The 143,593-nt window shown below is 45.0% G+C and overlaps 1 protein-coding gene across 1 annotated transcript; it reads left to right on the top strand.

The window, feature by feature from the left end:
- The first annotated feature begins 58,843 nt into the window (after positions 1-58,843).
- Positions 58,844-106,743, top strand: CAVIN1 (caveolae associated protein 1). The gene is made up of 2 exons (XM_044296967.1): positions 58,844-59,508; positions 104,807-106,743. The coding sequence occupies exons 1-2, from the start codon at positions 59,083-59,085 to the stop codon at positions 105,473-105,475; spliced, it is 1,095 nt and encodes a 364-aa protein (XP_044152902.1). The 5' UTR covers positions 58,844-59,082; the 3' UTR covers positions 105,476-106,743.
- The last annotated feature ends 36,850 nt before the right edge of the window (positions 106,744-143,593 follow it).

The raw sequence follows: 143,593 nt of genomic DNA on the forward strand, positions 1-143,593 counted from the left end.
ATGGAGGCACTTGCTCGAGGGCTCGGTGGTTCCGGTTCTCATCCTGACGGACCACAAGAATCTGACCTACCTCTCTGAGGCCAAGAGATTGACACCACGTCAGGCCAGATGGGCTCTGTTCTTGTCACGTTTTAATTACGTGGTCTCCTACCTACCCGGTTCCAAGAACATCAGAGCGGATGCCTTATCACGGCAGTACTCCGAGCTGTCCGGGGAGGAGTCGATTCCGACTTCGGTCATACCTCCGAATCAGATCCTGGCCGCCATTCGCACCAGCCTGACCTCTCCCCTGGGCTAGCAGATTTTGGCGGCTCAATCTGGTGCTCCCTCTGGGAGACCCAACGGCAGATGTTTTGTGCCTGAGGAGTTGCGCACTCGGTTGTTGCGAACCTACCATAACTCCAAGGCCGCGGGGCATCCTGGAAAGAATCAGCTGTCCTGGGCTGTTTCACGTCTGTTCTGGTGGCCTTCTCTACGTTCTGACATCGCCGCATATGTAGCGGCATGCTCCGTTTGTGCCCAGAGTAAATCCCCTCGGCACCGTCCGTTGGGCCTTTTGCAACCCATAGCCACCGGGGAGCGTCCATGGTCACACCTGGGGATGGATTTCATTGTGGACCTCCCTGCATCCCGAGGCCATACGGTCATTCTTATGATTGTGGATCGGTTTTCCAAAATGTGCCACTGTGTTCCTCTCAAGAAGTTACCCTCTGCACAAGAGTTGGCCACGATTTTTGCCAGGGAGGTCTTCCGGTTGCACGGTTTGCCCAAGGAGATTGTGTCGGATCGGGGGAGTCAGTTTGTGTCCAGGTTCTGGCGCTCCTTTTGCTCCCAGTTGGGGATTCATCTCTCTTTCTCCTCGGCCTACCACCCTCAGTCCAATGGGGCCGCAGAACGATCCAATCAGGCCTTGGAGCAATTCCTTCGTTGCTATGTCTCCGATCACCAAGACAATTGGGTTGACCTCCTGCCTTGGGCTGAGTTTGCCAGGAACACGGCGGTGAACTCTTCCTCTGGGACGTCTCCCTTCATGGCCAATTATGGGTTCCAACCTGCCGTGTTACCGGAGGTATTCTCTCCCCAGGATATTCCGGATGTGGAGGATCACCTTTCCGTCCTACGTGCTTCTTGGGTACAGATCCAGAGGTCCCTTGAGGTCTCTGCGCAGCGCCAGAGACTCCAGGCTGATCGCAGACGAGCGCCCGCTCCTTCCTACCAGGTCGGAGACCGCGTATGGTTGTCCACCCGCAACCTCAACCTTCGAGTGCCCACTCCCAAGCTGGCGCCTCGCTTTGTTGGTCCCTTCCGAGTGCTTCGCAGGGTAAACCCGGTAGCCTATGCCCTTGCGCTTCCTCCTGGCATGCGGATCTCCAACGTGTTTCATGTCTCCCTGTTGAAGCCACTGGTGTGTAATCGTTTCACTTCCTCGGTTCCTCGGCCTCGTCCGGTCCAAGTGGGCAATCGTGAGGAGTATGAGGTGAGCAATATCCTGGACTCACGCCTGGTCCGCGGTCGGGTGCAGTTTTTGGTCCATTGGCGTGGTTATGGTCCAGAGGAGCGTTCCTGGGTTCCCTCCGCAGATGTCCATGCTCCTGCCTTGCTCCGAGCCTTCCACGCACGCTTCCCTCAGAAACCGTTCTTTACTCCGCGGAGGAGGGGCCCTTGAGGGGGAGGTACTGTCATGGTCTTACCTTCTTGCTGTTCTCCTTCGTTTGACATGTGCTGGCGGCCATCTTGGTTTCTGGGTTTCTTGTAGCCTCCCACCCTGCGGCTTCTCCTTCCCACTGGGAGGAGCTGGATGCCTAGCTCATATATATAGGAGGTCTGTGGCTTCAGTTCCTTGCTTGTTCCTCCTGTGTTCACATGCTTCTAAGACTGCTGCTGCTTCTGGTTCCTGATCCTGGCTTCGTCTGACTACCCTGCTGGTTCCTGATCCAGGCTTCGTCTGACTACCCTGCTGGTTCCTGATCCAGGCTTCGTCTGACTACCCTTCTGGTTCCTGACCTCTGGCTTCGCAAGACCCTGCTTCGGTTTAGCCATCCGTTTGGACTTTTGCCTTACAGCTTGATTTTCAATAAAGCCTTCTTATTTCCACTTATCTCCTGTTGTACGTCTGGTTCATGGTTCCTTGACAGGCATAACTTCACATTTTTATTAGGCAATGGAGATAACTTGGCACCATTGATTCTAGTTGTCACTTCAGTCCCACGTCCGGTGGGAACTATCTGACAGTCCTTTTTAATCGCAGGTCTGTCCAGCATATCTACCATTATACCAGTCTTAGTTTTCAGTATCGTGCTATCCCTTACCCGGGCTAGCATAGGGTCTCTAACTTTCACAACCTCAAGCCTAGCCTTGGTCACAGGCATTTTGGGCAACACAATACCCTTCTCCCCTGCAGATTCCCGCAAGGGAGCAACCGCAACAGGCTTACCCGCCTGTTCAGACACTGCGTTTTGTTCCCCCACAAGTCAGTCTCTTTTTAGCTTGCCCGCATCCGACACCAATTGTGGGGGATTAGCTCTTTTCCAGGGTCATTCTCACAGATACCTTGCCAGACAACAGATTCTCGTGTCCAAACTGTGTTTTTATTTTAACACCAGCACACACAAATCAATACAAATGAACACCTGCCCGTCTAGGCTCTCACTAAACATAAATAATTTCCCTACCTCAGCTAAAGCACCGTTCACACCCTGTTAACCAACATGCGGCTTTTCCAGCCTCTCAGATAGTATCAAGTCCAGTACCTTTGGGGGTAGGGGTCTAGCAGTCCTCCCAACTCTGAGCTAGTGACCCTACTTTCCCAGGCGTCACTGCGTCCCCCAAAGTCCAGGCTATCACCTAGCCTCGTGGCCCCTCAGCCTCCCCAGGCTGAGACCACTCCAAACATCTGCAGGTCTCTGGTCTTGGATAACACACTGGAAGGTGCTTTATCGCAGCCTGATTAGAACAGGCCTCACCTGCGATCACCTCAGGTAAAAGGGAATACCCATGCCGGAAGGGTGTGGACTGGCAGCTCCCTCTACCAAACCTTCTGCCAGTGCAAGTAAAATCCAGCCCAGAAAATGTTTACAAAACTGTCTCAGCAAACTATGCTTTTGCTGAGACCACTGCCACTCTCTGGATTTTATCTGTCTCGCCCATCTGAGGTACACGAGTGTGACAACACGCCTTCCAGCATTGTACACCTTACCACACCTCTTAGACTCTAATGCATTAGCATTGGACGCTAGGAGAATATTTCTGTGTTCCTATGGAGCCCTGCCACAGACAGCAGCTCACTCAGGAGGGTAGGGGCTGCTGCACACATACACCGGCTTCCCCCGATTCTCGCCGGGGGGAGCTAAAGCATGGCTGGGAACATGTGCTCCCCAGTTTTTATCATCACAGAAGTCGTTGTCACATTTAACCACGGCATCTGAAGGATTAATTGTCCACAATCTGCGTTACCACTGGTTGCGGACATTAGATCCAGGTGCCTGCTGTTTAAAACAGCAGGCAGCCGGCGGCTATGGCGCCCGCTGCACACACGAGTAGGTGCCATATTTAAAGTCCTGACTGTCGACGTATATATACATAAGGACAGTCAGGAACTGATTAACCCTTTCATGACCAAGGGCCATTGGTCCCAGTGTCCAGGTCAAAATTTACAAATCTGACATGCATCACTTTATGTTGTAATAGCTCTGGAACACTTTTATTTATCCAAGCCATTCTGAGATTGTTTTCTCGTGACACATTCTACTTCATGACAGTCATACATTTTTGTCAATATATTTCATCTTTATTTATGAGAAAATCCCAAATTTACCAAAAATGTTAAAAAATTATCAATTTTCAAAATTTCAATTTCTCTGCTTTTAAAATAGAAAGTGATACCTTATAAAATATTTATTACTTAACATACCCCATATGTATACTTTATGTTGGCATCATTTTGGAAATGTCATTTTATTTTTTTAGGACATTAGAAGGCTTAGAAGTTTAGAAACAATTCTTCAAATCTTTACGAAAATTTCCAAAACCCACTTTTTAAGTACCAGTTCAGGTCTGAAGTCACTTTGTGGGGCTTACATAGTAAAAACCCCCTATAAATGACCCCATTGTAGAAACTACACCCTTCAAGTTACTCAAAACTGATTTTTACAAACTTTGTTAACCCTTTGGATGTTCCACAAGAATGAAAGGAAAATGGAGATGAAATTTATAAATTTAACTTTTTGGGCAGATTTTCCATTTTATTGCATTTTTTTCTTTAACACATTGAGGGTTAACAGCCAAACAAAACTTAATATTTATTACCCTGATTCTGTGGTTTACAGAAACACCCCACATGTGATCGTAAACTGATGTAAGGGCACACGGCAGGGCGCAGAAGGAAAAGGAGCGCCATATGGTTTTTGGAAGGCATATTTTGCTGCACTGGTGTCACGGGGCGCCGGCGTTGCGCTCACTCTCCGCAGTGCTGACGGAACTCCGCCTCTGTGCAGGAGCGAGGACGCGTGCAGCGTCCTCTTCTCCTAGGTGATGGGGGATGGGACGGACCCGGCTGTGCACGTCTCCTCAGCAGTGGCCGGCGTCCTTGGTTCCCCCAGCAACCAGATTAAACCTGAACACCAAGCTGGGCACTCGGTGCTCAGCCATTTGCAGCAGGGTGAGTCATGTGATGCTGGCCACATCACATGACCCCTGCTAGTCAGTATTTAAACAGACAGCCTGCTGGCCACAGGTTGCTTGTTATTTAGGTTCCACCTGTGATTTTGTCTGACCTTGCGTACTTACCTTCTGCTGATTTCTGTACGATGCTCTGCCTGCTGCTTGTGTACTTGCTGCTCTCCTGGTATTCTGACCCTGGCTTCCTCCTGACGATCCTCTGCTGACTCCTTTGGAACTTCACAACTCTCCTGGTATTTATGACCCCGGCTTCTCCTGACTATTCTCTGCTTGCTCCATTTGTATTTCGTTGCTCTCCTGGTATTGACTAGGTCCATTCACGTTCTGTTGTTTGTCTGGTCTGTCCTCCCTACACTTATTCCAAGCTAGCGATTGCCGTCCAGTTGTCCCCCTGTCATCAGGACTTGCGAGGCAAGTAGGCAGGGCCAGGGGTGAGGGTGGAGCGCAGTGGTCACTTCCTTCCCCCCTGTGTGTGTGTGTGTGTACGCGACTGTTACAGAATAACAGGCCCTACCAAACCACTGTATCATGAATCCTCTGGTGACCCTGACAGAGCAGGTTTCTAACCTGACGCAGATGGTGCAGGAGCTAGGGGAAAAACTCTGTTCCTTTGAGTTAGGACAAGGCTCTTCCACTCCTCGCGCCTCCAGTCAGCATATGGAGCCACAGATTAAGCTTCCAGAACCCTTCTCTGGAGACCGGAGAAGGAGAATTGTAAACTTTTTCTCTGAGAGTCAACGCGTGGGCATTGTCATTTCCCGATTACAGGGTGATCCCCAGGAGTGGGCGTTCTCTTTACCAGCTGACGCCAGTTGTTTACCATCAGTAGAGTTTATTTTTCAGGCCCTGGTTCCCCTGTATGATGATCCGGACAGGGCCCTGGTAACCAAGAACGCTTTTAACCTGTTGGGGACACAGGGCGTACGCCCTGTGTACTTCCGATCACCGCCACGCAGCAGGCACCCTGATTTCGAATCTCATGTGTTTCATGTTAGATGAGTGTTGGAGGTTTTGAGGGAGAATCAGTTATACGCTAAACAAGAGAAATGTGTCTTTGGGGTACAGGAGATTGTATTTCTAGGTCATGTTCTGACTCCTCACGCCTTCAAAATGGTACTAGTGATTAAGGAATGGGTAAGACTATCATCCTTAAAGGCCTTACAACGTTTCCTAGGGTTTGCCAATTATTACCGTAAATTCATAAATAATTTTTCGGTAATTGCTAAACTGTTGACTGACCTCACTAAGAGAGGGGCAGATTTGGAGGATTGGTCTACTGAGGCCTTAACTTCATTTGAAACCCTAAAGAAGGCATTCAGTAGCGCTCCCATTCTGATCCAGCCAGATCAGGAGAAACCTTTTATTGTGGAGGTGGATGCGTCCGAGGACGGGGCAGGGGACGGTCCTCTCACAAGATCCCGCTAGCCTTACTACCTGAGGCCTTGTGCCTTCTTTTCCAGAAAATTTTCCCCCACCTGAGAGAAACTATGGCATAGGGAATCGTGAATTGCTGGCCATTAAATGGGCGTTTGAGGAGTGGAGGTATTTTCTGGAGGGGGCAAAACATTGTGTCACTGTTGTCACTGAACTTAATGTTTCTCGAGTCTGCTAAGAGGTTAAATCCCTGTCAGGCCATATGGACATTGTTTTTTACACGTTTTGATTTCTCCATCACTTTCAAGCCAGGAAGTAGAAACGTGAAGGCTGACACATTGTCTCGGAGCTTCCATGCGTTTCTGCCTACAGAATCCATTCTGCCAGCTAATATCTTCGTAGCAGCCTTGACCCAGGATATCACTGGCTCTCATTAAGGCTTAACAACATCTGGCCCCGGCACCCACCCCAAAAGATAAGTTGTTTGTTCCCGTACAGTTTCGTCTCTGACTGTTGGGTGAGTGTCATGATTCTGCTTTTTGTGGATATTCTGGTATTGAGGGCACTAAGGAGCTGGTTTCTAGATCATATTGGTGGCCCACTCTAACTAGGGATGTCAAGTCCTATGTGTCGGTCTGCGAGGTTTGTGCTAGGTCTAAAACCCCTAGGACTCACCCTGCTGGTGACCTACGACCCCTACCCATTCCTAGTAGACCCTGGTCCCATATCTCGATGGACTTTATCACTGACCTGCCGCCTGCGGAGGGTAAGACTATGGTTTGGGTAGTGGTTCGATAAGTTTAGCAAAATGGTTTATTTTCTTCCCCTGTCTAAACTCCCGAATGCTAAAACCCTGGCGTCTATATTTGTGAAGCAGATTGTACGTTTACATAGGTATTCCGGAGAATATTGTATCTGACAGGGATGTGCAGTTTGTGTCCAAGTTTTGGAGGGCTTTCTGTCAGAAATGCCAGATTTCATTGTCTTCTTCGTCCGCCTACCACCCTGAGAGTAATGGGCAGACTGAATGCCTCAATCAGTCTATGGGACAATCCTTAGGTCATATGTTGCTGATGACCAGCAATTATGGGTTAAATACCTTCCGTTGGCCGAATTTGCTCTAAATAACCGTGTTAATTCTTCTGCTGGTGTATCCCCATTCTTTTGTAACTATGGTTTCCATCCTCGTTTTCATTCCGGGTCATCCATCTCCTCCGAAAACCCTGAAGCGGATAAGGTCTCCTCTGAACTGTGCGCAGTTTGGGCTCGGGTTCAATCGAACCTAGAAAAAGCTCAGAATACTCCGAAAAACAAGGCCAATAGGAGACGTTCTAAGGGGGTGAACTTTTAGGTTGGGGATAAGGTGTGGTTGTCCTCCAAGAATTCCTCGCTCAAGGTACCTTCTAGAAACTTTGCTACTCGTTTTATAGGGCCGTGTAAAATTACGGAGGTGATTACCCGGTATCGTTTAGGTTGGAACTGCCCGAGTCGTTACACATTCATGATGTATTTCACAAATCTCTGCTTAAAAAATATATTGAACCTGTTGTACCATCGCAACCCGCGCCTCCGCCGATTCTTGTTAATGATTCTTTGGAGTATGTGCAATAAGCAGGTCCATGGTACGGTTAGGCGGACGTCAAAGTATGCAGTGGGTCCGGATATGGGTATAGAAGTCTATAGTTTTTGTTTGTGACGCCAATTGCAGCGTGCGCAGGGTACAGTCTCAGGTGCACTTAAGGTGTTGCAACTCACGTACCAGGTGAGGAATGCCAGAGTGGTATAATGTCTCTGTGTGGTAGTAGGTATAGTGTCAACGGTGTCTCCTACCTGGGTACGGCTGGACTCCTGGATCCTGGCTCACTTGCAATAAATGAGTGTTGCTAGTAGGAGTAATTGAGGAACGAATGAGATCCAGACTTGAAGTATAATTCAACTTGTCTTTACTGAAGGCAGCATTAGTCTATATGAGATACAGCATTAGTCTTTTGGGTCCCAGCAGGTATTTGGCAATGTATGGCAGGGATCAATATCTCTTCTGCTTCTATAATGTGCCTGGAGAATATGGCAGGAATCTTTTTTCTGCTCTGTCTATCTTCTGCTTGGTGTGGGCCTGACTAGCTGAGGAGGAATTTGGCTTCTCCTGGTCTCTGGACAAGTACTCACAGTTATGCTCACAGGGAATTGCTCTTCCTGGAGGGCTGGAGGTGCTGCTTGCTTGTCAACCAGCTGAGGCTGAAGGCTCAGACTGAGAATGGTGATATTTGGCCTCAGCCGAGGCACGATCCTGAGTTGGGATCCCTATTTCTGGGAGCTTCTACCAACACAGCCTTCCCCAAGCAGGGGTAGCTGGCACACTGCCACTAACTTCCTTTCCTCCCCATGAGGCAGGATGTGGTAACCTTCCACACCTCCTCAAAGAGGGGGGAGCTAAACTGGAATGAACTATTCCAGTTTAGAAACACTAAACTGACACTAAGATCCTGGTCACACATTGCTGCCACCTGCTGGTGTACATGGAAATATACAACAAATATATGAAACAGGCCTAGAAAATGCATATAATGAAAGATGCAAGGTTAGATTATACAAAATGACAATATACATTCACTTAACATGCTGTTAGCGGGGTAAAAGAGTTTAGTAACATAACTCTGGGATGTTACATATGTGGTGTCTAAGATTGTGGATGTCAAGAGAGTGCGTAATTCAGTACTTGGTCCACTGGAAGGGCTATGGACCCGAGGAAAGGTCTTGGTTACCAGCTAGGGAGGTTCATGCCCCTAGACTGGTTAGAATATTCCATGCAGAACATCCTGGGAAGCTATTGCCTGAAGTCTTGGGTCCGGTGGCCCCGCATAAGGGGAGGAGTACTGTCAAGGGATGCTGGCGATGCGCTCACTCTCCGCAGTGCCGACGACGCCCCGCCTCTGTGCAGGAGTGAGGACGCGTCCGCGCGTGTCTCCTCAATGCGGCCAGCGTCCTGGGTTCCCCCAGCAACTAGATTAAGCCTGAGCACCGAGCTGGGCACTCGGTGCTCAGCCATTTGCAGCAGGGTGAGTCATGTGACGCTGGCCACGTTACATGACCCCTGCTAGTCAGTATTTAAACAGGCAGCCTGCTGGCCACAGGTTGCCTGCTATTAGGTTCCACCTGTGATTTTGTCTGACCTGGCGTACTTACCATCTGCTGATTTCCTGATGATCCTCTGCCTGCTCCTTGTGTACTTGCTGCTCTCCTGGTATTCTGACCCTGGCTTCCTCCTGACTTCTTTGGTACTTCATGACTCTCCTGGTATTTATGACCCCGGCTTCTCCTGACTATTCTCTGCTTGCTCCATTTGTACTTCGTTGCTCTCCTGGTATTGACTCGGTCCGTTAGCGTTCGGTTGTTTGTCTGGTCTGTCCTCCCTGCACTTATTCCAAGCTAGGGATTGCCGTCCAGTTGTCCCCTGTCAATAGGACTTGCGAGGCAAGTAGGCAGGGTCAGGGGTGAGGGTGGAGCGCAGTGGTCATTTCCCTCCCCCTGTGTGTGTGTGTGTGTGTACGTGACCGTTACAACTGGTTTTTAGATGCCATGTCCCATTTGAAGCCCCCGTGATGCACCCTTACAGTAGAAACTCCCAAAAAGTGACCCTATTTTGGAAACTAGGGGATAAGGTGCCAGTTTTATTGGTACTATTTTGGAGTACATATGATTTTTAATTGTTCTATATTATGGTTTTTGTGAGGCAAGGTAACAAAAAAATGGCTGTTTTGACAACGTTTTGTTATTTTTAATTTTTTACAAGATTTATCTGACAGGGTAGATCATGTGCTATTTTTATAGAGCAGGTTGTTACTGACGCAATGATATCAAATATGTCTACTTTCTTTGTTTGTTTCAGTTTTACATAATAAAGCATTTTTGAAAAATAAATTATGTTTTTGTGTGTTCATTTTCTGAACGCCATATTTTTTTATTTTTCTGCCGATCGTCTTGTGCAGGGGCTCCTTTTTTGCAGAAAGAGTTGAGGTTTTTATTGGTACCATTTTTGGGTACGTATGATTTTTTGATCATTTATTATTACTCTTTATGGGGCAAGGTGTTTTGGAACAGTTTTTATTTATTTATTTTTACAGCGTTCATCTGAGAAGTAAGGTCATGTTACAGTTTTATAGAGCAGATCATTACAGAAGTGGCAATACATAATATGTATACTTTTTCTTATTTATTTAAGTTTTACACAATAATAGCATTTTTGAAACCAAAAAAATTATGTTTTAGTGTCTCCATAGTCTGAAAGCCATAGCTTTTTTATTTTTTGACTGATTGTCTTAGCTAGGGTCTAATTTTTGGTGGGATGAGGTGACGGTTTTGGGGGGCATAAGCCTTTTTGATCGCTTGGTGTTGCATTTTTTGTGATGTAAGGTGACAAAAATGGCTTTTTTGGCACAGTTTTATTTAAATATATATATATTTTTTTACGGTGTTCACCTAAGGGGTTAGGTCATGTGATATTTTTATCGAGCATGTTGTTATGGACGCGGCGATACCTAATATGTACACTTTTTTTTTCACTTTTTCTTATTTATTTAAGTTTTACACAGTAATAGCATATTTGAAATTAAAAAAAATTATGTTTTAGTGTCTCCATGTTCTGAGAGCTATATTTTTTATTTATTTTTTGAGCAATTTTCTTATGTACTGGTCTAATTGTTTGCGGGATGAGGTGACGGTTTTTATTGGTACCATTTTATTTGACATACGCCTTTTTGATCGCTTGGTGTTGCACTTTTTGTGAAGTAAGGTCACAAAAATGGCTTTTTTTGACACAGTTTTTTATTTATTTTGATGGTGTTTATCAGTACGGGGTTGATCATGTGATATATTTATAGAGATGGTCGTTACGGACACGGTGATACCTAATATGTCAGTTTTTTTTTCATTTTTTATAGGAAAACAATATTTTTTTATTTACATTTTTATTTATTTTTATTTTTATTATTTGAAGATCCAGTGGTGCTGATGGCTGTACTATACTTTGCAATGCTTTTGCATTGCAAAGTATAATACTATCAGATTTCCTGTAGATGGCAACACCGGACACCTTTGCAAAGAGTTCCGGTTGCCATGGCAACCATCGGGCGCTGTCATCGCAGCGCAGCAGCCTCGATGGTTGAGAGAGGGAGCCCCCTCCCTCTATTAACTCCATTGATGCCACTGCCGCGGCATCTAAAGGGTTGCAGCAGTGTCAGCATACGTTCCGGGAATGGAGCCGCCGCCATCAAATACAGCAGGGGGACCGCATCGGAACAGGGAGCGGGATGCATGGATGGGGGAGGGGGGGACCGCATCAGGGGCACAGGATACATGAATGGGGGTGCAGACCGCATCAGGGGCTGGCGGGGCCAGATGTCAGAGCAGGGCTCACGGGGGGGGGGTTGAAGGTGCACAGATGGGGCCCACAGATTGGGGGGCACTAGGACACATTACCTGATTTCAGGCTCTGATCTGCAGAGCGCAGATCAGAGCCTGGAACAGGCACTTATACATTGCCGCGATGCTGCACAGACTAACCAATCGGATTGATTGTCCCTTGCCGGCATTAGTGCACTGTATGCTGTCCGTGACAGCAGCAGTACAGGGGCAGAAGCTTCAATTCGAACGTTTTGCAGCGCTTGGATTAAAGAGCTGCCATGAGGTCTATACACGTGCTAGCAGCTAGCACGTATATAGTCTTATGGCAGTCGGGAAGGTGTTAACAATACAGACTGGTCATGCAGTGCACTCATCACTAGTTAAATAGGAGGCAGTTGCGCCCTGAACTGCCCACGACCGTGGTGTTTGGAGTTACCCTAAAGGTTCTGTAAAACATCTAGTTGTAGTCCCAATCTACAGTAATTTATAGTTCTTGCTAATTGTGTATACATACCCCAGGTGCATGCTTGCGCCTTTTATTAACTGCCGTGGAAACATGGATAATTTCTTGATCTACATCACTTTTTCCACCACTGGAATGCGTGATATCCCACTTTAAGCTTTCCCATTGCAAATATTCTCCGAAATGCCTTATCTCCGCATAATACAACCATTAGTCAACAGGGCCAGACCTGCTCTGGGATTCCGATTCACATAAGGTAGGGTTCAGGAATAAACACATTTATTGCTTCAGCCCTTCCATTTTTCTTATGTTGTTGTTGGAAACCTGCTGTTTCCGGGAACACTGCCAAGAGGGAATGCCTTCATACAGATTTAACCCTTTAGATCTCACCATCCTGTCTAAAACAGATGTTATCACACTGCTCTCCATTTTTCATTTTCTCCAACAGATTTGAAATTGTTCCTTGCACTGAGACTCACAGAATGCTCTTGTTAAGTTTTAGTTATCATAGACACCTCATTCGGTCAACAGCTATAATTCTCAAATCCCTCATACACATACGCATTCAGCTTGGCCGAACATGTATGTGTATTTAATGGGGGAACGAGAAAGACGCTGCCAGACACTTCTCTTATCTCCCTGGAGCAAACAAGGATTGGACGAAAATATTTATTTTGCCCGATCCTTCTTCCCCCCCAACATTATCTATCAGGAGAGATTCAGCACTGGAGCTCCCCATATATATTAAATTGTCAGCTGAAACCACTGTCCTCGACAGGTTTGGCAAACAATACACTTAACTGTGTGGGGGCCTTTAGATCTATGTATCAGATAGGTCTGCATAATTCTTAGGCTACTTTCACACTCGCGTTTTGTGCAGATTCGTCATGGACAGATCCGTTCAGATAATACAACCGTCTGCATCCATTCAGAACGGATCCATTTGTATTATTTTTAACATAGCCAAGACAGATCCGTCTTGAACACCCTTAAAAGTCAATGAAGGACGGATCCGTTTTCTATTGTGCCAGATTGTGTCAGTGAAAACGGAATCGTCCCCATTGACTTACATTGTGTGCCAGGACAGATCCGTTTAGCTCAGTTTCTTTAGACGGACACCAAAATGCTGCAAGCAGCGTTTTGGTGTCCGTCTCCAAAGCGGAATGGAGACTGAACTGATGCAAACTGATGCATTCTATGCGGATTCTTTTTCATTCAGAATGCATAAAAATGCAAACTGATCCGTTTTGAACCGCTTGTGAGAGCCCTGAATTACTCCTCGGTTGTCTCCAGAACAGAAGACATTGTGTATTCTCCTGCCTGTGATAATTACATCAACCTATTGTGTAAGGTAATTGTATCACAGGCAGAGGGGAGGATTTTGTGTGGGAGTGTTTTACTGTATTGTACGTGTTTATTGGTTGTTTTTACAAAACCCTGTGGGTGGTACTAATGTGTACCAATGTTATATAAGAACAATAAACACAAAGCTCTGGCTGTCCACTGCTTGACCCTCAACACGGAGCCTCGTCCCGTTCTTGGGGGGATTCACTGTATGCTGTTAGAAACTGATTGCTAGGAGTGTAAGCCGCTTGGGTGCGTTTCCTATTCGTCTGCTAGCAGCTATTCGTGAGGTTCCGTTCGGAGTTTGGAGCATTCCCTTGTATGCCGTTACAACTGGTGGCAAGCGGTGGGATCGTTCTCACAGCCCAGAAGGACAGCTACAAAGTAACATCATTCCCTGGAATTACAATTTGAGGGCAACACATGTCCCAGTACAGCGACCCTGACAGCAGCAGGATGGAACCAGCAGTGGCATACGATGAGGAAGACCTGGGTGGCCGGGATGCATTAAGGAAAGGCATCTGGTACCAGGCCCTGGATAATGTACAACACCAGCGAGGCGAGATTCACCCTAGTGAAGAGCAGCAATTGCAGAAGCAAGTGGCCCTGCAGATGCCCTTCCTGGGAGAGCAGCCCCTGGAGGAATGGGTGAAGGAACTAGAGCACTGGGTATGGCAGGAGCTATGGCTGGAGGATGCCTACCAGGCGCTCTGGTGGTATATGGCACAGTATATACCCTTGACAGCTGAGCATGACAAGCCAGAGGGAGAGGAGTTTGATGGTCCTGGCTTGTTATGGGAGTCCTTTGCAGAGCCTGACTTCGGGAGCCCTGCACAGTCCAGACTTCAGGACATTTTCTGTGAGAGGGAGGCTAGGCAGGATTGGGATGACCCCCATGAGGTAGAGAAAGACCTGGCTCACCTAGCAACCCTGGAGTGGGAACTGGAGCAGGACTACCGAGATCTCTTCCACTCCATTGGGAAGGCTCAGCAGGACAGCAAGTTGACAGACCCGGATCCAGACCCATTCAGCTGGGCAGAAATTGTGGAGATCTACTGGGAAGAACCCCAGGTGGCCGGTGGAGGTGGGACCAAGGTCTCTCCACCACTCCTGCAGGGAATTGGGAGCCCAGTCTCCATTCCCCAGCGGCAGGCTGAGTTACAGGGGGCAGAGACAGTCGGTCTTGTCCCCCAGCGCCAAAGCGTCCTACATGGAATAGAGAGCCCAGTCTTCTTTCCCCAGCAACAGGACACTGTATTGGGAGCGGAGACAGTCGGTCTCCCTCCCCAGAGGCTGGAAGTATGTGTGGGAGAGGAGCTTGCTACCCCCTCTCCCCAGCAGCAATGTGATTTATTGGGAATTGGGAGCCCAGTCTCCATTCCTCAGCGGCAGGCGGAGTTACAGGGGGCAGAGACAGTTGGTCCTGTCCCCCAGCGGCAATGTGCTCTATTGGGAATTGGGAGCCCAGTCTCCATCCCACAGCAACAGAAGGATTTACAGGGAATTGGGAGCACAGTCTCCATTCCCCAGTGGCTGTGTGATTTACAGTGAATTGGGAGCCCAGTCTCCATCCCCCATTGGGAGTTTAACACACCAGGGGGAGACAGTAAGCCCCACAACAATACAGATGGGACCGTAGTCTCTGCACTCACAGCACAGGGGGTAGGGACAGTCGGTCCTGTCTTCCAGCAACAGGACTATTTAGCCAAAGGGGAGACAGTCGGTCTCCCCCCACAGCTGCATGGTGGTCTATCTAAAGGGGAGACAGTCGGTCTTTCCCTACAACAGCAGAGCTGGGTATCCAAAGGGGAGACAGTCGGTCTCCCCCTCCAACAACCAAGCTCCAACCAGGCTACTTCTGTGGTAGCGCTGGCACCAGGGCAAAGTACCGCTGGTCTTTGCCCACTGAGCAACACACCAAGGCAGTCTACCAGTCCCCCACACAGCCGTAGTGAGGCACATGGACAAGTTTATCCCTTGCTCAGGTGTAGTAACCATTTATTGTGGGTGGGCTGTACTGCTGTTTCTATTTTGTGGATGGGCTGCTGGACTAAAAAGGGCACTGACCGACAGAAGGTCAGATACCCTGTTAGTCTGTTTGGAAAAGGGGAGAAATGTGGCAAAACCAACCTCGCCACTGGGTGGTGGAGAAGCCTGATTGCCAGCCTCTTGCCCCAGGATTATGGGCCCTCTCATCAGCCCATGCTAAACTTAAACCCCATAGCGATTTGACTGTGTTTGTGGCATCTGAGCGCTGTTTGGATATATTGAGCTCTCAGATCCAAGCCATCTGGGGATATGTTAAATGTCTATGTTTACTGTAATGGTTGGGACATTGTATATTTGAGTAGTGATGTCTGTCCTATTGTCTCCACGTGTGTATTGGCGATTTCCCTTTGTCCTGAGAGATAATTGAATTACTCCTCGGTTGTCTCCAGGACAGAAGACATTGTGTATTCTCCTGCCTGTGATAATTACATCAACCTATTGTGTAAGGTAATTGTATCACAGGCAGAGGGGAGGATTTTGTGTTATAGCGTTTTACTGTATTGTACGTGTTTATTGGTTGTTTTTACAAAACCCTGTGGGTGGTACTAATGTGTACCAATGTTATATAAGAACAATAAACTGTCACCGCCACTTCTGTGAGAAGGTCTGACAGACGTCCTTCTTTACCTCTTGCATGATGTTCTTTGTTTTGGTTTCACTTTCTCATCTCATTTCCTTCTCCCAGGTGTCACCTATTTAGACTAATCCTCTTTCCTTTATATTCCCTCCCATACTGCCTCACTTTGCGGTTTATACTACTTCCTGGATTGCAGTGTTCAATGCTGGAGGCTTCTCCTGCTGCTTGTTCAGATAAGTCCTTTCATGTATTGTGTTTCCTTGCTGGCTTGATTCTAGGTGACCCTGACTCGCTCCGTATGAAGTGCAGGGAGCCGGTGGTCGTGTCCCCTCACTATTATAGGGTTTTCAGGTGTCACACAGTCTTAGGTACGGGGGCATACAATCGTCTACCTTTGAGACCCTTTTATGTGCTTAGCAGTCTGGGTGAGCTCTTAGGGTTTTATGGTGGTCACCTATATGCTCCTTAGTTTGGGATCAAGCCAGTCGGACGTTTATTCATAACTTCCAGCTATCTGCAACATCATCCGTGACATTATAAACCGCCCTTACTGTCTTAAGCATGGATCCGGTTTCAGCCTTGATTGACCGCATGCAGGGTCTTTCACTGGAGGTAGCAGATCTCCGTAAAACTGTGTCTCAGTTTCAGGTGACTGGTTCTGCTTGCGTTCATGGAGTTTGTTCCGAGCCTAAGATCTCGCTTCCGGATACGTTCTCCGGGGGTAGTGAGAATTTGGTTTGCTTTAGAGAGGCTTGCGAACTCCATTTTCGCCTATTTCCCGATTCCTATGGTGATGAGGAGCAGAGGGTGGGGATCATTATCTCGCTGCTCAGGGATAACGCTCAGTCTTGGGCCTTATCACTGCCGGTGGGGGCACGGCCCCTCCGATCGGTGGATGAATTTTTTGTAGCCCTGGGGCAGATATATGATGACCCGGATCGTATTGCTCTGGCTGAATCTAAACTGCGTATTTTATGCCAGGGTAAACAGTCTGCTAGAGATATATTGTTCTGATTTTCGGAGATGGGCAGCTGATACTGGTTGGAACGATCCGCACTCCAAAGTCAATTTCGCCATGGTCTTTCGGAGGGATTGAAAGATGCATTTGCTTTTTTAATGAGAGACCTGCCTCGTTGGAGTCTGCCATGTCTCTAGCTGTTCGTATTGACAGGCCTCTTAGAGAGAGAGGAGAGACCACTCCTTCCTGTCATATTCAGCCCAAGGACAGTGGGGCTGTCTCATTCAGTACGCAGGGGTCTCAGTCTCTCTCAATCCCCTCTGAGCAGGAGGCCATGCAGCTGGGTTTGCTTGCCTCTGATAGTAGAGGATTCAGCTCTCAGAGGAGGGTTTGTTTCTGTTGTGGGGGTATAAATCATTTGGCTAATGTTTGCCCCTCTAGGAGTTTCATAGAGTTTTCTGAGAGTAATAAAAAAGAAACAAAAAAAAAGACCCTCTAAAAACGTTCCATTTGCTACTATTGGCAAGGTTGATGCGGAAATTGAAGGTTTTCCGTTTGCTTGTAGTTCCTGTTTTCTCCTACCTGCCAGTGTGGCTCTAGACAGCAAGAACATTGTGAGATTTTTGTAGATAGTGGAGCAGCTGTCAATCTCATTGATAATCAATTTGCTATAACTGCATGGTTTCCAGATATGCACTTTGGAAAAGGATATACCTGTTTTTGCTATCGATTCCGCTCCACTTTCTCAAAGATCGTTAAAGGGCATAGTTTACAATATCCGTTTGACTGTGGGTGATGCTCATGTTGAGGATATGTCATGTTTCGTCCTAAGCGGATTACCTACTCCTCTAGTGTTGGGGCTACCCTGGTTCACTAAACATAACCCCACCATTGATTGGCAAGCAAGGCAAATAAATGGTTGGAGTGACTTTTGCAGAGAGAATTGCCTCTGCAATTGACTGTACCATCTTTTCTCTCTGAATTTTCGGATGTGTTTTCCGAGAGTGGTGTCCAGAAGTTGCCCCCTCACCGGGAGTATGATTGCCCTATTAATCTCATCCCAGGCGCCAAGCTGCCAAAATCACATTTATACAATCTCTCCCAACCTGAAAGAGTCGCTATGCGTACTTATATCTCTGAGAGCCTGAGAAAGGGACACATCTGACCCTCGAAGTCACCTGTTGCCGCTGGGTGTTTTTTTGTTAAGAAAAAAGATGGTTCTTTAAGACCTTGTCTGGATTTCAGGGAGCTAAACCGTATCACAATTCGTGACCCATATCCGCTTCCTCTGATCCAGGACCTGTTTAACCAGATTGTTGGGGCTAAAGTTTTTTCTAAGTTGGATTTAAGAGGGGAATACAACCTAGTCAGGGAAGGGGACGAATGGAAGACGGCCTTCAATACCCTTGAGGGTCATTTTGAGAATTTGGTTATGCCCTTTGGTTTGATGAATGCTTCGGCCGTCTTCCAACATTTTGTGAACAGCATTTTTTATCATTTAATGGGGAAATTTATACTGCTGTATCTAGATGACATTTAGATTTTTTCTTCTGATTTCAAAACTCATAGGGACCACCTACGTCAGGTCTTGCTCATTCTGCGGGAGAATAAATTGTATACTAAACTGGAAAAATGTGTGTTTGCGGTTCCGGAGATTCAATTTCTTGGTTTTCTTATCTCCGCTTCTGGTTTTCGCATGGACCCTGAGAAGGTCCGCGCTGTGCTTGATTGGGAGCTTCCTGAGAATCAGAAGGCGCTGTTGCGGTTTTTAGGTTTTGCCAAATATTACAGAAAGTTCATTTTTAATTATTCCTCTGTTGTTAAGCCACTCATTGATATGACTAAAAAGGGGGTAGATTTTTCCTCCTGGTCGGTAAATGCGCTTAAGGCCTTTTCTAGTATCAAAGAGAGTTTTGCTTCCGCTCCCATTTTGGTACAACCTGATGTCTCTCTACCTTTTATTGTTGAGGTGGACTCTTCTGAGGTGGGTGTGGGTGCGGTATTATCTCAGGGTCCCTCTCCTGGCAAATAGCGACCGTGTGCCTTTTTCTCAAGGAAGCTCCCCTCTGCAAGCGTTGGAGCAAGCGTTTGTTGATGACATTGTTAAATTGCATGGCATTCCTTCAGACATTGTTTCTGATAGGGGCACGAAATTTGTTTCCAGATTCTGGAAGGGCTTCTGTTCTCGCTTGGGGATTCAGTTGTCATTTTCTTCTGCTTTTCATCCGCAGTCTAATGGTCAGACTGAACGCGTCAATCAGAATCTGGAGACATATCTGTGCTGTTTTGTGGCGGAGAATCAGGGGGATTGGTATTCTTTTTTGTCCCTTTTTGAGTTTGCTTTAAATAACCGTTGCCAGGAGTCCTCTGATAAGTCACCATTTTTTAGGTGCATATGGGTTTCATCCGCAGTTTGGGACATTCTCTGGAGAGGGGTCTTCTGGTTTACCTGATGAGGAGAGATTTTCCTCGTCTTTGTGATTTGGCAAAAGATTCCGGGTAATCTGAAGAGGATGAGTGAGAGATATAAGCGTGTGGTGGATAAGAGACGCGTGCCTGGTCCGGACCTGAATGTGGGTGATCTGGTTTGGTTGTCTACAAAGAATATCAAACTGAAGGTTCCCTCCTGGAAGTTGGGTCCTAAGTTTATTAGGCCTTACAAGATCTTGTCTGTCATCAATCCAGTTGCCTTCCGTCTTGATCTTCCTCAGGTTTGGAAGATCCATAATGTTTTTCACAGGTCCCTATTAAAACCTTATGTCTAACCCACTGTACCCTCCTCTTTGCCTCCTCCGATTTTGTTGATGGTAATCTTGAATTCCAGGTCTCTAGGATTGTGGATTCTCGCATTGTCCGCAGTTCTCTCCAGTACCTTGTTCATTGGGAGGGTTATGATCCTGAGGAGAGGATGTGGGTCCCAGTGGCGGACATTAAGGCCACTCGTCTCATCAAGGCTTTCCATAGGTCTGATCCTGAGAAGGTGGGTTCGGAGTGTCCGGAGTCCACCCGTAGAGGGAGGGGTACTGTCAATGTTATATAAGAACAATAAACTGTCACCGCCACTTCTGTGAGAAGGTCTGACAGACGTCCTTCTTTACCTCTTGCATGATGTTCTTTGTTTTGGTTTCACTTTCTCATCTCATTTCCTTCTCCCAGGTGTCACCTATTTAGACTAATCCTCTTTCCTTTATATTCCCTCCCATACTGCCTCACTTTGCGGTTTATACTACTTCCTGGATTGCAGTGTTCAATGCTGGAGGCTTCTCCTGCTGCTTGTTCAGATAAGTCCTTTCATGTATTGTGTTTCCTTGCTGGCTTGATTCTAGGTGACCCTGACTCGCTCCGTATGAAGTGCAGGGAGCCGGTGGTCGTGTCCCCTCACTATTATAGGGTTTTCAGGTGTCACACAGTCTTAGGTACGGGGGCATACAATCGTCTACCTTTGAGACCCTTTTATGTGCTTAGCAGTCTGGGTGAGCTCTTAGGGTTTTATGGTGGTCACCTATATGCTCCTTAGTTTGGGATCAAGCCAGTCGGACATTTATTCATAACTTCCAGCTATCTGCAACATCATCCGTGACATTATAAACCGCCCTTACTGTCTTAAGCATGGATCCGGTTTCAGCCTTGATTGACCGCATGCAGGGTCTTTCACTGGAGGTAGCAGATCTCCGTAAAACTGTGTCTCAGTTTCAGGTGACTGGTTCTGCTTGCGTTCATGGAGTTTGTTCCGAGCCTAAGATCTCGCTTCCGGATACGTTCTCCGGGGGTAGTGAGAATTTTGTTTGCTTTAGAGAGGCTTGCGAACTCCATTTTCGCCTACTTCCCGATTCCTATGGTGATGAGGAGCAGAGGGTGGGGATCATTATCTCGCTGCTCAGGGATAACGCTCAGTCTTGGGCCTTATCGCTGCCGGTGGGGGCACGGCCCCTCCGATCGGTGGATGAATTTTTTGTAGCCCTGGGGCAGATATATGATGACCCGGATCGTATTGCTCTGGCTGAATCTAAACTGCGTATTTTATGCCAGGGTAAACAGTCTGCAGAGATATATTGTTCTGATTTTCGGAGATGGGCAGCTGATACTGGTTGGAACGATCCGCACTCCAAAGTCAATTTCGCCATGGTCTTTCGGAGGGATTGAAAGATGCATTTGCTTTTTTAATGAGAGACCTGCCTCGTTGGAGTCTGCCATGTCTCTAGCTGTTCGTATTGACAGGCGTCTTAGAGAGAGAGGAGAGACCACTCCTTCCTGTCATATTCAGCCCAAGGACAGTGGGGCTGTCTCATTCAGTACGCAGGGGTCTCAGTCTCTCTCAATCCCCTCTGAGCAGGAGGCCATGCAGCTGGGTTTGCTTGCCTCTGATAGTAGAGGATTCAGCTCTCAGAGGAGGGTTTGTTTCTGTTGTGGGGGTATAAATCATTTGGCTAATGTTTGCCCCTCTAGGAGTTTCATGGAGTTTTCTGAGAGTAATAAAAAAGAAACAAAAAGAAAAAACCCTCTAAAAACGTTCCATTTGCTACTATTGGCAAGGTTGATGCGGAAATTGAAGGTTTTCCGTTTGCTTGTAGTTCCTGTTTTCTCCTACCTGCCAGTGTGGCGCTAGACAGCAAGAACATTGTGAGATTTTTGTAGATAGTGGAGCAGCTGTCAATCTCATTGATAATCAATTTGCTATAACGCATGGTTTCCAGATATGCACTTTGGAAAAGGATATACCTGTTTTTGCTATCGATTCCGCTCCACTTTTTCAAAGATCGTTAAAGGGCATAGTTTACAATATCCGTTTGACTGTGGGTGATGCTCATGTTGAGGATATGTCATGTTTCGTCCTAAGCGGATTACCTACTCCTCTAGTGTTGGGGCTACCCTGGCTCACTAAACATAACCCCACCATTGATTGGCAAACAAGGCAAATAAATGGTTGGAGTGACTTTTGCAGAGAGAATTGCCTCTGCAATTGACTGTACCATCTTTTCTCTCTGAATTTTCGGATGTGTTTTCCGAGAGTGGTGTCCAGAAGTTGCCCCCTCACCGGGAGTATGATTGCCCTATTAATCTCATCCCAGGCGCCAAGCTGCCAAACTCACATTTATACAATCTCTCCCAACCTGAAAGAGTCGCTATGCGTACTTATATCTCTGAGAGCCTGAGAAAGGGACACATCTGACCCTCGAAGTCACCTGTTGCCGCTGGGTGTTTTTTTGTTAAGAAAAAAGATGGTTCTTTAAGACCTTGTCTGGATTTCAGGGAGCTAAACCTTATCACAATTCGTGACCCATATCCGCTTCCTCTGATCCAGGACCTGTTTAACCAGATTGTTGGGGCTAAAGTTTTTTCTAAGTTGGATTTAAGAGGGGAATACAACCTAGTCAGGGAAGGGGACGAATGGAACACGGCCTTCAATACCCTTGAGGGTCATTTTGAGAATTTGGTTATGCCCTTTGGTTTGATGAATGCTTCGGCCGTCTTCCAACATTTTGTGAACAGCATTTTTTATCATTTAATGGGGAAATTTATACTGCTGTATCTAGATGACATTTAGATTTTTTCTTCTGATTTCAAAACTCATAGGGACCACCTACGTCAGGTCTTGCTCATTCTGCGGGAGAATAAATTGTATACTAAACTGGAAAAATGTGTGTTTGCGGTTCCGGAGATTCAATTTCTTGGTTTTCTTATCTCCGCTTCTGGTTTTCGCATGGACCCTGAGAAGGTCCGCGCTGTGCTTGATTGGGAGCTTCCTGAGAATCAGAAGGCGCTGTTGCGGTTTTTAGGTTTTGCCAAATATTACAGAAAGTTCATTTTTAATTATTCCTCTGTTGTTAAGCCACTCATTGATATGACTAAAAAGGGGGTAGATTTTTCCTCCTGGTCGGTAAATGCGCTTAAGGCCTTTTCTAGTATCAAAGAGAGTTTTGCTTCCGCTCCCATTTTGGTACAACCTGATGTCTCTCTACCTTTTATTGTTGAGGTGGACTCTTCTGAGGTGGGTGTGGGTGCGGTATTATCTCAGGGTCCCTCTCCTGGCAAATAGCGACCGTGTGCCTTTTTCTCAAGGAAGCTCCCCTCTGCAAGCGTTGGAGCAAGCGTTTGTTGATGACATTGTTAAATTGCATGGCATTCCTTCAGACATTGTTTCTGATAGGGGCACGAAATTTGTTTCCAGATTCTGGAAGGGCTTCTGTTCTCGCTTGGGGATTCAGTTGTCATTTTCTTCTGCTTGTCATCCGCAGTCTAATGGTCAGACTGAACGCGTCAATCAGAATCTGGAGACATATCTGCGCTGTTTTGTGGCGGAGAATCAGGGGGATTGGTATTCTTTTTTGTCCCTTGTTGAGTTTGCTTTAACCCCTTAAGGACATAGGGCGTACCGGTACGCCCTATTTCCCGAGTCCTTAAGGACCAAGGGCGTACCGGTACGTCCTAACTTAAAATCTTAATTCCGGCGCCGCTGGGGTTAATCGGAACGGGATTTCGGCTGAAATCATTCAGCCGGCATCCCGTAACAACGCAGGGGGGGGTCATTTGACCCCCCCGTATCGGCGATCGCAGAAAACCGCAGGTCAATTCAGACCTGCGGTTTGCTGCGCTTTTTGCCGTTTCTGATCCCCGCGGTCCCTGACCGCGGGGATCAGAAACTTCAGAGTGCCCGAAATCAATATTGTTAACCCCCCCCTGCACCCCTGCACGATTTGATGGCGGCGGGTGGTGCAGGGGGGGTGTCGCATGCAGTGGGGGCGTTGCGGGAGGCGGGCGGTGCGGCAGGCGGGATCGCGATCCCCCGCCCGCCTCCCATTGCATAATCGTTGGTGTACAGTGGGTATACCAGGGTGCCAGCACATTGCTGGCACCCTGGTATAAACGGCTGACATCGTTGATGCGATGTCAGCCGTTTAACCCTTTCCATACAGCGGTCCGTACGGACCGCTGTATGGAAAAGGTTAACAGTAAGAGGGAGCTCCCTCCCTCTCCGATCGGGGGGCTGCTGTGCCTTTGCAGCCCCCCGATGGGAGAAGGAGAGAGCCCCCAGACAGCCCCCCCAGAACCCCGTCCTTACCCTTCCCCGTCTGCGAAGTTCTGACCATAACTGAGCAGACGGGGAAGGTTCCCATGGCAACAGGACGCCTGATCAGGCGTCCTGCTGTCCATGGTGCTGAACAGATCTGTGCTGAAAGCATAGACCTGTTCAGTGTAAGTAAAATACAGTGCAGAAACCTATATAGGTTCTGTTCTGTATTTTACAGACATCAGACCCACTGGATCTTCAAGAACCAAGTGGGTCTGGGTCAAAAAAATCAAATAAAAAGTGAAAAAAGTTAAGATAAAAAAAAAACATTTATCACTGAATAAAAATTAAAAAAATAAAATACACTACACATATTAGGTATCGCCGCGTCCGTAACGACCTGATCTATAAAATGGTCATGTTACTTTCCCCGCACAGTGAACGCCATAAAAATAAAAAAATAAAAACTATGAGAAAATTGAAATTTTGCCCACCTTACTTCCCAAAAAAGGTAATAAAAGTGATCAAAAAAGTCGCATGTACGCCAAAATAGTACCAATCAAACCGTCATCTCATCCCGCAAAAAATGAGACCCTACTCAAGATAATCGCCCAAAAACTGAAAAAACTATGGCTCTTAGACTATGGAAACACTAAAACATGATTTTTTTTGGTTTCAAAAATAAAATCATTGTGTAAAATGTACATAAATAAAAATAAAGTATACATATTAGGTATCGCCGCGTCCGTATCGACCGGCTCTATATAAATATCACATGACCTAACCCCTCAGGTGACCACCATAAAAAAAAAAAAAAAAAAACTGTGTAAAAAAAGCAATTTTTTGCCATCTTACGTCACAAAAAGTGTAATAGCAAGCGATCAAAAAGTCATATGCACCCCAAAATAGTGCCAATCAAACTGTCATCTCACCCCGCAAAAAATTAGACCCTACTCAAGATAATCACCCAAAAACTGAAAAAACTATGGCTCTTAGACTATGGAGACACTAAACAATTTTTTGGTTTTCAAAATGAAGTTATTGTATAAAACTTACATAAATAAAAAAAATTGTATACATATTAGGTATCGCCGCGTCCGTGACAACCTGCTCTATAAAATTACCACGTGATCTAACCTGTCAGATGAATGTTGTAAATAACAAAAAAAAAAAACATGCCAAAAAAGCTATTTCTTGTTACCTTGCCGCACAAAAAGTGTAATATAGAGCAACCAAAAATCATATGTACCCTAAACTAGTACCAACAATACTGCCACCCTATTCCGTACTTTCTAAAATGGGGTCACTTTTTTTGGAGTTTCTACTCTAGGGGTGCATCAGGGGGGCTTCAAATGGGACATGGTGTCAAAAAACCAGTCCAGCAAAATCTGCCTTCCAAAAACCGTATGGCATTCCTTTTCTTCTGCACCCTGCCGTGTGCCCGTACAGTAGTTTAGGACCACATATGGGGTGTTTCTGTAAACTACAGAATCAGGGCCATAAATAATGAGTTTTGTTTGGCTGTTAACCCTTGCTTTGTTACAGGAAAAAAAATATTAAAATGGAAAATCTGCCAAAAAAGTGAAATTTTGAAATTGTATCTCTATTTTCCATTGAATCTTGTGCAACACCTAAAGGGTTAACAAAGTTTGTAAAATCAGTTTTGAATACCTTGAGGGGTGTAGTTTCTTAGATGGGGTCACTTTTATGGAGTTTCTACTCTAGGGGGGCATCAGGGGGGCTCCAAATGGGACATGGTGTCAAAAAACCAGTCCAGCAAAATCTGCCTTCCAAAAACCGTATGGCATTCCTTTCCTTCTGCGCCCTGCCGTGTGCCCGTACAGTAGTTTACGACCACATATGGGGTGTTTCTGTAAACTACAGAATCAGGGCCATAAATAATGAGTTTTGTTTGGCTGTTAACCCTTGCTTTGTTACTGGAAAAAAAATATTAAAATGGAAAATCTGCCAAAAAAGTGAAATTTTGAAATTATATCTCTATTTTCCATTGAATCTTGTGCAACACCTAAAGGGTTAACAAAGTTTGTAAAATCAGTTTTGAATACCTTGAGGGGTGTAGTTTCTTAGATGGGGTCACTTTTATGGAGTTTCTACTCTAGGGGTGCATCAGGGGGGCTTCAAATGGGACATGGTGTCAAAAAAACTGTCCAGCACAATCTGGCTTCCAAAAACCATACGGCGCACCTTTCACTCTACGCCCCGCTGTGTGGCCGTACAGTAGTTTATGGCCACATATGGGGTGTTTCTGTAAACAGTAGAGTCAGGGCAATAAAGATACAGTCTTGTTTGGCTGTTAACCCTTGCTTTGTTAGTGGAAAAAATGGGTTAAAATGGAAAATTAGGCAAAAAAATGAAATTCTCAAATTTCATCCCCATTTGCCAATAACTCTTGTGCAACACCTAAAGGGTTAACGGAGTTTGTAAAATCAGTTTTGAATACCTTGAGGGGTGTAGTTTCTTAGATGGGGTCACTTTTATGGAGTTTCTACTCTAGGGGTGCATCAGGGGGCTTCAAATGGGACATGGTGTCAAAAAAACTGTCCAGCAAAATCTGGCTTCCAAAAACCATACGGCGCACCTTTCACTCTACGCCCCGCTGTGTGGCCGTACAGTAGTTTATGGCCACATATGGGGTGTTTCTGTAAACAGCAGAGTCAGGGCAATAAAGATACAGTCTTGTTTGGCTGTTAACCCTTGCTTTGTTAGTGGAAAAAATGGGTTAAAATGGAAAATTAGGCAAAAAAATGAAATTCTCAAATTTCATCCCCATTTGCCAATAACTCTTGTGCAACACCTAAAGGGTTAACGGAGTTTGTAAAATCAGTTTTGAATACCTTGAGGGGTGTAGTTTATAGAATGGGGTCATTTTTGGGCAGTTTTTATTATGTAAGCCTCGCAAAGTGACTTCAGAGCTGTAGTGGTCCCTAAAAATTGGGTTTTTGTAAATTTCTGAAAAATGTCAAGATTTGCTTCTAAACTTCTAAGCCTTGTAACATCCCCAAAAAATAAAATATCATTCCCAAAATAATTCAAACATGAAGTAGACATATGGGGAATGTTAAGTCATCACAATTTTTTGGGGTATTACTATGTATTACAGAAGTAGAGAAACTGAAACTTTGAAATTTGCTAATTTTTCCAAATTTTTGGTAAATTAGGTATTTTATTATGCAAAAAAATTAATTGTTTTGACTTTTTTTTACTAGTATCATGAAGTACAATATGTGACGAAAAAACAATCTCAGAATGGCCTGGATAAGTCAAAGCGTTTTAAAGTTATCACCATTTAAAGTGACACTGGTCAGATTTGCAAAAAATGGCCTGGTCCTTAAGGTGAAAATGAGCCCGGTCCTTAAGGGGTTAAATAACCGTTGCCAGGAGTCCTCTGATAACTCACCATTTTTTGGTGCATATGGGTTTCATCCGCAGTTTGGGACATTCTCTGGAGAGGGGTCTTCTGGTTTACCTGATGAGGAGAGATTTTCCTCGTCTTTGTGATTTGGCAAAAGATTCCGGGTAATCTGAAGAGGATGAGTGAGAGATATAAGCGTGTGGTGGATAAGAGACGCGTGCCTGGTCCGGACCTGAATGTGGGTGATCTGGTTTGGTTGTCTAGAAAGAATATCAAACTGAAGGTTCCCTCCTGGAAGTTGGGTCCTAAGTTTATTAGGCCTTACAAGATCTTGTCTGTCATCAATCCAGTTGCCTTCCGTCTTGATCTTCCTCAGGTTTGGAAGATCCATAATGTTTTTCACAGGTCCCTATTAAAACCTTATGTCTAACCCACTGTACCCTCCTCTTTGCCTCCTCCGATTTTGTTGATGGTAATCTTGAATTCCAGGTCTCTAGGATTGTGGATTCTCGCATTGTCCGCAGTTCTCTCCAGTACCTTGTTCATTGGGAGGGTTATGATCCTGAGGAGAGGATGTGGGTCCCAGTGGCGGACATTAAGGCCACTCGTCTCATCAAGGCTTTCCATAGGTCTGATCCTGAGAAGGTGGGTTCGGAGTGTCCGGAGTCCACCCGTAGAGGGAGGGGTACTGTCACCGCCACTTCTGTGAGAAGGTCTGACAGACGTCCTTCTCTACCTCTTGCATGATGTTCTTTGTTTTGGTTTCACTTTCTCATCTCATTTCCTTCTCCCAGGTGTCACCTATTTAGACTAATCCTCTTTCCTTTATATTCCCTCCCATACTGCCTCACTTTGCGGTTTATACTACTTCCTGGATTGCAGTGTTCAATGCTGGAGGCTTCTCCTGCTGCTTGTTCAGATAAGTCCTTTCATGTATTGTGTTTCCTTGATGGCTTGATTCTAGGTGACCCTGACTCGCTCTGTATGAAGTGCAGGGAGCCGGTGGTCGTGTCCCCTCACTATTATATGGTTTTTTAGGTGTCACACAGTCTTAGGTACGGGGGAATACAATCGTCTACCTTTGAGACCCTTGTATGTGCTAAGCAGTCAGGGTGAGCTCTTAGGGTTTTATAGGGTTCACCTATATGCTCCTTAGTTTGGGATCAAGCCAGTCGGACGTTTATTCATAACTTCCAGCTATCTGCAACATCATCAATGACATAAACACACAGCTCTGGCTGTCCACTGCTTGACCCTCAACACGGAGCCTCGTCTCGTTCTTGGGGGGGTTCACTGTATGCTGTTAGAGACTGATTGCTAGGAGTGTAAGCCGCTTGGGTGCGTTTCCTATGCGTCTGCTAGCAGTTATTCGTGAGGTTCCGTTCGGAGTTTGGAGCATTCCCTTGTATGCCATTACACAAGGGATTAGTTGTGAAGTAATTTCTGACATGACAGACTCTCATAAGATGAATTCTGATCAATTTGACCAGCTCAAATGGAAGTTTATGAATGCTCAAAGCAACAGAGAGAGGCTTACAGACCAAGTCATCAGACAACAGATCCAAGCTGCAGAGTGAAAACTTAAGAATGATTTTAATAAAGACCTATTGGAAATGTTTTTGTCACCAGTATTACTACAATGCAATAAAAAGAATACCCCAAAGGTGTCCATAGCCTTTAACAGTACACAGACTTATAAGAAGTTTGCTCTACTGTTCAACCCTTTTCCTTATACCCCGTTAAGAAGGGATATCCAGTTGGGATAACCACATTAAACGCATTGTTCCCTTCTTATTTAGTTTGTAGTTCTTCTCAGTGAATTACTTTCTATGCCAGATGACGATTGGTCAGAAAACTGCTGCCTGTGTCTGAAATGACCTACTAGAAGACAACTATGGATCCCCTAATTGGCAGGGACCATACCTGGCATGTCATTTTAAATAACGTGTTTAAAGGAGTCTATCTTATTAGCAGTAGCGGTAAAAAAACAAGGCCATGGTCAAATAGGCTTTGTATATGTTTAAAAATTCCATTCCTCCATTGTGTTAAATTTTAAAAATTTTAATATATGCAGTTTAGTTATTCCCTGCATCAAGGGTGTTCCCACTGCCCTTGGTGCACAGAAGATCCCCTTCTTGAGCCTCATGCGCCAGATGGAGACAGATGTTTTTGGTGCATGTTCAGTTGACTTTTTTTTATCCCAGCAGGGACTCCAGGTTCTACTGTGCATGCACCAATTTCTAATTGCATGACACTTGCACAAGAAGAGAGGGCCAGGCAAGATAATGCAGCAAAGGCCTGGCCCTGTCAAATCAGACTTCAGAGGATGGGGCTGGGAGGTTGAAGGAAAGGATTTTCTGTGTACAGCGGGAACTCCCTTGGTGCAGGGAACAGCTATCTGCATATTTTGAAAAGGTCAAAATTTGGTGCAAAGGAGGCATGGAATGCCTCTCCTGTAAATTGCAATGTACTACAACGGCAATAGAGACCCATGCTATCGCAGACAATAAAAGGCTCCCCCGATAACCACGCGCCAATCACAGACATTAGCCCCGGGTGTCTGCTGTTTGTCTAAAGTAGCAGAAACCAGGCGGCTATGGCACACACTGCACTCACAAGTGCGCACCATCTTTAACCGCCTCCAGACCGCCTAACGCAGATGTGCGGTCCGGAGGCGGCAGCGCTGCGCACAGTCACGCATATACGCGTCATCTCGCGAGACGCGAGATGACGCGCTATGCCGGCCCGCGCATGCGCAGTTCGGGCCGGCATTTCGTCGAGGAGTAATTCGTCATCAGCTTGCCAGCCAATGATCGCGGCTGGCAAGCTGATGATTTTTAAAAAATCCAATCAGAGTGCCAGATAGCAGATCATATTTGTAAATATGATCTGTTATATGGCTGCCTGCTCCTCTGCTGGTTCTTTTTGTCGGTTGGATCCAGCAGAGGAGCAGGCTACACAGTGAGTACACCAAACACCTCATACTAGCCCCAGATCACCCCCCTGAACCCCAATTAACCCTTTGATCACCCCTTTGTCAATCACTAGTGAAAGGAAAAAAGTGATCAGTGTAAACTGTCACTTTTTTTTCCCACTGGTATTGACCGTTAGGTTTTAGGTATAGTTTAGGCCCCTTGGTTAGGTAGTTTAGGGATCGGTTAGCGCCCAGCCCACCGCACCGCAGTCACTGATTCGCTGATTAGCGTATCGCTAATCAGCATTTGTACTTTTATAGTATCTGGAAGTGATCAAAACTGATCACGGTCAGATCTATAATTGTATTAGTGTCACTTTAGTTCGCCCTCCACCCAAAACGCAGTGTTTGCCCGATCAGGCCTGATCGGTCGCCCACACGTGCGTTCACCCACGCCCGCCCCACCGCAGTGACAAAAATTATTTTATTTTTTGATCACTGCACAATCACTTTACACGCGCTGCGGCGATAAAAAAAATCAGTTTTGATATTTTTTAGCAACCGCAGCGGCCTCCGGTACTTCGCTAGCCTCCCCTTTGTAAGACAGGCTTGCTTTTTTTTCTTGGGTAGTCTCAGGGAATACCCCTAAATTTTGTTGCCCAAAATGTCAAACAGGGGGTATTCTTCTGAAGAGGCCTACAGGCTTCTGACCCAGTCGGATGAGGAGTGGGAACCCTCATCTGATGAATCCAGCGGGTCAGAATACGAACCTGTAGAAAGCAGTGGCTCTCTGACCCAAAGTTCGGACGAGGAGGCTGAGGTCCCTGATAGCACCAGGCGTACCCGGCCCCGTGTCGCTAGACCACAGGTTGCGCAGGATCCGCTTCAAGAGCAGCAGAGTGGGGCTGGTGCTGTCGGATTACATGGTGAGGCATACACCAGCAGCCCAGCCCTCCCTGGACCTAGTACCAGCACTGTCGTAGAACATGGTGAAGTAGCGAGCACCAGAAGGGCAGTTGAAGCTGGTACGGTGGCACGTGCAGTAGTGACCCCGTCGCAGCCACCGCAAAGACCTGCCCGTAGAGCCCCTAGAATCCCTGAGGTGCTGGCAAACCCTGATTGGCAGTCCCCAACTTCAGCCGCACCTGTAGTTTTCCCTTTCACTGCCCAGTCTGGAGTTCGGGTTGAGACAGCTCAGATCGGTTCGGCCCTGGGATTTTTTGAGCTGTTCTTGACTGCGGAGCTCTTAGACATAGTTGTGGCCGAAACAAACAGGTATGCCACACAATTTATAACCGCTAACCCGGGAAGCTTTTATGCCCAGCCTTTCCGGTGGAAACCAGTCCAAGTTTCCGAAATTAAAACTTTTCTGGGCCTCCTCCTCAACATGGGTCTAACTAAAAAGCATGAATTGCGGTCATATTGGTCCACGAACCCAATTCATCACATGCCCATGTTCTCTGCTGCTATGTCCAGGGCACGTTTTGAGGCCATCCTGCGTTTCCTGCACTTTAGCGACAACACCGCCTCCCGTCCCAGAGGCCACCCTGCTTTTGACCGGCTCCACAAAATTCGGCCCCTCATAGACCATTTCAACCTGAAATTTGCAGATTTGTATACCCCAGAGCAAAACATCTGCGTAGACGAGTCCCTGATACATTTTACCGGGCGCCTTGGCTTCAAACAATGCATCCCAAGCAAGCGCGCCCGGTATGGGGTCAAATTGTATAAGCTCTGTGAAAGGGCCACAGGCTATACCCACAAATTTCGGATCTATGAGGGAAAAGATCAGACCCTGGAGCCGGTCGGTTGCCCTGACTACCTGGGGAGCAGTGGGAAGACAGTTTGGGACTTGGTGTCACCCTTATTCGGCAAGGGGTACCATCTTTATGTGGACAATTTTTACACTAGTGTGGCCCTCTTTAGGCATTTGTTGCTAGAACGGATTGGCACCTGTTGCACCGCGCAAACTAGTCGCGCGGGCTTCCCCCAACGGCTCGTTACCACCCGTCTTGCAAGGGGGCAGAGGGCCGCACTGTGTAATGAAGAATTGCTCGCGGTGAAATGGAGAGACAAGCGTTACGTTTACATGCTCTCCTCCATTCACGCAGACACGACAATGCAAATTGAGCGAGCAACCCGTGTCATTGAAAAGCCCCTCTCAGTCCACGACTATAATTTGCTCATGGGAGGGGTGGACTTCAATGACCAGATGTTGTCTCCGTATTTAGTTTCCCGCAGAACCAGACGCTGGTATAAGAAGGTGTCTGTATATTTAATTCAATTGGCTCTGTATAATAGTTTTGTTCTCTACAGTAAGGCTGGGAGAACTGGATCCTTCAAATTTCAGGAAGAGATCATCGAGAACCTCCTGTACCCAGGAGGTTCCGTGGCCCCATCCACCAGTGTAGTTAGCCGTCTACACGAGCGACATTTCCCCAATGTCGTTCCTGGTACCTCAACCCAACAGTCACCCCGAAAAAGATGTCGTGTCTGTAGCAGGAGTGGAATAAGGCGTGACACCCGCTATTTCTGTCCTGACTGTCCTGACCACCCTGCCCTATGCTTTGGAGAGTGTTTCCGGAAGTACCACTCACAGGTACACTATTAGCATAGGGATCATCTCACCAGGACAGGCACACAGGGCTATTAGGGCCCATTCACTCACACAGCTGCTGCAAATGTCTCCTTTCACCTGGGACAAAGTGCATAACGCACTTCGCCACATCTTTGGGCGATTTGCGCTTTGCACATTGACCCATGGGGAAGGAGAGGTTTGTTCTATAAAGGTAAAAAAAAAACAAAAAAAAAACCAGTAAACAAAAAGGTTAATGTTCAGTTAAAAAAGTTAAAGTTTATATATTCTGTTCCAAAGTTAATAAAATTATTGCGTTGCGGCCTGGTTTTTTCTTTTTTTTTACCTTCCAGGTGGACCAACCGATCGACTAGCTGCAGCACTGATGTGCATTCTGACAGAAGCATTGCGCTTCTGTCAGATTACACGCAAGTCGGTGTATGCGGCGCTGCAAGACGGGATTTCTCCTCTGCAGTAACAGATACGTTTGCCGAGGCATACGAGCTGAGGAGGAGGCGGCGTTCCTATGCTTTGGCAAACACTTTGTATATAAAAAAAAAAATCCTGGCAATGATTTATTTATCCACATCGATTGATGTGAATGGAGAAATCTGGTTTGCCAGGGCATACGAGCTAAGTGGGTATGGATGTTGGGCGGAGCTCCTATGTCCTGGCAGACGCCTTTCCCCTCCTTTTATTTTTTTTGGCAGAGATTTTTTCATCCACATTGATCGATGCGAATGAAGAAATCTGTGCCGTTCATTTTTTTCTTTCAGCCCAAACATTTTTTTTTTATCAAAGACATGTAGAACAATAAATTTGGCGAAAAATTTATATATGGATGTCGTTTTTTTTGCAAAATTTTACAGCTGAAAGTGAATTTTGATTAATAACAAAAAAAGTAAAAATGTCAGCAGCAATAAAATACCACCAAATGAAAGCTCTATTAGTGAGAAGAAAAGGAGGTAAAATTCATTTGGGTGGTAAGTTGCATGACCGAGCGATAAACGGTGAAAGTAGTGTAGTGCAGAAGTGTAAAAAGTGGCCTGGTGATGAAGGGGGTTTCAGCTAGCGGGGTTGAAGTGGTTAAAGACCTGACGTCCGCCATACATGTATGTGGTCGGCAAAGGGTTAAGGTCAGCTTAAAGTGGTATCTCCAGAACACCCCCCCTCAAAATGAAGGAGAGCGCACTGGACATGCATGCATGCTCTCCAATCACTTCTATGGGAGTTCCAAAGCAATGAATGGAGAGCACCTCTTTAAGCTTCTGTGTACATTTACAATGGAACACAACTAAGAGCACTTTCACACTAGCGTTTTTCTTTTCCGGCATAGAGTTCCGTCACAGGGGTTCTATACCGGAAAAGAACTGATCAGGTATATCCCCATGCATTCTGAATGGAGAGTAATCCGTTCAGGATGCATCAGGATGTCTTCAGTTCAGTCATTTTGACTGATCAGGCAAAAGATAAAACCGTAGCATGCTACGGTTTTATCTCCGGCGAAAAAAACTGAAGACTTGCCTGAATCCGGCATTTTTTCCCATAGGAATGCCGGATCCATCCTTCCGGCCTGCGCATAAAAATGTGAAAAAAGATACAAGACGGATCCGTCTGTCCGCATGACAAGCGGAGAGACGGATCCGTCCTTGCAATGCATTTGTCGTGTCACAAATGCTTTCAGTCAGCGGCAGATCGGCGGATCCGGTGGCCAGTTCCGACAAAGGAACTGCCCGCCGGATCACACTGCCGCAAGTGTGAAAGTAGCCTAAGGAACACCTATATACGCTAAATGAACCTGAAAAGATTTCTGCACCACTTTGCTGGAGCTGAACCTATCTTTAGCTCCCCATGACCAGGCCCCACCTGCTGTAATGTTTATTTTAAATAATAATCGCTCTTCATAATTTTAACTGTTGTATAAAATTCTTCTGATTATTCCGATATCTCAGTTAATCTGCTGACATTAGCGCTGTATAAGCCTCCAGAGTCTCTGAGCTGAACTTTTGCGTTGCTCTGGAGGAGTGCAGTTCACAGCTATGTCCGGAATGTGTCTCATCATTGCCTATCACCCCTCTTGCCCTTACATAACTGGCACCTTCTGTCAGGTATCTGGAGAGTGTTGTCAAGAGCGTCAGAAATTCCATTCCCTCCCAGCATTCCAAGCAAGCTCAGTCACCATGGAAATCTCCCTAAATCGGCCTGGGAGCGGCTGCTTGGGTCAGAACTGCAGAGGCCCCTCAAACATTTACACGGTCTTGTGAAGAGGAGGGATATGAAGTACCAACCAGCAAACCCAGATTCCTTTTGCTGGGCAGGGCATATGTAGACTCTCCAAAACATAAGTATCCAAATAGGGCACAGAACCAGTGTTATCTTCTTGGACACAAAGTATAATTGTTGCAATGTGTCTATTTTTTCCTTTTTAAACACCATTTTGCAATAGGGAGTTGTCTTTTTAGGACCTATTACAGCTTCGGGACTTTGTTATCCAGAAAGCCTCTACCAAAAGCTGACTGAGCATGACTTACATTTCTACAGTTTTAATATACTCTACCATTGATTTTGCCATTCATTTCAACAGATACTACTCTACTGCTGAGGAATGTTTCAGGTGAAAGAAGCTTCGGACGAAGGACAGGACATCATTTGTGGCGGAAAAATCTGTGCCAAATCTGCTGCAAAATTCTCATTGGTTACATGAAATTTGCTGCAAATTCCACCTTGTGCATTGGGAAGAGTGAAATCTGCAGCAGAAATGTTAGCATAATATAACATGTTGTGGATTTAAAACTGCAGCACAGGTCAGTTTACACTGCCAATCTGTAAAAAAGGACATGTTTTGCACTTCCTCATGCCATGCATTGATCTATTGCTGTATATGCCCACTGATAATGTCAAGGTGGCCTCTTTTGAGTGGGTCCCTACTCTAATTTGGCGCAGTGCCACATGACCACCACTGCAACATAGTACCTACAGGCGGCAGGACCATGCAGCTCAACACCACCACTTCTGTCAGAATAAGCCCCTTTGGCACTGGGCCCTTCCAACCCACAGGCACAGCAATACACTGCCCCATGTGAACAGATCTCACAGGCTCACCTTTTTATTTGGTCTCAGAAACCAGACTGAGACCAAGTAGCTATTAAACCTTATACGGTCTAATGGTATTTATCCCTAAATTAATTCAGAGCAGTGCCACGGTGCCATGGTGACCACCAACACGGCAACACAGCACTTGCAGGCAGGGCCGGACTGGGGATAAAAACCAGCCCTGGAAAAAGTTGCATACCAGCCCCACAGCATTGCGTCATTATTTACTTGTTTATAAAAGGCAAAAGCATTCATTTTAAAACACGTGTGTAAACACGAATATGAATTTTGCCGAACCAATAGCTCTTTTCTGGAACCCCCATTGTTTATATTATCACAGTAGACTAGCTTTTCCAAACCAGGATGCGATAACGATATGCGATGCAATATTTTAAGGGAATTGTGCTAGAGGTCTATTTGCGCTGTTATGGGGATCTGTGGTTGACACTGTTATGGAGGGGGATCTGTGGATGGCACTGTTATGGAGGGGGATCTGTGGATGGCACTGTTCTGGAGGGGGATCTGTGGATGGCACTGTTATGGAGGGGGATCTGTGGATGGCACTGTTATGGAGGGGGATCTGTGGATGGCACTGTTATGGAGGGGGATCTGTGGATGACACTGTTATGGGGATCTGTGGATGGGACTGTTATAGAGGGGGATCTGTGGATGGGACTGTTATGGAGGAGGATCTGTGGATGACACTGTTATGGAGGGAGATCTGTGGATGACACTGTTATGGAGGGGATCTGTGGATGACACTGTTATGAAGGAGATCTGTGGATGACACTGGTATGGAGGGGATCTGTGGATGACACTGTTATGGAGTGGATCTGTGGATGACACTGTTATGGAGGGGATCTGTGGATGACACCGTTATGAAGGGGATCTGTGGATGACACTGGTTTGGAGGGGATCTGTGGATGACACTGTTATGGAGGGGATCTGTGGATGGCACCGTTATAGAGGTGATCTGTGGATGGCACCATTATGGAGGGGATCTGTGGATGGCACCGTTATGGAGGGGATCTGTGGATGGCACCGTTATGGAGGGGATCTGTGGATGGCACCGTTATGGAGGGGATCTGTGGATGGCACCCTTATGGAGGGGATCTGTGGATGGCACCGTTATGGAGGGGATCTGTGGATGGCACCGTTATGAAGGGGATCTGTGGATGGCACCGTTATGAGGGATCTGTGGATGGCACTGTTATGGAGGATCTGTGGATGGCACTGTTATGGGGGACCTATGGATGATGCACTGTTATGGGGGATGTGTGCTATGACACATAGGGCCATGAGGAGGACCAGCATAAGATGCTATATGTGTGAATGACACATATATAGCATATTATGCTGGTCCTCCTCATGGCCCTATGTGACACAGCATTAATTTATTAATGTCTCCTCATGTGTCCTAAACCGGGCACATAACTGTCTTTGTATGTAAGGAAAAAGCATGGATCACACATCTACATGCCATACTTTGATCTATTGTTTCTCAGTATAAGATGGCCTCTTTTGAATGGGACCCTACTCTATTTTGACACAGCACCACAACACAGCACCTGCAGGTGGCAAGACCCAGCAACCAACAACACCCCTGCTCTCAGGCTAAGCCATGCAGCACTACTCATTTACATTTTCTTCAGATAGACCCATGCTATCACAGACAATGAAAGGCTCCCCCGATCACCACACACCAATCACAGACATTAGCCCCAGGTGTCTGCTGTTTGTCTAAAGCAGCAGAAACCAGGCAGCTATGGCACACACAAGCGAGCACCATCGTTAAAGACCTGACTTCCTCCATACATGTATGGCGGTGGTCGGGAAGGGGTCAAGGTCAGCTTAAAGGGTTATTCCCATCTCAGACATTGATGGCATATCACTAGGATATCCCATCAATGTAAGATAGGTGTGGGTCCTACCTCTGGGACCTGCTCCAATCTCCAGAACAGGCCCCTTGAAATAAGGGAGAGCACATTCTGCATTCATGCATACTCTCCAATACTCTCCAAACCCAGTGGATTTGACACATGCAAATCTGCAGCTTTTCGGTCCAGTGTATGGTTTGTCCATCTACTGTAGACATAACTTAAATCCAGTGTCGGAATTTTTGTGATTCCGGCGTCGTGGTCAGGACAACTTGCAATTCACCTGTGAGACTGCACTGCTGCACAGCAACCGTTGGTTGCCTGATGGGTGTTATAGCCAAGATCGCTTCGTAGCCCCAGCCTAAAGCCTATGCATGAAAATAAATGGGAGGCCATGTAAGGCTGTATTTTCAACGGGGGAGATTGCTACTGTGATTATTTCTCCCCATACAGATTCATTGTTTGCAGCAGCATATTCTGTTTTCAGACTTGAATGGGTCCGCAATCCACAACATGTCCTATCCTTTTGTGGTGCGGAGGTACGGATCAAAAGCAGGTGCTTTGTAGTGCTTCCGTTTGCTTCTGATCCTTGCCTCCGCACCGCAGAAAGCTAGGTGAAGTCCGATCTTCGGTTGTATCTGGTGGATGCGGACCCATTCAAGTCATCCATGATACGGAGTGCACACGGCCACTGAGCAAGTACACTCGGTGCATGAGCCCTTACACAGGCCAATGTGTTGCTGGCAAACAATGATTTGTGGCATCATTTACCTGGGGAAGTTAGCGGGAGTGAGAGTTAATGTAAACGCTTGTTCTGATAATTGACCCATCCTTGGCCCATGTAAAAGGTCCTTAAAGAGGTATTTCAGTAATTTCAAGTTATTTGCTATCTACAGGATAGGGGCTAACATGATAGCACCATATATCAGAAAACCAATATTATAGAAAAAGCCACTATATTGTTATTCTACACAAAAAAGTACAATGTTCTTGCACCTGGTTGGGCCCCCTCAGCCTCTGGCTAATGTACCATCAAAACATTCTGAGGCTTTGCATATAGACTGGATTCACTTACATTGGGGGTCATTTATGAAGCTGACATCCACCTATATTAGGCCTATTTCAGGTGCATATTGTGGTTAGTTGCACCACAATCTCCGATTTCTTCCCACTCATGGCAAGCCCATCTCATTTACCATTTTCTACATCAGTTTCAGCTATAGATGTTATTAAGACCGGTGTCTAAAACGCCGGTCTTAATAAATGACCCCCATAATCTTTGTATCTGCTCTCTGCTTTGGTCGATAGGGAACCTCCCCTTTTTTTTAAAGGGGTTGTCTGAGGTTTACTATGTGCTATTCTAACACATGTGACTGCTGAGACTAGTGATTGGCTGCAGCTGTCATGGGACAAAGCCATCTGCAGTCCAGTGGGGACAAGAAGTGTCTGGGAATGGGGCAGCAGCACAGGAACAGTAGGATTGTAGGTAGGTAAGTTTTTATTTTAATTAGCCACAGGTTACTACCATTGGGAATGCCAGCTCATAGACTGGACAACCCTTAAAGGGCATCTATCAGCAAATTTTTACCTATGTCTGACCTGTTGCATCTGCGCTTGGCAGCTGAAAGCATCTGTGTTGGTCCCATGACCACATGTGCCCGCATTGCTGAGAACAATGATGGTTTAATATATGCAAATCAGTCTCTAGGAGCAACAGGGGCGTTGCTGTTACACTCAGAAGCTCAACTCTCTCTTGCAATGTGGTGTGCACTTCGGTATCCTGCACAGGTGCAGTACATGAAAGAGGCTCGCCCGCACTTCTCTTCTGTACTGCAAACCTCTATCTTTGTACTACACCAGATGCTGAAGTGCATGGCGCAGCGCAAGACTTTAGGAGAAGTCGGGGTCAGGCGTGATCACATTTACACTGCCTGGCCCTGTCAATCAAAGTGCAGAGGGCATAGCAGTTGCAGAGAGAGCTGAGCCTCTAGGAGCAACAGCAACACCCCAAGTCGCTCCTAGGGCAGGGGCCAGAAAACTTTGGCTCTCCAGCTGCTGTGAAACTACAACTCCCAGCATGAAAACCTACTTGGCTGTTCTTGTAACTCTCATAGAAGTCAAAGGAGGAATCTGGGAGTTGTAGTTTCAGAACAACTGCATATATTAAAGTTTAATTTTTCTCAGCAATGCGGACACAACACAGATGCCTTCAGCTGCCAAGCGCTCATGCAACAGGTCAGCCAGTTTTATAGGTACAAATCTGCTGACAGGTGCCCTTTAAAGTCTGAATTTCCTAATAGGGTATAGGAAAATGGGTTTCCTAAACCAGGCAACCCTGCAATGTTAAACAATGTATAATTTAATGTAACCCAGAACATTTTTTTTTACATGAGCATATGGTTTATTTTGCCCTTTTACTGTTTTAGCTACAGTCATTGTAGTGTATCCATGTAATAATAGTCTCACTCTGACAGTATCCTCTCAGCAACAAGGCTGATCATGCACACAGTCAGTCTACTTTTCTAAAGAATGTATCATGTAGGTGTCAATTAACAATGGGTATATTTAGGACCAAGCTGCTCATAGCTGCTGTGTGGAGTGTGTGGGCCTATGTGGGGTAGTAGTGTACAGACTTTTGTCAAACCCATAACTCTGTATGTTATATTATTATAATATAATAGCTAAAAAGGGTTGTCCCAAGCTCTAAGTGTAACAGAGGCTGCTGTACGCCGCTGTTCCCCTGCTGTCACGGAAGGTGTTACAGAAAACTAGAAGACACAAATGAAGATCCGACTGACTTGATCCAAAACTAAGGAACATAAGGGTAAGCCCTGTTACAGCCCTAGCTCTCTCCCTTACTGCTCAGCCTATGCACAAATCTCTATGGTAGAAAATTGCATACCCTCGTTCCTCGACTGTATGACACCTGAACACCCTATAATAGTGAGGGGACACGACCACCGGCTCCCTACACTTAATACGGAGGGAGTCAGGGTCACCTAGAAACAAGCAAACAGGAAAACACAAATAAATGAACCGACTTATCTGTAGAAGCATCAGTTGTAACATCCAGCATGCACACACTCCAGGAAGTTGTATAAACCGCAAAGTGATGCAGTATGGGAGGGGATTTAAAGGGATGCAATCAGTGCAACTAGATGACAGCTGAGAGAGGGAAACGAGATGACAAAACGAAAGCAAAACAAAAGAACCTCAAGCAGGAGGTTCTGAAGAACGTCTGTCAGAGCTTCTCAGATGTCTGGCGGTGACACCTGCTTATCGCCGCGCTCACCATCTGAGGCTCTAGTGAAAACCAGATAGTTGCTTAGACACGCCCCTCCAGAGTATAGCCAGTCAGTGGCACAATGGGTTCACACCTGCTGATCCGTGACATTAAGCATATTGCCTATCTATGAGATAGGCAATAAGACCCCCCAACGATCATGTAAATGGAGTCCTATGTGTCCTCATATGACTGGAGAGACGGCAGAGCTTGTACGCTGCTCTATTCATCTCTATACAACTACCAAAGAGAAGCCAAGTGCAGTGTTTCTATGTCCTATGGAATTCTTGGAGGGGCAACACATATCCTCAACTGCTGCTTCTTTCACATGGGGGGAAACGGAATGCCTGTTATCGTGATCGGAAACACCAATCAGACACTTATCACCTATCTTGGGACAACCCCCAGTCTTGCTACCAATGTAATTTGTATGCCACACACCACAGACAAAACAAGACGCCCTCTAGGCGTCAGACTAAAGTGATGTTCCTATGATATCAGCTAGATACAGTTTGCCATAAATAATTAATCAGTAGTCATCCAACCACTGTGATCCCAAGGATGGCAGGTGTTGATTAGGGATTAGCGAATCGACTTTGGATGAAACATCCAAAGTCGATTTACATAAATACTGTACATAGTGAGCGCTCCGTACAGTATTAGAACGTATTGGCTCCGATGAGCCAAAGTTATTACTTGGCGAAGTCTCACAAGACTTCGCATAATAACTTCAGAAATTGATTTGTACTGTAAAAAAATAGGCACCCCTGTGAGGCACCCCACTGGAAGCATGTACCAAGAAGATTTTCTTATGATATACATGCATAGAAGTTCATTAGATAGCAAGCTAGGAACCCAGATTTACACTTTCTATATAACTTTTGGTCCTCTTGATTAGACTTTTAATGACACCTACTGCCTGCACTGCAATTATAAGAGTAAATTCTGCTAAACGATAAGAAAACCATGAATACTGCAAACATATGGAAACATTTTTAGATGTTGTGTGATCCAGGTAAGCTATCAATGTAGCAAGGCTTAAATGAGTCTAAATGATAATTTAAGGGAATGTTTTTGGGGGGGCAGTGGAGATAGGATTCTAAATAATATAGTGGTGGTGGATACCTCTAAACCTGGCTTAAGTGGAAGAATGCAATTTTTAATATTTATAGAAAGTAACTTAAGCCATAAATCAGTGACCCCCATGTGAGTACATAACTGAACCAGTTATGGCTAAGATTAAGTAATATATTTGTTGCATCCTTCATATGGTATATTTTAAATATAAATAATAAGTATGAGTGACACATCTCACTGGAAACATGTACTGGGAAAATATTCTTATGATATACTGTACATGGATACAAGTGCATTAGTTAGAGAGATTTTGTCAGCTAGGTACCCAGATTTACACATTTTAGGGGATTCAGCTTAGAAATGTATTAGCACCTACCATCTGCACTGCAGAAAGATGTCGTATACATGTTAATAGTGCATGACTAGTGTAAATAGAGGGAGCTCGTATAATCTGAAGGACCATGCACTATGCTGTAAGGCTGCAGCACTGACCAATCTTACACCTCACTGAAAAATGGCTTATTTGCTAAGCACATTAGGATTTCATCTCATGTCTAGTATAAAAAATAGCACCTTGGGCACCTTATTTTTATGAATGACAGGTTAGTAATAGCGTTTTTTAGGCAAAATGACCCTACAGATTACACTTGATTCCTAATGTGGTCTTATAAATGTAATCTGTAGGGTCATTTTGCCTAAAAAAACGCTATTACTAACCTGTCATTCATAAAAATAAGGCCTCTGCCTGATGCGCCCGTGCGGACTTCTCCGTTCGGCTTCATGGAGCGATGTGCGCATGCACCGGCACTTCGCTCAACCTCCCGATGACCTGCACACTCGCTCTATGAAGCCGAACGGAGAAGTGCGCATCAGGCAGAGGCCTGTGCGCACGCGCGAGATGTTAGAGCAGAAGGAGGAGGAGGGAGGGAGAGCCGGAGGCGTCACACAGGATTATGAGGCGGTGCTGAGGTCAGGAAAAGCGGAGCTGGGCACGAACGGCGGCAGGTGCGGGCGGCAGCTTGGATCCATTTACATCCCCTTGGGCACCTTATTTTTATGAATGACAGGTTAGTAATAGCGTTTTTTAGGCAAAATGACCCTACAGATTACATTTATAAGACCACATTAGGAATCAGTAAAGCTCCCTGAACATAACCATATTTTTATCTGGAGGGGGTTAAAACTGGTGACAGAATCCCTTTAAGGTTGGAAACAACCTGATGCTCACTTTATCCCTCTGCCAGTAAAGCTAGAATTGAACCCTTCTTCTCACTCAAACTTTTCTTTTCCACTCTTTTGGCATGGTCTGTAGTTATTATTATTTTTTTTTATTACACTTACTTTTCAGGTACTACTAGTCCTGCTTTGGCCATCCAGCTAGTTCTAAAACAAGAGAATGATGACCACAGGAGTGTTTTTTATGCTATTGCTCGCTAAATAAGATTTAGTTTAGGTGATCACGTAATCAGTATCTCAATAAGTAGAATGAGATATGCCTCTGATGGAATTCAACAACCATTGGAATGGAATGGATGCCATACATGTGGATAAACTCAGATTGGTGTGTGAAAATTTAGGTTTAAATATCTTAAGTTTTACCCCTCTGAAAATTGACAATGTTATTTAGCCTATAGCTTATACATCATCTGGCCCCAAATACATCGGATACGCAGTGGCCTGCGTCCCTTAAAGGGGTTAGGGTACTTTCACACTAGCGTTTTTCTTTTCCGTCATTGAGTTCCGTCCTAGGGGCTCAATATCGGAAAAGAACTGATCAGTTTTATACTAATGCATTCTGAATGGAGAGCATTTAGTTCAGGATGTCTTCAGTTCAGTCTTTTTGACTTTTCAGGACGGAGATAATACTGCAGCATGCTGCGGTTTTATCTTTGTCCAAAATTCCAGAAAACTTGCCGGAATGTCGGATCCAGCATTTTTTCCCATTGACATGCATTAATGCCAGATCCGGCCGAGGGTTCTGGCAAAACTGATCCGGCATTGCGGCCTGCGCATGCTCAGACGTAAAAAATGTGAAAAAAATTAATGCCGGATGCGTTTTTCTGGATGACACCGGAGAAACGGATCCGGCATTTCAATGCATTTGTCATATGGATCCTGATCTGATCCGTATGACAAATGCCATCAGTTTGCATGCGTTTTGACGGATCCGGCAGGCAGTTCCGTCACCCGAACTGCCTGCCGGAATCCTCTGCCACAAGCGTGAAAGTACCCTTATCCGGTAAATAACAACCTATCCTCAGGATAGGTCATCATGATCAGATAGGCAGGGGTCTAGGTCCCGGCACCCCTGCCAATCCGCTGACCTATGTACAGTGGCTGTGCTTGGTATTGCAGCTCAGCCCATTCACCTCAATGGGGCTGAGTGGTAACTAGTAGGGATGAGCGAACTCGAACTGTATAGTTCGGGTTCGTACCGAATTTTGGGGTGTCCGTGACACGGACCCGAACCCGGACATTTTCGTAAAAGTCCGGGTTCGGGTTCGGTGTTCGTCGCTTTCTTCGCGCTTTTGTGACGCTTTCTTGGCGCTTTTTGAAAGGCTGCAAAGCAGCCAATCAACAAGCGTCATACTACTTGCCCCAAGAGGCCATCACAGCCATGCCTACTATTGGCATGGCTGTGATTGGCCAGAGCACCATGTGACCCAGCCTCTATTTAAGCTGGAGTCACATAGCGCCGCCCGTCACTCTGCTCTGATTAGCGTAGGGAGAGGTTGCGGCTGCGACAGTAGGGCGAGATTAGGCAGATTAACTCCTCCAAAGGACTTGATTAACTGATCGATCTGCAGCTGTGGATCATTGAGCTGCTGATCCTCAATTGCTCACTGTTTTTAGGCTGCACAGACCGTTTGTCAGTCTCATTTTTCTGGGGTGATCGGCGGCCATTTTGTGTCTTGTGGTGCGCCAGCACAAGCTGCGACCAAGTGCATTTAACCCTCAATGGTGTGGTTGTTTTTTGGCTAAAGCCTACATCAGGGTGAAGCTGTCACACCAAGTGCATTTATCCAGCAATAGTCTGTTCATTTTTTGGCCATATACAAAATCAGGGGCAAGCTGCGCCTGTCACCAAGTGCATTTAACCCTCAATGGTGTGGTTGTTTTTTGGCTAAAGCCTACATCAGGGTGAAGCTGTGACACCAAGTGCATTTAACCAGCAATAGTCTGTTCATTTTTTGGCCATATACAAAATCAGGGGCAAGCTGCGCCTGTCACCAAGTGCATTTAACCCTCAATGGTGTGGTTGTTTTTTGGCTAAAGCCTACATCAGGGTGAAGCTGTCACACCAAGTGCATTTAACCAGCAATAGTCTGTTCATTTTTTGGCCATATACAAAATCAGGGGCAAGCTGCGCCTGTCACCAAGTGCATTTAACCCTCAATGGTGTGGTTGTTTTTTGGCTAAAGCCTACATCAGGGTGAAGCTGTCACACCAAGTGCATTTAACCAGCAATAGTCTGTTTATTTTTTGGCCATATCCCAGTCTAATTCTGTCACTAAATCCATACCGGTCACCCAGCGCCTAAATACTAGGCCTCAAATTTATATCCAGCTAAATCTGTCCCTAGTGCTGTAGCTGGGCGAGTTATTTAGTGTCCGTTCAAGCACATTTCTTGTTCTGGGTTGAAATACAATTCCCAATTTAGCAATTTCATAATTTAGTGGTTCCTGCTATATCAGAGCTATTTGAAATCTATCCCAAAAAGGGTATATAATATTGAAGGTGCACATTGGGTCATTCAGAATAACTTCACACACACCCGCTACTGTGTATTTCCAAGTCTAATTCTGTCACTAAACCCATACCTGTCACCCAGCGCCTAAATACTAGGCCTCAAATTTAAATCCCTCTAAATCTCTCGTTACCCACCGCTGTACTGTTGTTGCTGGGCAAGATATTTAGTGTCCGTCAAAGCACATTTTTTGTTCTGGGTTGAAGTACAATTCCCAATTTAGCAATTTCATAATTTAGTGGTTTCTGCTATATCAGAGCTATTTGAAATCTATCCCTAAAAGGGTATATAATATTGAAGGTGCACATAGGGTCATTCAGAATAACTTCACACACACGCTTCTGTGCATTTCCAAGTCTAATTCTGTCACTAAATCCATACCGGTGACCCAGCGCCTAAATACTAGGCCTCAAATTTAAATCCCTCTAAATCTCTCGTTACCCACCGCTGTACTGTTGTTGCTGGGCAAGATATTTAGTGTCCGTCAAAGCACATTTTTTGTTCTGGGTTGAAGTACAATTCCCAATTTAGCAATTTCATAATTTAGTGGTTTCTGCTATATCAGAGCTATTTGAAATCTATCCCTAAAAGGGTATATAATATTGAAGGTGCACATAGGGTCATTCAGAATAACTTCACACACATGCTTCTGTGCATTTCCAAGTCTAATTCTGTCACTAAATCCATACCGGTGACCCAGCGCCTAAATACTAGGCCTCAAATTTAAATCCCTCTAAATCTCTCGTTACCCACCGCTGTACTGTTGTTGCTGGGCAAGATATTTAGTGTCCGTCAAAGCACATTTTTTGTTCTGGGTTGAAGTACAATTCCCAATTTAGCAATTTCATAATTTAGTGGTTTCTGCTATATCAGAGCTATTTGAAATCTATCCCTAAAAGGGTATATAATATTGAAGGTGCACATAGGGTCATTCAGAATAACTTCACACACACGCTTCTGTGCATTTCCAAGTCTAATTCTGTCACTAAATCCATACCGGTGACCCAGCGCCTAAATACTAGGCCTCAAATTTAAATCCCTCTAAATCTCTCGTTACCCACCGCTGTACTGTTGTTGCTGGGCAAGATATTTAGTGTCCGTCAAAGCACATTTTTTGTTCTGGGTTGAAGTACAATTCCCAATTTAGCAATTTCATAATTTAGTGGTTTCTGCTATATCAGAGCTATTTGAAATCTATCCCTAAAAGGGTATATAATATTGAAGGTGCACATAGGGTCATTCAGAATAACTTCACACACACGCTTCTGTGCATTTCCAAGTCTAATTCTGTCACTAAATCCATACCGGTGACCCAGCGCCTAAATACTAGGCCTCAAATTTAAATCCCTCTAAATCTCTCGTTACCCACCGCTGTACTGTTGTTGCTGGGCAAGATATTTAGTGTCCGTCAAAGCACATTTTTTGTTCTGGGTTGAAGTACAATTCCCAATTTAGCAATTTCATAATTTAGTGGTTTCTGCTATATCAGAGCTATTTGAAATCTATCCCTAAAAGGGTATATAATATTGAAGGTGCACATAGGGTCATTCAGAATAACTTCACACACACGCTTCTGTGCATTTCCAAGTCTAATTCTGTCACTAAATCCATACCGGTGACCCAGCGCCTAAATACTAGGCCTCAAATTTAAATCCCTCTAAATCTCTCGTTACCCACCGCTGTACTGTTGTTGCTGGGCAAGATATTTAGTGTCCGTCAAAGCACATTTTTTGTTCTGGGTTGAAGTACAATTCCCAATTTAGCAATTTCATAATTTAGTGGTTTCTGCTATATCAGAGCTATTTGAAATCTATCCCTAAAAGGGTATATAATATTGAAGGTGCACATAGGGTCATTCAGAATAACTTCACACACACGCTTCTGTGCATTTCCAAGTCTAATTCTGTCACTAAATCCATACCGGTGACCCAGCGCCTAAATACTAGGCCTCAAATTTAAATCCCTCTAAATCTCTCGTTACCCACCGCTGTACTGTTGTTGCTGGGCAAGATATTTAGTGTCCGTCAAAGCACATTTTTTGTTCTGGGTTGAAGTACAATTCCCAATTTAGCAATTTCATAATTTAGTGGTTTCTGCTATATCAGAGCTATTTGAAATCTATCCCTAAAAGGGTATATAATATTGAAGGTGCACATAGGGTCATTCAGAATAACTTCACACACACGCTTCTGTGCATTTCCAAGTCTAATTCTGTCACTAAATCCATACCGGTGACCCAGCGCCTAAATACTAGGCCTCAAATTTAAATCCCTCTAAATCTCTCGTTACCCACCGCTGTACTGTTGTTGCTGGGCAAGATATTTAGTGTCCGTCAAAGCACATTTTTTGTTCTGGGTTGAAGTACAATTCCCAATTTAGCAATTTCATAATTTAGTGGTTTCTGCTATATCAGAGCTATTTGAAATCTATCCCTAAAAGGGTATATAATATTGAAGGTGCACATTGGGTCATTCAGAATAACTTCACACACACCCGCTACTGTGTATTTCCAAGTCTAATTCTGTCACTAAACCCATACCTGTCACCCAGCGCCTAAATACTAGGCCTCAAATTTAAATCCCTCTAAATCTCTCGTTACCCACCGCTGTACTGTTGTTGCTGGGCAAGATATTTAGTGTCCGTCAAAGCACATTTTTTGTTCTGGGTTGAAGTACAATTCCCAATTTAGCAATTTCATAATTTAGTGGTTTCTGCTATATCAGAGCTATTTGAAATCTATCCCTAAAAGGGTATATAATATTGAAGGTGCACATAGGGTCATTCAGAATAACTTCACACACACGCTTCTGTGCATTTCCAAGTCTAATTCTGTCACTAAATCCATACCGGTCACCCAGCGCCTAAATACTAGGCCTCAAATTTATATCCCGCTGAATTTGAATACAATACATTGGGCCAAATAATATATTTGTTGTTGTGGTGAACCATAACAATGAGAAAAACATCTAGTAAGGGACGCGGACGTGGACATGGTCGTGGTGGTGTTAGTGGACCCTCTGGTGCTGGGAGAGGACGTGGCCGTTCTGCCACATCCACACGTCCTAGTGTACCAACTACCTCAGGTCCCAGTAGCCGCCAGAATTTACAGCGATATATGGTGGGGCCCAATGCCGTTCTAAGGATGGTAAGGCCTGAGCAGGTACAGGCATTAGTCAATTGGGTGGCCGACAGTGGATCCAGCACGTTCACATTATCTCCCACCCAGTCTTCTGCAGAAAGCGCACAGATGGCGCCTGAAAACCAACCCCATCAGTCTGTCACATCACCCCCATGCATACCAGGGAAACTGTCTCAGCCTCAAGTTATGCAGCAGTCTCTTATGCTGTTTGAAGACTCCGCTGGCAGGGTTTCCCAAGGGCATCCACCTAGCCCTTCCCCAGCGGTGAAAGACATAGAATGCACTGACGCACAACCACTTATGTTTCCTGATGATGAGGACATGGGAATACCACCTCAGCATGTCTCTGATGATGACGAAACACAGGTGCCAACTGCTGCGTCTTTCTGCAGTGTGCAGACTGAACAGGAGGTCAGGGATCAAGACTGGGTGGAAGACGATGCAGGGGACGATGAGGTCCTAGACCCCACATGGAATGAAGGTCGTGCCACTGACTTTCACAGTTCGGAGGAAGAGGCAGTGGTGAGACCGAGCCAACAGCGTAGCAAAAGAGGGAGCAGTGGGCAAAAGCAGAACACCCGCCGCCAAGAGACTCCGCCTGCTACTGACCGCCGCCATCTGGGACCGAGCACCCCAAAGGCAGCTTCAAGGAGTTCCCTGGCATGGCACTTCTTCAAACAATGTGCTGACGACAAGACCCGAGTGGTTTGCACGCTGTGCCATCAGAGCCTGAAGCGAGGCATTAACGTTCTGAACCTGAGCACAACCTGCATGACCAGGCACCTGCATGCAAAGCATGAACTGCAGTGGAGTAAACACCTTAAAACCAAGGAAGTCACTCAGGCTCCCCCTGCTACCTCTTCTGCTGCTGCCGCCTCGGCCTATTCTGCTGCTGCCGCCTCGGCCTCTTCCTCCGCCTCTGGAGGAACGTTGGCACCTGCCGCCCAGCAAACAGGGGATGTACCACCAACACCACCACCACCACCTCCGTCACCAAGCGTCTCAACCATGTCACACGCCAGCGTTCAGCTCTCCATCTCACAAACATTTGATAGAAAGCGTAAATTCCCACCTAGCCACCCTCGATCCCTGGCCCTGAATGCCAGCATTTCTAAACTACTGGCCTATGAAATGCTGTCATTTAGGCTGGTGGACACAGACAGCTTCAAACAGCTCATGTCGCTTGCTGTCCCACAGTATGTTGTTCCCAGCCGGCACTACTTCTCCAAGAGAGCCGTGCCTTCCCTGCACAACCAAGTATCCGATAAAATCAAGTGTGCACTGCGCAACGCCATCTGTGGCAAGGTCCACCTAACCACAGATACGTGGACCAGTAAGCACGGCCAGGGACGCTATATCTCCCTAACTGCACACTGGGTAAATGTAGTGGCAGCTGGGCCCCAGGCGGAGAGCTGTTTGGCGCACGTCCTTCCGCCGCCAAGGATCGCAGGGCAACATTCTTTGCCTCCTGTTGCCACCTCCTCCTTCTCGGCTTCCTCCTCCTCTTCTTCCACCTGCTCATCCAGTCAGCCACACACCTTCACCACCAACTTCAGCACAGCCCGGGGTAAACGTCAGCAGGCCATTCTGAAACTCATATGTTTGGGGGACAGGCCCCACACCGCACAGGAGTTGTGGCGGGGTATAGAACAACAGACCGACGAGTGGTTGCTGCCGGTGAGCCTCAAGCCCGGCCTGGTGGTGTGTGATAATGGGCGAAATCTCGTTGCAGCTCTGGGACTAGCCAATTTGACGCACATCCCTTGCTTGGCGCATGTGCTGAATTTGGTGGTGCAGAAGTTCATTCACAACTACCCCGACATGTCAGAGCTGCTGCATAAAGTGCGGGCCGTCTGTTCGCGCTTCCGGCGTTCACATCCTGCCGCTGCTCGCCTGTCTGCGCTACAGCGTAACTTCGGCCTTCCCGCTCACCGCCTCATATGCGACGTGCCCACCAGGTGGAACTCCACCTTGCACATGCTGGACAGACTGTGCGAGCAGCAGCAGGCCATAGTGGAGTTTCAGCTGCAGCACGCACGGGTCAGTCGCACTACAGAACAGCACCACTTCACCACCAATGACTGGGCCTCCATGCGAGACCTGTGTGCCCTGTTGCGCTGTTTCGAGTACTCCACCAACATGGCCAGTGGCGATGACACCGTTATCAGCGTTACAATACCACTTCTATGTCTCCTTGAGAAAACACTTAGGGCGATGATGGAACAGGAGGTGGCCCAGGAGGAGGAGGAGGAGGATGAGGAAGAGGGGTCATTTTTAGCACTTTCAGGCCAGTCTCTTCGAAGTGACTCAGAGGGAGGTTTTTTGCAACAGCAGAGGCCAGGTACAAATGTGGCCAGCCAGGGCCCACTACTGGAGGACGAGGAGGACGAGGATGAGGAGGAGGTGGAGGAGGATGAGGATGAAGCATGGTCACAGCGGGGTGGCACCCAACGCAGCTCGGGTCCATCACTGGTGCGTGGCTGGGGGGAAAGGCAGGACGATGACGATACGCCTCCCACAGAGGACAGCTTGTCCTTACCCCTGGGCAGCCTGGCACACATGAGCGACTACATGCTGCAGTGCCTGCGCAACGACAGCAGAGTTGCCCACATTTTAACCTGTGCGGACTACTGGGTTGCCACCCTGCTGGATCCACGCTACAAAGACAATGTGCCCACCTTACTTCCTGCACTGGAGCGTGATAGGAAGATGCGCGAGTACAAGCGCACGTTGGTAGACGCGCTACTGAGAGCATTCCCAAATGTCACAGGGGAACAAGTGGAAGCCCAAGGCCAAGGCAGAGGAGGAGCAAGAGGTCGCCAAGGCAGCTGTGTCACGGCCAGCTCCTCTGAGGGCAGGGTTAGCATGGCAGAGATGTGGAAAACTTTTGTCAACACGCCACAGCTAACTGCACCACCACCTGATACGCAACGTGTTAGCAGGAGGCAACATTTCACTAACATGGTGGAACAGTACGTGTGCACACCCCTCCACGTACTGACTGATGGTTCGGCCCCATTCAACTTCTGGGTCTCTAAATTGTCCACGTGGCCAGAGCTAGCCTTTTATGCCTTGGAGGTGCTGGCCTGCCCGGCAGCCAGCGTTTTGTCTGAACGTGTATTCAGCACGGCAGGGGGCGTCATTACAGACAAACGCAGCCGCCTGTCTACAGCCAATGTGGACAAGCTGACGTTCATAAAAATGAACCAGGCATGGATCCCACAGGACCTGTCCGTCCCTTGTCCAGATTAGACATTAACTACCTCCCCATAACCATATATTATTGGACTCCAGGGCACTTCCTCATTCAATCCTATTTTTATTTTCATTTTACCATTATATTGCGATGCTACCCAAAGTTGAATGAACCTCTCCTCTGCCTGTGTGCTAGGCCTAAATATATGCCAATGGACTGTTGCAGTGGTGGCTGACATGAAGCCTGATTCTCTGCTATGACATGCAGACTAATTCTCTGCTGACATGAAGCCAGATTGTCTGTTACGGGACCTCTCTCCTCTGCCTGGGTGCTGGGCCTAAATTTATGACAATGGACTGTTGCAGTGGTGGCTGACGTGAAGCCTGATTCTCTGCTATGACATGCAGACTGATTCTCTGCTGACATGAAGCCAGATCCTCTGTTACGGGACCTCTCTCCTCTGCCTGGGTGCTGGGCCTAAATTTATGACAATGGACTGTTGCAGTGGTGGCTGACGTGAAGCCTGATTCTCTGCTATGACATGCAGACTGATTCTCTGCTGACATGAAGCCAGATCCTCTGTTACGGGACCTCTCTCCTCTGCCTGGGTGCTGGGCCTGAATATATGCCAATGGACTGTTGCAGTGGTGGGTGACGTGAAGCCTCATTCTCTGCTATGACATGCAGACTAATTCTCTGCTGACATGAAGCCAGATTGTCTGTTACGGGACCTTTCTCCTCTGCCTGGGTTCTGGGCCTAAATTTATGAAAATTGACTCTTACAGTGGTGGGTGACGTGAAGCCTGATTCTCTGCTATGATATGAAGACTGATTCTCTGCTGACATGAAGCCAGATTGTCTGTTACGGGACCTTTCTCCTCTGCCTGGGTTCTGGGCCTAAATTTATGAAAATTGACTCTTACAGTGGTGGGTGACGTGAAGCCTGATTCTCTGCTATGATATGAAGACTGATTCTCTGCTGACATGAAGCCAGATTGTCTGTTACGGGACCTTTCTCCTCTGCCTGGGTTCTGGGCCTAAATTTATGAAAATTGACTCTTACAGTGGTGGGTGACGTGAAGCCTGATTCTCTGCTATGATATGAAGACTGATTCTCTGCTGACATGAAGCCAGATTGTCTGTTACGGGACCTTTCTCCTCTGCCTGGGTTCTGGGCCTAAATTTATGAAAATTGACTCTTACAGTGGTGGGTGACGTGAAGCCTGATTCTCTGCTATGATATGAAGACTGATTCTCTGCTGACATGAAGCCAGATTGTCTGTTACGGGACCTTTCTCCTCTGCCTGGGTTCTGGGCCTAAATTTATGAAAATTGACTCTTACAGTGGTGGGTGACGTGAAGCCTGATTCTCTGCTATGATATGAAGACTGATTCTCTGCTGACATGAAGACAGATTCTCTGTTACGGGACCTCTCTCCTCTGCCTGTGTGTGTGCTGGGCCTAAATATATGCCAATGGACTGTTGCAGTGGTGGCTGACGTGAAGCCTGATTCTCTGCTATGACATGCAGACTAATTCTCTGCTGACATGAAGACAGATTCTCTGTTACGGGACCTCTCTCCTCTGCCTGTGTGTGTGCTGGGCCTAAATATATGCCAATGGACTGTTGCAGTGGTGGCTGACGTGAAGCCTCATTCTCTGCTATGACATGCAGACTAATTCTCTGCTGACATGAAGCCAGATTGTCTGTTACGGGACCTCTCTCCTCTGCCTGTGTGTGTGCTGGGCCTAAATATATGCCAATGGACTGTTGCAGTGGTGGCTGACGTGAAGCCTCATTCTCTGCTATGACATGCAGACTAATTCTCTGCTGACATGAAGACAGATTCTCTGTTACGGGACCTCCCTCCTCTGCCTGGGTGCTGGGCCTAAATATATGCCAATGGACTGTTGCAGTGGTGGCTGACGTGAAGCCTCATTCTCTGCTATGACATGCAGACTAATTCTCTGCTGACATGAAGACAGATTCTCTGTTACGGGACCTCTCTCCTCTGCCTGGGTGCCGGGGCCTAAATATCTGAGAATGGACTGTTCCAGTGGTGGGTGACGGGAAGCTAGATTCTCTGCTATGGAACCTCTCTCCAATTGATTTTGGTTAATTTTTATTTATTTAATTTTTATTTTAATTCATTTCCCTATCCACATTTGTTTGCAGGGGATTTACCTACATGTTGCTGCCTTTTGCAGCCCTCTAGCTCTTTCCTGGGCTGTTTTACAGCCTTTTTAGTGCCGAAAAGTTCGGGTCCCCATTGACTTCAATGGGGTTCGGGTTCGGGACGAAGTTCGGATCGGGTTCGGATCCCGAACCCGAACATTTCCGGGATGTTCGGCCGAACTTCTCGAACCCGAACATCCAGGTGTTCGCTCAACTCTAGTAACTAGGCTAGGGGACCAATGTACAGTGACATCACTTGGCTTAGGAAGAGCCAGCGGTACTTATTAAGCACCCAAACTCTTCTAACAGCTAATCAGTGGGGGTCCTGGGTGTCAGATCCCCATAGATCTGATATTCATGACCTAACCTGCTGATAAGTCTTTAATAATAATTACCAGATAACCCCTTTAACATCTTTTATGCCATCTATTTGTTTATTGAGATATAGAGAGTAATATGTAAGTATATCTCGGAGCTATCTTAGGCAGAGTTCACATCAGTGTTCAGCCTTTCTGTTCTCCTGCTCTGTTATAGGAGCAGGAGAACGGAAGGAACGGATTTGGCACATAACTGAGCCAAATGGAGCCTATGGACCCCATAGACAATAATGGGGTCAGTTAGGTTTCCGCTCAGAAGATGATTTTGGAGCAAAGACAAAAGTTGTACGTGCAGGACTTTTGTCTCTGCTTCAAAAATCTTCCTTTGGGGTCCGTTGGCTCCGTTCGGTTCAGTTATGTGCCGAATCTGTCCTTTCCATTCTCCTGCTCCTATAACAGAGCAGGAGAACGGAAAGGCTGAACGCTGATGTGAACTCAGCCTTATGTTACCACTATTTATCCTCATACGTCTAAGGCCTCTTTCACACGGGCGTCATGTTTTTTGCCCGGATAAGATGCGGATGCATTGCGGGAAAATGTGCAATTGCAAAACATTGTAATACGTTTTGCACGCGCGTGAGAAAAATCGGCATGTTTGGTACCCAAACCCGAACTTCTTCACAGAAGTTCGGGTTTGGGTTAGGTGTTCTGTAGATTGTATTATTTTCCCTTATAACATAGTTATAAGAGAAAATAATAGCATTCTTAATACAGAATGCATAGTACAATAGCGCTGGAGAGGTTAAAAAAAAAAAATAATAATAATTTAACTCACCTTAATCCACTTGATCGCGCAGCCGGCATCTCTTCTGTCTTCTTTGCTGTGCACAGGAATAGGACCTTTGATGACGTCACTGCTCATCACATGGTCCAATCACATGGTTCATCACCATGGTGAGGGACCATGTGATTGGACAATGTGATGTGACGTCACCACAGGTCCTTAGCCGGCAGCTCAACATTACAGAAGAAGACAGAGATCCGCAACTACGCGATCAAGTGGACTCGGTGAGTTAATTTTTTTTTTATTTTTAACCCCTCCATTACTATTTTACTTTGCATTCTGTATTCAGAATGCTATTATTTACCCTTATAACCATGTTATAAGGGAAAATAATACAGATTGGGTCCCCAGCCCGATCGTCACCTAGCAACCATGTGTAAAAATCGCACCGCATCCGCACTTGCTTGCGCATGCTTACGATTTTCACGCAGCCCCATTCACTTCTATGGGGCCTGCGTTGCGTGGAAAACACACAAAGTAGAGCTTGCTGCGATTTTCACGCAACGCACAAGTGATGCGTGAAAATCACAGCTCATGTGCACAGCCCCATAGAAATTAATGGGTCAGGATTCCATGCGGGTGCAATGTGTTCAACTCGCGCATTGCACCCGCGCGGAAAACTCGCCCGTGTGAAAGGGGCCTAAGGGTTAAGCTATCACATGCAGAGAAGTAACAACATCTATATCATGTGATGATCTTGAATTTGATACCTGCAGCAGTACCTGTTTTGCCTCCTCACCCTATATGCAAGACATCACATCATTATGAGATCGTATATAATTCAATTTAGCTTTGGAGTACTTCATTGAATTATATATGATTTTTTGATTTATAAACCAATCCCTCTGCTTTCAGTTGTACACAGGGAAGGTGTTATCAGTAATTGATAGCATTCTCTGTGTGAGTGTGTATACAGAGATAGCTGTCAGTCACTGATCATTAAAGTCAATGGAGGACGGATCCGTTTTCTATTGTGGCAGATTGTGGCAGAGAAAACTGATCTGTCCCCATTGACTTGCATTGGGGGTCATGCCGGATCCGTCTTGCTCCGCATCCCAGGACAGAAAGCAAGGTTGTGCAGTACTGTATAATGTAGTGCAAAGGAAACACCTAAAGAGGTATACACCAATTATCCATTGTTATTATCCATAATGCCTCCTTTGATAAATGGATTCATTTTTCCATCACATTATGCATTGCTTGTTTCCATGGTTATGACCACCCTGAAATCCATCGGGGTGGCCGTGCTTGCAAACTATAGGAAAAAACACTAGCCTATGTGTGCTCCCACGGTCCCGGCCACCAGAGAGGCCAGCGCTTTTTCCTATATTGTGCAAGCACGGCCACCACTGATGGATTGCAGGGTGGTCGTAACCATGGAAACAAGCAGTGTATAATGTGATGGAAAAATCAATCCAGCTAGCAAAGGAGGCAATATGGACAATCACAATTAGTAAGTGCCCTGTATTAACTTTCTCTACATGATAAATGCCTCTTGCTGAAGTGAGACAAACCCTTTAAAGGAGGCTATACATATTCAATAGCTGTCAGTTGTTTGGCCGACGGCTATCTCTCCTGATTTCCCCATACACAGTCATGTTCTGTCAACTCAACGGGGAATCCTACTGCCAGACACCTCTCTGGTGGTGGCTTATCTCCAGGGAGAACAAAACGACTGGGCAAAAATATTATTTGGGAGCTCCACTCACAAATTAGACTGCTGGCTGGACCCATGGTTCTCAACGGGTTTGGCCAACCATACACTAAATGTGTATGGGCGTTAAGGCTGGGTTTACATGCTCCAGTCAAAACAATGCCCAATCTGGCAGCAAGTAGCCACACAATTTGATGCCTCTATGATCAGAGCTGTTTTAATGGCACAAGAAGGACCTACACAACATTAAGCAGGTGGCTTTAATGTTATGGCTGATAGTATATGTAGGATGAGCTGATACCCACTTTATTCATTACTTCCAAATTTGCGACACATATTGAACCTTCTCAATGATATAGCCACACGGGGGAATTCTCCAGAGATTTTGGTGTGTTTTGTCATTCATTTCACACTATGCATTGCAAAGGGTGAAGTCTGCTATGGAAATCCACATCATAGATTTAAAATGTGCACCGCCAATTTACGCTGTGTTTTTTTTTTTTTTTTCCACAGCATGTATTTCAGATTTCTTAAAATCTCATCCACTTTGCTGCTCACAAAAATTCACAACATATGTATCCCATGTGGATGTATCCTAAATGTAAATGCTTGACCTTGTGCCTAGGTGATACACCAGCTAGTCAGAATAATACATTCTGTTGACTTTATAACCTGTCTTTTATCTTCTAACAGGTTGAAGTTGCCCCGAGACTATCCTATGAAGCCTGGAAACCCCAAGCAGGCACAGGGAGTGTTCCTGGAGGGGAAACATCTGAATGGTAATGATTTCAAGCACTTTTCCACTAGCAGAGTTTTCCATTCTCCTTCTAGCAGAGCCCACCCACATGCCACATACTGATCTACAAAACCTCACCCGCCTAGTGTCACACAGTGTACTTTTCTATTCATACTTAAAACGTCACATTTTTGATAGTTTATATTGTGTTTGTCACCTTGTGACATACTAATGTTGCACCCTATGAAAGTGACATGAATATGTTTTAATATTAAAGAGGTCTGCAGATAAGAACAGACAGGTTATAAACACTGAAAGAAAGCTTGATGTCATCTAAGGCTGATCATCTAAGGCTGTGACTAGATCATCAGGTGCGCTAATATCTTCTGCTAAACTTCTAATAACCTGAAGTTATCACCTGATTACTCTTTTCTGGACTACTCAAAAGAACCTTTCTATGTTCTCAGATATCTTGGTCTCTCTTATGAGGCTTCTTCATTTATGTGAGTGCAGTTTGTTGAACACGTTCTTCTAGCTTATCCTTTTAAGTGTTGCATATTTTAAACATTTAGTGCCGCTTTAAACAGGATATTGCATTAGTGCCCTTGTTCAGCAGGGGAACCATGAAGGGACATCCTGGAATAGAAATAGTTCACATAGAACATTCAATTGTGCTTCCTTCATCAGATTTTAATGTGAGTTTTGTTGGAAGAGCTAACATTATTTTGACCATTTAACTCGTTGTTAGTGCCTTCTGTCAGTGAACAGGTTAATGCATTAGGAATCCCCATTACATGATAAGCTTGAGTGTTCTCCACTCTCCCTCTCCCTCTACTGGTGCATTCCTCAGCCTGTGCTTGCATGCAAGGAGACTAGTCACCTCCCTTATAACTATTTTAATCATTTCAGAACCAGAAGAGGGAGAGGTTGGGTTTACAGCTCGCTTCTCCAAATTACCCTGGGTGGAGCTATCCAATGGCAGGGATTCAGTGTACATAGACTTTCCCCCTCCTCTCAGGTCCAACCCTTCCAGTACAGTTATGCAGAGCACTGCTATTCTGCATAGAGCTCTCACACACAAACACATACACACACCCGCACACGTCCCATGCTAGCTATTTCTGGCCAGCATCCCGGCAAGCAGCATTATCAGAGTTTCTGGATCCCACACTGCTTGTTTCTCCTCTTTGTTCTCTTTCTAGTTTTAAATCTTTAAGGCAGCTGCTAAAATGGCGGATACCACCTTGCATATAGACGAGCAGCCCACCATCATCCCTGATACTCCTCCAGGGGAAACTTCAGATAGTGAGCCCATCAAAGCAGACCAAATCAATGGGGTTTTGGTGCTGAGCCTGCTGGATAAGATTATAGGAGCAGTGGACCAGATTCAGTTGACTCAAACTCAACTGGAGAAAAGACAAGAGGAGATGGAGGAAGTAGTGGGCAGCATTCAAGGAGAACTGACCAAGCTGACCAAGTCTCATGCCACTACCAGCAATACAGCCAGTAAGCTTTTAGACAAAGTGAGAAAGGTGAGCGTCAACGTCAAGACAGTGAGACAAAACCTGGAGCGGCAGCAAGCACAGATCAAAAAGTTGGAAACCAATGAATCCGAGTTGCTGAGACGTAGAAACTTCAAAGTGATGATCTACCAGGTGAGAGCAGTTTCTGTATATCTGTGTATGATGTCAGACTACACTCAGGTCTTTCATATACATTCTCCTCCTTACAAGAGCTAAATCACCTAGTAGAAGAGATATCACTTAGCTAACAAATGCTAAACTTACATTTATTCTGCAACGTAGGGCCTCCTTGGGCTTTAAATTGCTCTGAACAGGCAACAGAGGCTTACATTTAATATAAGACAGCTATATACACTATGTCAGATATCATTTATATGACCATGCAACACAAAGTTCAAGTTATTTTATATGCCTTTGTGACATATTATCAGCTGTTCATGCTCTATATGTATTCTTCATCTCATAGGTATTATGTATGGATTTGTAATACAAAAGGCTTTAAAGGCATATTCAGGCAGATATAAATGTTATTGTTATATGTTATTGTAGCATGTAAACTTCATTGATTGAGTAACTAACTTCCTTTGTATGATTTTATGTAGTTATGCAATTGTTGTACCTTTACATCAAATGTATAGCCCAAAGCTCAGGCATAATGGAGTTAAAGGGTGTGGATTATGGGCGAATGCCAGATTACGCTTTAATATGGTATTTGCTCAAAGAAGCGCTTATGAACGCTCAGAAATTAAATTATTTTGTATGTCAGGGCCCATTACATGTGATTTATATTAATGTAGCAGCTCACGCCACATGTCACCATCCTTGTACTATGCTGGTTAGTATATGTGGCTAGGTAAGTAATGGTTCCATATTTTAAAGGTAAGCCAACAAGTTTCCCAGCATGCATTATATTTCATTTTAATATTACAGCTAAATTCAAGCTGCAAACTACATAAATGTGTATAAATCGCTAGTATAATGGCTACGGTGAAGTCATTTGACAGATCAAGGTGGTGACAGTTGTCGACTGCCTAAGTATTAAAAAAATGCAGATATTTTTGGTATGACAAAGTCAGCCATCTTGTCACATAACTTGCTTTATTGGAAGGATAAACGACGGCGACAATGTATCCTGAGTTTTAGTTTATGTATTGAAGCCGGGTAAATCTTTTTAATTCCAATGTCGGACTGAGCTGGTGCTCACTGATCCCAGGTGTCCACCCTAAGGCCCCCTTCACACAGGCGTCGCGGGTGTGGTCGGGATGCGTTCAGGGTGCATTGCGTGAAACTCGCGCGAGTAGTCAAGCAATTGCGATTACATTCTGTTGTTCAGTTTTTTCCGCGCGAGTGCAATGCGTTTTTCACGCGTGTTAGAAAAAACTGAATGTGGTACCCAGACCCGAACCCGGACTTCTTCACTGAAGTTTGGGTTTGGGTTAGGTGTTCTGTATACTTTATTATTTTCCATTATAACATGGTTATAATGGAAAATAATAGCATTCTTTAATACAGAATGCAAAGTGAAATGTCACTTGAGGGTTAAAAAATAATAAAAACATTATTCAACTCATCCACTTGATCGCGCAGCCGGGATACTCTTCTTTGTTCTTCTTGAAGGACCTGCAAAAGGACCTTCGCTGACGTCATCTCGCTCACCATGTGGTGAGCGCTGTGACGTCAGCGCAGGTCCTGCTGAATGAAGATAGAAGGTCTTTCTAACTTCATTCAGCAGGACCTGCGCTGACGTCACAGCACTTACCACATGGTGAGTGAGATGACGTCAGAGAAGGTCCTTTTGCAGGTCCTTCAAGAAGAACAAAGAAGAGGATCCCGGCTGCGCGATCAAGTGGATGAGGTGAGTAATGTTTTTATAATTTTTTAACCCTCAAGTGACCTTTCACTTTGCATTCTGTATTAAAGAATGCTATTATTTTCCATTATAACCATGTTATAATGGGAAATAATAAAGTAAATGGGGACCTGGGTCACTCTTCACTTGCTTGTGGATGCTACGCGATTTTCACGCAGCCCCATTTATTTCTATTGAGCCTGTGTTGTGTGAAAAATGCATAATGTAGAACATGCTGCGATTTTCATGCAACGCACAAGTGATGCATGAAAAACATCTCTCATGTACACAGCGCGCTTAAAATGAATGGCTCAGGATTAAGTGCGGGTGCAATGCGTTCACCTCACGCATTGCACCCGTGTGGAAAACTCTCCCGTGTTAAAGGGGCCTAAATCTTGCTATATTTCTGCTTGAAAAAATATACTTTAAGGATCATATCGAGGGTTTGTCCAGGACTGAAAGAAATAGAAACAGTGGCACATCTGTCCATGGGTTGTGTCTGGATTTGCAGTTCACCCCCAGAATGGGGATATGCTGCAGTACCAGAAACAACCTATGGACAAGAGTGACACTGTTTATGGGAAAAAAATGAGACCCCTTTTCTAATCCTGGACAATTCCTTCTGAGCTTGTAGAAAAATTCTTCATAGATCATCCCAAGGGAATGCCCTGGATCGAAACGGTTATCACCACATGCCCAAGCTCATGGATATATGTTTGCTCATGAATGTTTATGTGTGGAAATCACTTTAGATGTGTGCTTAAGAGCTATCGTTTATATTCTCACTCAGTTGTAAAAACTTGAAGTCAAGTGGGCTCTAAATTATCCACTAAATGTGTACATTGGTGTAACCTGCTGGATGGACTTACTTACACGGGCTTGGTCTGAAGACTGCCATAACATTTAGTCTGTTTTGGTAATGTGCCACCATAATTAGGAACAAATCATGTCCCTTTCTCGAACACCTATCAATTGTCGAGTCAGTTTTCTTTTTGGCAGTAGAATTTGAAGTTTCCTCACACTGAATTATCACTGATTGTAAGTGAATGGCTGGCCTTGCCACAGTTGCCTCACATATAAGTAAGGCCAAGTGGTGGCAGAAGGCCTCAGAAAAAAAGCATGCTATAGTTTGGAAGAATTGGCAAGCGACCTTGCAACTACTGCACCATAGACATCAATTAAACTTGCATCTCAGCTGTGATAATACCAATGCGTAACCCCAACTTTATAGTGTCACAGCATGCTCCACTTTAAGCTATACAATACACAGACCAACACTGAAAGCACCAACTGTCTCCTAGAAATACTGAACATTTCTCATTTGGGATTATTTTTTCCCACATTCCCACCCCTATACATTGTCTTTTCCAGTGCATATAATACAGTGGAAACCTCTTTGACATGACCACCCAAAATTGCATTTAAAAGTGGTCTTCTAAGGGGGTGGTCTTTTCAGAGAAGATGACCAATATGCATAACATCTGGTCTGGGTAAGGTGGTCTTCTCAAAGATGAGGTTTCACTGTATATAAAAGTAATGCATTCTTGCAATACAGACATGAATATTGTATCTTGTTGCATCTGTTTACAAGCTTTCTCTTTAAACTGCATAGCCTGAAGACAGGAATTCTACATGGCCATTGTCTCACTTCCCACTACATAACAGCAACGTCTGTAATTTGACTACTCTATAAACAGAGAATCATTGCTAAATAGAACCACACAAAATCAATTTTTAACATTTTGTATTTTAGCTCTGTTTCTAGGGAATCCTGCCAATGGGATGAGTGCACTTCTGCTTTTTCCAATGACTCACAGTTTGTTGGGTGTCCTAAGGAATGGGGTGTGCACACAGGCAGAGGAATGAGGTGGGACCGTCAACTGTTATAACTCTAAATGTTTAGTTCTGGGATCAGGCACTTTTTCACTACAAGATATAAGAATATTGACATGAAAGAAAAAGATGAGTGTTCAACCCGACAGCCTTTACATTTCTGAAATTCACCTCTTATCTGCATGCACAGAAGTATATAATACAGTCTCTGATTGAGCAATTCCATTATAGGCAAGTGACAAAACAAATAGTCATATTCAAACAAAAAGTCACCTTGCTGTGTTGGTGGTAATTCACACTATGCGGCAATTCTGCCTCAAAGAGTCCTTGCTGATAGCAGCACCAACCTATTTTAACGCCAAACAGGTAGCAAGCCTTCACCCAGACACAAGGCTGCCAGATCCCAACACAGAGACCTGGCTTCTGAGCCCAGCTGCCTATTTAAGGACAGCCAGGTGCTGCCAAAACCCGGACCGGCATTTAAAATCCGGTCCAGTATTTTACCTCACCGGGCTGTAAATCAGCCCAGCAGCACATGCTGTGAGGAAAATACCTGTTTTCCCAGACCAAACCTCTCACTGTGTCACATACCCCCCCTTTGTTCAACCCTGAGGGGGTGAACACACGCCAGACAATGTACCCGGGACAGTGCATCCGCGTTTCCATGTAACTGGCCTGCCCTGTGTTCCACCGAAATGGTAAAGTTTTGTAGGGAGACCCAGGCATTTCTGTCCTTGGCCTGGCTCATTCACTTGAGAGGGGAGTGGTCAGTCACCTGGCGGAATTTTTTCCCCAATAAAAAATAGCTGAGAGATTCTAGTGCCCACTTGATAGCCAGGCACTCTCTCTCCACTATACTATACTGGGTCTCGGCTGGGGTGAGGAAGACAGCGGGATGCTCCTCCCCGTTGACTTCCTGAGACACTACAGCACCGAGGCCTACTTCAGAGGCATCGGTCTGTACTAAGAACTCCCTATTGAAGTTCGCCAGTGACCCGCATAGGGACGACTTCAAAGTGGAAAAAGCCTCTTCCGCCTGCTCATCCCAGCGAACCATCCACTGACATGTGTTCTTGTCAAGGGGGCCGCTAGAGTAGCAAAGTGGGGAACAAACCTCATGTAAAAGCCCACCATTCCCAGGAATGACTTTATTTGCCTAGTGATGACAGGTCGGGGACAATCCCGTATCGCTTGTATTTTGTTCACTTGAGGTTTGATGACTCTACGCCCGATGACATACCCCAGGTACTTAGCCTCTTCTAACTCTATCGCACATTTTTTGGGTTTAGCGGTTAGGCCAGCTTTCCGAAGGGAGTCTACTACAGCCTACACTTTGGGTAGGTGACTTTCCCAGTCGGTACTGTGGATGACAATATCGTCCAGGTAAACTGAAGCGTACCGATGATGTCGACGAAGCACAATGTCCATTAGTCGCTGAAAAGTGGCAGGGGCGCCATGCAGACCAAAGGGTCAGACCTTATATTGATACAGCGCCTCATGCGTGATGAAGGCAGTTTTCTCTTTGGCAGCCTCCATTAAGGGCACCTGCCAGTACCCTTTCGTGAGGTCCAAAACAGAAAAATACCGGGCTTGTCCTAACCTCTCGATGAGCTCATCCACGCGGGGCATGGGATACGCATCGAATTTGGAAACCTTGTTAAGTTTTCGAAAGTCGTTACAAAACCGCAATGTCCCGTCCGGCTTGGGTATCAATACTATAGGACTGGCCCACTCACTTTTTGACTCCTCAGTTGACGTCTAGCTGCAACATTAGCTGCACCTCCTCCGATATGGCTTTTCGCCAAGCCTCGGGCACCCGGTATGGTTTTAATCTGGATTTTGGAAGTGCATCCAGGGAGGTCCGAGAACACATCCGTGTTCCGACTAACGAACTCCCTGGCCTCCTGAGTCTGTTTAGAGGAGAGGCTGCCAGCAATTTTTACTGTAGCAGCCGCCTCTCTTGCATCAGACAGAGGGGCCAGTACCTCTTCTCCTAGAAAATCCTTCTGCGGGCTATCTTCTGTACAGGTTTCCCTATCTTTCCACGATTTGAGTAAATTCACATGGTAAACCTGCTTTCGCTGCCCTGGCTGGTGTACCTTGTAGTTTACATCTCCAACTTTCTCGAGTACCTCGTAGGGCCCCTGCCACCTAGCGAGAAACTTACTGTCCACGGTTGGCACCAGAACCAAAACCCGATCACCCGGGTTAAAGTTCCTGACCCGAGACTGCCGATTATAGACCCAACTCTTTGCTCGCTGAGCTTCCTCCATATGCTCCCTAACAAGAGGCAACACTGTCTCTATCCGATCTTGCATCTGGGTAACGTACTCAATGACACTTTTAGGTGGAGTGGGTTGTTGTTCCCACGCCTCTTTGGCCACATCCAAGAGACCGCGAGGGTGTCTGCCATATAGCAGTTCGAATGGCGAGAACCCAGTAGAGGCCTAGGGGATCTCTGGCACTGCGAACATGAGATAGGGCAGAAGGAGGCCCCAGTCCTTCCCATCTTTAGACACTACCTTTTTCAACATATTTTTTAATGTTTGGTTAAACCGTTCTACCAGACCGTTCTTCAGATCCTAAAAACAGAGACATCTCTGCTGAGCCCAGCTGCTAATTTAAGGATAGCCAGGTGCTGCCAAAACCTGGATCGGTACTTAAACTCCGGTCCGGTAATTGACTACACCTGGTTGGAAACCAGCCCAGCCGCACATGGTGGGAGGAAAATACCTGCCTTGCCAGACATAACCCCTCACTGTGTCACAGTTTACACCACATTTCTGTATATTTCAGAAGGAAAGAAAAAAAGCATAGGATGAAAATGTATAGGACAGGGATGCAAATGAATACTCAAAAATATACATTCACTTTGTGGTCTTTATGTATTGAACAGTTGATGGTCCTTAAGGCTTATTCCAAGCTTGTGTTAGATCTAGCCCACCAACACGTTCATTCTCGGGGGTCACCTGGGGCTGCAGAAAACTCAGGCTCGTATTCTACAGCGGTTTTACTGGCCTAGCATATTCAAAAAAGTGGAACCGTTTTGTAAGTCTTGCCCGACCTGCCAGATAACTAGCCCCCATCCACATTTCCGTAGCCCCCTAGTACCTCTCCCGATTATCGAAGTACCATTTGACCTGATAGGCCCAGTACTGAAGTCCGCCAGAGGGCATCAACACATTTAGTCATTCTAGACTACGCCACTCGGTACCCGGAGACGGTGCCACTCACTGTGACATACCTCATAGCTAAGGAGTTAATGGAGATGTTTTCCCGAGTAGGACTACCTAAAGAGGTTCTGACCAACCAAGGGACCCCTTTTATGTCCAAGGTGATGAGGGAACTCTGTAAGTTGCTGCACATAAGACAACTACGGCTTACCTGGACGATATTGTCATCCACAGTACCGACTGGGAAAGTCACCTACCCAAAGTGCAGGCTGTAGTGGACTTCCTTCGGAAGGCTGGCCTAACCGCTAACCCCCAAAAAATGTGCAATAGGCTTAGAAGAGACTAATTACCTGGGGTATGTCATTAAGCGTGGAGTCATCAAACCCCAAGTGAACAAAATAGAGGCGATATGAAATTGGCCCCGACCTGTCACCACTAGGCAAATAAAGTCATGCACGCTGGGGAAACAGGCCCCCTAAAGCCTGCTTTGGACTACTGGAGGCAGACCTGCCAGCAAGGTGACTTGTGTTATATGAACTTTCCATTGTGTGTGAATTAACACCAAGACTGCAAAGTTACATGCTGACTTGTGCAATAGCCTCAAGTGTAAATAAACACTGAAGTTTTGAGTTAAGAACTTGTATTTTGCCTCTGTACTGCGCCCGCTTACCCTATCTACCAGAGCGAAACCCCACAAAATCTAATTTAAAACTGAATAAGATCCAACATTTAAGAGCATATACATAGGTCATTCTACAAATCTAGTAGTAACACTATTTTATATTTCTCTTCCTAGTTATCCAATTGCAGTAAATTGTACCTCAAAATATCTTTAATATCTTATGTAACAATGTAATGCAGTATCTGCAGTATTTTATATACTGTATACAATGCGTTTGATTCCTGGAGTGAACCTTACAGACATGGGTGAGGCTCTTATGAATGTGGCCTAAGGCTACATTTTCAAGATAGTGAAAACCGTCTGTCACTATTGTTTTAAGAACAATGGTAGTCTATACAGATATTCACACATTTTTAACCGCCCATGTATAACGGCTGTCAAAAAATAGGAAATGTCCTATTTTATCCCTTTTCACGGACGGACCCCATACACATGAAGGGGACTGTTTTTCAGAAAGAGGACATTTCTAATGTTTTTAATGACCTTTTTTTTCACTGTTAGGCCGAGTTCACACGAACGTGGGGGATCCGTGGCCGTATTGCGGCCCGCAAATTGCGGGCCGCAATACACAGCCACAATTCCGTGTGCATTCCGCATCATGGATGTGGACCCATTCACTTCAATGGGTCCGCAAATCCGGAAATGCGGGACAGCCACACGGAACGGAACCGCTCGGAAGCACTACGGAGTGCTTCCGTGGGGTTGCGTCCCGTACTTCCGTTCCACAAAAAGATACAACATGTCCTATCTTTTTGCGGATTGCGAACCCATTAAAGTGAATGGGTCCGCGATCCAATGTGGCTGACCTACGGCCGACGATCGTGCATTGCGGCCCGCAATTTGCGGGCCGCAGCACGGGCACGGGTCACACACGTTCGTGTGAAGTCAGCCTTATGTGAATGTTGATAAGGGTACCTGCACATGGGTGCAAGTCAATATGCAGAAGATCCACACGCACTTCCATGTGGATTTCTGTGCATTTCTGCACCCAAACTGCACCACAAATCTAAATTTCTAACAGCGGTTTTGTGCAGATTTGAATGGATTTTGCCGCAGATCTAAAGCCTTTGTTATAAATGCTATAGATTTCTAATCCAGACAACAGGCCAATTTCCGCACGGAAAACATCTGCAAAGTGTACACAATATTTGCTTAATCTCACACACTTTGCTGGTACTACTCTTCTGTTTTTCCCCATGGGAATCCGTGCAGAAAAAACATGCATATTCCTCTACGTGTGGAGGTACCCTAATGGTGCTACTACTCATGCATGTTAATGGCCGTGGGTAGTACTCTCTACATACTGCTAATTGCCAACTGCACCTGGACAGGTGCAGCCTGGCAGTTGCCTGCACTGCTTCTTAGACTATCTGATGCCCATATGCATCCTTAGCCCGAGACACTTTCAGCTGCTCTTGGATTGGCTGGGCAAGCAGAAAGTGTCCCGGACTATTGATGCACAGTGTGCATCAGATTGCCTGAGAAGCAGCACTCTTATCTTAGATGGAAGAACAGGGGCACAGGAAGTGGCGGATCTGTGGCTCAGTAAGTGAAATGGAGGGCACAATGTAAGAGAGCTCTCTGTTCCTTGGTCAATGTGAAGTTTTTATTTGGAACCACTAGATCACATTGTTCTTGGGTATTGGTTTTGGCGCTTTGATTTTTGGTGCCCACCTAGGTGCCTTAGAGTATATTCTTTTCCAGCCCCCACCCCACATATGTCCCTGTCCAGTATGCCCAAATAGACCATCTATTTGCTTCAGTGCATAGCAAGTGTAGTAATAGATTAGCAAAAATCAAGAGTGGAGCATATCATTACATTTAATGAAGGAACAGATAGGGCATGTTAATATGTGGCAGATCCCAAGCATCTTAAAGGGTTTGGTTACAATTACTGCATATACTGCAAAACCATATCTATACTGTTTAAAATATGTTTTTAGACACATGAATTTTCCAGCAAATTGCCAATATACTATCCTTACTTTATGGCTACTCCCGTTTTTAATCCCCTTTAGTTTTGAGAAAAGACCATTCCTCTACACCTAGTAGAAGTATGCGATTCCAGAGGGAAACTTTGCCATGGCCTTCTCCAACCATTTTGATCATCTTATTTACCCCTATCAAGGCACATTTACTGTTATAACTCGTACTAAATAGTTTCCTCCACGGTAACATTTCTCACAGTCAGGGGCGTAGCTATAGTGGAAGCAGCTGCTATGGCGTCCGAACTCAATAGGGGCCCACCCAAGAGGAGAACTAAAAGATTTTATTATCAAGGCCCCCTCAACAGTATTACACAATTACATTATATAGTGACAGTATATACAGTGAAATAACAAGCAGTATATACTGGACATGTAGGAAATGGACGGAGCGTCTGCCAGGCTTGGTCGGAGAGAGCGATCTTCACTAGCTACAGGAGTGGGGGTTGCATGGAAGGAGGCATTTAAAAATTTGGTAATAATGAGTTAGAAGGAAGCAACTAGTTGACGAAGATTCTCATCGCAATTAACCACTTAGTTCTTCTACATGTTAAAAGCAGTTTACAAACACATAGAACATTCATCAGGTGATCGTTGGCACGTTTACATAGGAAAATTATTGGGAACAAGTGTTCTTTCCCAATAATTAGGCCAACAATTGTGTGGTGTAAACCCGCCTTTACTCTAAAGATTTCTTTAGATTATTATCCAGCACATTACAGACTCCCTTATATATGTGCCTGTGTTCTGATCATGATGGATTCACAGGTCAACAATAGAAAAGGTTAGTTGCATGCGGCTGAGTCATGATACCAGATGAGAATGGCACTGTGTCTAGAACAAAGCAGCCATATTTTTCCAATCTTATACAGTACAGCCCCTACATTTTTCAACTGCTCCTTTCTCTGTTATCAGATCATTCCTACTTATAAAGGGAAGCATATTAGGGAATAGCTGTGCCCTCTAATTTCTTTTTCTGGAGAAAGAACAAGGATCAGTTTATACTTGTTGGCAGTATGAATCCACCCAGTAAGTTTGTCATAAATGTCGTCTTACTTTGTACATGATTCATTTTGCTGGTTTATAATAGAGTATTGTTTTTAGAACATGTTCAGGCAGCTGATCACCAGCAGACATCTCAATTTTAACCTATTATTAGACAATAGTCATTCACGATAATATTTTATCCAGTGGCGCACCATTGTTATTTGTATCTACAGTTTCATCATCACCTGCACACATTAAGGCTAGTTTTACCCTAGCCTTGTTGGATTCTGGCAGGCAGTTCCATTGCCGGAAGTGCCTGCCGGATCCGGAAATCCGTATGCAAACGGGTATCATTTGTTTCCGGATACGGATCCGTCTGACAAATGCATTGCAATACCGGATCCGTCTCTCAATACCGGAAAACTTTAATGCTAGTGTGAAAGTACCATTAGTAATGTATATTATCACTCAAGCTTATTCACATGTCTGTGTCCATGACCAGAAGGTCTTTGTTTTACCCCTGACGAGGTCCATGAAAGGACGTGTTTGGGTCAGTTTTTTGTCCTCCATGTGTCATCCTTTTACCATGTTCACTACTATACTGATAAATTGCTCTCCAGTGCATCCCCTAACAATAGTCAGTAAGAACCACAGAATCTGGATGACATCTGTCTTCTGTCAGCGGTTTTCAATGGGTGTGTTTTGTCCGCAACACACAGGGTTGGACACAGGGTTGGACACAGGGTTGGACTGGCCGACTAGAATACCACACGATCCAAGCTCTGACATAGGAAAGAATCCCTAATAAAACACGGTGACTAAAGTCTACCAGAAGACAATTTAATTTGGAGCTGACCTTGGAATAAGATAAGGGAGGGATGGACATACCATATGTGCAGCTGCACAAGGACCCAGGAGGAAAAGGGATTCACCACCATCTTATCAACAAAATGGCAATTCATAATAATGTCTACTTTATTGCATGCAAAGGACTATTTATCTATTGTCATTGCAGTTATGGGTGTATAAAACTCCAAAAGAGAAGTTGGTACACCATTAAACAATTTGCAACAAAGGATAAGCTCCTCACTCTCAACAAATTAGGCTAGTTTCACACTAGCGTTCGGCTCACGAGCGGACCCGAACATCAGTCTGGCGGCGTTCAGCCTCCGCTCAGCAGGCGGACACCTGAACGCTGCTTGCAGCGTTCGGGTGTCCGCCTGGCCGTGCGGAGGCGTGCGGATCCGTCCAGACTTACAATGTAAGTCAATGGGGACGGATCCGTTTGAAGAGGCCACACTATGGCTCAATCTTCAAACGGATCCGTCCCCCATTGACTTTCAATGTAAAAGTCTGGACGGATCCACTCAGGCTAATTTCACACTAGCTTTTTTTTTGCCAATATAATGCAGACGGATCCGTTCTGAACGGAGCCTCCGTCTGCATTAATATGATCGGATCCGTTCAGAACGGATCCGATCGAACGCTAGTGTGAAAGTAGCCTTAGCTGTTACTTAAAAGGGGCCCACATACTTTTCTTGCACAGGGGCCCTGTACATTCTATGAGAGTGGGCCTTCAGGATTGATTATACTACCTTAAAACAGAGCATTAAGTTTTTTTTCTGACAAATTTTCCCTAAGTAAGACCTCCAAAATTAATTGAAATCCACTATGCCTCTTGACCAAAAGTAAAATACAAAAATAAAGTAAAAAATTCACCTTTAAAATGCAGCATTCCTAAAAGAGAGTTTTTTGCTTTGGAAATTAAATGGTCAGTGTCTGTAATTCTAGGAGCTATCAAGGAATTAATAATGATTACCTACTCTCAGGATAGGACATCATTATCACATTGGCAGGTTTGCCAGGACTCAGACCCCTGCCGATATGATAATGATGTCCTATCAGATGTTTCAAGTTGCCGCCGCGCTCACCACCGGAGTTCTGGTGAGCACAGCCGACTACCGGCAGCTTTCCAAGCACAGCCCATTTGACTTGAATGGGGCTGAGCTGCAACTAGTCCATGTGAATGATGTATGGTGATGTCACATCGCCTAGGAACAGGCCACAGCACTCGTAGAGCACCAACCTCTTATAACAGCTGATCGGCAGGGGTCCCAGGTGTCGGACCTCCACAGATCTTATATTGATGACCTATCCTGATCATGGGTTATCAATATAAATTCCTGGATAACCTCTTTAAGTCTAAACATAAGATTATTGTCAGCTGAGATATTGTTTTGGTGTGTAATAAGAAACTCCATAAGGGTAGTTCTTTAAAACTGCAGATTTTGATGCATTTTCAGGCTAATTTCACTGTAACGTATTCAGTCTGGGAAACACACTCCATGTGACAGATGTATTTCCCTGACTGAGCACTGCGGCTCTTCCCTAAACTCACATCATTGTAATGATTTATGACGCTGTTTGTTTCTGCCTACACCATGGGTCTATTGTTCTTTACTCACCTAAAGTTGTTGGCCCCAGCAATCAGCAGTTTTAAGAGGAGATTACTCGTAATTACACTACGCCGCTGCTGCAATGCATAGTGTTATGAAGAGGAAGCTGCGTTCGCGTGGAGCGCCGCCTCCTCTTCAAACAGCCGATCAACGGGATAGGTCATCAATACATACCGCCTGCACAGTACAGAAGATCCACCGTCAAGCAGGCACACACAGCTCACAGATCAATATGGTGTGAGTTCAGGGCAGAGGAGCAGTATTCAGTCAGGGAATACAGCCACCGCACGAAGACCGTTTCCCAGACTGAATGCACTGACTTGAAATTGGCCTTAGGAGAAGTCCATCAGGAAGAAGCACAAGTCCTTCTTTTAAGCCTTGTTCACACAAGTGAGTTTTCCGTATGGGTGCAATGCGTGAATTTAACGCATTGCACCTGCACTGAATCCTGACCCATTCATTTCTATGGGTCTGTGTACATGAACGTTGTTTTTCAAGTGTCAGTTCTACTGAGAACACTTTCGCCCATAGAGATTTTGGGGGTCTATATTAGGTGTATTTCTGGCGCACATTATTTGCGTGACGTGGGCAGGGAAGGGGACAGGCCGGCAGGTCTGTCTCATTAATTATTTTCTATACCTGTTTTAGGCATAGAAAATGGTCTAAATGTAAGCAAGGTAGGAAGCTGTCTTAGGGCTCGTTCACACAACCGCATTTGCAATACATGGGCACCTTTCTGTTGTAATTTTGCATCACGGATGCGGACCTATTCATTTCAATGGGTCCGCAAATCCGTAGATGTGGAACGGAAGCACGGAACAGAACACTACGGAAGCAAATTTTTGGGGAACGGAGGGATTGCGGACCCATTCAAGTGAATGGGTCTGCGATCCCCATGCGCCTGTTCCACGGAAGGTGCCCATGCATTGCAGACTGCAATTTGCGGTCCACAGCACGGGCGCGGGCTTCACACGTCCGTGTGAACGACCCCTTACATTTAGATTGGTGCTAGATTCCCAAACTTATGGAGAGGCCGACGCCTATACATAACTTCGTCGGATCCACTGCCAACTATAGGGGTTAAGACCTAAAGTCTAAAACGCCGGTCTTAATAAATGACCCCTTTTATTTCTAGTAGGTCCCCCTAAAGAAAGCTCCATTACAGCATATGCGAGGCTAGAGGCAGTGGTCTATGTGTGGGAGGGGTGGGGAAAGAAAGTATCCGGAGCTAACATTTGTCTCTAAGTCAGCGTGGGCAGCAAATGTGCTTCATGTGGGTGTGTGGGAGGAATAGTACTCAAAACTCATGTTACCAATGACTGTATTCAGAGGAATTAATGATTTTATCTCATAATTATTGCATATTAATAGTAATAATTTGGTATTACAGTAATTGTGTTAGGTCTATAATCCTAATATTCAGGCCTGAAACCAGTTACTCTAGTTATAGAGAGTACTAGATGTGTTATCTGTTCCCACAAACCTTTCTCAAATAAGACTGACAGCTTCTAGTATTAGCTTTATAAAATGGATTGGGCCTAATGCATTGCATTTAGGAAGATACGTGTCCTAGTATATATGTTTTAGGATATGACAGGAACATTTTGTCTGTGTACTATGAGAAAAGACTTGTGTATGTATGAGGGAAGACTGGCATATTGCCTGATGTATATGTACTGTATATGAGAGTACCAGTACATGTCTTAAAGTCTTTCAGAAGGAGAAGACAAGTGTGTATGTTGGAGTGTGAATTAGGAGGAGGTAGGTACATGAGCCAATGTGTGTGGGGATATGGATATAGATGCTTCTGTCCTACAAGGAAAGGTGAGTTTTTGATGTTTGTTTAATAGAAGGGGGTGAGAGGAATACCATAGCCTTGTGTCTATGTACACACCATAGGAAATGATCAGCCATAAGATAATGTATATTCCATAAAGTGCCTCATGATGATATTGATGAAAATGTTTAAAATCTCCAGGGGTGTCCTGAGGACAACTGATGACCACTAACACCAAGCTCTTTAGTTGCTACAAACTCAGAGTATGAGTAGTCGGTGAGAGTCTGGCTTCATACATGGGTCCAACTCTGAGAGTGCAGCTAATGCCTGGTTCCCGCAGGCTGAAGGAATGCAGGGATCCTGCATGTCTGGAGCGTGAATCACAAAACTAAATATGGGTTGCTCTTTCTGCCAAGTGAACACCAATATAGTGGCTGCATACAGGACACAGCACAGGGGGTAGGGAACACAGTAAATACATTGAAATAATTTGTGGGAAGATCAAGGCAGTCAGGAGGCTCACACTTTGACCTAATACTAATATATGCCATTGAGGATATGACCAAAATAATTGAAGTACCTGAAAAAGTGCATGTGAGCCTGATCCATGAATAGTTATTTCATTCTAATTTGTTAGAAAAATTATTTAACGGGGAGTATACATTTAATAGGGCTTGTGGCCCTTATTTAAGTTACTAGCCATGTCCCTTCCGTTCTCCATCATTCTTAATTTGGTAACTCTTCAATAAGTATCTCTTAAATCTCCTAAAAATCTAAACGTAACAGTATGTCAGTATGTACATCTTTCCAGCATGCATACCTAATGCTCTGATTTGTCAATATGCTATAAAAATACTGGTACCACTGCAATTGAAGATAATGCAGGAAAGCAACCCTGAGTTATCATTAGATTGCCTGGCCCTGTTTCCATAACTAAAAATGGTGACCCTATATCAAATACAGAGAATTTTTTTTAATTAAGCACGGGCTCGGTTTTAGGATTTAGTGGGGATCTCTAAGGTTGACGCATTGGTGAACGTGTTTGCAGCTCTGTTAGAGGCATCTGGGGCTGAAGAACTGATAGTGGAAACTAAACTACTAATGAGGCATGTGAACCTGAAGCACTAATGAGGGCAGATTAGGCTTAAGAATGCATAGGAGGATATAGGGGCATTTGAGGCTGAAGCAATGATGGGGCATCTGAGGCTGATGAGGTATCTGAGGCTGAAGTGCAGATAGAGGCAAATGAGGCTAAAGCACTAATGGTACACCTAAGAGTTAAGCACTGATGAAGACATCTGAGGCTGAGGCACCATTGGAGGCATTTGAGGCCAAAGCACTGATAGGGGCATCTGAGGATGAATCACTAATGGGTACATGTGAGGCTATGGTACTGACGGAGGCATCTTTTCACGGCTGTGTCATGGTCTGGTGGTAGTGGACCGTGACACTTTAGCCGTGCATGCTTGTTGCCGGTGGCAACGTGTCAGTTTTTAGCATGTTTACACACTTGCCCTTTAAGGTTTTTGCCCCTTCCCATTCTGGTGGGTATGGGGTTAATGTGTGAGCAAGGTGGAGCTGGGTGTGGGCACTTATAGTACTTGTGCTTGGAGCATGAGGTTAGTGGGACTTCACCTTCTTGTGGAGCTTGAGTTATGCTGCCATCCTGGACCTACCGTCTGTCCAGTTTGAGGTCCACCTTGTTGGACATACTGTCACGGTGGGGAGTGGGGGAAACTCCCCACTGTACAATGTGGGTTGGTGGGATATGCCACTATGCCTGGAAACAGGAATAAAGGGAGCTGGACACCTTCTAACACATCCCTAAATCCTGGCCCTGACCTCCTAACTGCATGAGCGAACCCTTCTGGTGGGAAGGCTCATACCCGGAACCTCGGGCCCTACTAACCCTAGAGATCCCTGGTAATAATGTCAGGGCTTGGAGACTCTGGTTTATCCGTGTCGTGCTAAAAACTACACATTGCCACTGGCAATAAGCATGCACGGCTAAAGTTTCACGGTCCACTACCACCAGACCATGACACAGCCGTGACACATCTGCTGCTTAAAGGGAACCTGTCATGTGGATATTTGATTATAATCTAACTAATTATATACAATCATTAACTACTAAAAAGTACCTTAGATGTATTCACTTACTGGTGTGACAGATGGTTACCTCATAATATACACACAAAGATGCCGCATGCCAATGAGCTGATTCGAGTCCGGCGTGATGTCATTGAGTCCAGCGTATATTTAATTCAGAGCTATAGCCACTCCCCTGCCCACCTGCTGCTGATTCCTATGGAAACAAACTGTCATTCAGCAGCAGGTGGGCGGGGAGAGTCAGGAGCTCATGAATATTCATGACTCATCATTATCAGCTGGAGCTTTTCAATACAAGATGTTGGCAGATTGACTGGGTCAATTAAAGAAAGTGACCCAGCATTTTGCTAAGAGAATCAGTCACTTATTTATGTTGCCCTTAGTTAGGACACCATAAAACTGGTGACAGGTTCCCTTTAAGTGCTGGTGACTGGGGACATCTTAGTCTGAAGCAATGATGGGGACACATGGAGCTGAAGCACTGATGGAGGCATCAGGGGCACTGATGGGGGTGTCTGAGTCACTTTTTATCTATTAACCATAATAGGTGCCATACAGCAAAGATCTCCATACTGTATATGCTTTCAACAGGACACAGAGTGTGCTCACTAAAGATTTTACTAAGTAGCTCAGGATGGCAACTGGTAAAAATGGGGACTATGATAAAAGAATGAGCCACAAAACATCAGTAACCTAACATATGCTCTCTTTTGGCATACACTGAGTACCTAAAGCACTTTGGATATGTTCAGCATTTGTTAGGTGGTCGAAGCTCTTCCAAAGAAAATGCTGTATTGTGTGGCTAAAGTATTTCATGATTACTTCTCAGAGATGACACTGTACTGATGGTTTAGATCAGGATAAATACAATAGAGAAATATGGAGACACCTATATTTGCATGGTTGCAGTATAGTGATGATACCTGGGAACTGATCTCTGAGCAGTGTCTCTTCTTCTGAAAAAGGCTTTAGAAGCCAAATAAAGTTGTATAATCCTTCCTAGTCTGGTAAGGAGGTCCAGTGTGAGAGTTTACATTTGCAAAAGGCTGTTTTTGGATGTGTTATGGTAACTGTCACTGTGGAAAAAGTGGGATTATTCCAGTGAGTCACTAGGCAGCCAGCGTACTTACACACCATGTGCAGTGCATTTCCCACTTCAGTGTTAACTCTGTAAAGAAAAACTCACATCAGTGGCATTTTTCTTGAGGATTTAGGATATTATGATGTTACATGAACTCTGTTATACACAATGAAATTTGCATGGTTGGAATAACCGTGCAGATATTCCAATGCTGTGGGAAAGGATGGGCTATAAAGACAGTAGGTTAAAATAGCCTAGAATCACACATAAAGATACAACAGCTGGATGGTATGGAACTCACTACACTTCAGTATATCCTGGCAATCAGGCAGAAGATTGATAAATATCTAGGTGACCTGTCTGTTTGTACAGTATATACCAGACATTATCCTCCACTGATATTAACTGCTGTGATCAAGGTCTAAGGATGGGGCAACATGATGATCCTAAGCGTGACAGGCGTCACATAACCAAGGATAGCAGTATAGCACTGCAGCCATAGAAATTAATGCGGTTGCAGCATGACTCGCAACATTTTCTTGCGACTGAAGATTTTAGCAAAAAATCCAGCAGGGTTGGATTTTTTTTTTTTTTTTACGATTCCAGGGTTGCAGTTGCGGCAAACATAGTGAGTAGTACTGCGACCCCATTCATTTCACTGGCTACAATTCTACAATGTGATCCAGGGGCAGAATGGCCATAGACCTTATAGGGAAATTTCCCAGTGGGCCTGTGCCCAAGGGGCCACCCGAGCCCTGCTCATGGTCAACAGCCAGGTAAATAACGATCTAATGCTCTCAGCATTAATTAATGTGAGAGCATCAGGCACTTACGCACCTGGCCAGCTGTCAAAGGTGCTTCCTGAATTCAAGTATATTGCCATTCCTCAGGACAATGATACAGTTTCATACTGTGGTGTGGGCAGCAGTATTTTGTGCTGCACTGTGGTATTTGGTTCTGCAGTGGCAGCGGTGTGGGTTGCACTAGTGGTATTTGGTTCTGCGGGGGAAGTATTTTGTTCTGCGCTATGTTATTGTTAGCCCCGCCTACTTCTGTTGTCCTGTCTACATGTGTTGGTCCTGCCTTCTGTCAATTTGGACCCACCTACAATATGAGGCCACTTTTAGGTTTTTTGCAGGGTCGCTTTAGATTCCCAGTTCGCCCCTGCTTTGATACTTAGTTGCCAACACCTGTCCTGCCCAAGATCGCTGTGTAGCTCCTGCGTAAACCATAAACCAACTGGGACACAGCTGATCACTTGTTTTGTCTGTCTCCTCAAGAAACCAATTAGCTATGTATCTGTCCTGAAGAATGCTACTGTAGATGCTGTGACCCATTGCTTGAACAATGAAGGTGAATTCTCCTCAGCCCTGTATGTTATGATTAAGATGCATTCAATGCTAAAATTTACAATGATAGTATTTTTTTTAGCATATCCTCATGTATTTTAATTAGGATACAAAGGACAAGTTCTATTTTGTAACTGTAATCTGTCAGTAAAGTTACAGATGGTCTGGTAAAGCAGTAACAAGTCATAAGAGTTCTAAAATATCAGTATGCTACAGTAACCCACAATGTACTACTTCAGCCCTCCCTGTCAAAGGAAGTGTTAATGTACAGTACAGTGTAATGAATATTCAGCCTGTGAATGCCTTGTGTATCCGGACCACGTTCACGTTCATTGTTTTGTGACTGACGCCCAACCTGACTCTTTCCATTGTTACAATATATTCCGGTTAGGTGTTAATTGCAAAAACAGATTTCTTATTCTGGTTGTTACTTGCATAAGCAGCCTAGGGATTTTTAAGGAACAAACAAGCAAATCATTAGCAGGTCACATATTTTGTTTAGCTTTTGATAGACACCAGTGTTAAAAACATTTGATAACCCTTTATACACCTTTTTATGGTGGTCATAAAGGTGCCTTAGGATAGGCTGCTGCTTTTGTATGGCAGCATAGTCGAAACGTTGCACGGGTCTCCCATGTAGGGAAGAGCAGGAGCTCAGCTCTCTTATGACAGCTGGGCTCCTGCTCTAACATGCCGAAGATGCAGAACTACTGATTGGGGCCAGGGGCGGACTGGCCATAGACCCCACAGGGAAATTTCCTGCTGGGCCAATGCTCAGGGGCACTTGAATACTGCAGCAAGGGTGGTTGTATTTTGTGCTGCACTGTGGTATTTGGTTGTGCATGGGCGATATTTTGTTCTGCACAACAGAATTGTTGGTCCTGCCTACTTGTGTTGCCCTAGCCTTATTTCGATTTGGACTTGCCTACAACATAGGGCAACTTTAAGTTCCCAGTCTACCCCTGAGGCTATTTAACACCTTAGATACCATCTGGCATTAAAGTGGTTTCAGAGGGGTGCTCCCTTTGTCATCCATTGGCATCCCTGTAAATGCAATTGCGGAGTACCAATGATTTTACATGGCCTGGTGTAATGAAGGCCCTCAGGTCTGCCTTGTGTGCATGTCTATTAAGACGACTGGTGCCAAAGTCTTAAAGATTGGCAGTTTTCCACTGACAGCACAATGTCAAAGTCCCCTTGTGGGACTATTAAGTGCTCATTTCCAGGTGTTATGGCAAGCTGCTGCAGCGCAGATATGAGGTGGCCAGGATTGGAGCTTCTGTGCATGCCTGCCTGTGCGCTCTCCTATGGTCCCAGCCACTAGAGAGGCTTTTCCTATACGCTGGATTAGCAGCGGTGGCCATAACCCCTGGAAATGAGCAGTGTATAATGCAGTGGAGAAATCAAGCAAGCCAGCAAACACGGCAACATGTACAATCAAAATACCAAATGGCGCTATTACACATGCTTTTTGATCTGCAGGTACCACACAGTAGTTACTGCTAATTACCAGGCTGCATCTGGACTGCACCTTTGTTTCAAGGGGAAAGGTGGCCCAGGAATTAGAGTTAACCACAGTGCGGAACGTACACGTGTACTAGCCTCCTACAAGACATAGGTGACAGATAGGGGTATCACTGCAAGTATATTTGTAGTCTGTAACCATGGAAACACTTAGGTTTGAATAGGTGTTCTAGACATACTGGTGGGGTATATTTTTACTAATATATTTGCCAAGTTGTCTCATATAGCTAGCGTATACATTGCACACTATTCTTATTAATGTAGTAGCATACAGAAATTACATTGGCATAGCAAAAATAAAAGCCATGAACATACATACATGGCTTTTGGAGTATGTTTTTAAATTGGTTCAGGTCCATTGGTTGCTTTGTCCAGAAATGTATTGAAAAGTAGAAGCTGTGTGAGCTGTAACCAGGTTATGGATGAAAGCCAGAATATAGCCTGGGAATAAAACCGCTCCTCAAATAGCTCAACCACAAGAAGGCACGGGGGAGAAATGCGTCGGCTAGTAGAACTCCTCATTCAACAGATGGCATGTCTTAACCCCCCAATTATCAATAAATGCAACAATATTTGTATTGCCGACCATGGAATGTACAAGCGTTCGCAACTCTTCCCCTGCGCCGTTACACCCAAACACCAAAGGTTCGGATTAGAACCTCCATTGCAGCTGTATTTGTTTGGCCGCTCCTTGACATATTCGGGTTGCGGCCTAATCTCCACCAGTCCCCTTTAGGGCTCGTTCACATGACCGTATGGCTTTTTCAGTGTTTTGCAGGCTCTTTTTAACGGAACCGTTTTTCTGTTTTGTGTTTCAGTAGTGTTTCCGGTTCTATTCCAGTTCCGTTTTTCCATTTGGCATATACAGTATACAGTAATTACATAGAAAAAAATTGGGCTGGACATAACATTTTCAATAGAAAAAACGGAACAGATACGGAAGACATTACATTCCGTATGTGTTCCATTTTTTTTACGGACCCATTGACTTGAAGTGAGTATTGACCACTAAGTAACGCAGAGAGGTCTCTAAGATTCTACTCCAATTTTATGTTTCATTTTTAGGTTCTCTCTTCTGCCATTGACTTGAATGTAGCCACGGAACATGATTTGCAGACAATAATAGGACATGTTCTATCTTTGAACGGAACGGAAATACGGATACAGAATGCATATGGAGTACATTCCGTTTTTATTGAGGAACCATTGAAATGAATGGTTCCGTATACGGAACTAAAAAAACGGCCCGTATACGGAATGCAAAAAACGTTCGTGTGAACGAGCCTTTATACTGAATGGGGCTGGACAGAATTCCAGCAGAGCACGGTTGCACTCGGCAGGGATGACAGACTGATGTGGAACAGGCCAAACATGAGAATAATTCCATATTCTGTAAATGCAATTTCTGCAGTTTCAGAAGAATACACCTGAACTCTGTTTCCTCAGCTGCTGGACCCATTGCTGCTGCCATGCCCGCTACCATAGTAGTTATGCCCATGTTCATACCTTCACATCTATGGCAGTTGACAGGCATGAATCCTGGAGTGTTTCAGGATGACAGGTAGAAGCAGCTGGCTCAGACAGAACACATTCATAAATCTATCCTCACCAAACAGTCTAAGGTTACGACAGTAGCCCAGTCTACCAGATTACATATAGAGACTAAGGGTATGACCACACGGTCAGGTTTCTGCATGCAGTTTTGAAAGCCAAAATCAGGAGGGGATCCTAAAAGGAGAAAAGGTATAAAAGACATGCATGACTTCTCTTTTTTTAATTCAGTCCTGGTTTTGATTTCCAAAACTGCATCAGTAAACCTGAGAGCGTGGCCGTATCCTAAGGCTGGTCATACACATAAGGTAGCTGTCGGCCAAACACTTATCCACAGATCTCACCATCTTAATGGGGTGAGGAGAGTACGCTGCTGCCATTAATCTAGTGTGCATGGCCAGCTCTACAATGCAAATAGACCTAACCAAAGCCACTACTAAATTTGCCAATGATTTTACCAAATATACCAATTTATGAACCTGAGTTCACTTCATTGCTAATGTAGGATTTCTAATAACCTCCCCTATTATAGCCCCAAAAGTTATCTAATAAAATTATTTGGGTGCCCCATGCGCCATCTGCTCACAAGTGATTAAAATGGATACCTCATTCTTTTGATCATAGCAGGCAATTTTAGCATTTAAAGAAGTCTTGAGAGTTCCAGTTGTCTTAAAGTATATGTTTATATAGTGCACCTTCAGAAGCAGACGTCACTTGAATATAGGAAAAAACACTGAAATATTTATTTCATAGCTTACTGGCACCAATATGTTCCTCTGCAATAGGAACATTTTTTCCAGTATCAGTGATGGTCTTAATAAATGTGCCCCAGTTTTTTTTCAGTGAAAACACACCCAAGACACAGGCAAGTCAAGTGTGACATATGACTTCAATTAAAGTCAATGGATGAGAAGTCCCACGTGACTTGCAATCTGTGACACAAAATCCAGCATGTCTGTGTTTTTTGCAGCTATCTCTTCACAGTCGCAGCATGTCGCAAGTTGCATTGCGACACCATTGAAAACCATTACATGAAATGTTGCATGCCGTGTAACCATATCCTTATGTCCTGCAACGTGCATAGATTGCTAAATATGTCAGCTAGATATTCATGTCATTGGATTGGAATGATCATGCAGTTGACATCCATCGTCTGCAACTCTACATTATCACAAGAATGGAAACCACCAGAGCCAGCTCTGTATGAACGCTGAAACGGTTTTAAATGCAGCTGTGAAGGACAATGGACTATTTTCTTAACTTTTATGTAGATCTCTATATCTTTATAGGAATTGCAAAACTGTGTTCAGTGGTTGGTCTTTGGTGTTTCTAATGATGATCTAATCCTGAAGGCTCTGTCCACAACCTGTTAGACTGTTCCTCATAGAATACTGGAGGATGATCTCTAATATTCTTTATTCCGATTATAAGAGAACTACTTCATATCTGTACCCTAACTTGTTTTCTTTTTAGTCCCACACCCTGTACAATCTCAGTATTCAAGTGGAATCCCAAGCTTGCCAAATATACAGCCTGTGTCAACTAGTGTTACACAGGCCGTTTGTATTCTTGTAGTGACTACACGAAAATAACTTGTCTGCTGGATCATGACCATTAGTCAAAGATGAAACATCTACAAGTCCACACAGGCAATATTAGACTACCACCACATGAGTGTTTTTAACCTGCGTTAGTAGTGAATGGAAAACCAGTTCAACCTAAAATAGACCTTATTTGTCAGACACTAACATGTACCCATGGATTTAGTACTGCCATGAGCGTACAACTGCTCCTACCTAAATCAGAGTAAGCAGCCATAGGCTACATTCATGTGACAGTGAAAAAAAATGCCTGTATAAAAACGGACACACCGTCTGTTTTTCATGGCCATTTTTCAACCATTTTCTGTCCATCTGGCATCCATTTTTAATGACTGTTAAAAAAGGCCATTAAAATGAATGAATTTCATTGCCGGTGCATGCACTGTGAATGTGGCTGTACTAACCCTAGCTTCAAGTCTTCGCTGTGCAGGATCTAGGTAGACCAGGGGATGATGTTTGCTACATGAGAGAACATCAATCAAGGTGTAGGAGTCGGGGGCTGGGCGGAGAAACCTTGCCTTCTAGGTGGGAAGCACCAACCTCCTTGACTTGAAAGAGATAATTTACATATGGGGGAAATAGGAATAAAAGTAGATTTTCTGTACAATGTTAAAAAAAATAATGATTTACTCAGTATTGATATACTGGTACCAACCCTTAGAATACAGTTAATGGGATATTCCAGTTTTGGAATTTACATCATTAGTTGACGAGAATCACAATTCACAGAACATGTTATCACTTACTAATAGTGATTCTTTATCTGTAATGCCCCATTTTCCTGCACTTCCTCGCGGTCACCTGACATTTTCCATTGTGTTGGTTCCCTATCCCGATGACAGCACATCTACATCTGAGGCGTGGAAAGGATTGTAAGGCTCTGCCCTGTCCATACAACATGATCAATGACCTTGCCCCTTTGGGCAGTGTTCTGCTCATTCTCCTGGACCCTGACCTGTAGACGTGATGTCAGCAATAATGCTGTTTCTTAGGGCAGGGTGTTTTTTCTCAGCAGGGCTTCAAGCAGGCTTGAATCTGTGATGTTTGAGCTGAGAGGGAGAGGAGAGGCAGAGACCTGATGTTATAGACGCTCCCCGTTAAGTCTTGTGTCAAGAAGTAAACACAGGGTGTGGGTCACAGATCGCAATTACACTGGAGGAGTCAAAATGCAGTCAGAACTTCATCATGTGACTTATATAGGTTGAATGCTGATGTTATTTTTATTTGTATGTTTTGTGAAACCGGAAAACCCCTTTAAAGTGTTATTTTTACCACATGGTAAAGAGCAGAAGAAATAGTGCAAGAAACCAATGGTGGAATTTCTGGGATTTTCACATCCTTGAAAAAAACTAATCCAATTGTCCTGCAGAAAAATAGCCCTGATGCATCAATGAAGAAAAAAAAAGTTATGGCTCTTGAAAAAAAAACTTGCCTTATGGCTCAAAATAGGTTTAATACTAGACAAAGAAGTCTATATGTCTAGCATTGACTACAGCCACGCAGACATCTCAGAGCTTTGTCCAACTGTAAAATTCAGAACATTCTCATTATAAGGGAATCATTGCTGACTCAATCAGTGTAATGAAACTACTACCGGGTCATTGTCATGATTGTAACGCACTGTTGGAGGATTAACTGCGGGTGATAGAGGGAAGAATGCAAATAATACAGTAGTGAAAGCAGGCTCGTCTGAAGCAAGTCAGATTCCCTTGTGACCAGTAAAATAAATAAAATATATAATACTGTAGATCAGGAGTGCACAACCTGCGGCCCTTGATACCATTCTGTGCAGCCCCCAACCATCTAGTAAAAAACAGGTATGTCTTTGTCTTGTGGCAGCTCACATGTATTTTTCATGTATTCTCCCTATTAGACGGGAGTCCTGGAACTGTAACTAGACATTACTGGTATATACTGTATGTTCAATATGCCATAAATATAGTATTTCAGTTGTTAATACCACTTTAAATCGGCCCTTGTCATTGTTTCAGTCTGACAATGTGTCCCTCTAATGAGAAAACGTTGTGCACCCCTGCTGTAGATAGATAATGAATAGCTAGAAATACAGATCCCCTTTAGACTCATTCAAGAGCGGATTGGAACCTCAATTGGCCCTGGAAAACAACCTAAAAGTGGCCCAATGTTGTAGGCACCTCCAAATTGACATAATGTGAGGGCAACAAGTAGACTGTCACGGCTGTGTCATGGTCTGGTGGTAGTGGACCGTGACACTTTTGGCATGCATGCTTGTTGCCGGTGGCTACATGTTGTTTTAGCATGTTTGGACACTTCCCATTTTAGTTTGGTGTTTCTCCCCATTTTGGTGTGTACGGGGTTAAGGTGTGCAAGGTGGAGCTGGGTGTGGCCTCATGGCTCTTCTTATGTTGGAGTTGTGAGATAAGGTCAGTTGTTTGTCTGCCTTTGTAGGAGAAGGAGCTTTGCTCCTCTTTGGATGTGTCACAGGAATAACAGAAGTAGGTGGAGCCAGTGATACCAAACTGTAGCACAAAGTACCGCCCCAGCAGAACCAAATACTGCTGCCCCCGCTACAATATTCAACTGTGGCACTATCCTCAGTTGAATTTCGGAAGGCTCTGTACCTAATACTCCTAACATTAATTATTGCTGAGAGCATCAGATCATTATGCATCTGGCCAAGGGCCATTAGGAAGGAATTGGTCCACTGGAGAATTTCCCTGTAGAGTAAATGGACAGTCCTCTCTTGGACTCATGTGCAGCTAATTAGCATATAAGGTGCAAACATGATTTTGATGGTGAAAAGACAAGAAAAAAAATGTGTAAAATAGGCAATGGACAAGAAAAACAATCACCCTTACTGTGCTATATGTGATTCTGATAAAGAGTTCTAAATACCACCCATGGTTTTTTCCCACTAATAAACTATTAACCTTTCCTGGTTATATGGCCTGTGTGTACAATAGCAATAGTACATTTTATGTACATTCTAAGTATTCAGATAGCAGTCGGCTACCCACAGCTGATTCTAACAGGAGTTTAGGATCTTACTAATATAGCTCGCTCTAGTGGTGAATGCAGGTAGCCAGAATGTTAAAGGGGTTCTGTCATCAGAAAAATCGTTATGTATCTGGCTGAGATTAGTAATGTGCTAATGTCAGCAGAACATAACTGTATGATTTTTAACTCCCTGCCTGCCGCTGTTAGCCTCAAATAATGACTTTTATAATATGCTAATGAGCCTCTAGGTGCTAGTGGGGCGTTGCTGCAGCACCAAGAGGCTCCGTCTTCTCACCCTTTGGCATGCTCATGTCCAGTTGATTGACGACCTAGTTCTTCTCTGTGCCCATAAAATCCTGCGTCTGCGTCGTCCCGATTAGTATTCGGCGCAGGCGCAGTGAGTAAAGCCTGCAGCAGAAGAGTGTCCTTCACTCACTCACTGCGCCTGCACCGAATACTAAACGCGCAGGCGCAGGATTTTACAGGCACAGAGTAGAACTAGGACGTCAATCAACTGGACATGGGCGTGTCAAGGGGGGTGAGAAGACGGAGCCTCTTAGTGCTGCAGCAATGCCCCACTAGCACCTAGAGGCTCATTAGCATTTTATAAAAGTCTTTATTTTGAGGTAACGCCAGAAGGCAGGGAGTTAAAAATCGATACAGTTATGTTCTGCTGACATTAGCACATCGCTAATGTCAGCCAGATACATAACGATTTTTCTGATGACAGAAATCCCTTTACGACAACTCCAAAAAGACAATTTAATAAGGGCCTAAGGGCCTGGAAAGTGTTCAAAATAAGGAAAAAAGGCAGACACTCAGTCACTGTCACATTGTTTCATCACTGAGGCCTTGTCACCATTTCTTGTGGTCTGCTGTTCACCAGAAGTGTGACATCCCTTCTGTGGTCACCTGGAGCTGCAGCCGTTCACTGTCTTCAACAGTGACAGTCCCAAAGTAGCACATAACCACAGAGAGACACAACACTGAGGCCAGTGAATGGCCCACAGGGGACTAACAGTCTGGAATGAAGTAGTCGTGAGTGTCTTTTTTTCTTTATTTTGAAGGGAATCTATCATTACGATTCTGGACCTTCAGTATTAGATGAGTAGTGTAGTGCTAGCTTTAAATGCTGACAGTGGGGGAATGGCGAGTAGTAGGAAAAAAAAGTAACAATCTGGACTCCTTATCTGCGGTACTCCTTAAAGGGGTTGTCCGGGCTTTTTTTTTTATTGATGACATCCTCAGGATCAGCTGTATGAGGAGACAGCGCACTCAGTGCTGCCTCTGGTCTCTCTTCCTGTTCGATGCTACTGTTCCACAGCAGGGAGCAGGAAGAGAGAGAGGAGACAGCAAGTGCACACTGCGTGCGCCGTCTCTTCATAAAGCTGATCGGCGGGGGTGCTGGGTGTCAGACCCCCGCCAAACTGATATTGATGACCTATCCTGAGGATAGGTCATCAATAGAAAAAGCCCGAAGTCTCCTTTAATTATTACAGCAGATGATAGTCCAGATCGTGGTGACAGATTCACTTTAAAATCTTTTACAGCCCGAATTAAAAAAACTTCTGGGGTCAGACAACCCTTTAAATTTACTATTGTAGTCTTATATCCTAGAAGGCATGGGCCGACTGGCCATAGACCATACAGGGAAATTTCCCCTTTAGGCCGATGTCCAGAGGGCCACCCAAGGACTTCTCATGGCCGCCAGCAAGGTCTATAAAAATCGGAAGCTCTCAGCGTTAATTATTGCCACTTTTTGGCGTACATTTGTTGCATATTGCGGTGCAAAGGTTGTTTGTGCCACAATGTATGACTTTGCCCGTCAGATCAGATCAGAAAAAATCTGTGGCATGGGGGGGCAAGGGGGCAGGTCGGCAGACCAGTCTCATTAACATTTTCGACGCCTGTTTTAGGGTTAGGCACATCCACTGCAGCTAATGAGATATTTAGCATTTTAGATGCTGGTCTTAATAAATGATCCCCTATGAACTCTTTTCTTGTGCTAGTAGTTAATTTAAATGTAGTTTCTAGGAAATATGTCACATGTTCACACCTGGGGAAAGCACTTTACTCACTGAATGTGAAATGCCAAAAGATAAAATATTGACACACTACACTGCTTTATTGACTTCATCGTACTTGTGCCTACAGAATTTCCCTAGGAATACATGGGGACTCCATTTATTTTTCACGAAAAGTCGCAATTTTGATAATTGCACCCGGCTTTTCATGAGTTTACACTTGTCTCGGGTATGTTTGCAACATTGTGTATATTTCTGCCTTTTGGCATATTTTGCAATACTTTTTTGGCACAGATTGAGTGATAAATCAATGTTTTATGACTATGAACCTGCAATATAATATTTTTAATAATAGTTACCATAGACTGTCACAAGCAATTGCTCTACTGTCACCAGAGGCATTGCTAGGGTCTCAAAAGATCCGGGGCCCAAGCAGCAATGAATATGGCCCAGTTCTCTAAGTCGCCACCCCCCCTCCCCCCTACACACCGCATTTTACTGTACTTGCTATACAGCAGCACATACCTGTCACATCTAGGGCCTCCAGGTGACGTCTCCTCCAATGTAGATCTTCTCTGTAATCATCTTCTCCATTTGGTCCGGACAACTTCTCTCAGCCGCACCTCGTCTCTGCAGAGTGTGACACACAGACATCTTAGCTTCCTTATTTTTCTATCATCATCCCCCAACCTGGAGCCCCCACAGTGTTATCCTGCTGGTCGCTGTGTTCCCCAATACCCCCAAATACTCTCCTGAAGAAATATGAGTGCCCCCATAGTAATAGTGCTCCTCCAAGTCCCACCAATAGTAATTCCTTTCCAGAATGCCCCCATTAGTAATACTGCCCCCTACAGTGCTCCCAACAGTGATAATGCTCCCCAAGAGTGCCTCCATTAGTAGAATAATACCCTCACAGAGCCCTCCGTAGAAATAAGCCCCCCTATTGTTCCCCAGTGGTAATAAAGCTCTCCACAGACCGTCCAGTAGTAATAAGACCCCCATAGTGCTCTATAAGACCCTCCTATAGAGCCCCCAGTAGTAATAAGAACACCTATAATGTCCCCTGGATTTTCAGTACCTCCTGTAGTTATATTCCTCCCTCCACCATACAGTCCCATGTAAATAACATCACACCATCTCTCCTGCCCTCTCCAAAATACAGTCCTATATAAAGAACATCACTACCCGTTGTGCCGCTTTGCGATCCACAGCGATACTAAGACAAAAGAGCCTTCACTAAGAATCTTCTCTTTTCACTAAAGGAGTAACTCACAGATCAGAGGTACAATTAGCACCTTCTTGCCAAAGAATCTTCCTGCCCCCATGCCAGGTTAAGTACCCATCAATCTGGTATTTTCTTGACAGAACCTCATAAAAACTTCCTTTCTGTAGTCGGAGTGGCTCTGGCATCGCAGGAGGTCTCACACCTTTAGCCTCGGCAGCGAGCTTCAGAAGAAAAGGACAGATCCTTATCACACAGCTGGTTGATACAGGAAGGAAGATGACCTGAAAGTCCCCTTCAATCCATAGGCTTCATATTTTTCCCATATTTTCCTAATACAGGTCCTTCTAAAGAAATTAGCATATTGTGATAAAGTTCATTATTTTCTGTAATGTACTGATAAACATTAGACTTTCATATATTTTAGATTCATTACACACCAACTGAAGTAGTTCAAGCCTTTTATTGTTTTAATATTGATGATTTTGGCATACAGCTCATGAAAACCCAAAATTCCTATCTAAAAAAATTTGCATATTTCATCCGACCAATAAAAGAAAAGTGTTTTTAATACAAAAAAAGTCAACCTTCAAATAATTATGTTCAGTTATGCACTCAATACTTGGTCGGGAATCCTTTTGCAGAAATTACTGCTTCAATGTGGCATGGAGGCCATCAGCCTGTGGCACTGCTGAGGTGTTATGGAGGCCCAGGATGCTTCGATAGCGGCCTTAAGCTCATCCAGAGTGTTGGGTCTTGCGTCTCTCAACTTTCTCTTCCCAATATCCCACAGATTCTCTATGGGGTTCAGGTCAGGAGAGTTGGCAGGCCAATTGAGCACAGTAATACCATGGTCAGTAAACCATTTACCAGTGGTTTTGGCACTGTGAGCAGGTGCCAGGTCGTGCTGAAAAATGAAATCTTCATCTTCATAAAGCTTTTCAGCAGATGGAAGCATGAAGTGCTCCAAAATCTCCTGATAGCTAGCTGCATTGACCCTGCCCTTGATAAAACACAGTGGACCAATACCAGCAGCTGACATGGCACCCCAGACCATCACTGACTGTGGGTACTCGACACTGGACTTCAGGCATTTTGGCATTTTCCTCTCCCCAGTCTTCCTCCAGACTCTGGCACCTTGATTTCCGTATGACATGCAAAATTTGCTTTCATCCAAAAAAAGTACTTTGGACCGCTGAGCAACAGTCCAGTGCTGCTTCTCTGTAGCCCAGGTCAGGCGCTTCTGCCGCTGTTTCTGGTTCAAAAGTGGCTTGACCTGGGGAATGCAGCACCTGTAGCCCATTTCCTGCACACGCCTGTACACGGTGGCTCTGGATGTTTCTACTCCAGACTCAGTCCACTGCTTCCGCAGGTCCCCCAAGGTCCTTCCCACAGACTTTCCACTGAGGTGCCTTGATACAGCACTCTGGGAACAGCCTATTCGTTCAGAAATTTCTTTCTGTGTCTTACCCTCTTGCTTGAGGGTGTCAATGATGGCCTTCTGGACAGCAGTCAGGTCGGCAGTCTTACCCATGATTGCGGTTTTGAGTAATGAACCAGGCTGGGAGTTTTTAAAAGCCTCAGGAATCTTTTGCAGGTGTTTACAGTTAATTAGTTGATTCAGATGATTAGGTTAATAGCTCGTTTAGAGAACCTTTTCATGATATGCTAATTTTTTTAGATAGGAATTTTGGGTTTTCATGAGCTGTATGCCAAAATCATCAATATTAAAACAATAAAAGGCTTGAACTACTTCAGTTGTGTGTAATGAATCTAAAATATATGAAAGTCTAATGTTTATCAGTACATTACAGAAAATAATGAACTTTATCACAATATGCTAATTTTTTTAGAAGGACCTGTATTTCATGGGTTATGGAAATGTGAAAGGAACCATCTTTTCAGAGATGGTTTTGGTTCTTCTAACCCACCTTCTAGGAAACCCGCGGACAAATCAGAGATTCCCGCTCTGAGATATAAAGGTTCTCAGGCACCCTGTATTATCTTTTAGTCGTATTTGTTATCAGATGATGCGTAAAATTGTACTGATTATCAATATCAACTATATTTCTTGATTGGACTTAACTCAACTGGCAGGTATATGTATCTGTCAGCTTTAATGTATATATATTTTTGTGTGCAGTTTTAGAATAAAAACTAACGATTTCATCATTCCAGTTTTGCCCTTGTTACTTGATGACCTGATCTATGCTAAGAACTCTGTCCTCAGAAGACATACTACCAAATTGTTTTATTTTTATAAATTGCTAATGTACTAGCTAGGTTGCAAATAACTGTTTCGTCCCTTTAGGGTTAGCTAGCTGGGGTCTCTTCGCCCCGATTCAATACGAAGAGTGGTGGCAGCAAATTAATTTGATTTCCAGTGTGAAATCAGTCATTTTATTTTTACCGATTGTACATACAATCGTGATTGTATCCTGTCTGGGCCCACCAACCAATCTTAAACATCTTCTATGCTCACAGTGGATTCGCCTCCAGAAGTCTCTAGTGGAGACCTGTATGGCAACTGTGGCTTAGTACGATGGGATTGGCGGGTGGTTGTCACACCCGTTCCTTCAGCTCCTCCAACATACAGTCCCATGTAAATAACACTATTTCCCTCCCTCCGCTATAGAGTCCAATGTAGATAACTTCACACCATTTCCCCAGCCCCCTCCAATTTACATTACAGTCCCATGTAAATAACATCACCTCCTCCCCAGCCACCTCAAACATGCAATCCCATGTAAACATCACCCCCTGAACATTCAGTCCCATGTAAATAACATCATTCCCCCCCACCAGCCACCTTCAACATACAGTTCCATGTAAATAACATCACTCCCTCCCCAGCCACCTCCAACACACAGTTCCATGTAAATAACATCACTCCCTCCCTCAGACCCCTGTAACATTCAGTCCCATGTAATGAACATCACTCCCTCCCACAGCCGCCATTAACATACAGTCCCATGTAAATAACATTCCATCCTCCCCCAGAAACCTGCAACATACAGTCCCATGTAAATAACATCACTTCCTCCTACAGTCACCATCAACATACAGTCCCATGTAAATAACATTGCCCCCTCAATATTCAGTCCCATGTAAATAACATCACTTCCTCTCACAGCCGCCATCAACATACAGTCCCATGTAAATAACATGGCCCCCTCCCCAACCACCTCCAACACTCAGTTATATGTAAATAACATCCCTCCCTTCAGCCCTAACATACAGTCCCAGTTAAAAAACCACGACTCCCAGCATTGCTCTGCCTCTCCCTTCACTAATCTCTCCTTTAGCAAACATTACCACAGCTTCTTCCCCCAAGACTTCTCTTCACTGCCGTCCTCCCCTTCACTGGTCACATGATGGTGACATCATGACAGGTCCTTCACTACTGCCTGTTTTACTGGTCACATGACCTGTGATGTCACCACAGATCCTTCAGATCTTACACTGCATTAGATTCAATTGTATTGCGCCCCTGACTGTCACACTCCATAGAATTCCAGTGAAATCAAGTGTGACACTGTAGAGCAACATTTCCATTGACTTCCATGGGAAGAAGAAAAAATATCAACATAAATTACTCTGCATCTTGCAAATTACACTTTACCCTAGTAATGATCTTAAAGGAGTTGTCCCACACAAAAATATTCTACATTTTTCAAACCAACATATGGATCTAAATACTTTTGTAATAGTATGTACAATAATTAAAAGTGTATCTATATAACACCTCCTACTGTTTGATCAGTCCCTTCTTTTTCTATCCACCTCACTGACATCTCTTAGGTGGACGCACATGCTCAGTTCCATCCTTCAACTGCCACCATTTGGGAGGCCAACATCCCAATGCACAGGGGCACTTTGCTCAAATAATTTTGTACAAAATGATTTGCCAAGCATCTCTAATTTATAAGTATAGCACTAGCAATTATTATGCATTTTTGTACTTTATTTGGTTTGCAGAGAGCTGTTGCATTGCATGTTGTGTTTTACAGTGTTGTTCTCAGCCATAGCAACGTGCCCCTGCGCTTTGGGATGTGCTGACTGACCCCCTTTTTCTTTGCAATATATATATATATATATATATATATATATATATATATATATACAGTACAGACCAAAAGTTTGGACACACCTTCTCATTCAAAGGGTTTTCTTTATTTTCATGACTATGAAAATTGTGGATTCACACTGAAGGCATCAAAACTATGAATTAACACATGTGGAATTATATACATAACAAAAAAGTGTGAAACAACTGAAAATACAGACGTGGACAAAATTGTTGGTACCCTTTGGTCAATGAAAGAAAAAGTCACAATGGTCACAGAAATAACTTTAATCTGACAAAAGTAATAATAAATTAAAATTCTATAAATGTTAACCAATGAAAGTCAGACATTGTTTTTCAACCATGCTTCAACAGAATTATGTAAAAAAATAAACTCATGAAACAGGCATGGACAAAAATGATGGTACCCCTAACTTAATATTTTGTTGCGCAACCTTTTGAGGCAATCACTGCAATCAAACGCTTCCTGTAACTGTCAATGAGACATCTGCACCTCTCAGCAGGTATTTTGGCCCACTCCTCATGAGCAAACTGCTCCAGTTGTGTCCGGTTTGAAGGGTGCCTTTTCCAGACTGCATGTTTCAGCTCCTTCCAAAGATGCTCAATAGGATTGAGGTCAGGGCTCATAGAAGGCCACTTTAGAATAGTCCAATTTTTTCCTCTTAGCCATTCTTGGGTGTTTTTAGCGGTGTGTTTTGGGTCATTGTCCTGTTGCAAGACCCATGACCTGCGACTGAGACCAAGCTTTCTGACACTGGCTAGTACATTTCTCTCTAGAATTCCTTGATAGTCTTGAGATTTCATTGTACCCTGCACAGATTCAAGACACCCTGTGCCAGACGCAGCAAAGCAGCCCCAGAACATAACAGAGCCTCCTCCATGTTTCACAGTAGGGACAGTGTTCTTTTCTTGATATGCTTCATTTTTTCGTCTGTGAACATACAGCTGATGTGCCTTGGCAAAAACTTCGATTTTTGTCTCATCTGTCCACAGGACATTCTCCCAGAAGCTTTGTGGCTTGTCAACATGTAGTTTGGCATATTCCAGTCTTGCTTTTTTATGATTCGTTTTCAACAATGGTGTCCTCCTTGGTCGTCTCCCATGTAGTCCACTTTGGCTCAAACAACGACGGATGGTGCGATCTGACACTGATGTTCCTTGAGCATGAAGTTCACCTTGAATCTCTTTAGAAGTCTTTCTAGGCTCTTTTGTTACCATTCGGATTATCCGTCTCTTAGATTTGTCATCAATTTTCCTCCTGCGGCCACGTCCAGGGAGGTTGGCTACAGTCCCATGGATCTTAAACTTATGAATAATATGTGCAACTGTACTCACAGGAACATCTAGTTGCTTGGAGATGGTCTTATAGCCTTTACCTTTAACATGCTTGTCTATAATTTTCTTTCTGATCTCTTGAGACAGCTCTTTCCTTTGCTTCCTCTGGTCCATGTCGAGTGTGGTACACACCATATCACCAAACAACACAGTGATTACCTGGAGCCATATATATAGGCCCAATGGCTGATTACAAGGTTGTAGACACCTGTGATGCTAATTAGTGGACACACCTTGAATTAACATGTCCCTTTGGTCACATTATGTTCTGTGTTTTCTAGGGGTACCATCATTTTTGTCCATGCCTGTTTCATGAGTTTATTTTTTTACATAATTCTGTTGAAGCATGGTTGAAAAACAATGTCTGACTTTCATTGGTTAACATTTATAGAATTTTAATTTATTATTACTTTTGTCAGATTAAAGTTATTTCTGTGACCATTGTGACTTTTTCTTTCATTGACCAAAGGGTACCAACAATTTTGTCCACGTCTGTATGTCATATTCTAGGTTCTTCAAAGTAGCCACCTTTTGCTTTGATTACTGCTTTGCACACTCTTGGCATTCTCTTGATGAGCTTCAAGAGGTAGTCACCTGAAATGGTTTTCACTTCACAGGTGTGCCCTGTCAGGTTTAATAAGTAGGATTTCTTGCCTTATAAATGGGGTTGGGACCATCAGTTGCGTTGTGGAGAAGTCAGGTGGATACACAGCTGATAGTCCTACTGAATAGACTGTTAGAATTTGTATTATGGCAAGAAAAAGCAGGTAAGGAAAAACAAGTGGCCATCATTACTTTAAGAAATGAAGGTCAGTCAGTCCGAAAAATTTGGAAAACTTTGAAAGTGTCCCCAAGTGCAGTCACAAAACCATCAAGCGCTACAAAGAAACTGGCTCACATGCGGACCGCCCCAGGAAAGGAAGACCAAGAGTCACCTCTGCTGCGGAGGATAAGTTCATCCGAGTCACCAGCCTCAGAAATCGCAGGTTAACAGCAGCTCAGATTAGAGACCAGGTCAATGCCACACAGAGTTCTAGCAGCAGACACATCTCTAGAACAACTGTTAAGAGGAGACTGTGTGAATCAGGCCTTCATGGTATAATATCTGCTAGGGAACCACTGCTAAGGACAGGCAACAAGCAGAAGAGACTTGTTTGGGCTAAAGAACACAAGGAATGGACATTAGACCAGTGGAAATCTGTGCTTTGGTCTGATGAGTCCAAATTTGAGATCTTTGGTTCCAACGACCGTGTCTTTGTGCGAAGCAGAAAACGTGAACAGATGGACTCTACATGCCTGGTTCCCACCGTGAAGCATGGAGGAGGAGGTGTGATGGTGTGGGGGTGCTTTGCTGGTGACACTGTTGGGGATTTGTTCAAAATTGAAGGCATACTGAACCAGCATGGCTACCACAGCATCTTGCAGCGGCATGCTATTCCATCCAGTTTGCGTTTAGTTGGACCATCATTTAATTTTCAACAGGACAATGACCCCAAACACACCTCCAGGCTGTGTAAGGGCCATTTGACCATGAAGGAGAGTGTTGGGGTGCTGCACCAGATGACCTGGCCTCCACAGTCACCAGACCTGAACCCAATCGAGATGGTTTGGGGTGAGCTGGACCGCAGAGTGAAGGCAAAAGGGCCAACAAGTGTTAAGCATCTCTGGGAACTCCTTCAAGACTGTTGGAAGACCATTTCAGGTGACTACCTCTTGAAGCTCATCAAGAGAATGCCAAGAGTGTGCAAAGCAGTAATCAAAGCAAAAGGTGGCTACTTTGAAGAATCTAGAATATGACATATTTTCAGTTGTTTCACACAGTTTTGTTATGTATATAATTCCACATGTGTTAATTCATAGTTTTGATGCCTTCAGTGTGAATCTACAATTTCCATAGTCATGAAAATAAAGAAAATTCTTTGAATGAGAAGGTGTGTCCAAACTTTTGGTCTGTACTGTATATATATTATAGGATCCACCATTGCAATAGATAAGCTTATCTGCTCCTTACTGACAGGTCACAGGGCATGCCTGGAAATCTCTCCCGTAGAAGTCAAAGAGGTCCCCTCCTATCCATTGTGTCAATGGACCATGGGACTACTGTAAAGCATATTTCTAAATGTTGTTAGGAACAACTTAATAGCTTAGTTTCGCACAACACATTCCCTTTAGGAGCAAACTCCAAGTCTATCAAATTTTTTGGGTTCATTCTAATAAGACCTTACTGATGATACAATTTCTTTGCACATCGTTATGGTACAATTAGAAGTAGACATGTACACTTCCTTAATATCGGCTACCTATAGGGTAAATACTCCATAAAAAAGGAATTGTACCATTATTAAATTGCTATAACCGCAGAGCATCACTTTCTTCTGTTAGTCCTGCTCACATTAGCAGTATCAGCGGCACTGTGCAAGTAGTTAATGTGTTAATTAGCTTCAAGCTATGTTGCTGTGTGACAACCCGTGCAGTTACGGAGTTGGGTTACAATGAGTTAACCTTACTGTGAAGCAGGAATGCCTATGTTGATATTCAAATCTGCCAGGAGAATATATTACACCCCCAGTATATGTTACAGCTGTTCAATGTTCAGTTAGTCCCTGGCATAGATGACATGTGTTGCCTAGTTACTAAGCCTTCTATAATGCACAGAGTGCTTCCATTTTGGAGAGCATACAAGTATCTAGTATGTGCCTTTAATGTGCATACCAGAAAGCTATAGCCTCAAAAATGTAATAATAATAGGGTAAAGTTACTGCACATGCGTAAAAGAAGCAATAATTGCATGATTTATTATTACTTCCCTTCCTACAAATGAGCAAATCCAAAGTTGTGATGTTTTGCTTCAGACAAATTGAGCAAAACAACGCTTGCCATTTTAAATGTAAAATTCAGTACACTAGTGAGAGAAATAGAGTGGGGCTTGGGGAGAAGGTATATTTTGTTAGGTAGTACAGATTGAATTATTAGGTAGAAAATCAGATTTTATCATTAGGGAAAGGACGGGGCAGTGAGTGTTCATAACATTCTGTGTCGCGTGACAGCTGTGGTGCCCAAGGATCGCAGTGCAGCAGTGCTAGCATAGATATTTAGCAAGGCTTCTCCAGTTTTATACATGCGCAATAAGCATACTTTAGTGAATCAACAGCAGTGTAATAGCATATATTTTTGTCGCACCAAAGAGACATGAAATTGCACCAGTTTTTTCCCCAAAAACTGTTTTTTACTGTGTCAATAGCAGTGTGATAGCATGTATTTTTGTCGCATCCAGGGGACATGGAATTGCACCTGTTCTTCCCAACAAACAGTTGAACATTCTCTACAGTTTATACGTGTGTCTCTCTGACATTATTTACTATTGTTGTCATTGTGTTAAAGAGCTTGAAAGGTGGGGAAATAGAGAAATTCCAAAAAAGAGCTTTAAAAAGACAGGAAAACAAGAGAGAAATGAATATGCTAGTTCTAAGAGAACTTAGAGTGTCATACACAAATTCTCAGGCTATTTTTAAGGTACTTTTAATTTGGTTACAATTTATTTGTACTTGAATTTAATTTTCTTAACAGTTTGTTAGAATCGGACCCAAAAGGAACTTTAAGAAATTTGCTCTTTTCTATTAGCCATAGTAGGGTTTTACTACACAGTACCACTGGTTATACTGCTGTGCTGTCACTTGACTTGGGTTTCTTCTTTTCTTAAAACATTGAGATGAACTGATTGTCCTGGGCATCTTTTTTTTTTAAAGAGAACCTTTCACTAATCCTGACATTACAATGTTAGTACCTGGCAGTCTATGGCATGATCAGTAGATGTCCATGTACAAATAATTTTTTTCAGATACACTCTGTCACGAGAAGGGAAGGGGAAGGTGCAAACTGACTCCACACACCCCTGTCCCTGCCTATTTGCACTTACCCGTCCTAAGTAACTTAGCGCAATTGGGTGGCGATCCCTAACCTGAGTAAAGTGCGGAGAGACAAACAATGAGAGGTCGGACTAGCAAAGTCAAAACCAGGAGGTCAAGGTGGTACCAGAGAACAAGCAGAAGCAGCGTCAATGTACAAACCGAGAGTCAATACCAAGAGAAGCAAGTAGGAGACAGGGATAAGCCGAGAACAAGTCTAAGTCAAGCTGAATTAAAATACCAGGAGAAGCAACAGTACAAAAGGAGAAGGCAAGAGATGAAGTCAAATAACAAGCCGAAATACAAACACCTAGCCAAATGTCAAAGGAATAAACACTAAGTGTAGGACCTTAATCACAGGCAACCTGTGGCCAGCAGATTGAGTGGTTAAATAGGGGAGAGAGGGAGTCATGTGACATGGCCAGCATCACATGACTCATCCCCCTGCAAACTGCTGAGTGCAGAGTGCCCAGTTCGGCACTCAGACTTTTTCGCCGAAACTATGGGAGCGGAGGACACCGACCACGCTAGGGAGGCGTGCGCGGCTGGGTCCTCTCCTGCCCCCCGTTACCATTGGAGACACACTGTGACACACTGCTCCATTCCCCCGCTGTGCCCCCAGTTCTCTTTTGAATTCCTGTATACTAATAGCATCAGTACAGGGAGGAGGGCATCTCCTTCTCCCTGGCTGTGAGCTGTCCAATTGCAGCATACCCAGGGAGAGGTTAGCTCGAGAAACACGGCCGTCTCCTCCTCCCTGCACCGATGCTATTAATTAGCATACAGGACAGCAAAAGAGAACGGGGGGCACAGCGGGGGAATGGAGAAAAAAATGAGTGCACGGACAGCTACTGATCATGCCCTACACTGCCAGTGTATATAATGTCAGGACTAGTGAAAGGTCCTATTTAAAACAGGAAATGCTCTAAAAACTGCTTATCCCTTTAATCCCATGGTTCCGTCATGCAGCTGATCATATTTAAAGGGGTTGTCCGGAATTGGGGACATGGGTGTACATGTACAATGGTCCCCTAAATGTTACATTCATGCCTATCCTTCCCTTACCAGACATTTCTGATGGTCCTTTTTCACTTCACAAATTTTCAGCCAGAAGTGCAGTTTCTATCACCGTCAGTGATGTACCGGGTCCCTTTCTGCATAGCGAAGCCTCTTCTTCCGCTTCGCCAGGAGCCCGGTGACGTCACAGTCAGCCTCTAATTATTCCAAGCGCATGGAGGGGCAGTAACTATGCAGCAACAGACCATGCTAAGCCACGCCCCTCTGGTCCGGTGACGTCACCAGGCAGGGCGCATTCTTAGCAAGGAAGGAGGCGTTTAGGGGCGTGACTAAGGCGGAGCAATAGTTGCGGCAGGAGGCGACAATATGAATTAGGGGGGGTGGCTGCACAGAGGAGCAGGCACACACTGGAAAAAACGTGATGCTGCGCTGGTACCCAGAAAGCATTGAGGCAGGAAGTTACTGCACACAAACAGAGAGGTAAACAATCAGTGGGGGACTGTAGGAGCCCTGCTGAAGTGTAAAAATACCTAAAAACATCTGGGGGGAACTTCAAACTTCAACTCACCGCTATTAGTAGTGATTTTACTTCTTTTATTTTTTTTTATCTTGTTACCGGACAACCCCTTTAAGCATGTGACCACTGCAGCCAATCAGAGGCCTCAGCAGTCTAGTGGGGTACATACAGATGAAACTGCTAAAGCCAGTGATGGACTATAGTGGTTATGTGGCTGGATGACACTGCAGGTGAGCAGCTGCCCAGTATACAGAGAACAATCAGATAGGTCGGGGGTCTTGGGTAACTATTTTTTTTATTATAATTTTAGGCATTCTAAAACCTAAAAACCCCTTTAAGCTCACGTGGTCAACAGGAACTTGTCAGTGACTGAATAGTAGCCTTAATGAGATATGTATATAGCAAGGCTGCATGTTAAAGGGGTCCTCTGCTTGGGACTCTATGTCCTTTAAAAAATCTAATCAGTGATGTGATGTCATAGAGATAGAAGCTCCATTCCTGAAACACATAGGGGCAGATTTATTTAAGTATGTAAAAGGAAACTGGCTTTGTATGGCAACCAATCACATTGCAGCTTTCATTTTACCACAGCATGATAATAGAAAGCTGGCTGTGATTGGTTGATCTCTTTCTCTCTCTCTATGTATATGTATAGTATATATATATATATATATATATATATATATATATATATATATATATATATATATACATACACACACTTTAACTATAAAAATAAACCTAAGCCATGAATGTGTCCTTGCAGAGCAACCACGCGCGAGACAGAGCTCCATTTTGTCTTCAGAGATTTCTGGCATAAGACTGGAGTGGAAAATAATATGCCCATGGAAAACAAGAAAATGTTTTCTCTAGTGGCCAGATACTCACTGAAGAAAATTGTGTAAATCCGGCTGCAGTTTGAACTAATGTACAAACTGAACATGTGTCAGACATCAGAGCCTCCCTGACATATGGCGCTGGCTGAGCGGGGTTACAGCTACAGTTAACCCATTACATACTGTGCATTTTCCTTACTACAATCACTGATCAGTTTTGCTATATTTTAGAATATCAGTGATATGACATATTAATTGCGCATTAAACCAAATATTCAAAACCCATTTGGGACTAGGAAAATTACATTTCGCCCTACCCCGCCATCTTTCCAAAAAGAGGGCAAAGTGGTGGTATGGACGTGGCCATTTTCCACGGAAGATATATCATTACGTAAGCCAGTTTAGTGCATGAATGATGACTAAAATCAACACAGCTATGTACTGGTGTGGATTTCATTCTAGGTGCTGATCAACGCACTTAAAGGGGTTATTCGGTAATTAAAGGGGTTCTGCAGTTCTTTTAAACTGATGATCTATCCTTTGGATAGATTATCAGCATCTGATCGGCAGGGGTCCGACACCCAGGACCCTTGCCGATCAGCTGTTTGAGAAGGCAGCAGCACTGGCAGTAGCGCGGCGGCCTTCTCGCTGTTTATCGCAGGCCCAGTGACGTCACGACTACTATTACTGGCCTGGGCGGGGCTAAGCTCTGTTCACTCGAATGGAACTTAGCACCGCCCAGGCCAGTGATAGTAGTCGTGACGTTACTGGGTCTGCGGTAAACAGTGAGAAGGCCGCGGTGCTACTGCCAGCGCCGCTGCCTTCTCAAACAGCTGATCGGTGAGGGTCCCGGGTGTCGGACCCCCGCCGATCAGATGTTGATGATCTATCCAGGGGATATATCATCAGTTTAAAAGAACTGGAGAACACCTTTAATATTGGTGACCTATCCTTTGGATAGGTCATCAATATCAGATCGGTGGGGTATGACACCTGGGACCCCCGCTAATCAGCTATTAGAAGAGGTAGGTGATCAGCCTTTTCCAAGGCCATGTGACGTCACTGTAGATCGGTCACATGGCCTACTTGAAGTTCAGCCCCATTGAAGTGAATGGAGCTCAGTTACAATACTAAGCACGGTCGCTATCCAATGTTCGGTGCTGTGCTTGGAGAAATGGCGGAAGCCTGCTGCTCTGACCAGATCTTTGGTGTTCAATTAATGGAAAATTGGTCATGAAAAAGTCATGAATCCAGTATTAGGTGATATTCACACAGTGTGTTTTACTTCAGAATTTTGGCGCAGAAAGTGCCCACATCCTTTCTACTGCCCATTCATTCAGCCGATCCTCAGCGCTGCATCACATTTAGATGTATGCGAGGCAGAGAGGACACAGCCGCGGACAGGTTTTTGGTGGAATTTTGGCATGACTGTAAATGTCAAACTTCTGCTGTAAAACCCACCTTGTGAACGTTCCTGTTTTCCATCTCACACATTTATGGATTTACCGTGGATATGGCATAAGTATCTGACAGATGCAAGTCCACCTGGTCTGGATTCTTATCAAGAATACCACTAAATGGTTTTTATTGATTTTCACTGGATTTTTATTGAGCAGCCTCTTGTGGTATGTTCACATCTGTGTTGGAAGCTCTGTTCAGAGCCTGCGTCACATAGTTGGTCAGAGGTATCAGAACGAGATTTCCTGCATGCAGGACTTTTTTCTCCTCTAAAAATGTTTTCAAGAACGGAAAACTAACAGATCCCATTTATAGTCAATAGGATCTGTTAGGTTCCGCTCGTGTCAGTTATGTGCCGCATCCCAAACTTCCATTATTTCCGTCCTTTTGCTTCTTTAATAGAGCAGAAGAATGGAAAATAATAGCGCTTATGTAAACAAGCCCTAAGCCATAAATGATCAAATATCCATATATTGCACCATAATACGTAAAAATCCGCAGCACTCCTCCGTTTATGCAAAATCCATTTATTTTTATTTTAAATCAGCAGCAAAGTGTGACAGCGACATTTTGACCATTTTTGGTCTTTATCAAGCAGTGCTTGATAAAGACCAGAGATGGTCGAAACGTCGTTGTCACACTTTGCTGCTGATTTAAAATAAAAAGACTGGATTTTGCATAAATGGAGGAGTGCTGCAGATTTTTACGTATTATTGATACATGCCGGGACCCCCAGCCAGGATCTCTACACGCGAGTACCACCTCTCCTATCAATGGTAGATATTTTTTCCAATTGCTGGAATCTGTAGTGCTGCTTATATTTTGTTATTTTTCGCATCTATTGCACCATAGTCATACCCCAGTAGAAAGATGCAATGAATGTGGACTTTAAATATACAGTAGCATTTAGCATTTTTAATCGGTCATCTCAAAAGTTTTCTCTCAAAGGGAACCTGTCATCACCTTTATGCTGCCCATACTAACGGCAGCATAAAGTAGAGAGACAGATGAGTTGATTTCAGCGGTCTGTCATTTATAAGTAAAAAGTAAGTGGTTGCCGAGAACCAACCTCACAATCATTGTAGACAGACTGGGCCTGGAAAAGAGTCCCGGCCACCTGAGAAGAGTCCTGGTTATTCATGAATTCCTGCTCCCCTGCCCACCTGCTGATGACTGACAGTCTTCTACCTAGTTTTCTCCCTTTCTCTCTAGGAGAGAACTGCCAATCATCAGCAGATGGGTGAGAGAGCAGGGGATTATGAATAACCAGGACTCTTCTCAGGGAGATTTGACTCTTTTCAAGGCACGGGCTGCAATGATTATGATGCTGGTTCTCAGCAACCACTTACGTTTAGCTCATGATGAGTAACACACCACTGAAATCAGCATTTCTGTCACTAATTTATGCTGCCTTCAGTGAGGTCAGCATAAAGTTGATGACAGGTTCCCTTTAAGAACACGCATACACTTGAGGCTAGCATTATGGTCTTCATTTCACTTAACATTCTTATAAGTAAGAACGGAACCTTTTCATGGACCATTTTAAAAGGATTATATTCTAAGACATCAGCTTTGTCAGGATTTCCTTTAATGTGTCTTACCATGAATGTCCATAAGAGGGAGCTCTTACTCTATAGCAGTGATGGTGAACCTTTTAGAGACTGAGTGCCAATCTTCAACCAAAAACCCACTTATTTATCGCAAAGTGCCAACACGGCAATTTACCCTGAATACTACAGTCCAATATAGTACATCTTCTATGTACTTTATCATTTGGCTATAATAACCTGCCTACATTTAGTGCGCTGCTTGTGCTGTACATAGTGCGCCCTGCGCTGATGAATGGCGGGTAAAGTCTAAGGCAAATTGGTATACCTTAGACTTTTTCCAGGGTGCGGGTGCTCACAGACAGGGCTCTGAGTGCTGCCTCTGGCACCAGGGCCATAGGTTTCGCCATCACTGCTCTATAGCATACAATATGCTAAGTATTTTAATCATAAAGTTCTGTCTCTATATTTAAATATACTGTATATGATAAGAATAAATGTATAGGATTTAAAAAAAAAAATCATAACTTCATCTGTCTTGTTTTTTAGGATGAGGTGAAGTTGCCATCCAAACTTAGCATCAGCAAATCTCTAAAGGACACTGAAAAGCAAGAGGTTGAAGAGGAAGGCCAGGAGAAGGAGAACAAAGAAGGTGAGACAGACGAAATCCAACTGTCTTCTGATGAGGAGGTAGAAGTAGAGGAAACCATTGAAGAGTCCAGAGCTGAGCGAATCAAGAGAAGTGGAATGAGAAGAGTTGATGACATAAAGAAAGCTTTCTCAAAGGAAAAGATGGAAAAGACCAAGGTTAGAACCAAAGAGAATTTGGAAAAGACCAGACAAAATCTGGAGAAGACCAGACACAACATTGAGAAAAAGATGACCAAGCTTGGAACCAAGATAGTGACAAATGAAAGGCGAGAGAAGATAAAGACCTCCAGGGACAAGTTCAAAAAGTCCTTCACTCCTGATCACCCTGTCTATGCCCGCTCCAAAACAGCCGTCTACAAAGTCCCCCCCTTCACTTTCTATGTTAAGAAGATCCGAGAGGGAGAAGTTGAGGTGCAGGCCACAGAAATGGTGGACGTCGGAGGAGAGGAAGAGGAGGAAGAAGAGGGGAAAGAGCTGCTGAGAGGAGAGAGCCCTGATCCCAATGCACTTCTTCAGATCACAGAGGACAGTGATGCTGTCTTTGCTGAGAGAAGCGACAGCGATTAAGAAGGGTGCAAAGATTTGTGCCCCTTCCATTTGGACAGATAACCCTATAACCTTCATCACATTTCAGATCCATTTTATTTTGTTTCTTTTTTCATATTCACACATCTTTAACATTTTTCAGCTCTTTACACAAATATATGTAATCACCTTTATATTAGGCAGGCCGCACTTTCAGTAAAAGGTTAATGGAACTGATTGTGTCATTGCTATACAAGTCTATATATACAAATATATGTATAAATGCAGCACAGCCGTCTCTCCTATTAACTCATTCTACTAGCACACTGGTCTACTTTACTTCAAGAAGATGAAAACAGTGCATTCATTGCCTATTTTATGTTTATTAAAACAATGCAGCAGTATCTGGAAGCATTGATTTCGGTCTTAAAGGGACAAAAAATCCTTGTCAGCTTTAAGAGTTTCTGATATAAAGTCTGTTTTAAGTCTAGAGGTGGGGTCTGGCTTAAAAGGTGGCACTTCGCTTATCTGGTCTTGATTGTACTCCTTTCCTTTCACAAAGTGCCTTGGATTAATAGATATAGCACCTTAGGCCCCAGCCCTTTCACAAACTGGTTTCATGTTAACTGGCACTGGAAGAGGGATGAGTAGGAAGAGGAGACAAAATGGATGACTGCTGGGACCCATTTTTTAATACACTTTTTTAACTTCATCTTTTGTATTACTCAATATGCCAACTAGACTCAGTGAACAGGACAATATCATATCATTTCTATTATTTGAAGTCAGTTTTTAGATTATCCTTTAGTGTCCCTTTAAACAGACGTTAAGGCATATTAATAGCAGTGACATTTAAGGATAACTGCTGTGGGCCATCGAGTTCATGAATGGCCAAGTCTGTGTCCTTATCTCTAGTGAAAAGACTTTCGGTGGTAAGAACTATATTATCTTTCCTGTCTCTAGGATTGATATCAACTCCAGAAGCTGGTGGTTCATATTAAGAACCTATAGATTGTTACCTTGGCAAGGTCTCAGTCAAGTCTTGTTATTGTAGGTGAGGTATGTTGTTAAAGTCGAGTCAAGGTTTGTCCATGAGCCATTGTATGGAAGTTACATGTATGTTACTATAGCTACAACATGAGAAGGCTCAGAAGACAAATCGGGTGGTGCTGATGTTGTGAAGATAACAGATACTAAGCTTGAAATTATGCAAGGCTGCGTTATCCTGGGACAAGGTGATCCATAATATATGATGACATGTCTGTGGGCCCAGATACCAGTCTTAATAAATCTATCTTTCAAGTCTTGAAGTCTTGGTTTACAAGTGGTCACAATATTTAATTCTGTCCCTTTTTACAGGGGGCCTTTGCATAAAATATGGAATAATAGTGGGGTAAAGTGAACACTTGCGCATTCCAGTAATGTGAACTGCTGTGGAAGACGTTAGAGTAGACAAAATTTCAGTGAATTTTACTTAAAGGGGTTGTATCACTTCAGCACGTGGCATTTATCATGTAGAGCAAGTTAATACAAGGCACTTACTAATGTATTGTTATTGTCCATAGTGGTTCCTTTGCTGGCTGGATTCATTTTTCCATCACTGCTCGTTTGCATGGTTACGACCACCCTGCCACCAGTGGTGGCCATGCTTGCACACTATAGGAAAAGGTGCTGGTCTCTCTGGTGGACGAGACCTCAGGAGTGCACATAGGCTGGTGCTTTTTCCTATAATGTGCAAGCACAGCCACCACTGATGGATTGCAGGGTGGTCATAACCATGGAAACGAGTAGTGCATAATGTGATGGAAAAATGAACCCAGCCAGTGAAGGAAGCAATATGTACTGTATAATAACAATACATTAGTAAATGCCTTGTACTAACTTTCTCTACGTAATAAATGCTATTTGCTGAAGTGACAAAACCCCTTTAACCTTTGTTATGACATTACTGCATCATTCATGGCCTGAACTGTAGATTAGACATCCTACAGTCCACATAAATAGCTTTAGACCTCGTGACAAGACCAGACCGTAACTGCAGGTGCAGTGACTCATTTAGAAGAGGGGTCCCAGCTCACCACCGCATCATCTCTCCACTGATAGAGTGAATCTGTGCAGGATCCTCTTCTATGTAGGCAGTAAACATAAGCAAACAAGATAGGATTTAACAAGGGGTATTCCAGAATTTTACCATTGATGGATTACCCTGCCCTTGCCCATCAGCTGTTTCACAGTGGCTCCGGCACCAGAACCACACAGCTCCGTTGTACAGTGGATGGAGCTTGTAACTGCTGCAATTAAATGGGAGCAGTACTGCAATTACCAGTTCCCTCCACTACACAATGGCGGAGCTGTGTGGCTCTGATGCCGGATCCACTCTGAAACAGCTGATTGGTGGAAAGTATGAGATGTTGGACCCCAGTCTATCATATATTGATGGCCTACCTCAGTTTTTCAGCTGTTGAAAGACTTCAATGATGGCAATTATACTGTAGTTTAAGCAGCTGGAAGAGCCACAGATTGGAAATCCATGCTCTAGTATATTATCTGTAAATGGACCTTAAAATATTTTACTGTTTAGGCTTTTTGTGATCACATACGAAACAAGTTGCTTTATCTCTACTCCACAATGAGGTTCAGAGTGGCATTTTACGTCCATTGATAAATACTTGTCTTGATATGAGCTGCACTTGACACATTGCCCTGCGCACTCAGAAGAATGCCATGTCAAAGAGGAAATTTACATAGGAAGGCATGCAAGATTTATCAAAATGATAAGGATGGACAAAAAGATAGAGCCTTTACCCATTTTGTTGAGAATAAAATAAAGTTCATCCAATAAAACATCTTTTAACATAATTGTGCATGGCTATAACTCTTTTTATGCAATAAAGACTGAATGCAGTTTATAAAACACACAATAGGTATATAAATGAAGCCATTTCTGGAAAACACCATTCCTTCTGCCACCACCATTGTTGAGTTCAATAGGAGATGTTGGAGCTCCATCTAGTGGAATTTTGCCATTCTGCCTGTTTGTAAGTGGCCTGGTATACATAATAGTTTAAATAACGTACATATCAATTTATTGAGGTTATTTCAGCCAATTACTGTTGCAAGTTAGATCATGTGAACCCCAATAAGATTCACCAGCTGCCACAGCAATTACCGTGTGGAAATCACTTCCTCTATACATTTCTATGACATGGAGGTTGTCACACGACTGAACAGAGAAACTGTCTTCCTGTCCATATAAGGCTACTTTCACATTAGCGTTTTCAATTCCACTATTGAGTTCCGTCATAGGATCTCAATAGCGGAAGGAAACGCTTCAGTTTTGTCCCCATTCATTGTCATTAGGGACACAACTGAACTCAACGAAACACCGTTTGGTTGCGTCCCCATTGCGGACATAAAAACGCTGCAAGCACGTTTTTCTGTCCGCGATGTGGTGCGGAGCAAGTCGGATCCGTCCCGACACGCAATGTAAGTCAATAGGGACGGATCCGTCTTCTCTGACACAATCTGACACAATAGAAAACGGATGACTTTCAATAGTGTTCAAGACGGATCCGTCATGGCTATAGAAGACATAATACAACCGAATCCGTTCATGACGGATGCATGCGGTTGTATTATTGTAACGGAAGCGTTTTTGCAGATCCATGACGGATCCGCAAAGAATGCTAATGTGAAAGTAGCCTTACAGATGCAGTGGGATCCAGTGAGTCTCATGATCTAACTGCCAAGCAGTTACTTAATCAATAAAACAATATATTAGTTTGTGATGTATAACACTTAGACAAGGGAGAGGCACACAAAACATTTTCTAGGCGTGCCTCTTCAACTGGATGATGATGTGAATCAAAACAGTGGGTTTGGATCGCTGTATCAGAAAAGTAGAACTCCAACCCCCATAAAGAATTGTAGGCTTATTTAGAATAAATTAAATTAAATTATACTTTAAATTATACACTTAGTGTATGCTTTCTTGCCTTAGGCATGACCATCAACTAGTTCACTATCCTAAAACACCAGCTATATTACCATGAAAGCAACATCTGCAAAACCATAGCAAAAATGATATTAACTTGGGAAAGAACAGAACACCTAGTGACTTCTATTTCATTTTTTCAGCTGCAACTGTGTATCAGTAGTCCAAGATACTTCCTGATTGTTCAACCCTGCACTTGACTTGGCTAACGTCCCCCCCCCGAGCAGGAAATGTATTCAGCGTCGGACTGAGGTGCCTCGGGCCCACCAGTAAAATTCATTTTGGGGGCCCACTGTAAACCTACATGTACAGCACAGCGGCAGCAGTAGCAAGACACTACAAGATGATGGATTATGGGGGTCCATGTAGTGCAGTTGAGAGGACAGGTCTCTGAGGAAAGAGAATACAGGCTGGTCTGCCTCTGCACCTTGAAGTCTTCTCCACCAAGCGCTGTTTGTATAATGATAAACTGGCTGATTTGTTAAATAATGTACCCAGTTTTTATAAATCATAGGCTGGTATCTGTATGTAGTGCAGTTAGTCCACTGTGCCATGTGCCACTTGTGTAGGTGGTGGAGGACTAAGGGCCCACCTTGCTCAGGGGCCCACCGGGGGATTCACCTGTTCCCCTGTGGACCAGTCCAAGCCTGAATGTGTTGGTCTACCAAATACACAGTGTGCATCCGGTAGTCTGAGAAATGGTGTAGTCGTCTTGTATGGCAAAGGAGGAGCCAGGAAATTGGCGGACCTGCAGCTAAGCAGATCATCAAGTAAGTGTAAGGAGGTCACAGTGTGTTTGGCCATTCCCCAGTCAAAGGGGGTTGTTTCATTTCAGCAAATCGCATTTATCATGCAGACAAAGTTAATACAAGACACTTACTAATATAATGAGATTGTCCATATTGCCTCCTTTGCTGGCTTGATTCATTTTCCCATAACATTATACACTGCTCGTTTCCATGGTTATGACCACCCTGCAATCCAGCATAAATAAATGTGTTTTGGAGGGGAGCAGCTGCCTGCTCCCAGCAGGTCGTAACCCCTGGATATGTGCAGTGCATAATGTGATGAAAAAATGAATGAAATGCAAAGAAAGCAATATGGACAATCACAATACATTAGTATGTGCCTTGTGTTAACGTTGTCTACATGATATATGCCATTTGTTGCAGTGGCGGATCCCGAGCCTGGTCTCAGGAGGGGCATTTCCCCGGGAAATAGGAGATTATGGGGCCCCTGTGTCCCCGCCCACCCTCAAGCCACACCCACACACAGCCCCACCCATATATCACTCCCATACCTCTTACATCCTGTGATGTCTCCTTTGATGTAGATGTTCTCTTTCTTCATCTTCTCCATTCAGACCAGACCGCCATGATGATTTCTTTCAGCCATCTCTCATCTCTGCAGAGTTTGACAGACAGACAGACAGACATCTTAGTTTCCTACTTTTCCTCACACCTTTTCAACATCCCATTATGCACCCCCAATACTGAGATGCTGTGCCCCCAAAAACTATACTGTAGAAACAGATAAACCCCCTGAAAATACAAGTTATACACAGATAGCGCCCCCTTTAATAATTATTGAAACACAATGCCCTAAAAAATAACTGCACCCAGCAAATAGTGCCCCTGACACTAATAGTGTAACCATAATGTCCGCCAAAAATAACTGTGCTAAGCTGATACTGTGCCAGGGTGCCCCCACAGTAATAGTGCTCCCCAAAATCCCAACAATAGTAATAATTCTGTGCCAGAGTGCACTTAGTAGTAATAGTGTTCCTACAGTGCCCCCAACAGTAATTGTGTCCCAGAAGTAATAATGCTCCCATAGTCCCCCAGTTGTAATAAAGCCCCCTTATAATATGCACCAGTACAAAAAAATGCTCCGTTGTGTGGCAGTAAAAAATAAAATAAAATACCTTAGTGCCCCCAGTCAATGTCCCCAGAATGCCCTCATGTGTTCCAATGACCCATACTGTGTGCCACTACAAAAAAACACTTAGTGCCCCCAGTTGAGCTAAGGTGCCCATAGTGCCCCTATAATTTGTGCCAGTATAAAATACTCCTATATAGTACCCCTAGAAGATGCCCCCATTGTGCTCCTTTCCCGTCCCCATAGTGCCCTTCATAATGTGGCAGTATAAAATGCTCCTGTAGACTGTCCCACATAGATGCACCCATAATGCTTCTCTCTCCCCTTTTCCATAGTGGAACCAAAATGGGTACCAGTATTAAATACCCCTACATAATGCCCCCATAGTGCTCTATCCCCCCCTTCTCCATAGTGCCCCCCATAATGTGCCAGTATATAGGGCTACCATTAGATGCCCCCATAGTGCTCCTTCCCCACCCTCTCCATAATGCTCCACCCATATTGTGCCAGTATATAGGGCCCCCATTAGATGCCCCCATAGTGCTTCTTCCCCCCCTCTCCATAGTGCTCCCTCCATAATGTGGCAGTATATAGGGCCCCACCCCCTTTCTTGCCATACTGTACTAAAAATAATTAAAACAATAAACACTTATACTTACCTCCATGACACTGCGATGCGATGCAGGCCTCTTCCGGCCTGTATCCAGCTCTGTACGGGTCAGAAATCACGCCGCCTGCACCGGCCTCTGATAGGCTGCAGGCCTAGTGCCTGTAGCCTATCAGAGGAACTGGCAAGGGAGAGCCTCTCCCCTGCTCCTCCGCATCATTCATCTGTATCGCTGTCCTGAGGACGGCGATATAGCTGAATATGGAGTTGAGCGCTTCCATCTGAATATGGAGATGGGAGCTCTCCTCTCCCTGCCGCTGCCACGCCCAGAATTTTGCCCCGATGCCCCCCCCCCCTCCATGGATCCGCCAATGATTTGTTGATGTGAGACAACCCCTTTAATGTAATATATAGTAACCTTTATTTAATCAAAATATTAAGCTTAGTATAAATAATAGGGGAGAAAGGCACGATGAAAACTGATACAGAAATAAATTACATAAGGCATATAAGACAGATAAAGCACTTCATGTCATAATGACCGGGTATAGGTCAGAATATATCAAGCTACATATACAGTACAAAGCCAGGTACATAGAAAATACCAGACGCCCCACTCATTGCACTGCACCAGCATAAGCCTAGAACCAAAATATCAAGCTGAATATATAAAGCTAAATACATAAGTAATACTCCAATAAATCTAGGACACATCTATCAGGCTGAATACAAAAAGCTGGGCCCTAAATATAATACTCTACCTCTAGCTGAATATATAGCGCTGAACACATAAAGGATACAAAGAGGCACTAATGCTGTATTCTACCAGAGCAGTAGTGATGTAATCGACAGATGTGCTCCGTTGAACATACACATATAACACAAAGAATTATAATAGTTGTGGTCGGGGCGACGGCCCCTGATCGTACTAACCGGACCTTACCGATGGCTGGTTAATGCCGGGAGCCAGGAACGAGGGTAGGCCTAAAAGTGGGCCTACCCCAATGAAACCGAAGAAAAAAAGGGGAGGGTGGGTGGGGTACCTGGCTGCACGTCCCGCCTGCAAGTCACGTCGAGGTTATAAAGGCCAAGGGGGAGTGGCCTCAGCCCCTCCCACAAATATAGGCTGCCCAGCAGCCTTAACTACTTGTGGTCAGGGCGACGGCCCCTGATCGTACTAACCAGACCTTACCGATGGCTGGTTAATGCCGGGAGCCAGGAACAAGGGTAGGCCTAAAAGTGGGCAAAAATAGAGACACAACATACTGCCAAAACACTTTATTGTACGATTACAGGGCAATCAAGCAAAAAGCATTGCGAATTTCCGATTAAGGATTCGGAACATATCTGGAGAAACAAGATGACCTCCAACGCTCCATGCTTCTGATGACATGCAGAGGTATTTGGTGCCTAGAAGCCGCTGAGGCCGCCCCAATGCGAAATGAGTGGCCTGAGATGGTCTTTGGATCATAACCTAACCCCGCCACCAATGAGCGAACATGCGACACGAACTGCGATGTTGATAATGGGACCCCCCTTGAATGGTAGCAGAGGACTAACCGAGGCTGCCGCCTGAAGCCCTAATGATATTTGCTGCAGAGCTTTGACCGGGCACCAGTCGTTGTGCGAAGGGTAAAACCTCAGCTGTGTTAGAGTCCCTGTCTGTGCGGTCTTAGTAGAAGAAATGCTGAGTATGAAGTGGTCGTGATGCCAGGACAAATGCTGCTTTTGGAGATGACGGCCGCTCCTAACGGCAGCGGTGAATTCCCCGGGCCGGAGGAACCCGTAGAACCCTAGGTATAAGGCGGCTTTGATGATGGTACTGACTAGAGACCCAAAAGGATTACCGTCCAGGGCCAAAGACAGCTGCCTGAACATCGAGCTGGACAGGGGTTGTCGGGCCACTGGCCTACTTGCACTGACTTTATCAATGCCCCTGAGAGTGGCTTTGATGGCTTGTGACGTGAAGAATGAGCCTCGGGTGGGGTCGTTTAACGTGAACTGGTGTTGTACCCCTGCCAAGTAAAGGCGGATGGTGTTGGAAGAGAGGCCGAGGTTGGAATGACAATGAGCGATAAAAGCCATCATGAATGAAACGTCATCGACGTTGCCCTGAGGGTGTCCATTGGCAAAATCCCTGTAGAGATTCCAGCCCGTGCGAGAACGAACTCGGGTATGGAAAGCTTGCGATTGAGGCGGGAATCTTTGGATTTCAACACTACTGAAACCTCTCCGCAATCAATAGTTTTGTTCTCATTAGCATCATGCGATGCTATGAGAATTGACGCCAGGTTGACTTCCTTGCCAGCCAATATATCCTTCCTGATATTTTCTGCCACAAAGTGAGCCGGGGCAATGGCCGGAGGAGTGAAGGACATACCTGGGGAACCTGCCAGAGGCCATGGTGGGTTGCCACGGGAGCCACTGGCTGCGAGACGGCGGAGGTCCTGGACTGGAGCTCCATGACCCTGGTCTGGATGTCTGCTACTGAAGCAGCCAGACTTCCCATTGTGGCGTGTAACTGAGCCAAAGAAGTCTGAATTGTGGGTAACAATGCTTGATCACTGGAAGGTCCCGGATTAGACACCAGCAGTCTATACAGCTCCGCCTTTCTGGCCGACGCCGTGTGGCTGATGCCCCTTCTGTTTAATTCCGCGATCAGCTTTGGAATTGTCGAATTCCTGAGGGATCCATGGCCAGCCAGACCGGAAACCTGGGACTCGGAGATGGACGAAGCGTCATCTATGTCCGAAGCCTGGGACATGTTGACCGCGCCGACTGACAAGACGAACCGGGACACACCTGAGGACTAAAACCTTAGTTACTATGTGGAAAGAAGACCGCGAGGAGACCCCGCATGCTGAGGAAACCCTGGTGCAAGGGGGGGGTGCCCGACCACTACCAGGGGTGAGATGAGCCGACCCTATGACTGTGGACGGAGCCCCGTGGACCAGTGCTGACACTTACCTGGGTATGGATATGGACGCGAATGGAACAGGTACCGTGGTGGAGGACCCGGACCCACCGATGTAGGTGGAGGCCTTGTTTAGGAAGGCCGATGGAATTGAAGCCCCCTAACGTTGCTGCCACGTAAAAACAAAAAGAATCATGATGAATATAACCTTTATGCCCTGAATATCGAAGGCGACCCCATGCTAGAAGATCACTGGCCGGTGGACCCCCACTTTTTTTTTTTTTTTTTTTACCTACCGACCCGGACGTACCAGGCCGGTCAACCCGCCAGCATGGGCAGACGAGACATGGTGCCTGACCGTTTCAAGCGGACATGTGACGAGGACTGACGAATATGACAACCTGGACGTTCCAGGCAGGATAACATGCCACCACGGTGGCAGACGTGACATTGCCTGAACACTTCAAGCCGACATGCAACAAAGATTGACGAGTATAACAACCTGGACGTTCCAGGCAGGACAACATGCCACCGTGGGTGGCAGACGTGACACAGCCTGAACGCTTCAAGCAGACGTGCAACGAGGATTAACGAGGACAACAACCTGGACGTTCCAGGCAGGCCAACATGCCACCGCAGAAGGCAGACGTGACATTGCGCCCGAACGCTTCAGGCCCAAGTGTAACAAAAAAAACATAATCATACATAACCTGTAGATACCAGGCAAGACAACATGCCACCCAGGCGGCGGACGTGACATAGCACATAAACACAACAGCAGCCGTGCAACGAGGTTTGACCAGCATTACGACCTGAAGTACCAGGCAAGACAACATGCCACCGCAGCGGCAGACGTGACATAGCGAGCAAACGCTTTGACGGACGTGCAACGAGGACTGACAAACATAACCCCTCAAGGAACAAGATAAGATAGTAAGCCAACATGGTGCCACTGTGACAGGACGCCTAACCTCCACTGGTGCCATGCAAAGAACCGCCCCCCCCCCCCCCCAAGCCGACGTGGACATGGACAGCAGCTAACCCTTACATAACGTGCCATGCGGACAATGCTGCCTGGAAGCACCAGGTCCCGGCACACCAACACTAAAGCCCCTGGCAAGCCTGTGAGCCCAACAGGGCATAATAACACCACTGTGAAAATAACATAGAACATAAAGAAAGCATGGAATATCAGAACGTACCACCTACTGCTTAGCAAGGGATGTCCGTGGAATGGCGTGAAGCGTCAGCTATGTGACCCGATTGCAGCCACTGAAATATGATGTAGTTTTTAAATACAGTGAATATGTCCTGGCGAACTTAAATTATTGAGTGATCACATCATACGCATATATAGACGCTCCGGCGGCTCATATCATCTATAACGCCCTGGTAATAGGAGGTATAACACATGAATGGAGTGCTGCTAAGGGATGGCAAGCAGGACCACAAACCAGCAAGAATCAAGATTATTATATTTTTTTTTTCTTTCAGAACAACCACAGGGCACCCTAAATCCACCGAACCCCTGTGGGCCGCCCTCCCTGCGACGGAAGACCCTGTTCATTAAACTCGATTGGGTTGCCTGCCTTATGCTGGACAGGACCGGTCCTCCAGCAGGAGACACTTTCTGCAGCTGGTCTGCAATCTGAACACTGACCAAACGAGGATCCTGAACAGGGGACCCCACCAACTCCAAATCCTCTAACAGGGTGCATTTAAACGGGCTACTGCAGTAGATAAGATTTTAATGCATACTGATTACAGAGGGTAAGGTTTACACACCAGACAGGATGCCTCTGGAAGTGCAAGGCTCCCCATGGCAGGAGCGATCGTGGCAGGGGGAGGAGCCACCGTGTGTGCCTAGCAACCGGCAACACACGCGGCCGAAAGCCGAACACTCACGGAGCACATGACCGAAGGGGGCAGGACTGAGCCATCCGGCCTGGACACAGGATCCCGCAATGCTCCGGACCTGCCACTAGCTCCCCCTGCGCCCAAGAACCCTGACGCCCGGTGCGAGCGGCCATAACACCGGAACCCCCAGCTTACCTGTGCCCACCAGGCTTCCAGAGACGGACGGAACTTATACTTACCTAAGCCGGTCGTGGAGGTGCTGGACGTGCAGGGAACCAGGCATGTGAACGTAACCCGGAAGTACCTGGCTGCACGTCCCGCCTGCAAGTCACGCCGAGGTTATAAAGGCCAAGGGGGAGTGGCCTCACCCCCTCCCACAGATACAGGCTGCCCGGCAGCCTTAAAGGGAACCTGTCACCGGGATTTTGTGTATAGAGCTGAGGACATAGGTTGCTAGATGGCCGCTAGCATTTCCGCAATACCCAGTCCCCATAGCTCTGTGTGCTTTTATTGTGTAAAAAAACCGAATTGATACATATGCAAATTAACCTGAGATGAGTCCTGTATGTGAGATGAGTCAGGGACAGGACTCATCTCAGGTTCATTTGCATATGTATCAAATCGTTTTTTTTACACAATAAAAGCACACAGAGCTATGGGGACTGGGTATTGCGGAAATGCTAGCGGCCATCTAGCAACCTATGTCCTCAGCTCTATACACAAAATCAAGGTGACAGGTTCCCTTTAACTACTAGTCAGATATTCAACACACCTACATATAAATCAAAGTAACCAATCACTAAGGAAGAGAGGCCCATATGAGACTAAGCAACCTACCCACTGACATGATGTGCGATATACTGAGATGTCACCCCACGTACTAACACCTCGACATGTGTTTCGCCCCTCAGGCTTCATCAGGAGGTGATTATTAAAGTAAAATAGGGGTATATATAGGAAGAAAAAGTGGGTTCTTAATAAATAAGAAGAATCACCTAAAACACACCATTAATAGCGCAACTCCGTCATGATGGCTGATCCTCATCGTCCCCGCGTAGCCAGCGCGCATGCGCAGCAACTCAAATCACGTGTGACGGAGCACATCCAGATGATGTCATACAGCACATGTTCCGGGCCACGTCTTGATGTGATCATGTGATTGTAAAGTCATGTGATATAAACGGAACACATAGCCCATAATAAGGTGATGTGATATAACTCTACTACATACAAAAATACTGTGGGTGACATCTCAATTGAATGAACTACATAATCAAAATACAGGTAATTGTAAAAAAAAAACATATTCCTAATAGTTTAATATACGTTTGCCCACATGATTGTAATAAAAGAAGGAGAGGGAACATACTGTATGTATATATAACAATGTAATCATTGCCAATCACAAGAGATATGAATTAATCAACAAATAGACTAAACATGATATGTACTTAAATGTACAAGGTCCATTTAAATCAATTAACATCATCATTATGTGAACTCCATAATTAACTAACACATAGTTAAAATGTGAAATATAAATCTATAAAGGCTCAAAAAAGAGCAATATTCCCCCATAGTATACATATATATTGTCGTCCTTCCACACGGGCGTCTTCCGTGCAGAAGGCTGTTCCTGTCAGGGGCTACGTCACAGTCGCGTCACAATCAGGCGTCCGTCAAGCTAGGTAAATTTGTGCTGTCGGCACTCCAGCTGCCCGCTCTTCTCCTTCAGGGAGCCTCTGGTTTTCTCCCCCTCCCTTCAACAACCGCTACTCCAAGCGATCATCCCATCAGTGCCGGAGGATTCATTTTCTCCTCTTGTGCAGTCAGGACGTCGCATCTGGTTGCAACCATGTCGGCAGGGGCGTAGCTATAGGGGGTGCAGAGGTAGCAGTCGCTACCGGGCCCAAAGACCCTTGTGCCACATAAGACACTGGCATTATAGAAAGTGCATGCTGGTGAATTTACATCTCTGCCTGTAGGGAAGTGGTTAGGTCAAGAATATGGCATGAGGCGGTGCCCTTTTAATGTTTGCCTCAGGCAGCAGGGAGGCTACGTGCTTCCCTGCCCCTTTTCAACAAGCATTGAGGGAAGGGGGGCCCCAATCTGAACTCTTGCACTAGGGCTGTCACGGAAGGTGTACAGAAACTAGAAGACACAAAATGAAGATCCGACTGACTGGATACAAAACTAAGGAACCAAAGGGTAAGCCCTGTAACAGACCTGGCTCTCTCCCTTACTGCTCAGCCTATGCAACAATCTCTATGGTAAATGATTGCATATCCTCGTTCCTCGACTGTATGACACCTGAACACCCTATAATAGTGAGGGGACACGACCACCGGCTCCCTACACTAGATACGGAGGGAGTCAGGGTCACCTAGGATCCAGCAAACAGGAAAACACAAATGAATGAACAAACTTATCTGTAGAAGACTCAGTAGTAGCATACAACATGCACACACTCCAGGAAGTTGTATAAACCGCAAATTGATGCAGTATGGGAAGGGATTTAAAGGGATGCAATCAGTGCAACTACATGACAGCTGAGAGAGGCTAACGAGATGAGGAAACGAAAGCAAAACAAAAGAAACCTCAAGTAGGAGGTTCTGAAGAACGTCTGTCGGAGCTTCTCATATGTCTGGTGGTGACAGTACCCCTCCTTCTACGAGTGGACTCCGGACACTCAGAGCCCACCTTTTCAGGATGGGACCTATGGAAAGCCCTGATGAGACGAGTGGCCTTAATGTCTGTCACTGGGATCCACATCCTCTCCTCAGAACCATAACCCTCCCAATGAACGAGGTACTGGAGAGAACCGCGGACAACACGAGAATCCACAATCCTAGAGACCTGAAATTCAAGATTACCATCAACCACAATCGGAGGAGGAGGCAAAGACGAGGGTACAATGGGTTGGACATAAGGTTTTAATAAGGACTTATGAAAAACATTATGGATCTTCCAAGTCTGAGGAAGATCAAGACAGTAGGCAACAGGATTGATGACGGACAAGATTTTGTAAGGCCCAATAAACTTAGGACCCAACTTCCAGGAGGGAACCTTCAATTTGATATTCTTAGTAGACAACCACACCAGATCACCAACATTCAGGTCCGGACCAGGCACACGTCTCTTATCCGCCACACGCTTCTATCTGTCACTCATGCTCTTTAGATTATCCTGAATCTTTTGCCAAATAGATGACAAATACGAGGAGAATCTGTCCTCATCAGGTAAACCAGAAGACCGCTCTCCAGAGAATGTCCCATATTCACCAAAAAATTGTGACTTATCAGAGGACTCCTGACGACGGTTATTTAAAGCAAACTCAGCAAAGGACAAAAAAGAACACCAATCCTCCTGATTCTCCGCCGCAAAACAGCGCAGATATGTCTCCAGATTCTGATTGACGCGCTCTGTCTGGTCATTCGACTGTGGGTGGAAAGCAGAAGAGAATGACAACCGAACCCCCAAGCGAGAACAGAAAGCCTTCCAGAATCTGGAAACAAACTGCATGCCCCTATCAGAGACTATGTCTGAAGGAATACCATGCAATTTGACAATGTGATCAATAAATGCCTGCGCCAGCATCTTAGCATTGGGCAAGCCAGGAAAAGGAATGAAATGCACCATTTTGCTAAAACGGTCCACCACCACCAGAATCACAGTCTTCCCCGAGGAACGAGGCAGGTCCGTAATGAAGTCCATGGACAGATGTGTCCAAGGACGGGAAGGAATGGGTAACGGAAGGAGAGGACCTGATGGCCGTGAATGAGGGACTTTGGCACGAGCGCAGGTCTCGCAGGCTGCCACAAAACCCTCAACTGACTTACGAAGCGCCGGCCACCAGAATCTCCGAGCGATGAGATCCACTGTGGCTCTTGCCCCCGGGTGCCCAGCAAGGACAGTATCGTGGTGCTCCTTAAAAATCTTGTGTCTTAAAGCGAGAGGCACAAACAACCTCCCAGGAGGACAAAGATCAGGAGCCTCTGACTGGGCTACCTGAACCTCTGCCTCCAATTCAGGAAAAAGAGCAGAGACCACCACACCTTCAGCCAAAATGGGACCCGGGTCTTCAAAATTCCCACCTCCCGGAAAACAACGTGACAGGGCATCTGCCTTTACATTCTTAACCCCAGGGCGGAACGTGACAACAAAATTAAACCTTGAAAAGAACAAAGACCACCTGGCCTGTCTTGGGTTCAGACGCTTGGCTGACTCCAAGTAGGCCAGATTGTTATGGTCAGTAAACACGGTAATAGGGTGTCTGGCTCCCTCTAGCCAATGGCGCCATTCCTCAAAAGCTAACTTGATGGCCAACAACTCCCTATCTCCCACATCGTAATTTCTCTCTGCGGAGGAGAGTTTCTTCGAGAAAAAGGCACACGGTCGCCATTTGGCAGGAGAGGGACCCTGAGACAAGACCGCACCCACACCCACCTCAGAAGCATCCACCTCAACTATGAAGGACAGAGAAATATCAGGTTGTACCAAGATGGGAGCGGTAGCAAAACTCTCCTTGATACTAGAAAAGGCCTTACGCGCCTCTACCGACCAGGAGGAAAAATCTACCCCCTTTCTAGTCATATCAGTGAGTGGTTTAACAACAGAGGAATAATTCAAAATAAACTTCCTGTAATAATTGGCAAAACCCAAAAAACGCATCAGCGCCTTCTGATTCTCAGAAAGCTCCCACTCAAGCACAGCACGGACCTTCTCAGGGTCCAAGCGAAAACCAGAAGCGGGGAGAAGAAACCCCAGAAATTGAATTTCTGAAACCGCAAACACACATTTTTTTCAGTTTAGCGTACAATTTATTCTCCCGCAGGATGAGCAAGACCTGATGTAGGTGGTCCTTATGAGTTTTGAAATCAGGAGAAAAAATCAAAATGTCATCCAAATACACTAATACAAATTTCCCCATTAAATGATAAAAAATGTCGTTCACAAAATGCTGAAAGACGGCTGGAGCATTCATCAAACCAAAAGACATAACCAAATTCTCAAAATGGCCCTCAGGGGTATTGAAGGCCGTCTTCCATTCGTCTCCTTCTCTGACCCTGACCAGGTTGTATGCCCCTCTTAGATCCAACTTGGAAAAAACTTTAGTCCCAACAACCTGGTTAAACAGGTCCGGGATCAGAGGAAGCGGATAAGAGTCACGAATTGTGATACTGTTCAGCTCCCTGAAATCCAGACAAGGTCTTAAAGAACCATCTCTTTTCTTAACAAAGAAAAAACCAGCGGCAACAGGTAACTTCGAGGGTCATATGTGTCCCTTTCTCAGACTCTCAGAGATATAAGCATGCATAGCGACCCTTTCAGGTTGGGAGAGATTGTATAAACGAGATTTAGGCAGCTTGGCGCCTGGGGTTAGGTTAATAGGGCAATCGTACTCCCTGTGAGGGGGCAAGTCCTGAACACCACTCTCAGAAAACACATCCGAAAATTCAGAGAGAAAAGATGGTACAGTCTTAGTAGAAACCTCAGAAACAGATGTCGTGAGGCAATTCTCTCTGCAAAAGTCACTCCAACCATTTATTTCCCTCGCTTGCCAATCAATGGTGGGGTTATGTTTAGTGAGCCAGGGTAGCCCCAACACTAGAGGAGTAGGCAACCCGCTTAGGACGAAATATGACACATCCTCAACATGAGTATCACTCACAATCAAACGGATATTGTGAACTATGCCCTTTAATGATTTCTGAGAAAGTGGAACGGAATCAATAGCAAAAACAGGTATATCCTTTACCAAAGTGCATACCTGGAAACCATGAGTTATAGCAAATTGATTATCAATGAGATTGACAGCTGCTCCGCTATCTACAAAAATCTCACAAAAAATGTTCCTGCCCTCTAGCGCCACCCTGGCAGGTAGGACAAAACGGGAACTACAAGCAAACGGAAAACCTTCAATTTCCCCATCAACCTTGCCAATAGTAACAGATGGAACGTTTTTAGAGGATTTTTTTCTTATTGTTTCTTTATTACTATCAAAAAAATGCCTGAATCTCCTAGAGGGACAAACATTTGCCAAATGATTTATACCTCCACAACAGAAACAAACCTTCCTATGAGAGCTGAATCTTCTATTGTCAGAGGCAAGCAAACCCAGCTGCATGGGCTCCTGCTCAGAAGGGATTGAGAGCGACTGAGACCCCTGTGCACTGAATGAGACCGCCGCAGTGTCCTTGGACTGAGTATGACAGGAAGGAGTGATCTCTCCTCTCTCTCTAAGACGCCTGTCAATACGAACGGCCCGAGATATGGCAGAGTCCAAGGAGGTAGGTCTCTCATGAAAGGCAAATGCATCTTTCAATCCCTCTGAAAGACCATGGCAAAATTGACTTCGGAGTGCAGCATCATTCCAACCAGTATCAGCTGCCCATCTCCAAAATTCAGAACAGTATATCTCTGCGGACTGTTTACCCTGGCATAAAAGACATAGTCTAGACTCAGCCAGAGCAATACGATCCGGATCATCATATATCTGACCCAGGGCTAAAAAAAATTCATCCACTGAACAGAGGGGCCGTGACCCCACCGGCAGCGAAAAGGCCCAGGACTGAGCGTTATCCCTGAGCAGTGAGATGATGATCCCCACCCTCTGCTCTTCATCACCAGAGGAATGGGGAAGTAGGTGAAAATGGAGTTTGCAAGCCTCTCTAAAACGAACAAAATTCTCACTACCCCCGGAGAACATATCCGGGAGCGAGATCTTAGGCTCAGAACAAACTCCATGAACGCAAGCTGAACCGGTCACCTGAAACTGAGAAACAGTTTTACGGAGATCTGCTACCTCCAATGAAAGACCCTGCATGTGTTCAGTCAAAAGTGAAACCGGATCCATGCTTGAGACGGTTTTGGCGGTTTATAATGTCACGGAAGGTGTACAGAAACTAGAAGACACAAAATGAAGATCCGACTGACTGGATCCAAAACTAAGGAACCAAAGGGTAAGCCCTGTAACAGACCTGGCTCTCTCCCTTACTGCTCAGCCTATGCAACAATCTCTATGGTAGATGATTGCATATCCTCGTTCCTCGACTGTATGACACCTGAACACCCTATAATAGTGAGGGGACACGACCACCGGCTCCCTACACTTAATACGGAGGGAGTCAGGGTCACCTAGGATCCAGCAAACAGGAAAACACAAATGAATGAACAAACTTATCTGTAGAAGACTCAGTAGTTGCATCCAACATGCACACACTCCAGGAAGTTGTATAAACCGCAAAGTGATGCAGTATGGGAAGGCATTTAAAGGGATGCAATCAGTGCAACTACATGACAGCTGAGAGAGGCTAAGGAGATGAGGAAACTAAAGCAAAACAAAAGAAACCTCAAGTAGGAGGTTCTGAAGAACGTCTGTCAGAGCTTCTCAGATGTCTGGTGGTGACAAGGGCCCATTAGCTTTTAGCTACGCCCCTGCATGTCGGAGGAGGGGGAGGGGGGTCGGCTGGTGCGGCGCTCACGGCACTCCAGAGGATGGTGAGATGCCACTCTCAGCTTCATTCTTTGCCCGGCGTGGGTCACGTGCGCCGCGCGATCACAGGCGGGCGCGCCTTCAGGCTCCCCACCGCTGCCTGCTTGTGTTCCTGCGTCACATTCCTCAGCTGGCGCCAGAAGTATGGGGTATAGTTTCAGCGGCCTCGGGTCCTTATTTGTTAAGAAATAATTCGGCCCTGTTTTACGGCTTTCTGAACGGGGATTAAAAAAAAATAAAAGAAAAACCCCCATGCTTTACAGTGTATCTCATATTGTTATTAGGAGATAATTGCTGCTTGTGCGGGACATTTATCATTATAGGATGGGTTCTTGTACCGGTAATCCTGTATTCCATACCCTCTCATGTATTAGATTTTATTTAATTGTAGACATATTGTTTGTTCTTTATCTACGGTTTACTTCCGGTTGTGCATGATGCCTACCCAGGCCAAGAAATACCACGCCAGCACACGCCGTGTAGGCTACTTTTCATCATCCAAGGTTTGTAGTCTGTAATTCAGGCACCATTCACATCATCTAGCACGCGGATTACCGCTTGTCGTCTCGATCTATGCTATCTGTCGCTCAATCACGCTACGCTTTTCTCATAGATATATGTTGCCTGCTCACGTTATTCTAATCAAATTTCCTATTACCAATGTCTACTGCCTGTTTACATTTATGTCTTCCGCCTGTTTGCGTTATTCAGGCCGTGTTTTCTTTCACTGTCCATAGCCTGTTTACGTTATTCAGGCTACGTTTTGTCATATCCATATTTACCGCCTGTTTATGTTATTGAGGCCGCATTTTCTTTCAATGTCTATAGCCGGTTTACGTTACTCAGGCCACGTTTCATCATATCTATGTCTTTCGCCTCTTTACGTTATTGAGGCCATGTTTTCTTCCAATGTCTATAGCCTGTTTACATCATTCAGTTTCATGCTTTCCTTATCTCTTGTCTACCGCCTGTTTACGTTATTCAGGCCGTGTTTTTTCAATGTCTATAGCCTGTTACGTTACTCTGGCCACGTTTCGTCATATCTATGTCTCACGCCTGTCTACGTCATCCAGTTCATGTTTTCCTTATCTCTGTCACCACCATCTGAGAAGCTCTGACAGATGCCTTTCAGAACCTCCTCCTTGAGCTTTCTTTGTTTTGCTTTCAGTTCCTCATCTCGTTAGCCTCTCTCAGCTGTCATGTAGTTGTACTGATTGCATCCCTTTAAATTCCTCCCCATAGTGCATCAGTTTGCGGTTTATATTACTTCCTGGAGTGTGTGTGCATGCTGATCCTACTTCCCAGTCTTCTACAAGATAAGTGTTGTGCATTCATTTGTGTTTTTCTGTTTGCTGGATCCCAGGTGACCCTGACTCCCTCCGTATCTAGTGTAGGGAGCCGGTGGTCGTGTCCCCTCACTATTATAGGGTGTTCAGGTGTTATACAGTCGAGGTACGAGGATATGCAATCATCTACCATTGGGATTTTCGCATAGGCTGAGCAGTCAGGGAGAGTGCCAGGTCTGATGCAGGGGTCTCCCTTTTTGTTCCTTAGTTTTGGATCCAGTGAGTCGTATATTCATTTTGTGTTGTCTTGTTTCCTGTACACCTTCCGTGACATTATAAACCGCCAAAACCGTCTCAAGCATGGATCCGGTTTCACTTTTGACTGAACGCTTTCAGGGTCTTTCATTGGAGGTAGCAGATCTCCGTAACACTCTTTCGCAGTTTCTAGTGACCGGTTCAGCTTGCGTTCATGGAGTTTGTTCTGAGCCTAAGATCTCGCTCCCGGATACGTTCTCCGGGGGATAGTGAGAATTTTGTGCGTTTTAGAGAGGCTTGCAAACTCCATTTTCGCCTTCTTCCCCATTCCTCTGGTGATGAGGAACGGAGGGTGGGGATTGTAGCAAACTCACCTTTTTGCCAGAGTTTGCCATGAGCTTTTGGAGGGGGCTGCGTGCCCGCCTCTTGCCCTGGGATTATGGTCCCTTAAGTTATTGGGTCTTAAGGCACTTGGGACTGAGCCCTCTGTCCCTGGATTGCATCATTTGCCTTACTTGCTTGGATGAAGCACATGGTGAGAACAATAGATAGCGGCCATTTTAACTCACAGACACTGTTCTGACTTTTCCACACGGTGCTATCTTGCCTGTATTTGGTGCACAGAGACATCATTCAGTAGTTTGAAACTACCAAACAGGGGACACATTTATTAGTGACTATTTTCTGTATAACTTGTACATTTTCCGTGTAACTGGCATAAAACTGTATCTTCCAAACTACTGAACGGATGTGGGTGAATTTTGGATATGTGGTTCACCCAGATCCCCCGGTTCCGAGGATATATTGGTTATGGGGTTCCTGTGATATGTTTTATAAAACTGTATTTCTCTGCCTTTGATAATTATATTCGCCAGTGTGTTCAATAATCATCATCGGCAGAGGGGAGGATTTTGTGTGGGTGTGTTTCTATTGTCCCATTGTGCCATTGTGTGTTTAAATGGTGATGTCTGTCCTGTTGTCTCCACATGTATATTGGCGATCTCCCTTTTGTCCTGAGAGATAATTGGATTGCCCTCGGTTGTCTCCGGGACAGAGAGGAGGAAACCATGATGCATTGTGGGGATGTGTTGTATCTGTTCTGTATTTGCAAAACTGTAATAAAAACCAGGCTGGGTGTGCCAGCACGGCAGTTCCTGTTTTAACCCTCAAGGTGAAGTGTCGTCTCATTCTTGGGGGAGGATTTATTGCATGCTGTCCCAGTTTGACTGCTAGGAGTGTAAACCTATTCGTATGGTTTCCTATTCAACTGTCTACAGCATTCATATGCTTGAAGAGGATTTCTATGCTGCTTCGGTTCGGTGATTGTGGTGTCTGCCAGAGTGCTTGGAAACCTCAGGAAAACGCTAGGAGCATCCATCAACGGAGGTACTCAGTCGGGGTGCCAGGTGATCCATTACAGGGATCATTACGACACTGAACACGGCCCCTCCGTTCAGTGGATGAATTCTTTTTAGCCCTGGGTCAGATATATGATGATCCGGATCGTATTGCTTTGGCTGAGTCTAGACTACGTCTGTTATGCCAGGGTAAACAATCCGCAGAGATATACTGCTCAGAATTTTGGAGATGGGCAGCTGATACTGGTTGGAATGATGCTGCACTCCGAAGTCAATTTTGCCATGGTCTTTCAGATGGATTGAAAGATGCATTTGCCTTTCATGAGAGGCCTACCTCCTTGGACTCTGCCATGTCTCGGGCCGTTCGTATTGACAGGCGTCTTAGAGAGAGAGGAGAGATCACTCCTTCCTGTCATACTCAGTCCCAGGACAGTGCAGTGGTCTCATTCAGTGCGCAGGGGTCTCAGTCGCTGTCAACCCCTTCTGAGCATGAGCCCATGCAGCTGGGGTTGATTGAGTCTGACAATAGAAGATTCAGCCCACATGGGAAGGTTTGTTTTTGTTGTGGAGGTATAAATCATTTGGCAAATGTTTGTCCCTCTAGGAGATTCAGACAGTCTTTTGAGAATAATAAAGAAACAAAAAGGAAAAAAATCCTTTAAAAATGTTCCATCTGTTAACATTGGCAGGGTTGAGGTGGAAATTGAAGGTTTTCCGTTTGCTTGTAGTTCCCATTTTGTCCTGCCTGCCAGGGTGGTGTTAGAGAGCAATAACATTTTTTGTGAGATTTTTGTAGATAGTGGAGCAGCTGTCAATCTCATTGATAATCAATTTGCGATAACTCATGGTTTCCAGGTATGCACTTTGGGAAAGGATATTCCTGTTTTTGCTATTGATTCCGCTACACTTTCTCAGAAATCATTAAAGGGCATAGTTCACAATATCCGTTTAATTGTGAGTGATGCTCATGTTGAGGATGTGTCATGTTTCGTCCTTAGCGGATTGCCTACTCCTCTAGTGTTGGGGCTACCCTGGCTCACTAAACATAACCCCACCATTGATTGGCAAGCGAGGCAAATAAATGGTTGGAGTGACTTTTGCAGAGAGAATTGCCTCACGACATCTGTTTCTGAGGTTTCTACTAAGACTGTACCTTCTTTTCTCTCTGAATTTTCGGATGTCTTCTCTGAGAGTGGTGTTCAGGATTTGCCCCCTCACAGGGAGTACGATTGCCCTATTAATCTCATCCCAGGCGCCAAGCTGCCTAAATCTCGTTTATACAATCTCTCCCAACCTGAAAGGGTCGCTATGCGTGCTTATATCTCTGAGAGTCTGAGAAAAGGACACATACGACCCTCGAAGTCACCTGTTGCCGCTGTTTTTTTCTTTGTTAAGAAAAAAGATGGTTCTTTAAGACCTTGTCTGGTTTTCAGGGAGCTGAACAGTATCACAATTCGTGACCCTTATCCGCTTCCTCTGATCCGGACCTGTTTAACCAGATTGTTGGGGCTAAAGTTTTTTCCAAATTAGATCTAAGAGGGGCATACAACCTGGTCAGGGTCAGAGAAGGAGACGAATGGAAGACGGCCTTCAATACCCCTGAGGGCCATTTTGAGAATTTGGTTATGCCTTTTGGTTTGATGAATGCTCCAGCCGTTTTTCAGCATTTTGTGAACAGCATTTTTTATCATTTAATGGGGAAATTTGTATTAGTGTATTTGGATGACATTTTGATTTTTTCTCCTGATTTCAAAACTCATAAGGAACACTTACGTCAGGTCTTGCTCATCCTGCGGGAGAATAAATTGTACGCGAAACTGGAAAAATGTGTGTTTGCGGTTCCAGAAATTCAATTTCTGGGGTTTCTTCTCTCCGCTTCTGGTTTTTCGCATGGACCCCAAGAAGGTCCGCGCTGTGCTTGAGTGGGAGCTTCCTGAAAATCAGAAGGCGCTGATGCGTTTTTTGGGCTTTGCCAATTATTACAGGAAGTTTATTTTTAATTATTCCTCTGTTGTTAAACCACTCACTGATATGACTAGAAAGGGGGTAGATTTTTCTTCCTGGTCGGTAGAGGCGCGTAAGGCCTTTTCTGATATCAAGGAGAGTTTTGCTTCCGCTCCCATCTTGGTACAACCTGATATTTCTCTACCCTTCATAGTTGAGGTTGATGCTTCTGAGGTGGGCGAGGGTGCGTTCTTGTCTCAAGGTTCCTCTCCTACCAAATGGCGACCCTGTGCCTTTTTCTCGAAGAAACTCTCCTCCGCAGAGAGAAATTACGATGTGGGAGATAGGGAGTTGTTGGCCATCAAGTTGGCTTTTGAGGAATGGCGCCATTGGCTAGAGGGAGCCAGACACCCTATTACCGTGTTTACTGACCATAAAAATCTGGCCTACTTGGAGTCAGCCAAGCGTCTGAACCCGAGACAGGCCAGATGGTCTTTGTTCTTTTCAAGGTTTAATTTTGTTGTCACGTTCCACCCTGGGGTTAAGAATGTGAAGGCAGATGCCCTGTCACGTTGTTTTCCGGGAGGTGGGAATTTTGAAGACCCGGGTCCCATTTTGCTGAAGGTGTGGTGGTCTCTGCTCTTTTTCCTGAATTGGAGGCAGAGGTGCAGGCTGCCCAGTCAGAGGCTCCTGATCTTTGTCCTCCTGGGAGGTTGTTTGTGCCTCTCGCTTTAAGACACAAGATTTTTAAGGAACACCACGATACGGTCCTTGCTGGGCACCCGGGGGCAAGAGCCACAGTGGATCTCATCGCTCGTAGATTCTGGTGGCCGGCGCTTCGTAAGTCGGTTTAGGGTTTTGTGGCAGCCTGCGAGACCTGCGCTCGTGCCAAAGTCCCTCATTCACGGCCATCAGGTCCTCTCCTTCTGTTACCCATTCCTTCCCGTCCTTGGACCCATCTGTCCATGGACTTCATTACGGACCTGCCTCGTTCCTCGGGGAAGACTGTGATTCTGGTGGTGGTGGACCGTTTTAGCAAAATGGTGCATTTCATCCCTTTTCCTGGCTTGCCCAATGCTAAGACGCTGGCGCAGGCATTTATTGATCACATTGTCAAATTGCATGGTATTCCTTCAGACATAGTCTCTGATAGGGGCACGCAGTTTGTTTCCAGATTCTGGAAGGCTTTCTGTTCTCGCTTGGGGGTTCGGTTGTCATTCTCTTCTGCTTTCCACCCGCAGTCGAATGGCCAGACAGAGCACGTCAATCAGAATCTGGAGACATATCTGCGCTGTTTTGTGGCGGAGAATCAGGAGGATAGGTGTTCTTTTTTGTCCCTTGCTGAGTTTGCTTTAAATAACCGTCGTCAGGAGTCCTCTGATAAGTCACCATTTTTTGGTGCATATGGGTTTCATCTGCAGTTTGGGACATTCTCGGGAGAGGGGTCTTCTGGTTTACCTGATGAGGACAGATTCTCCTCGTCTTTGTCATCTATTTGGCAAAAGATGCAGGATAATCTAAAGAGCATGAGTGAGAGATATAAGCGTGTGGCAGATAAGAGACGTGTGCCTGGTCCGGACCTGAATGTTGGTGATCTGGTGTGGTTGTCTACTAAGAATATCAAATTGAAGGTTCCCTCTTGGAAGTTGGGTCCTATGTTTATTGGGCCTTACAAAATCTTGTCTGTCATCAATCCTGTTGCCTACCGTCTTGATCTTCCTCAGACTTGGAAGATCCATAATGTTTTTCATAAGTCCTTATTAAAACCTTATGTCCAACCCATTGTACCCTCATCTTTGCCTCCTCCTCCGATTATGGTTGATGGTAATCTTGAATTTCAGGTCTCTAGGATTGTGGATTCTCGTGTTGTCCGCGGTTCTCTCCAGTACCTCGTTCATTGGGAGGGTTATGGTCCTGAGGAGAGGATGTGGGTCCCAGTGACGGACATTAAGGCCACTCGTCTCATCAGGGCTTTCCATAGGTCCCATCCTGAGAAGGTGGGCTCTGAGTGTCCGGAGTCCACTCGTAGAAGGAGGGGTACTGTCACCACCAGACATCTGAGAAGCTCTGACAGATGCCTTTCAGAACCTCCTCCTTGAGCTTCCTTTGTTTTGCTTTCAGTTCCTCATCTCGTTAGCCTCTCTCAGCTGTCATGTAGTTGTACTGATTGCATCCCTTTAAATTCCTCCCCATAGTGCATCAGTTTGCGGTTTATATTACTTCCTGGAGTGTGTGTGCATGCTGATCCTACTTCCCAGTCTTCTACAAGATAAGTGTTGTGCATTAATTTGTGTTTTTCTGTTTGCTGGATCCCAGGTGACCCTGACTCCCTCCGTATCTAGTGTAGGGAGCCGGTGGTCGTGTCCCCTCACTATTATAGGGTGTTCAGGTGTTATACAGTCGAGGTACGAGGATATACGATCATCTACTATTAGGATTTTCGCATACGCTGAGCAGTCAGGGAGAGTGCCAGGTCTGATGCAGGGGTCTCCCTTTTTGTTCCTTAGTTTTGGATCCAGTGAGTCGTATATTCATTTTGTGTTGTTTTGTTTCCTGTACACCTTCCGTGACAATCTCTTGTCGACCGCCTGTTTACGTTATTCAGGCCGTGTTTTCTTTCAATGTCTATAGCCTGTTTACGTTAGTCAGGCCATGTTCGTCCTATCCATGTCTCCCGCCTGTTCACGCTGTTCAGGCCATGTTTCCTCATCTCTTGTCTACCACCTGTCTAAGTTATTCAGGCCACCTCTCCTAATCTCAATGGTTTCCTCCAAGTTGTCTCTAGGGTCACTTGTCTCACTTGTCGGTCACTCTCACAATCAACTGTTTGTTCCCCCAGGCCACCCTCTAAATTCTAAATGCTTATCTCATTTAAGCTTCGGTCACAGTATCGCCTCCATGATACAATCCAAGTATTGCGAACCAGGTTTTGGATATCAGGTATTTAACCTCTCTCCATTAGGGTCTACCACATTCACGGGTCACCATTCCTAGTGTACCACACCATATCCACTTCATCTCCTCTCACCAGGTGGCATAAACACCCTGCCGCATAATAACCTCTAGGCACAAAATACGGGCTTAAAGTTCTCCACAGTCAAGGGGATGATTGTCGATTTAACTACATCTGCTAACAGTTACCTATTTCATTTTCAGTATGTCACATCTGTCAGATATCGAGGAAGCCTCATCTATTCCAGAAACCCCCGGCATCCGAGCATGCCAGCAATATGTCACTAAGGAGCTGGACGGTTCCCAAACTAATTGCCAAACTGAATAAAAGAGGGATCCATTACCTAGCTTCTGCTCGGAAGGTGGAGTTATACAGACTCTTAATATCCAAATCATCTTCCTCATCAATGGAGCAAGTGTCAATGTCAACAATACAATTGTCTTTGACACAATTGCATGCCACAATTAATAACTTATCTTCGTCAATCTCGGATATTCAGAACAGGCTGCTGCTGGTGGAATCCATAGGATTCCCAGTCGCTTCCATGTCCCAGTCAACATCCCCAGGTAGGGTCTTTAACATGACTGAAGTAGTTCTGTCCCATTTTGTGACAGATAGCATCAAAAGAGATATCTTGGAAGGGAAAGATGTAAACCTAGCCGCCATTCTAATAGCCACCCATTATACAGTAGAAAATAAAACAATCGCTTGCGAAAACTTTTCCATAGTTCTCAAATCCAGGGATGCCCGACTGAACAAAAAATGATCTATACCAGAGTTTGTATTGGCATTTAGTCTATTCAGGGATATAATCTGTTCAGCCCTCCCCGAGAGACAGGATGAGCTGGATCTATATCTGTATAGGGTCACTGACTTGGGGGGGGGCACGCCTTCTATGATTAGCACCGTTCTTTTTCGGCAATAGCCGCGGCAGCTCTCGCCCAGTTCCAGCGGGTTACAAATGGGCATCCCTGGATATGGAACTCTTCTGCCGTCATTTCGCCGGGCTAAAAGCTCCAGCGTGCTCTTCATGTTAGTAGATTCTCCATTCCCCAGAATGGTGTCTGAATTTTAGTCATTCGGTGGCCCAAAGTAGATCGTCGGCAGGCCCCTCAGGGTTTCAACAAAGGCAAAACACTGGCACAGATAAATTGGGTCATCCCAACCTCATGTCAGCAGTCAATGATGCCAAGTCAGTAGATTCCTTAATTCAGGCAGAAGTGGAAAAAGGTTTACTTATTGGTCCTTACTCCACGGTTCCTTTCGATTATTGGAGAATCAACCCTATCGGCATTGTTACTAAAAACATTTGATCTACGATCTCTTAGCGCCTCATGGTTCAGATATTCCTAGCCTCAACTCTTTGGTCCCCTCTGAAGAATTCTCCATGAAATACTCCTCACTTCACGAGGCTATATCACTTTTGGCAGGTAAAGAGGCATGGTTGTCCAAAGAAGACATTGCGGATGCTTTCAAGCCACAGCTTTAGAAATTTTATGGAATAAAATGGGAAGGTCTCTACTACTTCGCAAACCACTTAACATTCGGTTGTAGCAGTCCTTGGCTATTTGACCAGTTTGCACAGGCCCTACATTGGATTCTGGTAAACCACTGGGAATGCCCAATGGTCATTCATTATTTAGATGATTTTCTGTTGATAGAACAACCCGGCATTAAACCCTGTAAACTTAATAATCTCCTCCAAGTATTCGCAAGTCTTAACATTCCATCCAAAATAGAAGGGCCCTCGATGGTAGTAACCTTCCTAGGTATAGTCCTAGACACAGAAAAAATGGAAGCAAGACTGCCAGAATCTTATCAAAATCAAGGAGATTATCTCCAAATTTGTGGGTTCCAGAATTTTCATGAAACAGGAGTTACAATCCCTGCTAGGCATGCTAAACTTTGCAACTAGAATCATGTCCAGATTATTTGATCTACTTCGGGAGGCACAGAGCATGACTCCCCTGTATTCCTGGATTCTCAACAATGGCTGACTTGCCATGTTGAATACCTTCCTGACCAACTGGATCGGGATCTCCTCATTCATTCCCCAGTGGAGTCCCACATCTCCTACGGTTTTCTCAGACGCAGCCGCCTCCAGAGGTTTTGCAGTCATATATAAAAACCAGTGGTTCGCAGGCCATTGGCCCCCAGAAATCTCTTCACTCAACAAGTACCTCAGATCCTCCCCGTTATTAGAGATCTATCCAATTGTAGCTCCTGCTCAAGTCTGGGGTAGGCAGTGGGCCAATTCTCCAGTGACATTCATCATGGACAACCAGGCAGTGGTTGATATCATTACCAAGGGCAGGTCAAAGTCATCTTATGTCATGCCCTTCGTTCGCAAATTAGTCCGGCTTTCCTTACATTATAACTTCCAATTGTCATGCAGACATAGCCAAGGCATTCAAAACTTAGCTGCTGACGCATTATCACGCTTTCATTTTCATACTTTTTTCCGGGTCATGCCAGAAGCGAAACAAATGGGATTATCCCCTCCAGGCTTCAATACTCTGTGTATGGATTAGGACACTTCATATCAACAGCCAAATCCCTCATGCCAAGGTCGCTATCTGCCAACACAGCCAGAAACTACAAGACCGGCTGGAACATCTTCAAAAAATGTTCCCTTCTCTATCCAAGGAACGACACAGATAAGACCACTTATTTAATGGCTTTTCTGGCTTATTGTTATAAACACCTTAAACTCGCTTACAATTAAATTAAATTATACTTGGCTGGGGTGCAATACTATTCAATGTTGAAAGATCCAGGTAGTTGGTCAATCTTCACTTCCCCTGCAATCAAGGCAACTCTCAGAGGTATTCAAAAAAGCAACAAAAACACCACTCCAAGCAGGCAACCAGTTTCAGGGGAACTGTATAGGAAACTCTCCAACTCCCTAGACAGTAATCCTTTTGGGCCCCAACCCAGCACGGTTATAAAGGCTGCCATGTATCTAGGTTTCTATGGGTTTCTACTACCAGGGGAATTCACTAGTTTCTCTCCCAAATCCAAAGGTTTAACTAGGAGCCAACTAGTATGGAATCACGACCATTACATTTTATATCAATGGTCAATGCGTCAACTGAAACATCACAAACTGGGCCTCCCGTTCAAGTAAATATTTTCAAACTTTCAACAAGTGGTGCCCTGTCCAAGTTTTAAATAAGTTGATAGTAAGCTTGGGTAATTCCTTCCCTGATAGCCCGTTACTGCATTTCAAAACCAAGCTCCCTTACGACAGCACAGTTCATATCCCACATCCGCATTTTAGCAACTGAGTTAGGTTTTGACCCCAAAACCATATCAGGGCACTTGCTTCACATCGGGGCCGCCTCCGTGGCTTTCAAGCACAATGTGCCCTGCCAGATCATCCGTAAAATGTTTCGCTGGCAATCGTCGTGCTTTACCAAGTACATTCCTAACCTGCACAATGAAAATTCTGACGCGTTCTGTAATTTAGCCTTATAAATCGCTTGTATTTAATAAAATCCTAAGCTACCCTGCTTGGCTTCTTTTGCCCCTTATAGGCCTACCCACGTTCATGGCGGCTATGGGCACAATCCAAGCCGTTCAGTTAAGTCAGCAGGATGTGGATAGTTCAACTATTTCATCACTATCATGTCAAGTTCAGTATCTGTAGCCATGACCACAAATAATATATACCTGTGTTTCCCCGAAAATAAGACATCCCCCGAAAATAAGACCTACTTCCAGTTTTGCCTCTCGCTGTAATATAAGGCGTCCCCCCGAAAATAAGACCACCCCGATAATAAGGCCTCCCCGATAATAAGGCCCCCCCGGAATAAAAGGCCCCTGAAGCTACTGTAAGGCGTCTCACTCCTCTGGACGATAGCGGTGGGCGCCGCCGCGCAGCTCACTGGTTGCCCGCAGCGCAGAGCTGTTCAGGCAGTGTGAGATCTCTTTAAATCAGAGAGCCCGCGCCGCCGCCAGGACAAGCTGCCGCCTGCTGCTCACTCTGACCTGACACAGTCTGGCTGACTCACAATTAGACAGTGAGTGAGTCACGCAGGGCAGGAGTCGGGCACATTGTGTGGAATCTGGCCGGCACGGACACACAGGGGTGACTGAGGTGTGGGGGGGGGGGGGAATGTCTGATAAAGTGGTGAGGGATGTCTGGTGAAGGTGGGAGGGGGGAGAGACTAAATAATCCACTGTCCGCTGGCACAGGGGAGGGGGATTACATAAAATGACACAGGGGGATTAGAGGGGGGAATCAAAATAACACAGGAGGATCAGAAGGGGGTACTAAAATGGTAATCCCTTCCCCCCTCTGATTCTCCTGTGTCATTTTGATTCCCCCCTCTGATCCCCCTGTGTCATGGAAAAATAAGACATCCCTGAAAATAAGACCTAGCGCATCTTTGGGAGCAGGGGCTCTATACCGGAAAAGAACTGATCAGGCATATCCCTATGCATTCTGAATGGAGAGTAATCCATTCAGGATGCATCAGGAGGTCTTCAGTTCAGTCATTTTGACTGATCAGGCAAAAGATAAAACCGTAGCATGGTTTTATCGCCGGCGAAAAAAAACTGAAGACTTGCATGAATGCCGGATCCAGCATTTTTCCCTAAAGGAATGTATTAGTGCCGGATCCGGCATTCAAAATACCATAATGCCGGATCCGTCCTTCCGGCCTGCACATGCGCAGACCGGTAAAAATTTGAAAAAAAATCGTCATGCGGATCCGTCTGTCCGCATGACAAGCAGAGAGACGGATCCGTTCTTGCAATGCATTTGTGAGACGGAGCCGCATCCAGATCCGTCTCACAAATGCTTTTAGTCACATCCAAATCGGTGGATCCAGCAGGCAGTTCCGACGACGGAACTGCCCGTCGGATCACACTGCCGCAAGTGTGAAAGTAGCCTTAATCTCAAAAAACTAAATCGTAGAATATAGGGAGATATGAAAAAATATACATCTCAAAGTGCCAGCGTGTAATACCAATGGGTCAAAAAAGCAAAAAAAAATATTATATAAGAAAGAAATAAAAAAATATATGAATTAAAAGTGAAAGTTAAAAATCAAAGAATTATTGTAAAACAAATGTGTGGGAGTGAGATCCATCCATCAACAACCAGACGGATGAAACTTACTTTTAAACCACTCTAGACCTCCATAGATATATATTAGCCCTTTTATCAACCTACACAAGTAGAGATGCTGAGTGTCACCTGTTACGGTAAATCGCTATAAGCCACCGAGAATATTACAGGAATGCTGTCACAAGCTTCAAAACAGCCTATGTAAATATGTGTGAGGTAGAGGCTTTGAAAAACAAGTCCAATCAGGTAGTATCTTGCCATGGCTAATACAATAAAGATCACAGCAGTGAGAAATTTTCTTTGATTGCGGTTTATTTTGTGCAGGTTATATGCGACATTCATGTGTGAACGCGTTTTCGGCTAAGTTAGCCTTCATCAGACACATTGCCGCTGAGAGATGGAGGAAGGATCGGAAGGATCGGAAGACACACTAATGCTGACAGCACCTTATCTGCATTAGTGTCTTCCGATCCTTCCTCCAGCTCTCAGCGGCAATGTGTCTGATGAAGGCTAACTTAGCCGAAAACGCGTTCACACATGAATGTCGCATATAACCTGCACAAAATAAACCGCAATCAAAGAAAATTTCTCACTGCTGTGATCTTTATTGTATTATAACTTGGGGTGGGAACCCTATACACAGCGGAGTAAACCCGGTGTGAACAAATTTGTTCTACATCTTGCCATGGCTGTCATGGTCACCAACACGTGTAGAACCCCACATTTGAAGTTCCTGCTTGTAACCCTGTCACTCTTTCGTAAGAGATAATTTATTACTAATCACAGGACAAGTGTTCTGTTATCACAACATGGACTGTTTGTCATAGGCTAATCAGTGGACATGTCTGCTAAGCAACAGAATTGGCTTTACGTATGATGAGTGCTTCGCTAAAGTGCATGGTGATGGCACGTGTCAGAAGGATGTAGACTTTAACCGTGTAACATCTGTCCATAGTGACTGACTGGAGCTGAGTGAAGAGTGTAAGCATCAGAGATAGATAGATAGATAGATAGATAGATAGTTCAGGGCCCTACTAGAAGTACATGGTAGGGCTGGCCATCTGAGGGGTTTGGATGAGAGAGAATAAGCTGCATGTATTTATCACTAAGGATGCTACAGACTGGTATGAGAGTTGGGTGATGGGGCATTTAAATGAATGACTGATAGTGTTGGGCGACCGTGCTTGGCCGAACACCATTTTGACTCGAGCATCACGATGCTCGGCACATTGCAGTGTTCGGCCGAACACCGCGTGTGCTCAAGCGCGATGCTTGAGTCTTCTCCCCGCACGTTTGTTGGCTGCCAAGCAGCCAATAAACGTGCAGGGGAGTACTGGCACTCACTGTAATGCCGTAGCCATGTTGGTTACTGGCATTACAGTGATTGGCTGTCCGGAACGCGTCATCGGGTGCTATATAGCACCCGATGACACGTGTTTGGCTCAGTATTAGTCAGGGTGAGCTGCAGCAGAAGGGACAGATAGTTTAGGGACAGGAATTGTTAGTTTTTTTTAGGCAGGGTTTAGTGTTGAAAGGTGTTAGAGACCCAAAAGTCCTTTTAAGGCTACATGCACACGACCGTGGTGTGTTTTGCGGTCCGCAGATCCACAAAAACACGGATGGCATCCGCGCGCGTTCCGCAATTTGCGGAATGTCACGGACAACCTTTAATATAACTGCCTATTCTTGTCCGCAAAGTGCGGACAAGAATAGGACATGTTATATTTTTTTTGCGGAGCCACGGAACTAAGTGCTGTCCGCATCTTTTGCGACCCCATTGAAATGAATGGGTCCGCATCTGAGCCGCCAAAACTGCGGCTCAGATGCGGACCAAAACAACGGCCGTGTGCATGAGGCCTTAGACCTATTATTTTATCTGGCTGCAATATACATTATTAGCGCAACCTGCTCTAAATTGCGTGCAATTGTATGGCCGCTGCTGACAGTGACACAACCTCTGCTACATCTGTTGTGTTACATTTGCGCATCCTAAATATCTGTGACATTCAGCGCAATTGTTTGGGCGCTGCTGAGGGCGACATTACCTGCGATACATCTCCTGTATAACATTTTTATTTAGCAAGGTATTTTGCATGAGGGTTTAAATGAACCTACCATGCTCGCAGTTGGAGTTCCTGTAGGCTTCAGATAAGGTGAGCTTTGACAACTGTTCACATGGTGCGGTGCTGCATCAGGGCCACTGTGCTGTTTTTCTGCCGGATTGGCGCCACAGCGTCGGTGGTCGCCGTGCAGCGCCGCACCAATTTTAGAGTAGGACCCACTCATAGAGGCAACCTTGGCTGGGCTTATGCCTTTTGATCAAAATGTACACTAATGCCTCATTTAGCATAGAAGGCGGTACACATGCACTAGTTTAGTGCTGTTTTCTACCAAATTAGCAGGGATGAGATCATAGCATAGCAGCTGGATGTGCGAGTTGTCCCTGGATCAGCACTCCTTCCACTCGGCCAGGTGATTTTAATTAGCAAGGTATTTTGCATTAGGGTTTAAATGAACCTACCATGCGCACAGTTGGAGTTCCTGTGGACTTCAGGTAAGGTGAGCTTTGACAACTGTTCACATGGTGCGGTGCTGCACAGGGGCCACTGTGCTGTTTTTCTGGCAGGTTGGTGAGGCCCAGTGCTAGCTTTGTGTCACCACCAGACATCTGAGAAGCTCTGACAGATGCCTTTCAGAACCTCCTCCTTGAGCTTCCTTTGTTTTGCTTTCAGTTCCTCATCTCGTTAGCCTCTCTCAGCTGTCATGTAGTTATACTGATTGCATCCCTTTAAATTCCTCCCCATAGTGCATCAGTTTGCGGTTTATATTACTTCCTGGAGTGTGTGTGCATGCTGATCCTACTTCCCAGTCTTCTACAAGATAAGTGTTGTGCATTCATTTGTGGTTTTCTGTTTGCTGGATCCCAGGTGACACTGACTCCCTCCGTATCTAGTGTAGGGAGCCGGTGGTCGTGTCCCCTCACTATTATAGGGTGTTCAGGTGTTATACAGTCGAGGTACGAAAATATACGATCATCTACCATTGGGATTTTCGCATAGGCTGAGCAGTCTGGGAGAGTGCCAGGTCTGATGCAGGGGTCTCCCTTTTTGTTCCTTAGTTCTGGATCCAGTGAGTCGTATATTCATTTTGTGTTGTCTTGTTTCCTGTACACCTTCCATGACAGTTTGGCATAGTTGGGCAGCAGGGTTGCTCTTTGACTGCTGGGTCCTGCCGCCTGCCGGATTGGTGCCATAGCGTCGCTGGTCGCCATGCAGCACCGTGTCAATTTTAGAGTAGGACCCACTCATTGAGGCAACCTTAGCGTGGTGAGTGGGCTTATGCCTTTTCATCAAAATGTACACTAATGCCTTATTTAGCATGTAGTATAGGAGGCGGTACACATGTGCTGTTTTCTGCCAAATTAGCAGGGATGAGATCATAGTACCGTCAATATAGGCAGACCACACACTGGCTATGTGGCCCGTGAGGTTAGGGGCCCCGGTCAGGCTGCATGGCTCTGCCTAGGGTTGCCACCTGTACGGGATTGACCCGGACAGTCTGAGTTTGTAATCCTGTGCCCGGGTACAAACCTTTCTCAGACCTGGGCACATGATTAATTTCAAACAGCAGTGCAGACTTTCTGACTTGCTTGCTCACGGTCCTGACAGCTGGCGGTGAGTGAGCGGCCGGCACTCCTGGCCCGGCTCGAACCTGAAGAGGACGAGGCCGCCGGTCAGGATCGATTGGAAGCCGGAGAGCTGGGGGCTGAGGGTAGTCAGGAGCAAGAGCACGAAGACGCTCTCGCCCCACAGCATGGCGGCCGAGCTGGGACTGAGCTGCTCTCACTCCTAGATCAGGCCGGATAACAATGAGACAAGCCGTGGGCCTGCGCTCCTCCGGTCCCCGGCTCTTCTGCTGCGCTTCTTTTCCTGTCACGACACCTCCCCTCTCCCCCGATCTCCGTTACCGGGCCCAGGAAAGCTGCCAGACTCTCACACAACACTACAGTAAGTGTGCCAGCCCCGAGTGACGGTTCTTGGGGGATAAGGGCCAGATTACTCTAACTGGCGGTCACTAATGGGGGCATTACTCTTACTGCGGGCATTATTCTTACTAGGGGGCACTAATAGGGGGCATTATTCATTTTGGGGTGCACTAATAGGGCCATTACTCTTACTGGGGCACACTAATGGGTGCATTACTATTACTGAGGGGGCACTAATGGGGGCTTTAATATTCCTGGGGAGCCACAGTATGACAGCGACTTCACACCCTGAGAGAGGGTTCATTTGTTTATTGTATACTTACAAATTTTACTTTAGCACGTTTGAAACACTGATTCTTATTGTATTTCGTATTATACTTCACACGGAGGATTTATTTATTGTATTTATATTTAATTCAACCCACTGTATAGTATCACGTTTACTTTTATTCAGGACACCGCTACAACACCATTGACACATGCCCTTCTACCAGGTTGGAATGCGATACTATTCTATGGTGTGAATTTGGTCGACCAATTATATTTTATTTATTATTTATTGTGTTATTGATATTGTATTATTTTAACATTGATTATCATTCTATTTTAATAATAAATCTAGTAATTAAATTAAATTAAATAATAAAAAAGTATTTTGCCATAGAGTGAGTGCTCGCTCTTCCATTTTTTCAGTTTATCTTTACATTGAGGTGAGGCGTCCTCAATTTAAGCTTGAAGCACCACACCACCCACTAACAGCAGTGAGCCGCGCCATTTTTTCAATTTTTCAGGCTTTCCAATTAACTCGCTTTATCTCCAGTGGCTGGTTTTTCAGATTTCACCTGTGATGTCAGCGTCTCTCCCTTTTCTGATAATGTTCCTGCAGAAGCCTGAGAGATCTGTACAGGAGAAGTCACTGTGCTGGCCACGCCCCCCTGCACTGCCGGCTGCTGCTTTTTGCTCTCTCCCAGGATTCTTAACCCCTTCAGCTGCACAGACTCAGGGCTGAAGTGTTTACTGTGTAGCTGCAGGCATGCTGGGCACAGGAGCTGAAAGAGAAGTTCTGCAGAGCATTGCAGGTAGGGGGAAGATCCTGTGTGTATTAGCAGTGTCATTGTACAGATAGGACTTGTAGTTCTACACATACAACATGCTGCTGAGTCTCCTAGCAGGCAGACATGTCACTGAGGGCAGCACTTGTATTCACTCCCTTAGCAGTGTCATTATTCAGCCGGGACTTGTAGTTCTACACATACAACATGCTGCAGAGTCTCCCAGCAGGCTGACATGTCACTCAGGGCAGCACTTGTATACACTCCCTTAGCAGTGTCATTATACAACTGGGACTTGTAGTCCTACACATACAACATGCGGCAGAGTCTCCCAGCAGGCAGACATGTCACTCAGGGCAGCACTTGTATTCAATCCCTTAGCAGAGCAGGGGGAGGGGCAGAGATAGTTTTTATTGCAAGTAAACAAAGGGCCAGAAGAGAACCAGCGAAATGAGGAAATAGATTTTATTTTTTTGTCTAAAACTTGCATAGCTTGGTTATATATCGCTGAACATCCGATTTACAGTGCTATATATATATATATATATATATATATATATAATTTTTTTTTATTTTTTTTCCGTAACTCATACAACCCCTTTAAGCTTGATTTCTTAACCCCTTCTAACCCGGGCCAGTTTTTACTCTTCTGCCCAGGCGATTTCTATATTATTATTTTTTGTGCAAATCTGACATGTGTCACTTTATGTGGTAATAGCTTTGGAACACTTTTACTTATCCAAGCCATTCTGAGATTGTTTTCTCATGAGTCATGTCACAGTAGGATTTGGAATAAACCGGAAATAGACCGCACTGCTGTGTGAGGTGGCCCGGATGGGTGCTCTCAGCCCACAGATTCACCCAATCTATAGACTACAACAATATTTCAAAAAAAGGGCTGGGCACTCACTATATATGGAGTATGTGGTACTTTATTAGATAAAAATGCTATAATGCTGATAAAATTAGCAATGACAATAATACTGATAAAAATATACTGCAATCAACAAATAAGTCTGGCCAGACTAAATAGTACCTTCACAGTAAAAACAATTAATTAGTAAAATCACAAAGTTCCAAACGCAATGGTTATCCTTAAATCCAATGTCCAAAGATTTCGCATCAATAGACACAAGTCCAAAATTTAGTATAAATGATCATATGAAAAGAGTAGTATTATATTCAAGATATTCGATCCAATGTCCAAACATCTACATATAATCGTAAGTTATCCGAATTTTTGTATATTGATTAGTCTGTATGAGGACCAAGTTACAACATCAAGAGATAGGACTCTGTGCCGATTATATTAGTCGCAATATGCTTATTCCATCTATGGTTATGTTGTTTACTCACGAAACCGATGTCTGCAGGCGGATCCAATCGACAGTCCGCGGCGTGATCCAGATGCGATCCTCCGCTACTGCTTTATTCACGTGAGTATCGACTTTGTTTGTGGAATAGTAATGTGCGACTTCCCTCAGCAATTTTCAAAGGATTTTCGACAG

Source organism: Bufo gargarizans, chromosome 6 (assembly GCF_014858855.1).
Source record: "Bufo gargarizans isolate SCDJY-AF-19 chromosome 6, ASM1485885v1, whole genome shotgun sequence".
NCBI lineage: Eukaryota > Metazoa > Chordata > Amphibia > Anura > Bufonidae > Bufo > Bufo gargarizans.

Coding starts and splice junctions, on each gene's coding strand:
- CAVIN1 (XM_044296967.1), top strand. CDS start 59,083: ATGGCGGATACCACCTTGCATATAGACGAGCAGCCCACCATCATCCCT. Junction 59,509..104,806: donor TCAAAGTGATGATCTACCAG/GTGAGAGCAGTT, acceptor CTTGTTTTTTAG/GATGAGGTGAAGTTGCCATC.